Below are 132,581 nucleotides of genomic sequence, written 5' to 3'. Positions count from 1 at the left end.
TATGAAGTTTGGAAGTCACTTCTATATAACTTTTTACTTCCTTTCCAGTCCCTTCCCTTCTCTTTCTCTTTTCCTTTCTTGTCCTCCTCTATTTCTATCTGTTCTTTTCCCCCAAAATTATATTTATTTTCTTTCCTTTTTTTGCTTTCAAACGTTGCCTGGTTGTTAGTGTCTTAAAAATTCGAAAGAAGGAAGGAAGGAAGGAAGGAAGGAAGGGAAGGAGGAAGGGAAGGAAGGAGAAGATGAAGAGGAGGAGGAGGAGGGAAGAAAGAAAGAAAGAAAGAAAGAAAGAAAGAAAGAAAGAAAGAAAGAAAGAAAGAAAGAAGGGATCAGGAGGAAGGAAAGAAGGAAGAAAAAGAAGAAAGGAAGGAAGAAGACAAAGAGGGGGAGGAGGAGAAGAAGAAGATAAGAAAGAAAGAAAGAAAGAAAGAAAGAAAGAAAGAAAGAAAGAAAGAAAGAAAGAAGAAAAGGAGGAGGGACGGAGGAAGGAAGGAAGGAAGGAAGGAAGGAAGGAAGGAAGGAAGGAAGGAAGGAAGGAAGGAAGGAAGGAAAGAAAACAATGGTTTGGGGGAGAGGTGTTTGAAAATGCAAGTCTTTTCCTAAAAGTTGCCCTTGAAATATGGCTGTTGTTGTGTTAAAAAAGGAAAGAGTGAGAGAGCTTGCAGTGTTAGTCAACTCCAAGCTATTTGTATTGCCCTTGAGTGTTGTTTGTGAAGCAGCAAGGCTATAAATACATAAATCTCCTCGCTTAAATTTGCAGCTTCCATTTCTTTATGTTGCCCCAGTGCAGCCTGCATCTGATGTGCGTCTCTTTTTGCATTGTTCACTTTTCTTGCGCTCGGAATCATTTATCAAACTTCGGCATAAATCAGGGCGAGAATTCTAATCATCTCTATTATTAAATACCTTGCCATTTGTTCTGACAATGGGCTATAAAAGAATAACAGGCTGGATAAAAAATTAAACCAGAAGCTATAAAAATTAAGAGAGAGAAATCTATTCCAGCGGAAAGCGACGTTTCCCGGAGAATCCAGATTACGGTTTCGTGAGGCTTATCCTTATCCACCACGGGCGGGGGATTATGGCGCTTAAGAGTCTGCCACATCTGGAGAAGGGCGTGCATACCTGTGTTTGTGTGAGTGTGTGTGTGTGTGCCTGCGTGTTGCGTGGACCACAGGAATCAAGGAAGGTTAGACTGCCCAAAAAGCCAACACTGTAGGCTGCATCAACAGAGGGATAGAATCAAGATCACGTGAAGTGTTAATACCACTTTATAATGCTTTGGTAAGTCCACACTTAGAATACTGCATCCAGTTTTGGTCACCACGATGTCAAAAAGACATGGAGACTCTGGAAAGAGTGCAGAGAAGAGCAACAAAGATGATTAGGGGACTGGAGACTAAAACATATGAAGAACGGTTGCAGGAACTGGGTAGGTCTAGTTTAATGAAAAGAAGGACTAGGGGAGACATGATAGCAGTCTTCCAATATCTCAGGGGCTGCCACAAAGAAGAGGGAAGCAAGCTATTTTCCAAAGCACCTGAAGGCAGGACAAGGAGCAATGGATGGAAACTAATCAAGGAGAGAAGCAACCTAGACCTGAGGAGAAATTTCCTGACACTGAGAACAATGAATCAGTAGAACAATTTGCCTCTGGGAAGAGGAAAGGAGAGAGGAGGGGAAATGGAGAAGGGAAGGAAAAGAGAAGGAAAATAGGGGAGGGGAGGGGAGGAGGGGAAGGGAAATGGGGGAGGGAAGGGAAGAGGAAAGGGGAGGGGAAAGGAAGGAAACTACCTCAGGACAGGACAGAGAAGACGAAGATTTAGAATCCGCTGAAGTCTCTTAATCCCATCAGGGTCTTTTGTCTGCCATAACAATAGGGATCGAAAAAGCCTTCCGCGTTTTTGTTTTCAGTCCCGTCTTAATATCGCTCCAAACGCAGCTCCGAGGTTGCCGGGGAAGGGGACCGTCTTCATCAAGCCAAGCGGCAGCCTCCCTTTGTTGAATCGCGGTCGCGATCAATAGCAAATCGAGCAAACAAGAGACCCTCGCGTTTTAATTAGTGTTGAACAAGACCGGGTGGCAATATCCTTTTCAGGCCAACATGATAGCAAGCCTTCAAAAGAGAAACCAAACGACGACACAAAACGATGGCAGAATGGAGCACATCCTACCATTAATGGGTTGTCTCGTGTGTTTGTGTGTGTGTGTGTGTGTGTGTGTGTGTGTGTGTGTTTTGCTGTGCCTGACCACCCCCCATCCCCGCCCTAGTTGGCGCCTGACAAACCCTTGTGATGTGAGCACAAGTCTTCAACTTGCAACCATCCATTTAGCAACCGTTCGAAATGACAACCACTGGGGTGGGGGTGCGGGGGAAGAGGGCTGTGAAAATATCTACAGACCCTTCACATCATCATCATCATCATCTTTTAATGACCCCATAATCCCTTGCGGGGTAGAGTCTGGGCAACTGAATGGAGCTAGCAGAGTGTTTGAATGGCCGGATACTCTACCTGTCGCCAGTGCGGAGTTTTGTTCGGCAGATATATTCTCAGTGTGCCCAGAGAGAGAAATATCTGCCTCTACCTAGGATCGAACTCACAGCCTCTGGATTGTGAGGCGAGAGCTCCACCTCTAGGCCATCACACCATTCCTACAGACACCCCCCCCCCTCACAACCTGGACATAAATTGTTTTAACTTCTACCCTCAAAACGACGCTATAGGGCACTGCACACCACTAGACAAAAGGACAGGTTTTTTCCCCCATGCCATCACTTTGCTAAACAACTAATTCCCACAACACTGCCAAACTATTTAGTAAGACCATATTACTGTTATTCTTCTCATTTTTCCTATTCCCTATCTCCTTTTCTACTTATGACTATAACTTTGTTGCTTGTATCTTCACAATTGATAGTTTTATTTAGTTTCCTAGTACGATTTACGTTGATTCTATCACTCAGTGTTGTATCTTATGATTTCTGATGAATGTATTTTTATGACGACTATGGTCATGATTTATCACTTATAGCTTTTATGTGCACCGAGAGCTTATGCACCGAAGACAAATTCCTTGTGTGTCCAATCACACTTGCCCAATAAAGAATTCTATTCTACTCTACTCTACTCCACCCCACTCCATCCTATTCCTATTCCATTCTGTATTTTCTATCCTATCCTATCCTATCCTGAAAAAAAACTGATTGTGGGTTTTTCACATTTCAGCCTTCCCCATGCTCACATAATGACAATTCAGACACTTGGCAACTGGCATGTACTTATGACTGTTGCACTGTCCTGGGATCACGTGATCCCCATTTGCAAACTCCCCAGTGGGTTTCTGACAAGGTGGGGCGGCAGCTACATTTGCTTCACAACGGCACTGTTCCCTTAACAATTGCAGCGATTTGCCAAACGACGGCGGCAAAAGAGGTCGTAAAATGGGACAAAACTCCCTTTCCAATCTCCTTGTTTAGCCATGGAAAATTTGGGCTCCGTTGCGGTTGTACGTCGAGGACTATCTGGAACCGATGGTTGAAGACTGGAGGATCTTGAGCAGGTAGCAGAAAAGGATAATGTGAGAAAGGGTTATGTAAGTCATCGCTTTTCATCAGAAGTGGTATTCAGCCGGTTCTGACCGGTTCGGGAGAACCGGTAGCGGAAATTTTGAGTAGTTCGGAGAATCAGCAAACAGGCTGGCCCCACCCCCTCTGCCACCCAGCCTCCCAGCTGATCTTCTTTCGTTGCCCTGAACTGGAGAACGGAGCCGGAAAGCAGGTTAATGGGGTGGGGAAGGAATGGGGATTTTGCAGTACCCTTCCCCTGCCACGCCCACAAAGCCACACCCACAGAACCGGTAGTAAAAAAAATTCAATCCCACCACTGCTTTTCATAGACTATTGGGTTTATTTAAACACCCCCCCAAAAAAAATAAATAATGCTTTTGGGTAAAATGCTGCCTTAATAAATTAACAAGGCTTCTCTTCCAGAATTAAGGATTCAGCCGGATCTGCAGAGAACTCCTCTTTGCAATCTGTTTTTGGCATTTATACACATCCTAATATTTCTAATTGTGGCAGTCAAGCGATTCCGCTTGATTGTATGTATTTCATCCCTTGCTTTCCACCCCCATCCCACAAATTGCCCGCTAAATGAAAGAGGTCACATCCTCAAAATTAGGTTACATTTCACCGCTCAGAGGCTAATTTCCAGCACTTGGGACATGAAAAATAAGTCTTTGCAGCTCAAGGCAGAGATTCAGTTAAGCAATAAAATTAAAAATGGGAAATCGGCTGATGTGTGCAGCTGTGAATTCATCTTCGGTAATGCCAGGCTACTCCCTTCGGCTAAGCATTAGAGTCAGATTTATTGCGCACCGGGCACCACTAAAAATATTGAAGTGGTCAGACAATGGTGCATTAGAGGCTTGTAAAATCAAAATTGAAGGAGGGGAGGGATGAGAATGGAGGGCGAAATATCAAATTTAACTACTTTGCTTCTGAGCTATGGTGAGCCAAGCCAGAGATCCAAATTCCTAGAAAAGGAACATTTTGCAATGGGGACAGAAGAGTGACTATCTCCACTTAGTCTCTTTCTGCAAGTCTTGTTGTGGCTCACCACACTTGGATGAGGAGGAGGTTGGGGAGGAACTTGGGCCAGTGCTGGAGTCTGGGGGAGGCTCTGATGGATGCTCTGTGTCGGAAGCAGAGATAGAGCCAGAGCCGTCTGGCATTTCCCAGCTACTGGAGAAGCAGCTGCCTTTGGAGGCTGAGATGAGTGAGAAAGAAGAACAGCTGGGGCCTGTTCCTGATGCATGTATGCACAGAACAGTTAGGAGAGGTGAACAGTGGAGGACAAGGAGTCGACTTGGGAAGCAAAGCACACGTGGACCCTCCCTGACTGGGGTATAAATAGAAAGAAAGGGAAGTGGTTGTCGTAGGAGACAACTGTTCGTATTTCTGAAGATTTTGGCTGGTTTTGATTTTGAACTCACTCCGTTAGGTGGCGAAGGGATTCAAACCGCTGAACTTCCGACCTTTCTGATCAACAAGCTCAGCATCTTAGCCACTGAGCCAGCGCATCACCATACATACATATGGTGACGTATAGTATATATGTCATACATACGTAGATACTATATGTCACGTGTATAGTATGGTATAACCTTTATTGTCATTGTACATCATGTATACAACGAAATGGGTGTGTTACACGCACATATTGTGTCTCCCTGTGTGGGAATTGGCACAGCCTTTCAGACCTGAAGTGTCTCCCCAAGGTGACCTGCTCTGCTTCTTTCATTCGTGGTAGTAAACAAAGTAAATTAGATTCAGTGACATTCTGCTAATTGAGTTGTCCCCTTCCCTCCCTCACAATTCTCCTTGATTGGGCTGAGTCTTTAATTACCAGCTAATCTTGTCCATATGGCAGCTGTTGGGCAGAGGGCAGATTGCCGTATTCTAATCGCAGTAAAACTAGTGGGTGGGATTTAGTCCCCGGACTCCAGCATCTTCATTCAGGGGGGAAATGGGTTAAAGGTGGACAATTAGAGAATTAGGAAACTGGTAGACATTTCATTGCGCTAAATAAAGCTAAGGCACTAAGAGTTGTTAACCTAACTTTGCGAAGCTTCTTCTCCGGTAACATTGTACTGCAAACTCGGGCATACAAAACCTTTGCCAGACCAATCCTCGAATACAGCTCGTCTGCCTGGAATCCACACTGTATATCGGACATTGATACAATTGAGCGGATCCAGAGGCATTTCGTGAGAAGAGTCCTCCACTCCTCTGCTCACAATCCCTTACGCCACCAGGCTCGAAATTTTGGGCTTGGACAACCTGGAACTAGGCTGCCTACGGTCTGACCTAAATCCAGTACACAAAATTGTCTGCTACAATGTCCTACCTGTCAACAACTACTTCAGCTTCAACCACTATTATACACGGGCAAACAATCGATACAAACTCAAGGTAAACCGCTCCAAACTCGATTGCAGAAAATACGACTTCAGCAACAGAACAATCAACCCCTGGAATGCTGACTGTTGTTACATCTTCAAACCCCCCACAGCTTCAACCTCAAACTGTCTACTGTTGACCTCACCCCATTCCTAAGAGGTCCATAAAGGGGGCCTGCATAAGAGCACCAGTGTGCCTTCCGTCCCTGTCCTACTGTCCCTATTTATCTGTATTTACTTCCTTTGTTCATGTTTATGTTCATACCTATACTTGTTATCTTGTACATGTTTGACAAAGAAACAAACAGATAAGTGATGTTGGAAGAAAGTCAGTTCTTACAAAATTTAGCGAGTAGTAAGCAGAGGAAGAGAGGTAGTTTGGGGCTGTCAGGCCAGAAACCAGGAGACTGTGAGTTCTAGTACCACCTTAGGCACACAGGTGATCTCAGGCCAATCCTTCCTTCTCAATCAGAAGTTTAGAAGTGAAAGCAGTGAACTAGGAATTAACAAACCTAGTGCTGCCTTAGGCAATAAAATCCAGCTGGGTGACTTTGGCCCAATCACCAGGAGATTGTGAGTTCTAGTCCTGCCTCAGAAACAAAGCCAGCTGGGTGACCTTGGACCAAGGGATAGAATCAGAATCCCGTGAAGTGTTAATAGAACTTTATAAGGCCTTGGTAAGGCCACACTTGGAATACTGCACTCAGTTTTGGTCGCCACAATGTAGAAAAGATGTGGAGACTCTGGAAAGAGCGCAGAGAAGAGCAACAAAGATGATTAGGGGACTGGAGGCTAAAACATGAAGAACAGTTGCAGGAACCGGGTATGTCTAGTTTGATGAAAAGAAGGACTAGGGGAGACATGATAGCAGTGTTCTAATATCTCAGGGGTTGCCAAAGAAGACATAAGCTATTCTCCAAAGCACCTGAGGGTAGAACAAGAAGCAATGGGTGGAAACTAATCAAGGAGAGAAGCAACTTAGAACTAAGGAGAAATTTCCTGACAGTTAGAACAATGAATCAGTGGAACAACTTCCCTCCAGAAGCTGTGAATGCTCTTAACAGTGGACCTTTTTAAGATGTTGGATATCCATTTGTCTGAAATGTAGCGTTTCCTGCCTAAGCAGGGGGTTGGACTAGAAGACCTCCAAGCTCCCTTCCAACTGTTGTTCTGTTCTGCTCCATTCCATTCTATTCTCTTTTCTATTCTGAATTCTATTCCATTCTATTATTCTGAATTCTATTCTATTCATTTAATCCTCATGACGCTGTGAGTTCAAGTCCCGCTTTAATCCTGAAAGCCATCTCAGGTGATGAGGGGCCAGTCATTCTGCCTCAGCCCTAGGAAGCAGGTAATGGCAACCTCCCCCCCCCAAAAAAAAAATCCTTTCCATGAAAATTGCAAGGGCTAATCCAGATAAGTTGCAAAGAGCCTGTGATTTAAAAAAGCAAAGAGACACACACACACACACAGAGTTAAACTAGAATTCTCCTCGGCTGCCCTATCTAGGCAGGGAAGGCTTTGTAATCCAAACCACATGGAGGATGCAAGAGATTTAAAAAAGCTGCTCGGTGTGGTGCTAATTTAAAAAAAAAAAGCCAAAACAAGAAAAATGTGTTTTTTCCAAAGCACGGGCCACTTCAAGCCATCTGACTTTGCTTAAACTCTTCCTCCTGCATTTCATTATGTCTTGCTATGTCCGACCTTCCTGCTGGGTTATTAAGGAAACAAAGCTGATGAAAATTATATTCATGAGAAGAAGAAGAAGGTAAAAGAAACCAAAGGCAGGCTTTTTAAAAGACTAATAAATTGAAAAAGAAAAAAGCAAAACCCTAGCACAAGGTTATTGAAAATTGAGTCTTTATTAGACGCTAGCAAATTGCCAAAGAGGTACTTTAAAGGCAAGCCAGGATTTTGATTAAAATGGCACTAAATCAAGGTCTCTCTTTATAGGTTCCCCGTTGAATAAATGGGTCCCTTCGTGTCTCTACCAACAGACATGTCACCCAAACGATGACATGTTTTATTGCATTGTGGAAATGACCCATCATCATCCCAACGAACTGCCTGGCTTTGGGATGAAATAACAAAGGACTCGAAACTATTAGAAGTTCAATTAACCTTGGCCTAGTGAGGCTATTTCCCCATAACAGAAAATGCATACTAGAATAATACAAAGTGTGGCAGCCTCAAAAGAAATGATGCCTGCAGGTCTGGTGCGATGTTCTAACCACAGAAGACCTCTGGAAGATTTGAGGCCAGTCTTTCAATACGCAAGGACCAGTTATGTTGGCTCTTGCAATGTCCTGGATGAGCCTGGTTCTCGATCCCACCCAGCCACAGATGGTCTCAGAGAAACTCTGGGCCAGCTGCTTTTTTTTTCCAGATTTTTCATTGCCGGGGAAAATTGGTTCCTATGCATAACGCTTTCATCTCTGGATTGAAAGTCAAAGATATGAATATAATGGTATTTGTTTTGCTTCCATCTTCCCTATCATGGAATCCATTCTTCAGTTCAAACTTGTTTTAGGCAATTCCATGAACTATGACAGAAGAGAGTCCAAATGGACTATGAAATGTGAAGGAACATTGCCATGTTTTTGAAGCCGAAATACAGGGCTGGTTGGCTGCCCTCTTCCATCCCAGGGAAAACAGCTGGCTGACTGCCTCTATGGAACATTGTTGGGATTCCCAGTTAGGTTTTCCATTTGGTCCCACAAAAATAAATATTAAAAAGCAGATGAAGTGGAGGCATGCATTGAACTTCCTTGTAATAAGCCAAGCATTTCCAATTTGTAGACTGTTAAGGTAAAGATTCCCCTCACATGTATGTGCTAGCCGTTCCCGACTCTAGGGGGTGGATAGGATAGATGGGAAAAGGAAAGGATAGAATAGAATAAGGATAGACTAGACCAGAAAGAATAAGGATAGAAGAGTTGGAAGGGACCTTGGAGGTCTTCTAGTCCAACCCCTGCCTAGGCAGGAAATCCTATAGCATTTCAGACAAATGGTTATCCAACATCTTCATAAAGACTTCCAGTGTTGGAGCATTCACTTCTGTTCCACTGATTCATTGTTCTAACTGTCAGGAAATTTCTCCTTAGTTCTAAGTTGCTTCTCTCCTTGATTAGTTTCCACCCATTGCTTCTTGTCCTGCATTCTGGTGCTTTGGAGAATAGCAGTCCCTGAGATATTGGAACATTGATATCATGTCACCCCTAGTCCCACTTTTTCCTCTCCTTTCAGGATAAAGGTTACCCGTTACTGGACAAACAGCATTAAAACAGACGAGCAATAGCATCCAAAGTAATTAATTCTTCATTTCCAACGTATGGAATTTAATGTGCTATTATTTCGATCCATCAGGTCTGGGTTTATTCTTTTAAAGACTTTCCTCAAGATGAGGAAGCTGTCCCAAGCTTGATCCCAGGGATTTTCAAAGATGCGGACATCGTTTATGTATCTGGATCCATCCAACTTGCTGTGGTTGACCTCTTCTCCTCTTTTCACCTTTTCCACACAGCTGGCCCTTTGCATGTGCCTTTAGTAAGATGAACCTTGTCTTCTGTTCCTCAAGTGAAGACCTCTGGCTTTTCTGATGATCCATTTGCTTTCTTGGCTTCGGGGGATGTTTTGGGGAGAAATCTCCACCCACATCAATACAACGTGCCACTGACAGCATAGTTAAAATTATAAACTTACCCGCTCCAAATAAATTTTTCCAGATAACCTGGGACTTAAAAAGTAAAGGTTCCCCTTGCACATATGTGCTAGTCGTTCCCGACTCTAGGGGGCAGTGCTCATCTCCGTTTCAAAGCCGAAGAGCCAGCACTGTCCAAAGACGTCTCCGTGGTCATGTGGCCGGCATGACTCAACGCCGAAGGCGCACGGAACGCTGTTCCCTTCCCACCAAAGGTGGTCCCTATTTTTCTACTTGCATTTTTACGTGCTTTCGAACTGCTAGGTTGGCAGAAGCTGGGACAAGTAACGGGAGCTCACTCCGTTACACGGCGCTAGGGATTTGAACCGCTGAACTACCGACCTTTCTGATCGACAAGCTCAGCGTCTTAGCCACCGCGTCCCTAACCTGGGACTTATAAAGCCCCAAATGTCTCATCAGCATAGAAGTCAAAGGGCTGGGAAAATCCAAAAATTATAATCCTTACCCATTTGGAGAACTCTTGGGGAAGGTTGAGGGAGGTTATCAACAAACCTGGGAGGACTTTTGAAAATTTTGCACGTTCAAAACTGCATTAATCTTGCGTAGAATTTCAACACAGGAGGCTAAAACACCTTAACTCCACACTTTTGCTTTGTTGAGCTCTGGGGGTCTTTGGACCCAATACCAGATTTAGGAAAAAAGTAAAGTTTCTGCAAAACCATTTCGGAGTCTCTCGGAGCCGTTCCAAGGCCAAGAGCGCCCTCTGCTGGGATGGGAATTGTTTTCACTCAAGCATCTCAAGGTTTTTTTCTAAAAAAAGATCCTGGGAGGGGAGGGAATTCTGCCTGGGGAACTCTGGGAGTTGAAGTCCATGTTATCGCTAGTGTAATACGGGAAGTCCCCAAAGTGCAACTACAATGGAGCCCAAAATTTTGGGTGCTACGCAAGAATATTAAGTGCCATAGTTTTAAAGTGAACTGGAAGACTATTGCTATTATTCCTCTCTTCTTTCTTAGCACCTCTTTCCTAGACATCTATCATGTTGCTTTTATTTTTAAAATTTATAGAAAACTATTATAGAATAGTTTTATTGCTTATTAGTAACCCATGACTATCACTAAATTCTATTCTATTCTAATTCTATTCTGTTCTCCATATTCCAGGCTATTCAATATTCTATTGTATTCTAATCTATTATATTCTATTATTTCTATTTCTAATTTGGTTCTATTCTATTCTACTCTACTATTATTTCTATTTCTAATTCTATTCTATTTTAATTCCATTATCCAGTCCATATTCTATTATTTCTATTTCTAATTTCATTCTATTCTATTCTACTCATTATTTCTATTTCTAATTTCGTTCTATTCTACTCTACTCTTATTTCTATTTCAAATTCTATTCTAATTCTATTCTCCAGTCCATATTCTATGCTATTCAATATTCTATTGTATTCTATTTTATTCTACTCTACTTCTATTATTTCTACTTCTAATTTCGTTCTACTCTATTCTACTCTACTATTATTTCTAATTCTATTCTCCATAGTCTATATTCTATGCTATTCAATATTCTATTCTATTCTATTCTATTCTATTCTATTAAGTTGGTTAATATGGTTGTGAAGTGAATCTGGCTTCCCCATTGCCTTTTCTTGTCAAAAAGTCACAAAAAGGAATCACATCACCTCCGGGATACTGCAACTATCATAAAAACACAACCAGTTGCCAAACATCTGAATTCTGACAACCATTTGCCTAAATGGTTTCCTGCCTGAGCAGGGGGTTGGACTAGATGACCTCCAAGGTCCCTTCCAACTCTTGTTACTCTTATCACGTGACCATGGGGATGTTGCAATGGACGCAAGGGTCATAAGTTACTTTTTCCAGTGGTGTTGCCAGTGCAGTCACTAAACGAATGGTTGTAAGTCAAAGACAACCTGCATTAATGGGATACAGAAAAGAGTGGCGTGAGATGAAGGAGGCCCTTTCTGTGAAAAGCATGCAGAAAAGTTGGCATGGCACAGGGAAAAAAAAGACACTGTCATTTTGATTACAAATACATCACAAGGAAAGTAGGAGATATGGAAAAAACCAATCCTGCATCCAAGAACGATCTGTATACTATTCAAAATGAATTTCCCATCACAAGTTTCACAGTTTAAATCAGGGGGTGGGGGATATATCCTGAGATAATAGAAAATGAAGAAATACAATCCATTTTTCCTGTGGATTCTCCCTCCATCAGGAGAGAGAACATTCCAATAACCATTAAATGCAAGGAGCTTTGCCAGAAAACATGGAGAAATGTGAATCCAGAGGAATACTTAAACTTTGGGGCTTCCCAGCCAGACCATTATGCAGAGAGAGAGAGAGAGAGAGAGAGAGAGGAGAGCACGTTTTGAATTCAGAGCTAGAATTGTCCTTCTGCAAATGCCACGGTGAAGACTAATACCAATAGTTGCATAAAAGTACGTTAAAATCCAAGGTACGGATTGTGACTTTAGGTAGGGTGACACATTAAGAGACAAAATATTTTAGGCACCTATGGAATACTGACCCGTAAGCATTTGCTTCAAGACACTGGCTGCAAAGAGTCCTTTTGAACCATTTATTAATTTGTCTGCCTTTTTTTTTTTTTACAAGTTTAGAAAAAGAAACCCAGGATTTTCCCTCCTGTGTGCTTTCGCCTCGCTTCCTCGTGATCCATGATGCCAGCTGACGTGGTCAGGACAATGAACCTATGAGAGAGAAGAATGAGAGGCTGGTGAAAAAAATGCGGCCTTCCGGTTTATTCCTGGGCAACAAAATCATGACTGACTTAGAAGAACTGAGCCCCCCCCCCCCCAAGAATAAAGCTCTGCCGCAGGGCTGCGTACATCCACTAGTGCCAATTTTGCACCCCCCCCTCAAAGCACCCCAGTTGGTAGCACCTTAAATGTGACAGCAAATTTGGCAATTGAATTATCCAATTTTGGGAGGGGGAAAAAACAGGAGCATAAAGTATGTACAACGTGAGCTTATGCATCAAAAGAGAAACTCCTTCTGTGTTCAATTATAGTTGGCCAATGAACTGAACTATTTTAGTCTATTCCATTCCATTCCAATATTCTACTCTATTCCTATTCCATTATTCCATTCCACTCTTCTATTCTATTCAATTCCATTCCAATATTCTATTCTATTCCTATTCCATTCTTCTATTCTATTCTTCTATTCTGTTCTGTTCATTCTTCTATTCCATTCTATTCCTATTCCATTCCATTATTCTATTCTATTCCATTCTATTATTCTATTCTATTCTATTCCATTCCATTATTCTATTCCATTCCATTCTTCAATTCTATTCCAATATTCTATTCTATTCCAATATTCTATTCTATTCCAATATTCTATTCTATTCCTATTCCATTCTTCTATTCTATTCTATTCCATTCCAATATTCTATTCCTATTCCATTCTTCTATTCTATTCCAATATTCTATTCTATTCTATTCATTCTTCTATTCCATTCCATTCTTCTATTCCATTCCATTATTCTATTCTATTCCATTCCAATATTCTATTCTATGCCTTTGGCAGGATTAGATCTCAGCCTCATGGAGACTGGCCGTAAGTCACGCAGCTAGCTTTCATAGGTAAGGAAACAATGAACTCAAGAGTCTTCCGCTTTCTAGCCTAAACCACTAAACTGCCTCTCAATTTATCCCCAATATAAGCTCAATTTCGCCCCAGTCACTGTAACTCTAACCAACAGACATACCTGCTTCAGCCCCATAGGGTTGAAAAAAATCAGTAAATGGAGCAGTGATGGCGAATCTTTGATATCCCAACACCTGCAGTATGGCAAGAGGTAAGATCTTTTTCTTTTGTGAGCTTGTTTCGTCATTGGCAGGGAAACGGAAGCTCCCGGAAGAAACGCCACGGAGCTCTGAACTGGGGTGACGGGCTAGCAGAGAGGGCTCTGCATGCCACACCTTCACCATCACGGACATGAGAGTCCACACCGGTTTTAAAAAGCCAGCATGCCATTTTTGTTCTCCGTGAATGTCCCAATAAGCAAGGCACAGCAAGAGGAGGAGCAAAAGGCAGGGCACAAAACGGTAGATTTTCTTTCGGCAATCTCATTTTTCTCAGCAATTTTGTTTTTGGGGGGTGTTATTTTTTTAAAAAAACTCATTCTTACCCGAACTGACGTGAAGGCAGCAAGTTGTTCTGCCACTTTTCCAAGTCTTTCAGCTGGACATCGAATCTGGGACTGATCACACCGCACTGCCCAAAGGGAAAGAAAGCAAGGGAGTCGATTGAAACCGGTGGACACGCTGTGGTTTACGCCGTTGTAGTAACCTGTCCCTTGTTGGACTGTGGAGTTAAGTGGCTTCACAGCTAATCCTCACAGCCTTTTCCTTCTTCTGCCCTACCCAGAAACTTTCAGAAGTACCGTATTTTTTCGGAGTATAAGATGCACCTCCCCCCCGCCCCCCCCCCAAAAAGAGAGTGAAAATCTGGGTGCGTCTTGTAAACTGAATACGGCATTTTTGGCCTCCCGAAACCTCGCCCCCTTCACAAAATTGGGATGTGCAGAGGGTTTGGGAGGCCCGCAAAGTGGTCCTGGGGGCTGGAGAGGGCAAAAACGAGCGAAAAACAGGCTGTTTTTTGCTTGTCCCCCCCCCCCGCCACCAGGAGCACTCTACAAGCCTCCTAAAGGCTGTGAATGCCCTTTTTTTTTTTTTTTGCAAAAAATGGGGCGTTTTTTGCTCATTTCTGCCCCCGTTCCAGCCCCCTGGAGCACTTTGCAGGCCTCTCCAACTTTCTGCATGCCCCGTTTTTCACAAAAAGTGAGGCGTGCAGAGGATTTGTGTGTGTGTGTGTGTGTGTCTGCATTTACCTCTTCAAAATCTTGGTGCGTCTTATACTCTGAAAAAAACGGTGATTGTGAAGCGGTAATGCAACAGACAAGGGGACAGGAATAGGGTGTAATGGAACACATGCCCGGGAAGTAATTCTATTATTTATTTATTTTTAGATAGAAATTTGAAGGAACTTCAAATTAGGTTTGGGCCTTCACTTCGGCAGCACAGGTAAAGAGCAATGATGCTGGTTACTTAGCACATGTAACACCACTGCAGAATAAGATGCCCTGGTTGCCATTTGTGGTTGGACTAGATGGCCTCCAAGGCCCCTTCCCAACTCTGGTTAATCTAATCTAGTCGGCATTGTTCACTGAGCACAGAATCACTCGTTGCAATGGGCAACTGTAGAAACTGATTAAGTAGATACAATTTCTTTAAAAAATGTATTTATTTGCTGTGGGTATGACAAGAAACCGTGGGGGGAAGCTTTAGCAGGATTCAAAACTCAAAATCAGAATTCACGTCCTGACTAACGCAAGAGATCAAGAGCAGAATTATGCTGCCTCCTGGACTTGGAGGCACGATGGGAGAAAACAAAAAAAAAGATTTAGACAGACACTCGTCCGATATGATCTGAGGATTCCTGCGTTGGTAGAAAATCCCTTCCAGTTCTATGATTCATTCATTCCCTACTCAGCAAGTAGAGAAGAAGAAAAATAAACATTTTTCAGACACCGCTCAGCCACTAACGCCAACGCAAACTCGCAACAGTTCTCCTACAGTCACTGAATATTGATGGGATGTGAAATGACAAAGAGATCCCTGGCTCTAAAGGTGCTGAATTTAAAGCAGAATAAACTCTCCAACACCCTGGGCACCGAGGAGGAACTGCGAAGCACAAATTCCGTTCCTTTCGAGCTTGCGCACATCCCCTGTGCCTTCAGCCTCGTAAATCCACCCGCGAGACACCGGTTTGCAATCTGAGTGAAAGGAAACATCCGACATAAAAGGACAACAGCAGTCTTGAATCTCAAAGCTACTGCAGGAGTGTCTGGTTGTGCCAGGAGAGAGAACCAGAGGTAGCGTTCACCGGCACGAGAGCTCCACTTCAGGGGGAAGGATCTCGCTCACTCCTGGCAACCTGAATTAGCAATGAACCTTCCTGTCCCGATGCCAACCCTGCAGAGGTAGGAAGGCATCTCTTACCAGCTGGGCACTGACCAATGCTTCTTTTCCCCTGGCTCCAAATGGGGCAGAAAGGATGGTTCAGAATTGCAGAGGCATGCGTTGCAATCCTGGACAATCACTCCGACAAGAAAAGCTAATGGGTCAACAATTAAAGATGCTGACAGTCCGGGGTTCGAGAACCGAGCGCCGTGCGATGGGCTGAGCCCCCTTTTCGTTGCTCCAGCTCCTGCCAACCTAGCAGTTTGAAAGCCTGCCAAGCAGGTAAATAGGTGCCACTGAGGTGGGAAAGGAACGGCGTTCCTGCCCCTTGGGTTATAGCCATGCTGGCCACAAGACCACGGGATTTTCTTCGGACAACGCTGGCTTCCTTTAGCTAAGAAAGGAAGATCAGCACTGCCCCCTACAGTCAGGTATGACTGGACAGGGGAAATGTTTAACCTTTCTATTGCAATCCTGGCAAGAAAAGCTAATGGGACTCCAACCAATAGAAAAGGCCACGGGGCTAAATCGGCTTGCTGATTTAGTGCGCCTCACCACCTAAAAAGCACCTGAACTCTCTCTATTCCCTTTGCGAGCCAGACCGCTCTCCATTTCTGGCTCGAGAAACCTAAAGCGAATGAAGGATATGTAAGACGCAAATAAAATATTTCTAATGCCAGAAATAAACAGAGCCCAGTCATCATCATTTAACAACCCCATAATCCCTTGCAGGGTGGAGTCTGGACTACTGAATGGAGCTAGCAGAGTGTTTACTGGCCGGATGCCCTTCCTGTTGCCAATGCAGAGGTTTGTTCAGCAGATATGTTCTCAGAGAAATATCTGCCTCTACCTAGGATTGAACTCGCAGCCTCCTGATCGTGAGGGGAGAGCTCCACCTATAGGCCATCGCTCCACTAAAATAAACAGCTGAGTGTTATGTTTAAAACTAGCTCATGTTCACAGAGGAGCAGAATTTTCATAGAATTCTTCCTCTAGTAAACTATTTTTTTAAAAAAAAACCAGGAGGGGAAATGAGGAGCAGTTATGACCGCCTCAAAAGTTTCGTCGTTTTATGATTTTCCTTTTGCTGGGGAAAAAAAATAATATTTTGCTTAAGTGCCAATTTGGGTGATAAGAGGCCACAGCTACAGCCACGGTGGGAGTTACTCCAGGAAGAAATAATTCAGAACTATCCCGAAAGAGGAAAGTGTTATAAAAAAAAATATTACAATGTGCTGAGATGGATAGATTAACCTTTAAAAGAAAAGAAAAGAAACAGAATATTCTTTAACATGGGATTTGTTTTACCAATGGCTATCTGACAGAAACAGAGGTTAGAAACTAAAAAGATTAAAAAGATAATCTTAAAATAATGTATGGAAAATTTTGCAAGATGGATAAACTAACCGTATTATTTACTTTGTGATTAATATTGATGTTTATTATTATTACTATTATGATTATTGTTGTACTTTTACTTAAAACTAACTGTGCCCAGACAACACGCGGTTCAGATAGATATGGAACTTTTTACGTTTATAAAGAAAAATGCATCAATAAAAAATATATTTTTTTAAAAAAAAAGAAATAATTCAGAACTTTGGGACAAATTAACAGAATGAATCTTGATTTGTACAAAAATGAGTACCGTGTTTCTCTGAAAATAAGACAGGGTCTTATTTTCTTTTGACTCCCGAAATAAGCACTTGGCCTTATTTTCGGGGGGATGTCTTATTATTTTTGAGGTGCAGGAGGCAGCGAGCGTGGTCACCTCATGGCTGCTGTTGTGTGGCAATATTTTCCGGGGAGGTCTGGTTTTTGGGGAAACGGTAGAATCGAGCAAAGTAACAGGCGCTGAATTTGACAAAAAAATAACACTGTACTAGCAATTCTCTAGGAAGGACGCCAAACTAATGTTGAGGAAATACTATTTGTTACAACCTTCCTAAAAACTAATCTCTGACCCAACAGAGCTGTGTAGACAATCTTTCCGTTATGAGAACCTCAATCTATTATTATTATTATTATTATTTTAAAAGGCCTGGCTTCTAGCAGGTTATATAAAAGGGACTGTTCAGAATTCATGTTGGTTCATGCATGGGAGAAGGAAGAATGCCTGTGTAGATTAAACAAATTTATCATTCTAATAATTCGGCACAGAACTCAAAATTTATCACTGGAGCCGTTCCATTTGACCTTTACGGAGAAACTAGAAAAAGCTCTCACTCTCTTGCATCTGACTCAGAAATGCAGAATTCGCAGATGAAGATGTGAACGATTTGTCTCCTAACCGTCCTAGACATGTCACCTCGGTTTTTCTGGGCAGTCCATTACTTAATAAAGAAACATTTCCAATAATCCCGTGAAATCCAGCAATCTTTCCTCGGGCTTTGAACTGTTAAAAAGATCTCTAAGCCTCTAACAAAAGTGTAAATTTCCAGGATGGAGTGTCTATGGAGATTCTCAGGCATCCAAGGCAGTTGTCCCAAAGGTGTTTGTTTGTTTGTTTGTTTGTATTTATATGCCGCTCTTCTCCCAAAGGACTCAGGGTGGTGTACAACACATATTTTCCCCCCAAAAGGCAACTGGACTTTCTGGTTTTTCTTTGAAGACATTTCGCTTCTCATCCAAGAAGCTTCTTCAGCTCTGAAAAAGCACATTTCAAACTTCCGGGATGGAGACAGCGACTTAAGAAACCATCAAGAAATTTGATGGATCGACTGGCAAGCAATGGCCTTAGTTTCTGGTGTGGTCTGTTAGCACTGCTACATGGGAATTGATTTCTGGGACATGGAGCAAAGCAGCAGGCTCTGACAAAGTCCCCCCCCCCCCCAAAAAAACTTATATACCACTTCATAGTGCTTTTACCAGTGGTAGAAGTATCTTAGCGGTTACAGAGTCAGCCTATGGCCCCCAGCAAGCTGGGTCCTCATTTTACCCACCTTGGAAGGGTGGACAGTGAGTCAACCTTGAGCCTGGTGAGATTTGAACTGCTGAACTGTAGCTAGCAGTCAGCTAAAGTAGCCTGCAGTACTGCACTCTAACCATTGCACCACGTCCCCTCTTTGCTTAAGGTTGCCTGCATCCTGACAGTCCAAAGACATTTTTTCTCCAAAACAACTGGACTTTCTTGGGTTTATCTCTCTTGAAAATGTTCTGCTTCTCCTCCAAAAAGCTTCTTCAGCTGTTCTTCAAAAGCCAAGAAAACTCAAGTTGCCTTTTGGAAAAGCACCTCTGGGAAAACAATGACCTGTGTGATTGAGAATCTCCCTAGACCTCCATCCGAGTAAGGAACATTAGGGGCCGATGCTATGAATCCGATTTGGGAGACCAGTCCTTGTCTTTTGGCAAATGGCAAGGAGTCACACAATTTTATGCTGCTAATTTTATGGAACGGACTATAACGCACCTGTCTCCTTGCACTGCATCTGTCTTGGGTGTGTGTGATTTGTCTTTGACACCCAAAGAGGAGATGGACCTACCAGTCTTTTAGGTCAAAGCACAAGAGCAAATATGCTTCAATGGACGCTTTGTAGTGACAAAAATATACATGGTAGGACTTATTCCTCCAAATGAGATCAATTTAAAGACGGGCAAAATGTACATCTTCCCAAAATTAATTTGAACCTGGCTTGAATTCCTACCTTGTTAAGCCTGCCTGTGAGATTCACAACGATTTTCCCAGCTCTGTGGTCATCAATGATCTCAAATTCACCTATGTAGCCTGTGAATTAAAAGAACACACAATCCGTTACTTTCAACGTCTGAATCGAAACGGAGGACAAAAACACGGGGAACTCTTTGGGATGGAGCAAACCCAAACATTTATCATTTCACAGTAGCGTTCTTTAAGTTACTGAAATGCATTCTAGCATACAAGCTAATACCAGATTGGGTCAAGAAGCCCAAACATATGAAGCAAAGGCTGCAGGATTTGGCTAGTCTAAAGAAAAAAAGGACTGGGGGGGACATGATAGCAGTGCTTCAGTATTTGAGGGGCTGCCTCAAAGAAGAGGGGGTCAAATTATTCTCCAAAACACCAGAGAGCAGGACAAGAAACAACGGTTGGAAACTTAACCAGAGAGAAGCAAGTTGGCATTAAGGAGAAACTTCTTAACAGTGAGGCCAAATAACCAATTGAACATCTTGCCTTCAGAAATCACTGGAGGTTTTTAAGAAACTAGATAGCCAGTTAAATAGTATAGATTCTCCTGCTTGAGCAGGGGGCTGGACTACAAGACCTCCAAAGTTCCTTCCAGCTCTATTCTATTCTAAAGTTCAAATTCCTGCTTGTACGACCTCATAAAAGATTACCAGAAATTAATGACCTACATTCAGATACCAATACAGTATTAAAATACAATAGTAGAGTTGGAAGGGACTTTGGAGGTCTTCTAGTCCAACCTAGAAGTCTAGTAAGTCTAGTATTGACTTAAAGCCACTCATTTAACAACGGTTCAGTTTGCACAGGCGCTGGGAAAAAAAAAAACAAGCCCGATTTACAATTTCGTCCTCACGCTTATATCCCCTATGTGATCAAAATTCGGACGCTTGGCAACTGGCAGGTATTTGCAACGGTTCCATCCTCGAGGGAAGCCAAATTCACTTAACCAAAAGCAGTTGTAAAATTGGGGCAAAAGCAGTTGTAAAATTGGGAGCAAGTCATTTAACAAGCTCCGCCTTCCCGTTTTTTAAAAACTGGGTCTTCCCAAACACGAAGGCTGGGAGCACAGCCCCCAGGTAACATACAAAGAAGGGCGAGCATTTTCCCAAGCGTTACCCGCGAGCTATGTACGTGCTGGTACTTACCGTGTTTCATCATCACGGTTAAGAACCGGACGATTACTTTGGAGCACGGCCGGATGAGAACTTGACGCTTCCCACGTTTCTCTGCATTGTTGATGCTTTTGAGAGCATCTGCCAGAACATTCATGCGCACCATGATGCCTGCGTAAAAAACAGAAACATTTTGAGAGCTTGTTAGAGGAGTCTGGAATTGCCAACGATGCTTTTAACACAGGACCCTCTCAAGGTTTTATGAATTCCAAAATTATTTGCCAGCCCCTACTGATTATTAGAGGGTGGCTCGGTGGCCAAGACGCCGAGCTTGTCAATCAGAAAGGTCGGACGTTCGGCAGTTCGAATCCCTAGCGCCGCGTAACGGAGTGAGCTCCCGTGACTTGTCCCAGCTTCTGCCAACCTAGCAGTTCGAAAGCACGTCAAAAACGCAAGTAGAAAAACAGGGAACACCTTTGGTGGGAAGGGAACAGCGTTCCGTGGGCCTTCGGTGTTTAGTCATGCCGGTCACATGACCACGGAGACGTCTTCGGACAGCGCTGGCTCTTCGGCTTTGAAACAGAGGTGAGCACCGCCCCCTTGAGTCGGGAACAATTAGCACATATGTGCGAGGGGAACTTTTACCTTTACTGGTTATTAAAATCCCATTGAACAATTGCTGAAAAGCAGTAGCGACAGTGAATGCATCATTTTTTAAATTTTTAATATGATACACACACACACCTCATACACACAAAAACTCTTTTTGGGGGGGTCCTCCATAATTTTTAAAAGTGGAAAAGGATCCTCAGAGAGGAAAGGTTTAAGAAACATTGATTTAATAGGTTGCTTACGTATATTCACTGCAAGGTTGTTCAAAATTCCACTATTTGAACACATGAAGGCTTTAGAAATGGATAGAGATATAACAAATTACGTACATTATCTGCGCAACCCTCAAGAAATATGTTGTAAAGAACGAAGTAGTGAAATCAGCAAAGACATTAAAAGTAATTTCATTCTTTAAATGAGGGAGGTTGCAACTTCCCATACTAAGGCTCAACTTACAAAAACAAACTGGTTTTATTCCAAACTCAGCAAATATTATATTATAAAGCTTAGGGATTAAACATGAAAGAAAACAGAACTCCAGGAAAGCATTATTTGAATTATTTGTAAATTCAACTGTCAGAGCAAATATCCAAAGCATGTTACAGATCTATCAACTCTCTTAAACGTAGTTGCTTTCTCCATCTGATGTATTTTAAAATTAATAATTCGGTCTATAAATTTCTTGTGTTCAGCATCTAAAGTACTGACTTTACACTAAACTAATTTAGCCCAAGCTAAGGACAAAGTTCCACAAATGTTAATGGAACCCAGTTTACTTATTTTCTCCAGTTAAAAAGTTTGGCTGGCTTGTACCCAGAATTACTAAACAAAAACTAAAAAGATAAAGCATGATTTAAAATGTTTTTTTTAAAAGCTCCATTAGAAAGTTTCAAAGCCAACTAACAAAAATAACCCAAAGTGTGAATATCTATTTGCAAAAATTGCACCAATCCAGGATGTTAAAATATAAATTTAGTTCACTCTTGTGAACAAATGCTATTTCAATCCAGTTATTTCAGCAACAATAAGTTTGAATGCAAAAAAGCTTTCTGATCTTGACTTTACAAGGTATTCTGTGATCTTCATCTCCTTTTCAGGTAGAAAAAAAACCCTTTTCAAAAGCAAACCAAGATGACTTTTAAACACATCTGTAGAACTTTTTCTTGGCAGATTATTATCAGAAACTTGCTCTGTACCCCATGAATTAACTGGCACCAAAATGCAGGGATTAAACTCGTAGTATCTTCCTGAAAGGTATCATTAAATGCTGAATTTAGAAAGGACCATATCTTCTCCTTATTCAGACATGAGCTGGCTTTGCCTATGTTGAAAGCTATTGTTTTGCATATATACACAAGGGTACATTATGCTTCATTTTTTAAGTGTGTATGGGGGGATTAAAGTTGGAGCAAGAAGCATGTTTTGGTCCTTTATCCTTTGGATTTATCCCTTAAATATCTGCAAAAATCTTAAAGCCAAACAAAGCATCATGGGCAGCTGGTATATTTTTCTACAGAACAGACCATGCCAAGCTGGTATCTCTCCCAGTTGCATGCCGCTACAAGTTCCCATACCACAAAGCACCATGCTAGTTGGGAATCCGGGGAGTTTGGAGAACACAGGATACTAGATCCATGTGCAGGGCGACATGGATGTAAGCTGAACATACGCAAAATATCTGGGACTTCAAACAGGTTTTGCCTTGAGCTGGCAAGCTACCATCCTTTTCACTTTCTTACCCTTCGCCTGCAGGAGGGAAGGGGATGCGCCATTAATTCTGCCCTCAACCATCATGGAAGGCAAGGCTACACAGGACGGGCACTTGGGGAAACAAGTCGGGCAGCCCACCTTGCAAACTTGGGACACGGGTTAAAAGGGGGGGAACCCGACCTCCCCCCCCCCACACTCCCACCCTGCAAGAGATCCAAGGCAAACCCAGGTTTTGCTGCAGCCCAATCCCAGCCTCCTGGCCCATATTGGTAGAGGGGTTTCACCAGCCAGGATTGCCCCCTTTCCACCTCCCCCTCCCCCTCCCCTTCCAAGCAAGGTTTTATTTTGCATTGCCTTGCATTACCCTGTTCCCACAACGTGGGAGTCCTGAGTTCACACGACACGTGTTTAGAACCTAGTGGGAAGGGAACAGGGCTCTGAAAGTTCGGGCCGGCCCGTCTCGGCTTCCGTCCCTCCTTCCCACCTGAGGCCTGTCCCGCAGACTCAAGCCCAGCTCGCTTCCCGAGCTTGCCTTCCAAGCTCCACTCCTAGGCATTCCTCTCCTAACCAGCCGCTGCCGCCGCCGCCGCCACCCCCGGCCGGGGTTCAGGCCAGCGCCGCCAGGGCCAGGAGCCGCGCGGCTCCCTCCGAAGAAGCCGAGCGAATCGAGCGGAGCCCCGGTTTGCCGGAACCGGCGTTCAAACGGCCCGAGGAGGCGGGATGGAGGCGATGTGGGACGGATCTTAACGGGGACCCAAAGCGTCTCGTTACTCACCAGGGCAGCAAGATGGCGGAAAAAGGAAGGCGGCCGCGCGCGCGCGGGGTATTATGGGAATTCGAGGCGGCAAGATAAGCAGGAAGGAGCGGATGCAGGGAGGACTTCCGGATCCAGTCTTCCGCGTCGGGAATGGATGGGGAGACTATAGAGAATGGAAAGGCAAGAGGGGTCGATCTTTGTTTTGGCTCTGTTGAAAAGGAGGGATGTTTGCATTTCATTCATTCCATTCCATTTCATTTCAAAGCCACAAACTCCAGCTAAGGGGATTTTTGAAGGGAAGAGTGGGGAATGTAGAACTCTAAATGAAATCCAATGTAGACAAAAGTAAAGCCTTACACTTAGGCAAGGAAAACCAAAAGTAAACGTATAAACTGGGTGAAACCAGGCTTAGTAGCGGGGACTGTGAGAGGAGTAAGTATAAGTATAATCTTTATTGTCCTTGTACTTAAATACAACGAAATTGATTTTAACCCCACTGGTGCAAAATTATAACAGAAACGGAAGGAAAAAAAACCTAGTGTGTGCATGGAGCGATTGTGGTTGTATTTAAAAGTCTCACAGCCCAAGGATAAAAACTATCTTTAAACCTGTTTGTTCTGCTGGCTATACTTTGATGTCTTCTGCCTGATGGTAGAAGTGCAAAGAGACGCCGCCCAGGGTGTGAATCATCTCTGAGTCTCTTCCTTACTCTGCTAAAGCAGCAAGATCTGTCATCCAGTGGTGTCAGAGGGCAACCAATGGTTTCTTGTGCCGAATGGATCACTCTCTGTAGTGCCTTCCTGTCCGCAGCTGTTAAATTGTTGAAGCTGTTAAATCTTGGGAGTCTTAGTGGACAACCAGCTTCATCCCTGGAAGCTTTCAAGAAGAGACTGGACTGACAGACTGGAATCTGTCACAAATGGTGTAGGTCTCCTGCTTGGGTATGGGGTTGGACTAGACGACCTAAAGGTCCCTTCCAACTCTGTATCTGTTATCTTTTTTAATGGAAGGGAATTGCAATGACAACATGGCTTCCCGTAGTGCAGAATTCTAATAATTCTATGAAATGAGCTACTTTACCCTGGGAATCTAAACTTTAGGTTGACTTACAGTGTGAATGAATGGTAGACTATAGTTTACAGTAATTTTAAAGCAAGGTTTCTCAAACTTGGCAACTTCAAGATACAGGTGGACTTTAATCACTATTTTAGAAAGAGAGAATTCACAAATGAATTATTCTTGCAGAACCTCGGTAGCCACGTTGGAATGAACCATGGTTTACTCAATCTAAATGTAATTTTGCAGAACAAGCTGAACCTATATAGGCTGGGGATATGCAGCAGGCTAATTAAATGTGAGGTTGGCTTCATTGTTTTTGTAGCATTTGCGGCATAAAGAAATGTTTAGCGGATACTTCAATTAAATGAACATATTATTTAAAAGTTAGATGTCTAAGGAGATTCTCAGTCATCCAGATCATGGGTTTGTCCCAAAGGTTTTTTTTTTAAAGAGGCAGCTGGACTTTCTATTTTTTTCTTTGAAGACGTTTCATTTCTCATCCAAGAAGCTTCTTCAGCTCTGACTTGATGGTGGGGAATGAAAGGATTTATACTCCTTGCAGACAGCTGCCCATTTGCATCCTCTGCAGAATGCAGAAAGTTGCCTCTTGAAAAAGCACCTTTGGGACCTTTAAAACTCAGATAGATCATCTCTCACCTTAACTTCATGTTGTGTTCCAAGTGCCATCAAAGAAATAAGCTGGGGTTCAACATTATTGATACAAAAATGGTGTCCCAGTTTGTCAACAAGGAAAGAGCAAGTTAAGAAAAAGTGAGAAGAAACTGAAACCATCAAGATCTCAACAGCTTAGCTCCTGAGAACAACAGACACGTTTTGCTGGGGGGGGGGGTGTTTCTGGATAATTATTAAATAACTAGAGAGGGCTGGCATTGACCTTCAATAAAACATTACTCACATTTTTTCTTCTGTTCACATTTTTATTCAACTTTTTAGTTTCCTAAATATACATTAACATCCATCTATATTACACATTTAACACAAAGGAAAGGACAAAAAATGACCAGCACGCAAAACTTAAACTTCCACTTCACCATGTGTCTGTCCTACTTTTACACGTGCCGAGCTTCTTTCCTCTTACAATATCGTTTTGCTCATTTAAAACACTGCATTACAATCCAAGAAAAAAAATGAGAATAAAAAGAAAGGTAGTGACAGTCAATAGTGTGCCTTAAAAAAAAACCTAAAAATGACTTCTTCGAATCAATTTATTAAAACTTTTTTTGTCATTTGCTTGTGCTTCTGCTATTGTATGTTTTATTACAATGAAAGGGTGCACATTTTAAGAGAAATTAATTGCTCTGACAGGGTTTTAATCTGAAAAGTCTTCACCTGACAAAGATACAGCCTTTCTTACTATAGGAACATGAGTAGTATTTAAGTATCTACCCAATATCTAAAAGTAAAGATGGTGTTAATAAAAGTGAAAGTCATTCCTACCATGCTGAACCAATTTGGCATCCTCAAAACAGAAGGTTTCAATTGGTTTGGAGAAGCAGTATCTTAGCCAAGTTTAATTTCTCCCCAAAATAAATTCTAATACCACAAACCGCAGTGAGTTTGGTATCGTATTGAAATTAATTTATCTGGAGCTCAGTGTAGCACTAAATAGATTCTAATAATTTTAAGTTATTACAGCTGATTGAATTAAATCTCTCAACCAAATCTCTGCTTTGCCAATATATAGATAATAATTACCTTGTGCTCTTCCTCATCCTACACATACCGGTCAAGCAACTGATATCATTGGCAAAAGCAAATTTAGCCATGGAAAAAAGAATCAAAATAACTTAGAGGTGATTAAGCCCAGCAGGGAATAATACTTTTGACTGATCTGGCCAGTTTTTGTATGGATCATCACCCAGTCTCTAGGATATATTCATATTAATTCTAGGCAAATAAAGGAAAAACGCGGTCCAACTTATCCAGCCAAATCAATTTTGCCCAGAGCAGATTTTTAAAAATGTGCTCCTTTATTTAACAGAAAAAACTGTAAATATTTATACTGATGGCTTATTAATTTGAAAGAGGCAGATCTAAGGCAATAATGTCAATGCATTAAATTTCCCAACAACCCTTATTTTGCTGGAAAGAAAGCCTAAAGATAAAAAAAAACCCAAAGCATTAAGGTTACTCAAGACAGGTTTCAAACTGGGAGTTAATACTGTTCGTTCATTTGAAATTATGAAATTTAAATTCATACTGGAGACAAAAGAGGACATTGTTATTTTAATTCAAGATAAAAGCAAAATGACATTAAGAAAACAAAGAGAAACATATTCACAAGATGGATGCATCAAGTATTTTTCAACATGTTTTTTTAGACCATGTTTGTTAAAATCATCAGAACATGACATTAAAATTACAGCAATTTAAACAAAAGGAAAAAAAAAGCTGATTTCGCTTCCTAAGCCTGTTTCCTGTATAGTTCCAGTGCAATACATTTTTATTATGGAGATAGGGGTTTAACTCAGATGCACAATTCTAGCAGCCTTGCTTAATTCAAATCACTGTAAGCCACAATTTAAAATACGAATTGTATTCGTTTAATCTGGAGGATATTGCCAAATAAATCTGGTCAGTCCAGTGTGTGTGTTCATAAAACACTCAGAAGGAATACAGAAGTTTAGCTATCTTTTACACCAAAAATATGAGCACGGGATAGCTCCACACAATTATAATCATCTTACCAACACCATTAATTACTGATCTCACAGCCTTATTACACTAGAGATTGCTAATCATACTTACTAGAAGAATGACGGTCTGTGTTAACACACTGTATTAATGTGTGGCTTAGGGACCACATGGTTGGGAGTTGTACAGCAGAAAAGGGTCCCACATTAAAGTTTTAAAAAGGCAATGGCTGGTATAAGCACTTCTATACTATTAAATACGCAGCGAGTTATTTGAATTGTTCCCAGAACAGAATTATATATTTGGGTGAGGGAGCAAGCAACACTTTATTCATTTTTCTTTTCTTTGTGCTTCAGGAGTTTGTTGACCTCTCTTTTTGCCATTCCAGCGTATTTGGAAATTACCCCGTGTTTGTTTAATCCAGGGAACAACAAGACAAAGCACACTTTAAAAAAAAAGCGAAATAAAAACAAGTTATCATTCTTTTTCTGTTCCAAGTTGGTTTCCCGCATTTGCTAATTGAAATGTTCCCACTTGCTGGCAGAGGAAAACCACCGTCGGTCCCCCCCCACCCCCGCCCCTTCCAGGCCTGTCAGCTTTATCTATTGCTTACCAACAAGATAAGTGAGAAAGAGGTTATGAACTTGCTGTCCTATCCACGCGATCACAGCTAACAAACACACCATTGTTGTGAAGTACTAGAAGAGAGATCATACATAATCATTAACGAATAAAATAGTTCATTGGCTTATTCTGGATAAGATTTTATTTTACATACTGATTCAAAGGTGTGACAATCTGATTATCCTCAAAGCATAAATGCATAAAAATGCTGTCAGGGACTCCTGGTAAAGTTACTGCTATCAAGTAAAATAAAAATATAATTATTAGATGGTAGGTGCACTTTCTGCATTTCAAATCTTACATTTAAATAAAGATGGATGCCCATTAAACAAATGCAGATCAGATACAGCAATTAAAAGCCTTTGATTTTATTGCCCCAAAGGTGCTTTTTCAAAAGGCATCTGGAGTTTGTTTTTCCTTGAAAAAGTTTTGCTTCTCATCCAAAGAAGCTTCTTCAGTTCTGTTCAGTTCTTCGTGAGCTGGATGAGAATTATTGAACTGAAAATTTTGGATGAAGAAGAACTGAAGAAGTGTCTTGGGTGAGAAGCAAAATGTCTTCAAGGAAAAACGAGGAAAGTCCAGTTGCCTTTTGAAAAAACATCTTTGGGACAACCATGACTTGGACAACTGAGAATTTCCATAGAGTTTGATTTTACTACACAGACTGTAATCTAGACTGAGTTAATCGTGTTATGGGATTGGAACATCTTCCGAAAAACAAATAAATTACCATTTTAGGCTTTTCTTCCTTAAACGTGAAGAGGCGTTTCCACCAGCCAATGATTTTGCGGCGTGTTTTCACCAGGTTGCTACAGATTTCATGGAAGCGCTGCTGTTGTTCAGTTGTCCTTTAAGAAAGTTTTCAAAGCAAGACAGCAATATTTTTCCTCTCCTGAACAAAACATTCAACCCTGCATACACATTCATCATTCATTTACTCTCCTTCCATTTTTCCTACACCTGCAAAGTATCTCCTTAGCCTTATTACCCCTGGCTATTATCTGTTAGGTTTCCCATACATTTAAGATCTAAGTTGATCCAATGTATTCTGTGTAATTATCTGAATTGTATAGACTCTGCATCCATTTGCACTGACCACATAAGGATGAAGAAGGTATCAGAAACGGCATGCTGAAGTTTAATTTAAGGTAATTTTCCATTGAATACCTTGGTATCTATCTTACTTTTTGTAACAGGAACTCAAGGGGTTTACATACATAGTGCTCCCTCCTTCCATTTTATGTAGCTGGGTCGGCAAACAATGATTTGCAGCAGGGAGGTCCCTTAGCTGCATCACCTCAAAATGTTCTGAGTCTGCTACTGAGGCATGCTATTGTTTACTAAGAAAGCAAAATAAGAAAGAAAGAAGAAAACAAAGAGGTTGACTCAGCCCAGGAGTGGGCAACTATAGCAACCTTGCAACCAGTGGACTTCAACTCCCAGGATTCCTGAGCGAGCAGGAATTAGGAGCTGAACTCCACAAGTTGTAAAGCTGCCCACCCCATGACTCAGGCATATGACCCTGCTGGCAACAGTGGGAAATCGGGGGCAGGTAAGATTATTTTCATGGAGGGCTGTTTATTCTCAATTATCCACACATACAGTTCATACAGCAAAGGGTTGATCAGGGGTTGTTTCTGTTCTTGAGTGATTTTTTTTTAAAGAGGAACCATTCGTGGATTTTAGTATTCAAACATACCATTTAGTGGAGCCAAAGATTCTAGGAGCGAGAGCAGGTACCAGATAGTCAGCCAGACAAAGCAACATGACAAAGCAGGAAACGCCTGAAAGAACAGATGGGTCCACATAGTAGATCGACCTGTTGAAACAAAGGAATCGAGATAGTAATTCAACAATGAAAGCAAAACGTATGCAATCCAAACTAGACAGGCAGACCTGCATGTTACCTGACCTTGGGCCGGAAAGGACCCGGTGAATAACAACCAGCACTTTTGAATTACACTCAGAAGCCTAGTGAAACCCAGTGTAGCTTCTATAATCATGAGGTTACCTAAGCGTACTAAGGTGTACTCCTAAGTAACCTGTTGCATTCTGGACCAGCTGCAACTTCCAAACAGTCTTTGAGGGCAGTCCTATGTCCAGCACATTGCAGTCATCCAAACATCTCTAGCTTTCTGCCCCGTGTTCACTTCCTTAAAACAAACAAGCTCAAACCAGGTAACCAAGTTAGACTGTTGGGTACAAGGCAACGTTCACTTCAGAGCAGATTCAAGCAATTTTGTCCATTAGACACTTCAAATAGGAAGGACAGCAATTCGATTTTTAATCCAATTTTAGTTTAAAATTAGGTCAATTTCAACCATGCAACCTTTTCTTGTTGCATCAGAATTGATCCAGTATTTGTTGCTCATCATCTCAGCCAACAATATCATCTGCATACGAAATTACAAGTCACATTCATGTTCTACCAACACACCTCCAACATCTCCACAAGCACTTGTAATTAAATACGTGAAATTCTATCTACCTCCTAGAAGGCAAAATACAAGAATTAGTATGCATGGTGCACTTTAATTAAAAATCGCAACTGATACATAATACTGAGTGCATTGGAGGTAGGGGGAAAGGGACAGGAACAAGTACAGATCTGGAAAAAAAAATATTATTATGCAACGTATCTTGTTTCTGCAACAGAAACATAATTTGACTAATGGGAGAACAAGCTTAGCAGGTATTAGGAGGGAGCTGAAGCAAAGAGAAAACCTATTGGACTTTGAAAAACACAGAAATTCATTACCAACCAGTCAAAGAAACTAGAACTGAATCGTACAATTGGTATCCTCTACAACCACATAGTCTCTAAATGTATTGTAATCCATCACCCCCAGGCAACATTATTTTTATCTGCGATGAAACTTAACAGGCCTACGTAAACAAAGTCTCAAACAAAAATGGACATTAAAATATCAGAACTATAAATCCTGCTAAGATTGCTGTATTAGTTTGCGAATATTGCTGCTATAAATTAAATGAATGGTAGATTAAGCCGCTTTAAAAATAAATCTAGATTCAGTCACTGATGGCCTCCACTTTTTAATTTTTTAAAAAAAGTAAATATGTTACAAGGGACAAGTTGTATAATCTATTTTGACACTTAAAGCAGCTACATGTTTCCAAACAGAATTCACTGGCATCAAAAGAAAACATTCCTCTGGGACAGAAAGGCCCCAGTTCAAACATTTTTTCCTACAACCCTCTGACCCAGCTGCTATGTGATTGATATCATCACCTTTACTATGGCTCTGAAACAACACAGGTCTGGGAGCCTGCAAATAGTTGCCAAATAAGGAAATGTAGCCCTGTTGAGTTCTTAGAATGCTTGTACTCAAATAAATTATTCTAATCTCTTTAACTTCATCCTGTGACTTCAAGTCACGGCAAAGTTTAACGCAGGCAATCTGTTCTTTCCACATTCAGATTTTATGCTGCTATTGTGGTTTTTTCCCCCCCATTCTCTTTTGGCAGCAGTTTCCTCTAAGCAGGGCTCTTACCCTGAACATGTTCTAAGGGAATACTACCAGCCTTTCCCGTATCTGCAATCAGTCATGCATCTTATTTCATAAGTTCTGCTGAGAGATCAGCTGCCTTCGGCTTACTTCAGCTGTCACTCAGCCAGCAGGTCTTGTGCTAGGAGTTCAGTGAAGAAAAACAGGCCCTTGTGTTACCTTTCTGTCGAGAGACCAAGCTCTCCTTAAATCTCACAGAGCAGCCATTCCCCTAAGCCGCCTCAACTATTTCTATACTAACTGGCTACACAGGCAATCCTCAACTTACAACAGTTCATTTAGTGACCGTTCGAAGTTACAGTATTCAAAAGCCGTTCTTCGTTTACAACCGTTGCAAGCATCCCCATGGGCACCTGATCAAAATTCAGACGCTCGACAACTGACTCACCTTTATGACGGTCGCAGTGCCCCGGGGTCATGCGATCCCCTTTGGCGACCTTCCAACAAGCAAAGTCGAAGGGGGAGAGTCAGATTCATTTAACAACCATGTTACTAACTACGTGATTCTCTTAACAACCATGGCAAGAAAGGTCTTAAAATGGGGCAAAACTCACTTAACAAATGTCTCATTTAGCCACAGTAATTTTGGGCTCAAGCGTGGTTTTAAGTTGAGACTGCCTGTAATATGAAGTGTAAATTTACAATCTGGTGCACCAGTCCATTTTTTCCCCCTCCCAGCAAATCCTTCTTTCTGTAGTATGTCTTATAGAAAGTAAGATTAGTACCAGCTCTACTAACAGAACATTCTAAACTGGCCCAAATTCTAAGTTCTAGTTTGTTTCAGGTGCCAGAACATTCTTATTTTGCACACACCCACACTTGATACCGACTTGCCCACCATTTTTAGAGCCCTACTGCTTAAGAGGACTAAATCCTTTGCACACCTAATTGAAACTGTGCCGTCAATTTATGAGCACCAAGTTTGCTTTAAAACGCAGATTAGTTTTAGATTTATGTGTTTTGCTCTTTGCTGATCTTTCTTTTCAAGAAAATTAAGAGGGCACCCTAAGTCGACCCAAGACTTTCTTTCTGCGGTAGCCTACATTTAGTTACATAAACGAATCCTCTTCACTTTGGTGTAGCACTGCGGTGTCTTGAAAACATACCTACTAATTTAGTTAAAAGAATTGCTGGAAAGTAATGTTAAAGTGATGTAACTTACAGAAAAATAACCGACACGACAGAAAGCATGGCAGCTGGAAACCATCTTTTTTCCCAGCGAAGGATCTTGTCAGTCACCAGAATCACTTCACCCCATCCCTGCAACTGTTCTTCCAAGCCCGCTGTCTCTGCAGCCTGCAGCAAAATATTAAAAGGCATGTACATTCCATTAAGCAGGACATTTTTAAATAATGACGTCTGCAAGATTTCTTTCTTTGATGTTAAATTTAGAATAATTTATAACTGAAGACTTGTGATTTGAAAAAGGTCAAACATTTGAGTTTAGCTAAATGTTGATGAATCACAGAAGAAAATTTGGTACCCTTAACAAAACATCCTGCTTGTTCCTTTTCCTATTACCGTAGCTAGCTTAGAAAGTATCTCTGGAAACCACAAAGGAAGATCCACAGTTCTGTCAGAAAAACCAGCAAAATGAAACTCATGTTCTTTTTTATTTTCTTTAAATAGCTCTGGGCATAGATTAGTTCAGCAAGCAAGAAGTACATTGTGATCACATTTTCAGAAAAGGGATATGGTGGGTGTTATATAATCAGCAGCAAGACATATAAGGGAGATCTGCCAAATTCTGCATTTTTCAAAGTGATTCCTCCTCAAGGTTCTATCACCTTCGGCGATCTTGAATCCATGCGGGTTTTCACAACAAGCGTCAATCAAATGGCAATGAGATTCCAAGCTAATGGCCCTGGGAAGTGAAAATGGTTATGCTCTGTAGCACTCATTGGCAGCCCACATGGAAGGAGACAGCCAGTTTGGTGTAATGATAAACATTCTGATCTAGAAACAAGATGATTGTGAGTTTTAGGGTTTGCCTTGGGCATATCCAACATAATCTAATCATCATCATTTCCAAGGAAGGCTAATATCCTCCAAACAGTTGGAGGTCACAACTCACAATCTTCAGCCTGCTGCAGGGAATGCGGCCCTCCAAGCGGGCCCTCTCGGCATTGTATCAAAACTTGGGGAGAGCAACTCGCATAAGAACCAGTTTAGTGTAGAGATGAAGATGCCAGAAACCAGGAGATGGTGAGTTCTAGGTCCATCTTAAGACATGGAAGCAACTGGGTGACTTTGGGCCAGTCTTTCTCTTCACCCACCTGCAGAAGGTGGTTTTAGGGAAAAGAGGTAGCAGGAATATTAGATATGTCTGCGTTCTTTACGAAGAGATTGGGCAGCCATTTGTCTGGAATGGTATAGTCTCTCCTGCTTGAGCAGGGGGTTGGGCTAGAAGACCTCCAAGGTCCCTTTCAACTGTTATTCTGTAAATCAGGACAAACTTGCATTCTAGTGGGGAAAAAATGTCATCGTTTAAGCCTTGATAGCTCTCTGAAATATTTCCATGCCCTGTTTGATTTAAGGTAGGATGTAGAGCTAACAGCAAAACAGAACACTTGAGATGTGGCTCTCCATTTGAGTTATAGATTAAAAAGGTGGGATAAAAACGGGTTGATAAATGTTGTGATGTGTATTGATAAGCAGTAATCCTCAGCCGCCAACTTTCACTGAATGACTGAAGTTACAAGGGCAATGAAAAAAGTGACCTGATTGTTTTTCACACTTAGGATCATTGCAGCAAGCCCATGGTCTCATGATCAGAATTCAGAGGCTTGACAACTGGCATGTATTTATGACAGTTGCAGTGTCCTGGGATCACATGATCCCCTTTTGGGACCTTCTGACAAGCAAAGTCAAAGGGGAAGCCAGAGTCACCTCACAACTGTGTTATTAACTTATCAATTGCAGTTGATAAGTTAACTAAGAACTGTGGCAAGAAAGTCGCAAAATGGGGCGAAACTCACTTAACAACTGTCTAATTGAGCAGTGGAAGTTCTGGGCTCAATTGGGGTGATAGGTCTAGGGCCATCTGCATTTATATTCGGGGAAAAACAACTCATGCTATTTAAAAGATCTTGGAAACTTCCAGATTGGCTTGGCCATTGCAGGACAGGCTATCTGGAGGGCAGGAAACAACCATCCTGGTCTGGCAGAGCTTTATCAAGCACAAATAAAATAGAAATAGAAAGAAATAGAATAGAAAACAGAACAGAACAGAATAAATAACAGGAATAGAATATAGAGAGTGGAATGGAATAGAATATAAACAATAGAAACAGAATACAGACTGGAATGTCATAGAGTAATATAAATAATAGGAGTAGAATATAGAGTGGAGTGAGAAGGAATAGAATAATATAAATAATAGGAATACAAAATAGAGAATTGAGTGGAATAAAATAAAATAACAGGAATAGGATATAGAGTGGAATAGAATAATAAAAATAATAGGAATACAAAATAGAGAATTGAGTGGAATAGAATAGAATAATATAAATAGTAGGAATAGAATTTAGAGAATGGAGTGGAATAAAACAGAATAATAGGAATAGAATATGGAGTGGAATAGAATAATATAAATAATAGGAACAGAATATAGAGAGTGGAGTGGAATAGAATGGAACAGACTATAGCAGAGTTGGAAGGGACACGTGAGGTCTTCTAGTCCATCCCCCCACTCAGGCAGGAAACCTTATGCCTATACCATTTCAGACAAAAGAGTTCTCCAATTTCTTCTTAAAATTTTCCAGTGTTGGAGGCACTCACCGTTTCTGGAGGCGAGGGGGGAGGCTCAGTTTGCATAACTCCCGTGTTCATTACAAGCTAAGCAAACACACGGGGGCACAACCTGCTCTGTCTCGTCAGGCCATTCCTCTCTCTTCCTTCTACACCCCCCCAACCCCCCACCCCATTAAAAACCTCCCTCTTTCAATGCAAATCCAGGGAGTCAGCTCGGCTCTTTTTTTGGTGGTTGTTGTTCAAGGCGTGAATCGGGTCGAGCGCGCCGTGCGAACGCAGCCGCCCTTTCCCGTGCAGACGAAACCTGCCCCCCGCCCCAATCAGGGAAATAACACGCGTCTTAATGCGAGCGCACGGGCTGTGTTCACACGTGAAGGGGGGAAGCGCTCTGCGGACGTTCTGCTCTTTGCCCTCCCTCCCCAAGCGGTTGAAAGACGAGAGGGTGTTATCTGAAAGGAGGGCCCGGAGAAAGGCCGGTACCCTTCCCCGCAGCCGCCTCAGGCAGAGACGCCCCCAAGGCTAAGCACAGCTTTCCTTTCCGCCCGCTTCAGGCGCGCTTCTTTTGGGCGCCACCGCCTTGGGCTCCGAGGCAGCCACTTCCTTCCTCCCGCGCGTGTAATGTAACTGTCCCCTGCCCTTCCTCGCCCGCTCCCCGCGTCCGCTTCGGTCGCTCGGCCCTCTCACCCACCAGCAGGTTGGTGCTCCGGTTATCGCCCTCCGCCATTTTGTGCGGCAGCCGCAGCGCGAACTCGCCTCGTCCCGTCGCTCCCTGGCCTCGCGCTGCCGCGCCACGCCCCCCCCTTCCCCGAAGCACCGCCTCTGCCCGCTTTCTGATTGGACGCGAGAGCTGTCTGTTTGGCTCGGTCGCCGCTTTCCTTTTCGGCCGTTGCTCGGGTTGGCGCGTGAAGGTGTGGGCGGGGGAAGGAGGCAGACAGGCCCCGCCCTCGAGGAGGTGGGGGAGGGAGGAGGAAAACGCCTTTGAACGCCTGAGGGAAGTCAGTGGGCGCTTGAACTCCAGCACCCATGAGCCCCAGCCAGCAGGCATGATGGGAACTGTCCTCCTGCCTTTTGAACAGGCTTGCCATTTAAAGTACTTGTCCGCCCATTATTAGGTGGCTGGGTGAAGAGAGCTGTGCTTTTGCCTTGTTGCAAGGCAAAAGCACAGTGCTTTAAAGGGTAAGATGGATGATGTTACCTAGATGGGTAGTGAAACGTCTGCAAGAAAACAACCCAGCTCAGAGAACACCAAGGATCCCGGTCTTCCTCCTTCATCATACCACAATCCCAGCCCCTTCAATCACTGATGATATCACCTAGTTGCATCATGAAACGTCTGCAAAAAAAACCCCACCAAGCTCAGAGCACCAAGGGCTCGACATTTTCCCCTAATCGGGTCGAATTAATTACTCCTCTTAAAGGACAAGATTCCTTTAACCAGCAAAATTTCAGTCGGAAGTGTTCAAGAGAAAAACCACAGTGGAAAGATGCTTGTAATGTAAGCTCACTACTTTTGCACATCGTGAAAAACCAGAACCTGCATTCAACAGGAAAAGGATGTGATCTAAAAGCAAAGAACAATAGGAGGGTGAAGCAAACTAGGTTCCACTTTGTATTCCATGTGTTTTTAAAGGATACAGTCCTGACCTGCAAGTTGGCCAAACTTTATACACCTCAAAAAAAGGGTGGTGGATGGGTGAGAAAATACCAACTTTGTGATTATGCATTCCAAAGGGGGGGGGAACCATACCTTTAACGGTTTCATGCAACACCCTCAAGTACAAAATTAAAAATAGCCGATTGGAAATGAAGTTTTGTACCTTTTTTACCCCAAATGAGCAATGTGTAAAATCAGATCTTCCAGGAACAAAACTTTCTGAAGAGTTCCAAAGCCTTCTGTTCCTCTTCTACCTGTGCCAACAACCTGCCAATCTTCAGGACCTCTGAAGCACCAAACGCCACAGCAAAGGATTAACCTCCAAAAAGCTGAAATCTGGAACAGGCAGTGGAGGAACAAAAGGTTGTCTTTTCCACATTAATTCAGAGATATGAGAAGTGTTCCTATATATCCGATGCATACCTGGGAATTTAGTAGAAACACTATGTGATCAGACATATTAAAGTTCCAATCTGTTTTCCATGCATGCTACGTCAAATGATGGGACGAGATTTTCAAAGTATTCCAAGTTGATACAGAGATGCTTATAATCTTCCAGTAGAGAAATCCCCAAAGTTTTTTCCCCCCCAAAAGGCAATTGGACTCTTGCTTTTTTCTTTGAAAACATTTCACTTCTCATCTAAGAAGCTCCTTCAGTCCTAGTTAAACTAAAACTACTAGAACTAAGACGAGCTTCCTAGATGAGAAGCGAAAGAGTTTCCAAAGAGAAAAAACAAGAATGTCCTTTTGGAAAAAGCACCTTTGCCCCAACCATGATGGAGAATTTCCACCCACATCCAGTAGAGAAGCTGTTGTACTCTGAAACTTGTTTCCAAAAGAAAGAAAGAAAAGCCATACAGGGAATTAATTAATACAGTTAAGGGTTGTTGTTTTTTTTAAGTTTTATTACATTATGCAGTAAAGATCCCATTCGGTACAAGTTTCATTTTTTAACAAAAGTATAAGCATACATGAAATACGGGTGTAAGTGGCCTGTTCCACTCACAGCTTCCAAGAAATAAAATATGTAATTCTCTTATGCCAACTGTTGTCCATACGCAGACTGCTGGTTAATGATGCTTCACGCTGGGAAGGAGGACGACACTGAAGTCACCAGCTGGATGAATTCCGACTCGGCTTTTTAAGAGAAATGCAGTCGTCTTTTCATTTTTACACAACGTGGCAAAGGGGTTAAGAGTATCAGATCCAAATACATTTATTCACAAGCATTAGCAAATACATTGGCAGTTCACACGACAACTCAGGGCAAGTTACCAAAAAACAAAAACAAAAAGACAAAAAGCCTATATGAAAAATAGATAACAGCATCAAGTCAATCAAGACATTTTGGGGAGGTTGAAAGGTTTTTTTTCTTCTTCTCCATAACAGCATCAAGTCAATTCTTTTATCAGATAGCCCTAACGAAGCCCAAAGATTTTGTATATTATAAAATACTGGTAGAGATCTTTTAAAAAAAAAACCCTCCTTATTTACGTCCTAGGCTATTTTTAAAAGAGAGGGCCTAAGCATCACCTTTGAGGAATAGGAATATTTCCTCCCTTGAAAAGCTTTTTTTAAATCTTCAAAATACTACAGACACCATGTGCAGAATCTTGATTTGCTCTTTCAAATTAGATTTAAGTTCACGCACAGAGGTTGGGGTGGGTGGGGTGTGAGCCCTTCAGGTGTCCAGTCCATGGAGACCACCAATAAGTGAATCAGGAAGCAACCCGATCCTTTTTTCCTCTAGGCAACACTAAAACCAGCTCGTGAGTAACGAATTTTTGTTTTTATTTCACAGCCAAGCAAAACACTGAAGATGTATGGAGACAGACCGGTTTAAAGTGCCTTTTTAAAAATAAGCAACGTCTCTCACACACCACCATTCAAAAGTGCACGGTAGATTTAGGAGAACAGGTTGGGGGGGGGGCGGAAATCCACTATGAAAATTTATTATACAGAACACCACCTCTTGGAAGTCTTATATGGAAAAATAACGGCACACAAAAATCTTTATATGATTTTATCTGAACAAAAGAAACCGCCCTCCCCACCCCACCCCGCCCCCCAAAGTCCAGTTTATACGTCTGCCTTTAAATTCCCCCGGATCGAACCGAAAACAATCTACATTTGTGTGTAAATCAAAAATTCGAAGTGAATCAGCATAAAACTACCTCCACTAAAACTTCACTTTTATTGATTTTTTTTTTCTGTCATCAACAACATAAAAGGCTACTTAAGATATTGTAGTTGCTTTTTTTTTTTCCTTTTCCCCCTTCCTCGTTGCAAAAGGTAAAAGTTACATCGGAGTAGCTACGTTTACAAAAGAAACTACAGCAAATCACAACAGAATGAGCTTTGGTAGGCAGGCCGAGGATTGAATTAAACTAAGGAGTTACGCACTGCAAGCAGGAAGAGGAGTAGATGGGACATCGGATGCCTGTTCAGTGTATTATTTGAAATGCACAGCAAATCGGGGGGGGGGGGGGGGGGGGGAAACTGTACATGATAGGATCACCAAAAAGGAAAGCAGGAGAAAAAAAACCCTCGCTTTAAAAAACCAACCCCCAAAAAATGGCATTGGATCAGCCCATCCAGAAGGCAATGGCTTTTAAATGTTCAGCATTCCCTGTGCTTTTTGGAAAAATTGGCTCGCCCCAAACAAAAAAACAAAAAAAGATCCCTTTGACTGAAAAATGAAATATCAAGGATTTGAAAATCAACAACTTCCCTGGAAAAAGAAGAAAAAAGAAAAGAAAAACAATAACCAAACTAAGTTAGAGAGAAGAAACCAGGGGAGGGGGGGAAAAGAACTTGAAAAAAGACCACCCCCCCAAAAAAGAAAAAAGTCAAAAAGGCTCTCTTCTCAGAGGGCTCTTCCAATACGGCTGATGTACAGCTATTTTTTTTTTATTTTTTTTTTTGCATTTCAGTCTATTTCTGAAGTTCATCTCGTGTAGCTGTTTTTTTTTTTCCTCCTCTTTTTTTTTTCCTTTTGTTTTTTATTTATTTATTCGTTTTGCACCAACTGGTCGAACTCAACCGGCGCCGTTGCTGAGCAACTAAGAGCGACGAGGAACTCAAAATCTCTCAAATCTTCCTTTGCTGCAGTTTCTTCACGGCTTGCCCTCCTTCCTTATTTTTTTTTTTATTAACCCCCCCCCCCGGGTTGGAGGGGGAAGAGGGGGTTGCGCGCTTGTCGTCGTCGTCGTTTTTTTTCCTGCATTGTTCACAGGGTCAGGTGGAACCAGAGTCCCAAATCACTCTGCGGTTTGTAGCGTTTTCCCAAATTCCCTTTCTGCAGCTAGTCCCTCCCCAAAACCCTGGACACCTTTGCAGTTCTTCTGGAGCAGAAAGACGGCCCTGCGTGTTCAGGCGATGAGCTTCCACACTCTTTGACCCTGGAAGGGTTAGGAGGGGAGGGGAGACAGAGAGGAGGGGGTGGGGGTGGGGTTTCCAGGCCATTGTGTTTAGCATATCCCTGAGGGCAGCTACTCTGCAGGGTGGACGTTCCCAGTGCACCGAGATTGCTGAGGTCTCCTCACAGTAAGCCCCAGAAAGGCGTTACCACCAGCTGTGGTGCTGCTGCTATGGATGCCTGAGGCCCCGGTTGATTCTGATGGATGCCGCTCGCCTCGCTGAACCAAACTGACCCGATCTCTTCCGGTTTCATACCCAGGCTGTCCAACCTTCATACAGCTGAGCCAAGTTATCTAGATTAGTGGCTTCCTTAATCACATAGTCAACCTGAGGAATGGCAAGTCAGAGAGTTAGAGCCCTCCCGAGCAGAGGTGTGACCGATCGCTTGGAACGTTGGTTCGGAAAAACCCACCCCTACCATCCCTAGGGCTGGGATGGCGAAGCTGTGGCACGCGGAGCCATGCTGCCTGGCATGTGCGGTGTTGCCCCGTTCTTCCAGGTGTCTGGCGCGCATGCACGCGCGACGATCAGCTGGCCTCAGCGCATGCAGCAGTGCCGGAAGCCGGAACAGCTGGCCTTCCATTTTCCAGCTTTGAGCATGCATGGCGGGCAGCTGATCGGGGTGTGCGCATGTGCGGCAGTAACCGGAAGACTGCGCCGAAAACCGGAAGTTCGTTTTCCGGCGCACACATGCCTCCCTGGGCAGCTCCTGTTCACGGCCCAGACGAGCGCGAAGTGCTCCCTTTTCGGCAATCGGTGCCAAAAAAGGTTCGCTATCACTGCCCCGGGGAGAAAAAAAAAATCAGGAGTTTGAAAACCAATTCCGAGATTCGCCCGCTACTGCTAGAGACAACGTAATAGTTCTTGAATTATGACCACAATTGGCACGGGGACCTCATATCGCTAAGTGACGTGGGTCGTTACGTGAGCTGGGCCCCATGTTATAACCTTGCGGCATGGTCGTTAAACAAGTCCAGCTTGTTCCCAGCTTGGTTTTTGCTTGTAGGAAGCCCCCTCCCCCCGCCCCGGGAAGATCGCCAATGGCTAACACATGACCTGAGGATTCTGCAATCGTGTAAGTACATGCCACTTGCGAAGGGTCCAAATTTTAATCCTGCGACCACAGCGATAGCGCAATGGTCATAAGTGCAAGGACCTTATTGTTAACTGTCTTCAGTGGCACAACTTTGGATGGTCATAAGTCAAGGGCTTACCTGTCTATGGGGACAGCAAAAAAGATGTCCTAGAGGCCTATCTCTAAGGCCTCTTTTTAATCAACAGTCTATACCCAGAAAAACGAAGGTTGTCTAATTTTGTGTCTAGATCAGGCCAGCAGTGAAAAGTTCAAAATAGTTTAGTTTATGAGCAAGACAGTTGACAATTTGGTTAAATAGCTGACATATTGAATTGTAGCCTTAATATACAATGGATTCAGTGGTGGGATTCAAAAATTTTTATTACTGATTCTGAGGACGTGGCTCGGTGGCCGTGGCAGGGGAAGATTACTGCAAAATCCCCATTCCCTCCCGATCAGCTGGGACTCGGGAGGCAGAGAATAGATGAGGGCGGGGCCAGCCAGAGATGGTATTTACCGGTTCTCCAAACTACTCAAAATTCCCGCTACCGGGTTCTCCAGAACTGGTCAGAACCTGCTGAATACCACCTCTGAATGGATTGTCGTTCAATTACATAACGAACTTTTGCAGGAAATCTAACTGGGGAAAACTCCATTCTTTCATTGCTAGAATGTAAATTAGTAATCAAGGTCTTTAATTTAGGGCTTAACCACGTACGAAACAGACGCTACAATCTGGATTTAGGACAGTGCCTAAACCTACCTGTTCAGCAACAGACATTCTCCTGTTGGGATCCAAATCCCGGCCTTCCAGCTTGGCCTTGACACGTTTCCACACGCTTACAGCATACGAATTCCGCTCTTGCACAGCTTTAAAAGAGAGAGAGAGAGAGAGAGAGAGAGAGAGAGAGAGAGAAACACCCCCGGCATGTGTTAAACACACATTATGTGAAAATTCTTCTTAGCAACAGAATCTATTCATAGATGCTTTTAAGTGTGTTCTGTTTTTACCTTTGCCTGTTTTAGGGTCTCTGATGGCCTTTTTAGGGCTAGAGATCACACTCTTTCCAGCTGCTGCAATCGTGCCGGGAGGCGTATCTGCCGACGGCGCCAGGTTTTTCTGAATTAGTTTCCTTGTATTCTGCGACATGATCTCTGGCTGGGTTTTCTGTCCCGTATTGCTACGGACCGCTAATAAAAGGCAATTTAAAGTTTTGAAAATGTTGTGAGAAATGAACGAAGGCTGAGTTACAGTCCAAGAGAAATAGCAAGAACGGTGTGGATTTGTCGTTTTACGACAGATCCAACCCTGTCCTCCAAAGAAAACACTCAAACCAGGGGTGAAATGCTACCGGTTCGGACCGGTTCACCCGAACCGGTAGTAAAAATACTACTGGTTCGCTCGAACCGGTAGTAAAAAAAATTGTTGCTGGTTCAGGCTAATGATCAGCTGCGACACGCTATTTAGATTAGCTAGAAAGCAGAAATTCCTGCTTTCTACCTAATCTAAATAACGTGGCACAGCGGATTCCCCCTATTCGCTGTTCTACGCGCTCGGTATCAGGCTCCACCCACCCGCCCAGATGTTATCATGTCCGTTTTTGACGCTCTGCGCCTGCACGGAAGGTCCTGCGCATACGCGAAGGTGGCGCGTGCAAGCAAAGCGAGATCTCATTGTTACCGAACCAGTAGCAAAGGTAAGTCGATTTCACCCCTGCCCCAAACTCAGTGGCAAATATCGGGCACCAATTGCTAAAACAGGCACTTCTAATGCAAGGTGCTTTGAAGTAAATATGGGGGGCCGGCACATTCTACCACCTGAGAGGGAAGGATGATTCTCACTGGCTCTGATGCTGGGGATCAGGGTAATCGGGAGATCAAATCTGCTCCCAATTTTACCTGCGGCAAATGTTGGCTGGCACACGGCAACAGACGTCGGGCTGGAGCATTCATTCGGCGTATCCGTGATTAAGGGCGATGCAAAACTCACTAGATTATTGTAGACACTTTAAAAAAAAAAGCAAAACAAGAATCGGTCAATAACCTTTTGGAGGTTGAGAGAATCTGAAGGACATTAGAGGAATTCAATCTGATCATTTTAACTGCACATCTGTAACCCTGCCAACAAAAGTGCGTCTAGTCAAGGCTGTGGTTTTCCCAGTTGCAATGGATGGCTGTGAAGGTTAGACCATAAGGAAGACTGAGCGCCAAAGAATGGAGGCCTTTGAACTCTGGTGCTGGAGAAGACTCCTGCATTGAGTCCCTTGGACTGCAAGGCCATCCAACCGGTCAGTCCTAGAGGAGATCAACCCTGATTGCTCTTTGGAAGGCCAGATCCTGAAGAGGAAACTCAAAGACTTTGGCCACCTAATGAGAAGGAAGGACTCCCTGGAGAAGAGCCTCATGCTGGGAACGATAGAGGGCGAAAGAAGAAGGACTGCAAGGCGATCCAACTGGTCAGTCCTAGAGGAGATCCTCCCTGACTGCTCTTTAGAAGGCCAGATCCTGAAGAGGAAACTCAAAGACTTTGGCCACCTAATGAGAAGGAAGGACTCCCTGGAGAAGAGCCTCATGCTGGGAACGATGGAGGGCAAAAGAAGAAGGGGACGACAGAGAAGGAGGTGGCTGGATGGAGTCACTGAAGCAGTCGGTGTGAGCGTAAATGGACTTCAGAGGATGGTAGAGGACAGGAAGGCCTGGAGGAACGTGGTCCATGGGGTCACAATGGGTAGGACACGACTTCACAACTAACAACAACAAACCTGATGACAAAGTTGCCTCTTATCGCCAGGGTGGCTTTCTGGTTTTGTTGAAATGCTAGTCACGGAGAATGGCAAATCTTATTTGCACTGGGCAGTCTAGCAATTTCAGTTGCTAACGGCAACGACACCTCCAGTACAGTTAACGATTGTGGTTTAATTTATAGCCCGATCAAAAGGGACATCTGCTTACCTTTGGCTCTGAGTTCTCAGCTCTTTCAGAGTGGGTGTAATTTCTTGCAGCATTTCAATATGTTCCTGACTGCGCACCTGACCCATAGCCTGAACTAGCGTAAACAGAACAGTCTGAATATTGTCTTGCCATAATTTATACTCTCCCAAGAATTGTCTAACACTGTTCTCATAAGGAACATCTTCGCCATCAGCCAGGGCAGCTTCTTCATCCTGAAATAAAAATCACATCCATGAAGGACTTTTAAGAAATGGATAACCACAACGATTTCCTTTAAAAAGCCACAATGCTAGAACAGACATTATTTACTGGTTAGGTCCCATAACGTATGGAAAGATTTGGTTGAAGGAGGTTCCGAAACTGTTAGAACACTAACTCTTCCTTCCTTCCTTCCTCCCTCCCTCCCTTCATTCTCATGCCCATCTTTACTTCCTTAATCCACTTTCCTTCCTTCCTCCCTTCATTCTCATGCCCATCTTCCTTCCTTCATCCCCCTTCCTTCCTCCCTCCCTTCATTCTTATGCCCATCTTCCTTCCTTCCTTCATCCCCCTTCCTTCCTTCCTTCCTCCCTCCCTCCCTTCATTCTCATGCCCATCTTACTTACTTACTCCATCCCCCTTCCTTCTTTCCTTCCTTCCTGCCTTATGTCAGCTCCGGCCAGTCCAGAGGCCTGGAGCTGCCATTCAGGGGAGAAACCTGGGCCAGTTGCCAAGACTCACCAGGCTTCACTCCGCACAAACAGCTGAGTAAATCTACAAAGCTAGTGATAACTGACTGACAACAATCCACGATTAATTGCCGGGTGGTTTTTTTCTCGGTTACGAGGGGATGGGTGTGCGCCCGTGGGGGGTGCAGGTTATCCTAATTACTAAGTAACTATCAAAGGTGGTGGGGAAGCACCGGGTGGCAGCTCTGACAATGTATTCATTGCCTTAGTGCAGGGGTGTCCAAACTTGGGAACTTTAAGACTTGTGGACTTCAACTCCCAGAATTCCCCAGCCAGCATGGCTGGCTGGGGAATTCTGGGAGTTGAAGTCCACAAGTCTTAAAGTTCCCAAGTTTGGACACCCCTGCCTTAGTGCTTTGTTGGTCAGTTCGTGCCGAAGGAAGAATACAAACTTCACTTCCTCACTCCAGCTCCAGCTCAGCTCCATTATATCTGCTTCTCTGTCCTGAATGGAATGCCCCACTGTAATTCTTGAAAATAAGTCCATAGGAAGCTTCAGGATCAGATTATTCTAGAAATGTACATTATTTCTCTTACGGGTTTTCTACACGTTTTTCCAGTTTTTGACAGATGCGCTTCTAGCTTCTTTCCACAAGAGGTTTGGAGTTACTCCAATTGGGGCAAACTTGAGTAGTCTTCCCAATAAATAGAGAGGTTCAATGGTTTTATACATGCATCAGGCACCCACCCAAAATTCCAGTAGCTGCTAGGTGCCAGGTGCCATTCTTAAAATTTCAAAAAGCCCAAACAGAAGTTTTAAAGGATCTCCTCTTAGCTTTAGGGATCTGACCCTCAAGCAATGTAGTGAGTCCACTGTCAACTCGCAAAGCATCCCTGGTCTGCTCTCGAGTTGCCATAGGAAAGATGGGGGGACAGGATCATGATGGGGACTGTAAATTAAGTGGGGTCAGAGCTGGCTTCACTCAGGAACCTGCCGACATGAAGCTCCTAATAAATAACTGGATTTCTTTTGAAGCTTGGCTCAAGGCTCATGATTTAATTAGGGCATCAGTGGGAACCCTGACATCCACCACTGCTCCTCCGTAGTGCGGATCTTACCTTAGCCATGGCTTTCAGCAGATGTTTGACATCCCCAAGTTGTCGGTTGTGCCCAGTGAGCACAGTTTTAATACTATCAACCAGATTTTGAATGGTTTCACACACGGTGTCTATATGCTGTTCTTTCTCGGCCTGTGCCGTCCTCTGAGCCGACGTGTCCTGGGTCAGCTGCTTGTGAGCTATGACAAGCCATTCAGAGCTACCAATGGGATGATCATGATTGGTGCCCTAAAGAAAAAGGAGAACATTCCAGTAGTGTTCGAGGTTATTACTTTAACCTGAAAGGAGCCCACCCAACCATAAGCCGCAAGCAGCTTTAAGCCAACGGCTGTCTGCTAGGTCAGAAGGTAAGAAGACCAAAGTCCAGTGTGACTCACTCAGTTTCTCAGAAAAAAAATATAATCAAGACAACCAACAAATATATTAAGAGAACGCAGCATTGCAGAACATCTGAACTTTGTTCAAAGCAGAATCAAACTGCTCGGGGGTCAAAAGAGGGAGGGGGAGAAGAAAGGTGAAGGAAAAGCAATTAGAATTAGAATAGCAGAGTTGAAAGGGACCTTGGAGGTCTTCTAGTCCAACCCCCTGCTTAGGCAGGAAACCCCACACCACTTCAAACAAACGGTTATCCAACGTCTTCTTAAAGACTTCCAGTGTTGGGGCATTCACAACTTCTGGAGGCAACTTCTGTTCCACGGATTCATTGTTCTCACTGTCAGGAAATTTCTCCCCAGTTCTAAGTTGCTTCTCTACTTGATTAGTTTCCACCCATTGCTTCTTGTTCTACCCTCAGGTGCTTTGAAGAAATTGTAAGGGAGGAAGCCACTGATAGTATCTACTAAGTACTAAGGTGGCTGCCCCCTTTTCTTTTCTTATCCCGCTCCCCTACGTACCACTCTGTGAAGCAATCGAAGCTCCAGATCAGAAACGGTGCTATTAAACTGGGATGCAAAGGAGCACATTTGTTGGCAACGTTTGATAAGTTCAAACAACGCAGCATCAAGGTTTAAGGCTTCTGCTGTTCTGGTACGCAAGCTTTCGAAATGGATGATGTTACTACAGAGGAAGGTAACCTGCAAGACAGAGGGGGGAAAAAGGAGGAAAGGGTTTATCTTAAACCATTAACTTTTCCCTTGAGCTCCTTCTGAAACTTAAATCAAAGCTTGGGGGTGGGGGTAGGAAACCTTTAGTCCTCCCATCTCCCCTTGATAGTTTTTTTTTTTTTCTTATTCTGAGCAATGTATTTGGAAAACAAAGAATGTGATTTCCTTGCCAGTCACTGTCCGCAGTCCACAAAACCCAACTGAATTGTTTTCAGGATAAGAAAATTGTCACCTAAATGTTGACTCCCACTATTCTTGCAATTGGCATTTAGGCTTTAAGTGGCACTGAATGATGTCTGTATTATAATGCACTGAGAAACTAAAGGGAAAGGTTCCCGTCGCACATATGTGCTAGTCGTTCCCGACTCTAGGGGGCGGTGCTCATCTCCTCATCTCCGTTTCAAAGCCGAAGAACCAGCACTGTCCGAAGACATCTCTGTGGTCATGTGGCCAGCATGACTCAATGCCGAAGGCGCACCGAGCACTGTTACCTTCCCACCAAAGGTGGTCTCTATAATTCTACTTGCATTTTTACATGCTTTTGAACTGCTCGGTTGGCAGAAGCTGGGACAAGTAACGGGAGCTCACTCCGTTACGCGGCGCTAGGGATTCGAACCACTGAACTGCCAACCTTTCTGATCGACAAGCTCAGCATCTTAGCCACTGAGCCACCTGGGTACCAAAACTAAAGTGACTCCCAAATATTATTTTAAAATTTTTACGTAATAAATTGTTAGATTGTAGCAGCAATTCTATGCGATAACCATGTTATTATTGACATCATATTATGGAATTCGGCTCTACAGCCAAAAAGATCAGGTCCTTTTCTACAGCCTCCTATGTTTAACCGGGTCACACAAAATTTGTCCTAAATATTGAATTGCCAATTTAATCGCTTGCACACACAAAAAAGCGAACCCACAATCACGGCCATTCCTAATACCTGGTTGGCTCGTTGACTTTCTTTCAGAACAAGGTTTCTTCTTTCGGCAATGGTGGCATCGAAATCCTGCAGAACCGGGGCTAATGCTGGATTGGCTCCCCCGGCCCATTTCAAACGCTGCTCGATGCTTGCTTCAAGGGCAGCCAGTTTTTCCTGCAGGAAGTATGAAACGGATTAAAAGTCTGAACATTTTTGCTTAGGCTTGGGTCCTGTGCAGAAGTAATCCTTCTCCTCTCTCTTACTATTATTATTTTTTTTTTTTACAGTTAAGAGGAATTAAATGTTCAAGTCATGGCAACCTCCTTGGCATAGTTATAAACACCCTTTTCAAAATGTCCATGGAGATGGAGATTCTCTATCATCCAGGTCTTGGAGATGTCCCAAAGGTGCTTTTTCAAGAGGCAACTCGACTTTCTGGTTTTTCTTTGAAGACCTTTCACTTCTCATCCAAGAGGCTTCTTCGGCTCTGACTCCATTATTCACCATCCAATGGGAGCTGAAGAAGCTTCTTGGATGAAAAGCAAAACATCTTCAAAGAAAAACCAGAAAGTCCAGTTGCCTCTTGAAAAAAGCACCTTTGGGATGCCCTTTTCAAAAAAATAGAAGCAAGGTGCAAGAATTGTGTTAACTGATAGTAAGGGGGGGGGGGGGAAATAAAGCATCTGATCTGGAAGTGCCTTTTCCAAGCATATGTGGAAGACCAACTTCTATTTTCTTAAGTGCCTGACGCATTCATATCTATTCCGCCTTTCCTCGTAGAGGTGGGGTTGGTGACGCAGCTTACCTGAAGTGCTGCAATGGAAGCTTCAATCTGTCCCAGTGTATGAAGTTTCTTCTTCATGCTAGCCAAAATGGCAGAACGGGGTGGAGGAGTGACCGTCATGGCTTGTGGGCGGTTGAGAAGGAGATCCTCATGCTGCCACTTTTGGAAGAAAGAGGGGGGTGGGGGGAAGAAGGAGCACATTCATTCAGCCTTGTAGAGATTCAGCAATTTACAACATCACTCTTACAGTACTGCTGTTGCCCCCTTGGAAGCATACATAAGCCTGGTTTGCATACTGGGCCAAGTTATGGTTTATTTAACTACTGGGGATAATCATCATCATCACCAATTGCAAAAGACAGCTTTATTTGGAATATCTATGAGCCGCATTGGCCCAGTGGTTAGACTGCAGTACTGCAGGCTACTTCTGCTGCCTGCCGGCTGCCTGCAATTTGGCAGTTCAGGTCTCACCAAGCTCAAGGTTGGGGGACTCATCCTTCCATCCTTCCGAGGTGGGTCAAATGAGGACCCAGATTCTTGGGGAAAAGTGGCTGACTCTTTAAAACTGCTTAGAGAGGGCTGGGAAGCACCGGGAAGCGGTATATAAATCTAAGCGCTAAGAAGAAAGGAAGGAAGGATGGATCATGGTGACGCAGTGGTTAGAATGCAGTACTTGCAGGCTACTTTGGCTGCCTGCCGGCTGCCTGCAATTTGGCACTTCAACTCTCACCAGGCTCAAGGTTGGACTCATCCTTCCATCCTTCCGAGGTGGGTCAAATGAGGACCCAGATTGTTGGGGGCAAGAAGCCGACTCTGTAAACCGCTTGGAGAGGGCTGTAAAAGCACTGTGAAGTGGTACATAAGTCTAAATGCTATTGCTATCTACCTCCTTGATAATACCTCTAACACCATCAAACAACTAACAACAAACAACAAACATCTGCCTATCTGCAGTTCTTTGGAAGGACTCAAACTGGTGGACAAAAACTCCAAATCCAGTCTAAACATATGGCTGACTGGGCCACTTACAAGTCATATGCCATTGGATTCGACAATAATAATCACGCCCAGGTATTTACAACATAGAAAGAGATTACCGACAAAAGCTGCTAAAAACATAAACAATCAGAAGTGGTAACAGTATCAGCTATGAGGACTTATTCCATAACACGCTGAGTCAAAAGAAAACAAGCTACGTTGTAGCTTACTAGCATGATGTGGGAATCCACTCAGGTTCAAAAAAAAGCAAAGGCCAATGCAGAATAAGCAGTAATATATTTTTTTAAAAATGTGCTGCCAGCATTATTATAAGAAAATCTTCTGAGCCTAGGGTGTTACGTGTACCAATAACCTCCTGGTTATATTGTTAACAGGTGAGAGATCTTGCTTTGTACGTAATCGAATTAGACATTTTAATGGGTTTTTTGGGGGGGGGGGGGGTATTTCAATGGCTTTTATGGTTTCAAGAATGTTTTAAAGATTTTAATTGCAAAATATGTTTCTGAATTGTGAGCAGCCCAGACTTGCTTGCTAAGATGGGCGGCCGTAGAAATCAAATAGATGAATAAATAATCAGGTTATTTATTTAACTGCCTTGCTTCATTCGACATGGTCCATTTTTGTAGGGGAAGTATTTTGTGCAGATGAACAGAGTTGGAAGGGCCCTTTTAGGTCATCTAGCCTATAGATGGGAGGGAGGAGGGAGTCAAGCTATTCTCCAAGGCAGGACAAGAAGCAATGGGTGGAAACTAATCAAGGAGAGAAGCAACTTAGAACTGAGGAGAAACTTCCTGACAGTGAGAACAATTAATCAGTGGAACAGAAGTTGCCTCCAGAAGTTGTGAATGCCCCAACACTGGAAGTCTTTGAGAAGATGCTGGATAGCCGTTTGTCTGAAACGGTATAGGGTTTCCTGCCTAGGCAGGGGGTTGGACTAGAAGACCTCCAAGGTCCCTTCCAACTCTGCTATTGTATTGTATTGTAACTCTCTTATAATTTCTCATACCGACCTGGAACATGGCGATGTGCAGCTGTACCCTCTGGAGGCTGGTCTTGCATGAAGAGATGCTGGTCTCCAGCCTCCTGACAAGGTCGTGCTTCTTCCACGCGGTGTCATACGAACTGGCCAGCACAGTGGCTCGGTTCATCACCAGCTGGGAGTACTTGCCGATCTGGATGTTGTGTTCCACCGCTTTCTTACACAGATCGTCCACCGAGACTTTGCTTTCGGCGCCGAAGTCCTTGGCTTCAACTTGAGCGATGATGTCCACGCCCAGGGCGCTGATGAAGCTGCACAGGGTGAGTCCCAGAGCCTGATTGGGCAGGCCGATTAAAAGCTGGCGGACGAAGTCAGCGGTGAAAGCTTTGATCGGCTTGGCCATCTGGTCTTCGCTAAAGCAAGAATTCCGATACAAGGTTTTCACGTTGACCATGGGCACCGGTCCATTCACAGTGGTTTGATCTTCCATGGAATTGATACCTGGGGGGTGGGGGGGCGGGGAGAAACAGGGTGACACCTTTAGATCAAGTATATCCCGCAAAACCATAAACTCCAATAGCACTTAAACTCCACTTACGACCACAATTAGCCCATTTTTGTTGCTAAACAAAAACAGTTAAGTGCGTTTGCTCCATTTTATAACCTTTTTTGCCACAGTAGTTAAGTGGGTCACTGTAGTTGATATGAGCCACGGTGGCACAATGGTTCCTTCCTTCCTTCCTTCCTTCCTTCCTTCCTTCCTTCCTTCCTTCCTGTTAGAATGCAGAATTGCAGGCTAACTCTGCCAACTGCCAGAAGTTCGATTCTCACTGGCTCAAGGTAGACTCAGCCTTCCATCCTTCCGAGGTGGGTAAAATGAGGACCCAGACTGTTGGGGGCAATAGGCTGACTCTGTAAACCGCTTAGAGAGGGCTGTAAAAGCACTGTGAAGCGGTATATAGGTCTAAGTGCTAATGCTAGTCACATGGCTGCAAAGGGATTCTGGTTTCCCCATTGACTTTGCTTGTCAGGAGGTTTCAAAAGATGATCACATGACCCCAGGACACTGCAACCGTCATAAATACATGCCAGTTTGCCAAGTCTCTGAATTTTGATCATGACTCCAGGGATTTTGATCATCGTGACTCCAGGGATGCTGCAACAGTCATAAGTGTGTAAACGGTCATAAGTCACTTTTTCCACTACCATTGCAATTTGAACACCCAGAAAGCAGTATTTTAAACATTGTTGGTGTGGTAGATCACAGCTCTTTGAAATCCAATTGTCAGAGTGTTCACAGTGGGATTACTGTTTCGAGACAACCCAGGAACAAAATACAGTACAGAGAGGTTTTGTCTTTCAAACAGTGGTTTATATACAGGACTTATATATGCATACATAGACCTGTCAGGCAAATACTAGGCAATCAATCAATCCTCAACTCTACACGGAGAACTACAATGGAGAGAGATACATGAGGAGAGAGATACACAGGAGAGAGAGATGCCCTCACATGGCCTCCCTTATATAGGCAGCTTCTTAAAGTGGCAGTAACCCTGCTGCCTCATCCTCATGTCATCATCTCGGTTTACAGCCTTACAGCAGCTGGTCAGCTACCAATTTTCTTATTACTTATTACTTTTTCCATCTAAAGTTAGTAATATTTGCCTCTGAGTTGCTTTTTTTTAAGCCCAAGGCAAGAACTGCTATTTAAGCAGATCTGTAGTGGGAAGAAAAAAAATAAGAAAAACCTCTACATATTTACCTGAAAGAGTCTTAGAAAAAGTGCCACAGAGTTTGAAAAACTCCTTTATGGTCTGCAGCCTTTTCAAAAAGAAAATCTCTTCTAAGACTTGCCGGTTGTTGTCGTCATCAAAAAAGTTTGCTTGAGTGCTACGGGCTTCCCTGATTATATCAATCTTGCGCCAGGCGGCGGGAATTTCCATCTTGTTTAGCTGCAGGACAATTACATTAAGCAGAAAGTTAGCTTGCCTCATACCTACTTTAATAAGTCTTGCTGAGACCCAGGATGGTTAAAAGCACTAGAAACTGGGAGACCAGCAGCTCTGCCTTAGGCATAAAACCAGCTGGATGACTGTGCCAGTCACTCTCTCTCAACCCTAGGAATAAGGAATTGGCAAACTTGTTTTGGAAAAAAAAAAAAAAAAACATTGCTGGGACTTATCCATGTAATCACCAGCAGACAAGATTGACTCAAAAGGATTTCCCCACACACACACAAATTGCATGTAAATCTATACCTTTTCAACCAATAAGCCAAATGCTGTTTCCACTTGAGCGAACATGCCATCAAATGCTACCAGTAACATCTGGCCTGCTGACATTTTGGGGGTTTCATCAACGGAACCATTTCTGGGTTGAATCAGTTCGCCGTACTGGGCATGAAGCATCCTAAAGAAAGAAGCATTTTTTTCACTTTTAAGCTATGTTTTATCCCAAATAGACATGTAGACAGGAGGAGTGGCAATGGCTGCCCTGAGGCTGCTGCCTACACAAATTCACTAACTGTATTTATAAAAGCACCATACTCCTCCAAGACTCAGTGGTTTATAATCAAAATTAAAGTCAACCACGAGCACAAGAGACACCAATAAGTCAAATTCCACAAGGTTAGAAGCATTACTCACAGTCCTTACAGCCATGTGGCTTGACCATTTAAAAGCTCTGTGAAACCCTCAATATTAATCACTTTTTAAATGTCAGCAGAGATGTCATACAGATCTGGGGGTGGGGGTGGTTGTTCTAAAGGGAGGGGTACCATAACTGAAAATCATTGGATCTTCTTCCATCACCCCCTACTGAATCTTACATGGGGGAACCCTGAACATCCCTACTTGAAACAATAAGCAGACGACATGGGCACCAAGCCATTTTTGACTTAAAATTCAACACTCTGAATTGAATTTACAGTAGAATAGAATAACAGAGTTGAAAGGGACCTTGGAGGTCTTCTAGTCCAACCCCCTGTTTAGGCAGGAAGCCCTACACCACTTCAGACAAATGGCTATCCAACATCTTCTTAAAAACTTCCAGTGTTGAAGCATTTACAACTTCTGGAGGCAACTTCTGTTCCACTGATTAATTGTTCTAACTGTCAAGAAATTTCTCCTTAGTTCTAGGTTGCTTCCCTCCTTAATTAGTTTCCATCCTTTGCTTCTTGTCCTATCCTCAGGAGAATAGTTTTGACTCCCTCTTCTTTGTGGCAACCCCTGAGATATTGGAACACTGCTATCATGTCACCCCTAGTCCTTCTTTTCATCAAACTAGACGTACCCAATCCCAGCAACCGTTCTTTATAGTTTTCACCCCCCATCAGTTCACCGGCAACCAATCTCTCATGTTTTATGATTGTCATCCCTCAGAAAGTGGGCTATTGCATTATAATAATAATACTTTATTTACAGTCACAGACCAAAACACGACCACTACAAAAGAGACACAGCAGCCAGTCACCAAAAGCCCAACTAAGGGAGGTTACAGCTCTCTCCTCTAATGGTCACAGCTCTCAAGAAAAACCTGGAAACCTGAGAGGTGATGTACGAAGAGACATCCCCAAGGCAATTGCACAAGCAAATCACAGCCATCAGGACCAGGAGGGACGATTTCAGGAAGAGACAGTAACCTAGATCTGTCCGCGCTATACATAGGGCAAAATAGAAGGACATGCTCCGCTGTCTCGACCTCGGCTCTGTCACAAGGGCACAGCCGCTTGTTAATCGGGAGCCTCTTGTAACGACCATCTAGAAGTGCTGAGGGCAAGACATTGAAGCGAGCTAGGGAAAAGGCTCTTCTATACTTGGGAATGGTTAGGGTATAAAAATAGGAAGCCATCCTCAATCCATAGTTATTAACTTGGTTGAGAGTCAGGAGGGAAGCAAGTTTTATTGGCTCTGGCTATTGCATTATGTATGAACTGAGGCTTCCAGACAGTCTACAAAGGCAGCCCCATGAAGAGTAGACTAACCTGTTTAAAAAAGGTCAGGATGGTTGAGTTCCTGATTCTTTTATCCATCCTATTCTCCCCAGATGTTAATGAAAAGCCTGGATAGAATGAACTTAAGGTCAATTGAAAGATAAAGCTGTCCAGCTCCTTACCTTGCAACATCAATGTAGTGAGAATGTGTTTCTTCCTCAAGACCCATGGCTGCGTTCCTTAAGTAAGACTGGAGAGACTCCACCAGGTTTTGCAAAGGAACATCGGTTATTTGCTCAATGAGGGTATCAAGCTCATTCAGCATACTTTCCAAGGTATATTCTCCTTTCATTAAGCATCTAAGAGCTTCCGGAAAGATGATCTGACGGAAGTTTGAATTCAGTTCCTGTCGGGAAAAACACAAAATACTTCAAATCCATAGGCATCCAAAGAGAAAGAGTCAGCACTGCTTAAATTAGGTGTTTTTTTCCACGTTCTTCCATTGGAAGGTCCTGTGAAGCAAAAAACAACTTCACTGCAGCCTCAAGTGTTTTAAAAGCGTTTGAAGAAGCAAACTGTCTTCCGCGCACTGATAGGAGAGTGCATGTTCATATATAGATGAGTTTGACCCCTCCCCCGCCCCCTATTTTGAATTTATAGATTTTATTAAAATACGTGGGGAAGAAATGGAGATAGTAACAGATTTTATTTTCCGGGACTCCAAGCTCACCGCAGATGGGGACTGCAGCCAAGAGATTAAAAGACGTTTGCTCCTGGGGAGAAAAGTGATGGCAAATCTAGACAGCATCCTAAAAAGCAGAGACATCACTGTGCCAACAAAAGTGTGTATAGTCAAGGCGATGGTTTTCCCAGTTGCAATGTTTGGCTGTGAAGGTTGAAAGGCTGAGCGCCAAAGAATGGAGGCCTTTGAACTTGGATGCTGGAGAAGACTCCTGCGAGTCCCTTGGACTGCAAGGCCATCCAACCGGTCAGTCCTAGAGGAGATCAACCCTGACTGCTCTTTAGAAGGCCAGATCCTGAAGAGGAAACTCAAAGACTTTGGCCACCTAATGAGAAGGAAGAAGGACTCCCTGGAGAAGAGCCTCATGCTGGGAAAGATGGAGGGGAAAAGAATAAGGGGACGACAGAGAAGGAGGTGGCTGGATGGAGTCACTGAAGCAGTCGGCGTGAGCTTAAATGGACTCCAGATGGTAGAGGACAGGAAGGTCTGGAGGAACGTTGTCCATGGGGTCACGATGGGTCAGACACGACTTCTCAACTAACAACAACAATTTTGAATTATTTTTGTTTTAAGGTAACGATTGTGAGAGAAGAAGCCCGTGAAGGGAGAAATGATGTGAAGGATGACAATGAGATGGCAGCTTCCCAATAAGGGGAGAGCACCTTCCAGAAAGGGGTGAGGGGCGAGATTAAAAGCAGCCCAGCCTGGAGCTGAGTAGGAGACAGAGGAGGAGAGTCAGGACAGCCACTCCCTCGAATCTCCAAGGTTCTCTCCAGTAACTGTTAGAGAGCAATATAGATTTAGTCTGGCAAGATTCTGCCTATTGCCTGTAAATAAATATGTAACTGAACTCTGGTTGAACTGTTCCACGTTGTTCGTGGCTTAGCTTGAAAATGGTGCAGGTTTACTCCATCCAGCCATTTTCTTTAACTTTTAAGAAAATAAGTAGCAATAGCACTTAAGACGTAAATACCGCTCCATAGTGCTTTACAGCCCTCTCTCAGCGGTTTACAGAATCAGCCTGTATTGCCCCCAACAATCTGGGTCCTCATTTTACCCACCTCAGAAGGAGGGAAGGTTGAGTCAACCTTGAGCCGGTCAGGATCAAACTCCTGGCAGTGGGCAAAATTAGCCTGCAGTACTACACTCTGACCACTGTGCCCCCCCCCCCCGCCGTAGCACAAATTCGATCCAAATATTGTTCCGTTATGATTTATCCCAACAGAATCTCTGCAGAGTAACAAGATGTATTAAAAGCATACTTTACCTGAAGGGAGATGTAAACTCCATTAGCGAGGTGAATAGCTTCTGACGCTTCAACGGGGTTAGGAATGTCTAAATCTTGAGGGGTCAGGTGACACTGTTTGAGTAGCTGGACAAGACAGGTGACGTTGCCACTCATGCTACAGAGTTCCTCCAAGAACCAGGCTCCGTCGCGGGACGTCAGGTCAACAAGCTGTTCTCCGGCACTGGAGGCAGCGCCTTCCATCATTAAATTACGCCTAGGTAAGAAATTAACTTGGTTAGTAAAGGCAGATGTTCTTTTTTTATTTTGAAAGTTGGTGGGAGGTATTAAAAATGACATTTGGGGCTGTTTGTTACTGAGCAGTTGAAAGAAGGAATATAAACCAATTGTGGTCACAGGTCAATGTCTACCAATGTCAGTTTTAAAACTAAAAATCACTATACTGTTTTAGACTAAAAATACCTGGTTATCGTAACAAGGTAAAGGTAAAGGTTCCCCTCGCACATATGTGCTAGTCGTTCCCGACTCTAGGGGGTGGTGCTCATCTCTGTTTCAAAGCTGAAGAGCCAGCGCTGTCCAAAGACGTCTCCCTGGTCATGTGGTCAGCATGACTAAACGCCAAAGGCGCATGGAACTCTGTTCCCTTCCCACCAAAGGTGGTCCCTATTTTTCTACTTGCCTTTTTACGTGCTTTCAAACTGCTAGGTTGGCAGAAGCTGGGACAAGTAACGGGAGCTCACTCTGTTACGTGGCGCTAGGGATTCGAACCGCCGAACTGCTAACCTTTTTGATCAACAAGCTCAGCGTCTTAAGCCACTGAGCCACCGCATCCCTTTTTTTAATTACATGATAATAAAAATGGAGATAACACATTCACCGTGTTTTATAAATTATTAATCGGTAAATCCCAAAGATCAGAAATGTTTTGAACGTGGAAAGAGTCCCCCCTCTCCTAACACACGAGCCACTCGTGAGCCCATTTTTTGCCAAGCATCTCACCGGGTGAGGCTGCAGAGAGCGGAGATGATGACGCTCGCTAAGCTGAGGGAACCCTCTTCTCCGTTTTCGTGGAGGAAGACTTTGATGCAACGCTCAATTTCCTTTAGCTGCTCTTCACACACGGGAACCGTGACGGCTTCCTGCTTCAGCCGTTCTACCTGTCGGATCAGCCTGCTGTTGATATCTGCCGCGTAGCGTTGAAGTGTCATTTCCGTCGTACTGATAAACTGACACACCGCCGGAGGAGGCTGAGGGGCATACTGTACTTCATACCTGGGAAAGCAACAAAATTATAAATGGTTTTTTTTTTAAAAGGAACACTCTGCTACCTGGGTTTGCTATAATGCCAGAGCTAAACCACTCAGCATGAGCTGTGTCCCATCGTTAAAACGATATAATCTTCTCAGAGAAAAGACTGGAAATGGCATAATAAAAGAGTACTAAAAAGCAGCCGAGCTCGGCGAAGTTAAAATGCACAATTAATCATCCTTTAATAACCCCATAATCTCTTGAGAGGTGGAGTCTCGGCGACTGAATGGAGCTAGCAGAGTGTTTGAATGGCCGGATGCCCTTCCTGCTGCCAATGAGGAGTTTTGTTCAGCAGATATATATTCATTGTGCCCAGAGAGAGAGAAATATCTGCTTCTAGGATCGAACGAACAGCCTCCAGATTGTGAGGTGAGAGCTCCATCCCTAGGCCACCACACCACTCTTTAAAGTGCACAATTGATACAGGGGTCAAAATACTTTAGGAAAAAAATGTGTAGTATCACATGCCAATATATAGCACTTAAACTTATATACCGCTTCACAGTGCCTTACAGCCCCACTCTAAGCGGTTTACAGAGTCAGCCTCTTTCCCCCCACAATCTGGGTCCTCATTTTACCGACCTCAGAAGGATGGAAGACTAAGTCCAACCTTCAGCCTAGTGAGACCTGAACTGCCAAATTGCAGGCAGCCGGCAGTCAGCAGTTAGCCTGCAATACTGCATTCTAACCACTGCACACCATGGATGGAAGGATGGATGGATGGATGGATGGATGGATGGAAGGAAGGAAGGAAGGAAGGAAGGAAGGAAGGAAGGAAGGAAGGAAGGAAGGAAGATAGCACGTAGACTTGCATATCGCTTCACAGTGCTTGACAGCCCTCTCTAAGCGGTTTACAGAGTCAGCCTATGGCCTCCAACAATCTGGGTCCTCATTTGACCCACCTCGGAAGGATGGAAGGCTGAGTCGACCTTGAGCCGGTCAGGATTGAACTGCTGGCAGTCAGCAGAGTTAGTGCATTCTAATACTGCATTCTACTGCACACCATGGAAGGAAGGAAGGAGGGAAAGGAAAGGAAGAAAGAAAGAAAGAAAGAAAGAAAGGAAAGAAAGAGGGAGGAAGGGAGGGAAGGAAGGGCAACAGCAATAGCACTTAGACTTAAATACTGCTTCGCAATAGTTTTACAGCCCCCTCTAAGCGGTTTACAGAGTCAGCCTCTTGCCCCCAACAATCTGGGTCCTCATTTGACCCACCTCGGAAGGATGGGAAGCTGAGTCTACCTTGAGCCTGGTGAGAATCGAACTGCCAAACTGCAGCTAGCAGTCAGCTGAAGTAGCCTGCAGTACTGCACTCTATCCACTGTGCCACCTCGGCTCTGTATAGCACTTTAATGAGTTACAATGGAGGAAATTAATTATTTTGATCCCTTCCTTTTATAGGTTTGAGAGAGACAGAGACAGAGACAGAGGGAGGGAGGGAGGGAAAGAGAGAGAGAGAGGGGGGGAGGGAAAGAGAGAGAGAGAGAGAGAGGGAAAGAGAGAGGGAAAGAGAGAGAGAGAGAGAGAGAGAGAGAGAGAGAGAGAGAGAGCGCTTACTTCCGATAGAGATCCTGGCAATGGTCGATGGTCATGTTAACAATGAGGTCTTCCATCCAGACCTTCCACTGCTCGACACGGTGCTTCTGGAACACTGTTTTGGGATACTGTAGCGCAACGGTGGCGTAGTTGTGCAGCTGTTCCAGACAGCCACGTAGAACTGAGCGCCTCTGCTGGAGAAAAGCGCCAACCTCTCCTTCTAGTTGTTCGCACTGGCTGATCAAGTGGGCCTGGCCCGCGTTCTGAAGGAAGGCGGTGGCAGGCACGTAGCTCGGAGGACCTTAAAAAAGAGGAAACACCAGGAAAACCTTTCAAATCCACTCATGTTAGAGAGAAACATCCACGGCAGAGTTCCCCAACCTTTTCGGCTTCGTGGAGCAGCTTGCGCATGCACTCAGCTCCATTTGCCTGAGGCCCTCGTGCAAATGGAGCATGGATGGGCTCGCCCTCCGCTTTGGGCGGCCCAGTTTTGAACAGCTCGTGGCCTGGGGGGGATTGGGACCAGTGGTGGGTTTCCATTTATTTTGCTACTGGTTTGCTGGTGTGCATGCACAGAAGCATCCGGGTGGGCGGAGCCTCCCACCGCCACCACTACCGGTTTGCCCGATCTGGGTCGTACCAGGAGCAACCCACCTCTGGTCGGGACTCTGGTCTATGGAGTTTTTTAATCATCCCGGTCATGGTTATTCTGAAGGTGTTTTCTTCCAAAAGGCACCTAGACTTTCTTGGGGGGGGGGCGAGGGTGGTGGTGTTCCCCCCCTTCCGAAGCATTTTGCTTCACATCCCAGAAGCTTCTTGAGTTCTGAAGAAGTTCTGAAGAAGCTTCTTGGATGAGAAGCGAAACGTTTTCAAAGAAAAAAACCCCAAGGAAGCCCAGTTGCCTTTTGGAAAAAACACCTTTGGGTTAGAGAGAAATGCCCTCTGGAACTCCAAGTGTCATCGGTAGAACCCTGGACCAAGCTAAAATTATTGAAACAAAACAAAACAAACTTAATAGCTGGCCATTGGCCCCTTAATTAACCACCAAATGAACGGCTGTAGTTGAAGGACTCTGAAACCACTACCTGTAATGACTTCACCTTACGGTGAGCATGTGAAGCAAACACATTTTTTAAAAAAAAATAACAATGTTGGTCTATCGCCACATGCTTGTCTCAGAACAGCCCAACCCTCCGTCTCGTACCAAGATCCATCTGAGTGCTGATCTCCTGAAGCAGGCTTGCAAGTTGAGTAGCTTCCAGATTACTAAAAGCAGCTTGGTAGTGTGAGATCCACTGCTCAAATTCATTCAGTTTCACCTGGACTGCTTCCTGCACGGCTCTCTGCTGAGACTGCAGCTGCGTATGCTCGGAATATCTGTATTTTTATTTTTGAAGAAAAAGAGGTGGGGGGTTATGAAGACATACAGCTCAACTCAACATTTCGAGATAGTTATTATCAACATCATTTGATATATTGTTATTTATTTATTTATTTATTCGATTTATCAGTCGCCCCCTCTCCGCAAAGGGACTCGGGGCGACGTACAATCAAATTAAATAAACAGGTGTGGCATGGAGGAGGTAAAATCAATGTTTAACAAATCAGATACAAATGAAAAGCCACTAGGTTAAAATAAATAACAATAAGTTACGACAGTTAAAAACAATTTAAAAAACCCCCAAATTTACATTTACAATAATTAAAATTGCCAGGGAGGTTAGAAGGTTCTGATTAAGCCAGGCCGGCTAGTTGGAACAGGTGGGTCTTGAGTTTCGAGCGGAAGGTCTTTGGACACGTCTGCTAAGTGGATTGAAACTAATTATTTCCCAACAGGCTATTTTAAAAATCTAGAGCTGGTTTAGCAATTGTCCTTTAAAAACACTGAACTGAGTTACAACATAAAATGTTCTTTGTTTCTTTATTAAATTTGTTTGCCGGTCACCTCCCTGCAAGGTGAAAATTGTTCTTTAATTGTTGATAAACATGTTAAAGGCTTTACACACTCCTAATTCAAGTGTGTTCATTTTCATAAGGGATCAACCATAAGTAAATAGCCAAGCCCACCATAATAAACTTCCAGATTCCTTAATTATTATTTTTTTTACATTTTTCTAAAATCCTTGAACACTTCACTGACCTGACTGCAAGACAGTTTTCTTTTTTTTAAGTACTAAACAAGAATTAGTGTCCAGGTCCCCTCACCTTAAGACCCACAGCATGGTCTATCAACTATAGTTGCCTAGGGTTTCATAAATTATTTTGAGACTCTCCAATCCTGAGCATCATTTAGCAAAAATAAATACCTGTGCTGCAGTGTGTGAGACGGATGCTCAACTCCTTCAGCACTTTCCAGATAATCACTCTCTTCTAAGAGTTTGCCTTGTAATTTTTCAATATCGGTCAGCTGCTCTTGCAAATGTAAATATTCCCCTAAACTGCTATCCAGTTTAGGAATGACAGTCAGCATTTCATCTCTGTTTTTAAACCAGTTGACCTGTGAACAAATGTTACATTATAAGTAAGGTGAACTGAGTATTGTAAGTTTCCTGGGTTTTAGTGGATGCAAATTAACAAAACAGCAATAGCAATAAGACTTACCGTATTTTTCGGAGTATAAGACGCACCTTTTTCCCTCAAAGAAGAGGGTAAAAATCTGGGTGTGTCTTATACACGGAATACAGCATTTTTGGCCTACCGAAACCCTGCCCCCTTTGCAAAAATGGACGTGCAGAGGGTTTGGGAGGATTGCTAAGTGCTCCTGAGGGCTGGGGATGGCAAAAAAGAGGAAAAAACGGGCCGTTTTTGCCCTGCCCCCCAGCCCCCAAGAGCACTCTACAAACCTCCCAAAGCCTCTGCATGCCTTTTTGCAAAAAAATGAGGCATGCAAAGGGTTTGGGAGGCCTGCAGAGTGCAAAAAAAATATTTTTTAATTTATCTCTTCAAAATTATGGTGCATCTTATACTCCCATGCGTCTTATAGTTCAACAAATACAGTATATACAGCTTTGCAGTGTTTTACAGCCCTCTCTAAGCGGTTTACAGAGTCAGCATATTGACCCCAACACTCTGGAGTCTTCATGTTACCAATCTCAGAAGGACGGAAGGCTGAGGCAACCTTGAGCTGGGTGGGAATTGAACTGCAGGCAGTGGGCAGAACTAGCCTGCAATGCTGCATTCTAACCACTGCTCCACCACAGTTCAGTTGTTAGAATCCTTTCCTTATTATTATGGCAATGATTTAGGAGCTTTGGTTTCCACATCTGTAGCTAAGAAACACTTTAAAATTTAAAACATATCTCGACTTTTGTCTGAAAGAAAATTTGAAATAGTGTAATGGTGAACCCTTAAAAATAAGGCAGGTTAGGAAACAGTTTACTCAAGGATTATGTGCTACTCTACTTTGTTGTTAATGGGTTGAATAAGAGAATCTAGAAAGCTGAACAGAGATTCAAAAGACAATATACAAAAGAGAATCAAGGAGGGGCAATCTTGAGGTTCTTTCTAACTGTCACAGACTAAGCTTAAGTTTACTTAACAGTTGTTGAATATTTTCTTCAAGGTCATCCCTGTACGGTCATTTAAAGTTTCCGAAATGGTTATCGGCAATAGTATTTGCATACTGCTGCTCAAATTTAGTATATTTAGCTCTTTCAAATACAAACCCATGTCAAGGGATGATAATACCTTTATTTCTGCAACTCTCGAGGAGAAGAGGCTGCGGGTAATGTCCCTCTCCATTTCTCTTTTGCTCTGTTTGTTCTCCGCTTGCTGCCCGCCGCCACCGTACACAGCTCCGGCAAACCCGGCTTCGCCACCTGCGGTCCAGTCGACGAGCGGGTCATAGACAAAAGCTTCGAGTAACGTCAGCAGGGTTTCCCGTCCTCGGCGCATGATGTGCAGGACCTGTTTCAAGAACAGCTGCATTATCGGTGAGCCCAAATCAACGTTTACAGAAAGGGAGTGTTTCTGTCCAACAGCAGCAGGGCCTACGCAGGTCTCTTTAAAAAGGGAATGCTGCTAATCCTCGACTTATGTCCATAACGGAGACTACCCATTTACGGTCGCTAAGTCATGACAATTGTAAAGCGGGTCATCTTGTAACCAGGATCTGATTTTACAATATTTTTTCTAAAGCGAACACCAACCACAGTTTTTAAGCGAATCCATTATTTGCTATGGGATGTTTTTGCTGAAAACGGGAATACTGATTTTTGGCTAAAATGTTGAAAAAATTTAAACACTCATAAATGTGAGTTGGTTGTCAAATGTCTGAAAAGTGGTCACATGACCACAGGGGCAGTGATCTCGGAACTTTGGAACCAGGTAAGATTAAATACATGTTAGGAAGGGATAAGGTCAAGGTCAAGGTTCCCCTCGCACATATGTGCTAGTTGTTCCTGACTCTAGGGGGCGGTGCTCATCTCCGTTTCAAAGCCGAAGAGCCAGCGCAGTCCGAAGACGTCTCCGTGGTCATGTGGCCGGCATGACTCAACGCCAAAGGCACATGGAACACTGTTCCTTTCCCACCAAAGGTGGTTCCTATTTTTCTACTTGCATTTTTACATGCTTTCGAACTGCTAGGTTGGCAGAAGCTGGGACAAGTCACGGGAGCTCACTCCGTTATGTGGCGCTAGGGATTCGAACCTCCGAATTGCCGACCTTTCTGATCGACAAGCTCGGCGTCTTAGGCACTGAGCCACTGCATCTACTGAGCCACTGGGAAGGGGAGGAACCTTCATAACTTCGGTCGATAAGTGTTGGAAAACCATCTGCAAGGAATATGATGAAAGAGGGAAAAAAGGGATCTCGAGGATCTAATCTCCCAATGTCAGGCCTGATCATTCCCGCTTACCTGTTCACAAGAAAGCCTGAAGACTCCTTCCACTTTTGTTACTCCAAAGGCCGTTTCAATGTTTTGGGTCATCCGGAAAGGGACTTTCTCTGGCACTCGCAGGCTCTTCCCTTTCTCAAAGCAAACGTTGTAATCGATGTGCACAACTTCTCCTGTGGTCATGTCGATCAGCACGTTATCCAGATGTCTGTCCCCAAGACCGATGATGTAGCCAACCATTGACATCACCGCAGTCGAGCGTGCGTACGACTTGGAAGGGGAAACAAGCATAGACACGGTAAGTAATCTATTTTCTCACCATCTCCTTTCCCCAAACACCCCTGCTCACCAATGCTTACGTAAGTGAGTTCCAAATAGGAAAAAAAACCACTGAAGGGAACAGTTTGAGTTTTATTGGATTTATATGCCGCCCTTCTCCCAAAGGACTCAGAGCGGCGTACAACATTAAAAAACACACATCACGAAAGTTAAAAAGAAATTAGATACATATCCAAAAAACAAACCCAATGAATAGGACAATAACATTTTAAAAAATGAGATAAATGAGATGTCAACACATGTAAGGAGGCATAATTCTATAAAGATAATGATGAAAATAGCTGGGAATTGTAACCAGGTCTACATCTTGACCAAAATTAGGCTGAAGGTGGGGTTTAAAAGCACAATTGTATATGTATACTTTTCTGTTCTATTTTTTTTAAAGGAGAATATATGTTAAAATTAAATATGTATATTGAAAAGGAATTATAAATACCATCAACATAAAATGGAGCTTGCTCAGAAGCTGAAATACACCAAGTAAATGAGATGAAGAGTGGGAAGTAGAGGAGAGAGGTAAGGGAAGAAGAGAGGGATAGGAGAGAGGGCAAGGGAGGGGAAGAGGAGGAGAGAAATGAGGAGTGGAAAGGGGAGAGAGGAGAAGGAGAGAGGAAGGGGAAGTAGAGAAGGAAAGGATGACAGAGGGAAGAAAGGAGGTAGGGAGGGGGAGGAGAGAGGGAGAAGAAAGTGATGGATATATGGTGTATGGAGAGCAGAAGTGCCAATAATTGTTTTTTGGGGAGTTGATGGTAAGATGAATTGATGTCAACATTTAATAATACAATGCAATGCTGGCTGTGTAATAGTATACATGTGATTATATGTTATGAAAATGAAAAAATGAAAAAACTTTACATAATTAAAAAAAAAAACACAGAGAGAGAATGCCTTCGCAGTAAATGCAATCATGTCTCTGGGGTGTGTCATACAGACAGGGAGAACTGTGTGTACATCTTTCTCCATTTCCAGGGTTGTTGAAGTGTCGGTTGGGGAATTGTCACACCTGGGCCTGGAATCCTCCTCCAAGCCCCCCCCCCCCCCCCCCGGCTGCACATGGACAAGCGTTTAGTAGAACTGCCAGTGTTACAGTCAAAATTAATGGAGCCCCAGAGTGATTATGTAACTCTGAAATCATGTCGGATTGTTTATGTCTTTTTTTTTTTTTATAATAAAATTTTATTGGGTTTTCAACATTTATAGGGAAAAGGGTAAATGGACAGGTCTACAAATTTTGGCAGTTGCAAAATGTGAAAGGTGCCCCTCCCTCCATACCCATAGTATACATTTATATATAATGCATTGGTATATAATTGATTACAATCAGCATATTAGTTCTATTACTAAATTCAATCAGATTAAACATTACAGTATAAAATCCAAGTATAATTCCATTATCACTTTCGGTCAGTTTATAATAATATGATTTTCTTGTTTATTTTTGTGATCTGAGTCTTCTTGCTATTGCCCCATCTCCCTCCACTGGCAGAGCTCTGGCCCCTCCCGTGTCCTGCGTGTCCGTTGTAGTGTCTGGTGTTTTCTCTAGGAGTGTTTTATTTTTTTCCATAAAGGCCTGCGCCTCTATGGGTGAATTGATTCTGATTCTTGTCTCCTCCCAGAATATCAGCATACCTTCAGGCATCAACCATCTAAACCACACCCCTTTCTGGTATAATTTATTCGCTAATTGCGAATAATTCTTCCTTTTTTCTCTAATCTTCTTAGGGATCTGCTTCAGAATGGTTATCTCCATATCATGATATGTCAATGCTTGCCCCCTTTGTACACCCAGGATTGTTTATGTCTTTATGAAGGGAGGAGAAACCATATTGGAAAGGACTCTGAATGTTTTGCATTGTTTTGTTTTTCAAAGTCTAGCAAATCCAAACGAAAAGTTGAGTGGTATAGATAAATTTAGTTTTATTTAAGAAAATATACTGTATTTTTCAGAATATAAGACACACTTCCCCCCCCTCCCCCAAAATGAGGCTGAACATTTGGGTGCGTTTTATACTCCGATTGTAGCTTTCTGAAAGCTGTTTTTCAGCCCTAATGAGGCACTAACGAGTGAAGCGGTCTTCCAGACTTCCTCTGCTTTTCTCATTGCTTCTATCTCCCACGATCAGCTGTGCTTTAGAAGCTGTTTTTTTTTATCCCCAATCACGGGACAAAAAGCGTGCGCGAGCTCAAAACCAGCAAACTTATGTGCTGAAGCTGATCAGACTAAGGACGCTAACCAGATGAATACCTGGTAGGCAGAATTCCCCCCCCCCCTATTTTCCTCCCCACAAACTAAGGTGCGTCTTATACTCTGAAAAATATGGTATATGGCGGCCTAACTCACATTCAGTGACTCCAGGTGGCTTACAAAGATTTTAAAAAATTCATTAAAAAAAACAATAAAAAGCAATAACCCTCCACCCCTGGTGACAACAATCGGTCAAAAAAGCCACTTGATGGGCTTTGGGATCTCCAGGCCGGTTGGCAAAACCAGATCTTCAGAGCCTTGAAAAAGAGGGTCCAGTGAGGGCCCAGTGTTATCTAACTAACACAACATACATCCAAAGTCTTTCTTGTGTTACCTGGGTCACTCTCCACCATTCATCAGGTGTGGCACAGGATGACCAAAGCTCTTTAGCTAGAAGACTGGGAGGTGTGGCTTCCATTAATTCTTCCAAAACGGACTTCATGACATTCAGGGGCCAGTCTCGACGGGAGACGTCCAGGCTAAGTCCAACTGCTTTCAAGGCTGGTCCGATTTTGCTGTAGTAGAGTTCGCTGGGTCGGGGTACGATCCCTGGGTTCTGTGGGGCCTGGTAAGAATCCTGTGCATAAAAAAACACCGTCCGTTAAATATGCTTTGCCCAGCTCACCTCAAGCCAAAGAATGTTATTGGAACAATTGTGCCGCACATTCAATGTTACACATTATCAGCTACTCGATAATTAATGATGGATAATAAATCTTAAGGAATGACCCTTGTTGGGAGTATACTCCTAGTGTTGGGCAGGCAATATATATCTATCTACAATGACAAAAGGTTGCTGTTACTTTAAATGAGTGGATGTACTTAACAGATGTAATTATCTTTGCTATAAGAGGAAGTCAGGAGAGCTCATTCTCTCTCTCTGCTTGTCCTATGATTGATGACTTGATGACTGGAACGTGAACTGCGACTGTAAGCAATTGTTTGTTCTTTGAATTGTGTTTGGACTAATATCTACTATCACTGCTTGTGAAGCAAATTTAGTAGTAAAGCTACTTGTTTTTACTAGCAGTGTCTGTGACTCTATTCGTGTGTTTCTACTAGCAACGTTTTCTTCTCCGGCTGCACATTCTGCTGCACTACTCTCTGTCTTCCAACGGAGATACCCCCTAACAACCCTTTTACTATTCCCATTTCAAACCATATTATTCTGGTTGGGACAAGAAAATACAACATGTCTAAATTAAAATTTTAGATTGTGACTTGCCTGTCAGCTGATGCATCTTGTATCCACTTTATTATATAATGGAGAAATAATACCATATTGATTACTAAGCTTTTAACGCAGAGGTCACCAACCCCCAGTCCATGTACTGGCACTGGTCAGTGGCATGCCAGCAACCGGGCCACGCAAACAAATGAAGCCCCACCCGCGGGACGCAGGCAGCAAAACCACGGCCCCTCTAGTCCACGGAAAAACCGTTCTCCATAGAACTGGTCCCTGGTGCCCAACAGGTTGGGAGCCACTGCTCTAAGCTAAGAAGAGTGAGGAACACAATCTTTCCTCGGTGTAAGTACATATAAAATAAATAATGTATATTGCTTATTGACTGCCCAACTTCTTTCCAAGATCCAACAGTGTATTAAAGACCTTTCTTTCAACAGTTACCTGCTCCTGTGATGCACAAACCCAACAGGACAGAAGGCAAAGCTCTCCCTGCCGTGAGGCCACCCTTACCTAATTAATACCCTCCAGGAAATACTAGGCTATGTTATTATGAGGGTTACAGCCCAATACCTTCCAGATACGATTTCCCAGCATCCCCCAGCCAGCAGGGATTAAGGGAGGGCATCAGTTTGGAGAATGGCTGCTCTCTGAGCTTAGGTTTCCTTTTCCTGATTTAAATAGGCCTGCTCTCCTGAAGTCTCCAGCTTTAGATCAGGGGCATCACACTTGATTTCAATGAGGGCTGCAGCAGGGTTGTTTGACCTCGGGGCGGGTGTAGCCAGCTCAACGTCACTGTGGTGGCCCAAGCGCTCTGCCAGCAAAAACAGGCTCCTAAGCTCCGTTTTCAGCTGCGACGGCCTCCTTGCAACCCTCTTCCAGGGAAAATGGAGTCCTCCCAAGCTCTGTTTTTGCTGGCAGAGGCACCGCGGGACGGTCCTTCCGTCACTGTTTCGCAGGCCAGATCTAAGCACCCCACGGGCCAGATGGGGGCCCCGGAACCTTGAGTTTGACACCCCTGCTTTAGATGGTGGAGAAATTAGGGTGTTCAATAAAAAGAAACTGGCACACGAGTTTAAAACCACCACCATCACACCCAAAAAAAACCTCAGGGAAAGAAACCATCTGATCCGAGTTTGAAGCGACCCCATCTAAGTGCAATCATTTTACACAATGCGAATGCCAAACAACGCACGGTCTTTCAAAAGTGGGAACCCCCTGCGATGCGTTTACCTTCTGGGCTTGCAAGGCCGCCTCCCGCTGCTGCCACCTTTTGTAGAGCCCAAACAAAGGCGTGGCTCCATCCACCCACTGAATCAGGCCCGATCTGGTTCCCAGGGGAGTCACCGAGTAATGCCTGGCGTGGAAACGAGGCGTCTCTTGGCGATTGATGGTAGCAAACATGGTGTTGACGATTGACAGGAACTGCATGATCCGTTCGTCCAGGTGCAAGTCTTCCAGGCCTGGGCGGAAAAGCAGAGGAGGGGTGTGTGTGTGTTATGTGGGACGTGCCTTCCTTGGTCCCAGCATACAGGCTCCCTTGGGGATGATTGGGGCTTGCGTACAGGGAGTGCTCGATTTACAATCACAATTGAGGCCCAAAATTTCTGTTGTAAAGCAAGACGGTTGAATTTTGCCTCATTTTACTGCCATTCTTACTGTGGTTGTTAAGTGAATCACGGCAGTTGTTAAGTTAATCAAGGGACTCCGGCATTAAGTCTGCCAACTTACCGTATTTTTCAGAGTATAAGACGCACCTTTTTCCTTCAAAAAAAGAGGATGAAAATCCGGGTGCGTCTTATACACTGAACACAGCATTTTTTTTGCCTCCTGAAACCTTCACCAAAATGGCTGTGCAGAGCATTTAGGAGGCTTGCAGAGTGCTCCTTGGGGGCTGGGGAGGTCAGAAATGAGCTAAAAATGCCCCCCCCCCGCCCCCAGCAGCACTCTATAAGTTTCCTAAAGGCTATCCATGCCCTTTTTTTGACAAAAAACGGGCCCGTTTTCATGAAAAACGGGCCATTTTTTACCCGTTCCCCCCCCCACCCCCAGGAGCACTCTGCAAGCCTCCTAATTCATGCTGTTTTTGGGGGGGGGGGAAGGACCCGTTTTTGCGAAAAACGGGCTGTTTTTGGTAGGTCTGCAGAGTGCCAAAACTTTTTTTAAAAATTTGCCTCTTCAAAACCTTGCTGTGTCTTATACTCCAGCGCGTCTTATACGCCGAAAAATATGGTAATAATTAAAGTGACCCAATGGGAGTAAGAGAGACTGAGAGAACTCGGGGCATCCCTAAAATAATCCCGCCCTAAAACGCCTTACCTTTGAAAAGATAGGGGTAGTTTTTTCCATCGGAGCCCAGGAAGAGGAGCTTCTTTGGTTTGGTTTTGGTTGGCAGGATGGTGATGGTGCTTCCTACACTGTGTATGGTGACCGTGTCTCTGGCAGAGACTTCTCCGGGGAGGGCGATCTCCGTGCTGGTCATGGCAGCCAGCCAGGGGCTGATCTCCTCGAGGCGCAAAATGTAGCTGGCCCGCTTCTGGGCTCTCTGTTGAAGGTTGAGCATCACCTGTTTTTTTTTAAAGACAGGCAGGTTAAGAAAAGGTCTGTTACAAACAGGGGGTTGGACTAGAAGACCTCCACGGTCCCTTTCCTTATTCTGTTATTATTTTGTACATTTTTAAAAAATTATTTTTATTGTCAGCGTCTGATGTTTGTTTGCTTGTGGTTGTTTTCCTCTCCCAATTTTATATTTATAACTTTGGAGAGAAATAAGTTATTAAAAAGAAACTATTCCACTTGATGTGTTTACTTTCTAAGAAGGAACCATTTTAAAAAAAAACTTTTTTTGGTCTCATTATATAAGGAAGTTTCACTCATTCTGAGGCTTTATCTTGGGGCCTATGGATTTCAGTAGTCTCCATTTCAAGTCCCTCTCCTTGGGAATAATTCACTTGGGAGAGGGATGCCACACCAAACTTTGCAAACCAAGAGTTAACTTTTTGATACCCTGTTGCCGTGATGAAAAACCTATGACATGCATAGGTGGCACGCAGAAGCCTCTCTGCGGGCACGCCAGCCATTACCCCAGCCCAACTCCACCGCGCATGCGTGCACGCCTCCCGCTGGCCAGCTGGTCTTCCGATCTCTGCCGCGCATGCACGGGGCCTTCCCAGAGCTCCCCAGTTTCTCCACCCGCCCCCAAAACAAGCGAAGCCCCATCCGTGGGATGCAGGCAGCAGGCAAAACCACACACCCCTCTGGTCCACGGAAAAACCTCTCTCCACGGAACCGTTCCCTCTGGTACCTGAAAGGTTGGGGACCGTTGATCTAATGCACACCTAGCTGTTGTTGTTTCTACTTCAATTAAATAAGCAAGGGGGGGAGGGGGGAGGGAAAGACCCCTACCTCTTTGAAAGGGATCCAGCTGCTTCCGGGCTTTGCGGGATTGGAAGGGTTCTTCAGCTTTTCCAAGGCGTTTTCAATGGCGTCCCCGTAATTATCCTGGAACCACTTCTCGTGGGGCGTTTCGGTGGGCGCGGCGGTGATGCTCTGTACGTGTTCCAGAGCAAACACGATGGGCTTCATTAAGGCGGTGTGCTTTTCACGCATGATGGCTATTTTTTCCTCTCTTTAAAGGAAGAGGGGAGAAACGAAGAGCGGTTAGGGGGAAACTGTCCCTTGGCCTGAAGGACATTGGTCTAACTATCGGCACCATTCCCCACCACCACCTAAAAATTGTGCAGAAGCAGAGTATCCTAAAGCAGGGCTGGCTGGGGAATTCTGGGAGTTGAAGTCCACAAGTCTTAAAGTTCCCAAGTTTGGACACCCCTGTCCTAAAGTATAGAAGAGCTAAATAAATAATTCCCTCACCACTGTCAAACTATTTACTAAGGCTGCATTACTATTAGTCTTCTCATCGTTCCTATCACCCATCTCCCCCCACTTATGACTGCAGGACTGTAACTTTGTGGCTTGTATCCTTACGATTTACAATGATTGATTCCTAATATGATTTGATTTGCATATTTGTACCCTATGATTATCATTACCATATTTTTCAGAGTATAAGACGCACGGAGTATAAGACACAGCAAGGTTTTGAAGAGGAAAAAAATTTTTTTTAAGGTTTTGCACTCTGCAAACCTCCCCCAAAACACCCTGTTTTTTTTCACGAAAACGTGGCCTTTTAAAAAAAAGGGGGGGGCATGAATAGGCTTGTAGAGTGCTCCTGGGCGGGGGGGCGGGGGGGACGAGTAAAAAAGCCCCCCAAAGGGCATGGATAGGCGGGGTTTCGGGAGGCAAAAAATGCTGTATTCAGTGTATAAGACGCACCCAGATTTTCAGCCTCTTTTTGAGGGGAAAAGGTGCGTCTTATAGTCCGAAAAATACAGTATCTTTTCTTGTCTTTTTATGTACCCTGAGAGCATCTGCACCAAAGACAAATTCCTTGTGTGTCCAATCATACTTGGCCAATAATGAATTCTATTCTATTCTATTCTATCCTGTTTTTAGGGAAAAGAATGAAACTCAGAAGGGTGTTTGTTGTTGTTGTTGTTGTTTTGCTAAAAATTCTTTGCGAAACCATCCAGCTAATTTCTCAGAGGATATTTCAGGTGGCAGTGCGTCACCTTGTGCATTGGGAGAGAAAGCTTACTTGCGTAAAGTGTTGTTATTCTGGACTCTCTTTACTTCGTCTTCCAGTTGCTGAATCCGCCTGAGGACATACATGTGTTGCTGCAAAAGGACACCCAGCCAAAGTTCATCCCAGAGAACGGTGACTCGGCGCAGCTCGGCTACAAGCATTTGAACCTAGATTGACATCAACGCAAAAGATTCTTTTAACGGTACAAAGCAGTGGTGAAATTCAAAGAAGTTTACTATTGGTTCTGTGGGCGTGGCTTGGTGGGCGTGGCAGGGGAAAGGATACTGCAAAATCTCCATTCCCACCCTACTCTGGGGCCAGCCAGAGGTGGTATTTGCCGGTTGAACTACTCAAAATTTCCACTACCGGTTCTCTGAACTACTCAAAATTTCTGCTACCGGTTCTCCAGAACCTGTCAGAACTTGCTGAATTTCACCCCTGGTACAAAGGCAGAAATGGATTTCCCAAGGCTCTTTTTCCCAAAGGCAAAGTGTCAGGGTAATGATGATTTAATAGCTGACCAGCCTCTGTAAGGCTGTAAGCCGAGATGATGACATGAGGATGAGTCAGCAGGGTTGCTGCCACTTTAAGAAGTTGTATATATAAGGGAGGCCATGTGAGGGTGTTTCTCTCTCCTTGTGTTCTATCTGCATTGTAGTTCTCTGTGTAGAGTTGAAGATTGATTGATTGCTTGGTATTTGCCTGACATGTGTGTATATGTATGTATATATAGGTCTTGTATATAAACCACTGTGACACTGACACAAAGAGCATCGATTCCTTCCTGCTTTAAGCCAGAACTGTTAAAAGCACGGAAGGTCCAGCTTAAACACAAGAAGCAAAAATCAGACAGAAACTATACCTGTAACACCATTGTTGGATTTGCAGCTGACAGCTTCTCAACAATTTTGCTGTAGCAGTCTTGCATCATTGCCTGGTCTTCATTTAAGCCCAGTTTGGCCTCGTCCTTGAGACTCTCTTGAGAAGCCGGGGGGCTGGCCCCATCACACTCACTGCCCAGCAGTTCTTCCCCTTGAATGTTGCCCAAGAAGGTAGGGATTGCCGAGGGGAATTTGCTCCCTAGGTTTTCAAGAGAAAAGAGAGTTGAGACTTACTAGGCAAAAATCCAAAAGTCGACACAGAACACTTTGAATAGACGGGGAAGAACTGCCATAAGAGTGAAACAGGATCAATAAGAGATGTTTTGCTCACATTAGAATTGCCAAGATAATGTGCTTCATGCTGAGTATAGGTTCTCTGGCATGGGGGGGAGCACACAATTTCAGGGACTAGCTAGACCCCGCGCATGCAAAGATTAAACTTTGCAACAGCATGAAATAGATTAAAAAGCCTGCCATATGTACCTTTGCTGGCAAAAAGACTTGCAACACGGCTAAAAGATAAAACGACCTAGAGAAATTAGACATTTCAAAAGATGCCGAATCAAATATACCTGAGGCTTGAGATTCGCTGCTCAGAGAGATAGTGCCAACAATTGCAGGGTACAGGATGAGGTGAGGAGAATCTTGTGCTACTCGGCAGAGGAGGTTGCAAATGCTCTGTCGAACATACACTTCCGGGTGATTTAGACGTGAGAAGAGTTGAGGAATTATGCCTTTACGAAGACAAAAAGCAGACAGAGTGGTAAAGGATTGATAGGCGTGCCGCAACTGATTGTTGTTGTTTTTGCATTTGACCACTTAAAGCTGCATTTCAGTCTTACGGCCCTGAAACTCTTACGGAGTATAATCTCTTGTTAGCACATGCACCATCCATTAACCATCTTACAGCTCAAGCGTGAAAATGCTTGTAAGCTAGAAGTGCTACTGCAAATAGCTACGTATCTTGCCCAGCAGAAGCCAATCTGCGCAGAACTCTTAAGGGGTGAACTCAAAACAATGCAGAATGTAGCCAATATTTTGAAGCATGCATTTTGGTTGATATATCGTAAAATTCATTGGTCTTTTTAGCAAAGTTGTCTCACTCGTATTCTATGTTTACCATACATTTTCACACCCTGTCAAGAAAATATCTTTTGAGTTCCAAATGCACAAAAGATTCCATTTTTGTACCGTGAAGCTGTGAAGCTCAGGGTAAGAAATGGACACACATTTGTGAAGTTATGCCACAATATCACAAAAGAAAACACTCAATTCTATACTCGCTCAACAATGAGATGAGCACCATATAAATTTAACAAATGAATAAAGCTAAACGTTCCACTTGCACATATGTGCTAGTCGTTCCCGACTCTAGGGGGCGGTGCTCATCTCTGTTTCCAAGCCGAAGAGCCAGCACTGTCCAAAAACATCTCCGTGTGACCGGCATGACTAAAGGCCAAAGATTCCATTTCTAAAACGGAACGCTGTTATCTTCCCACCAAAGGTGGTTCCTATTTTTCTACTTGCATTTTACATGTTTTCAAACTGCTAAGGTTGGCAGAAGCTGGGCAAGTAATGGGAGCTCACTCCATTACGCGGCACTAGGAATTTGAACCGCCGAGCTGCCGACCATTCTGGTTGACAAGCTCAACAAATGAGTAAAAGTCCTTAAATTCCTTAAGGGAGTAAAAGTATATTTTTATCATGTTCAAAATTAAGCCCCATGAAATGCAAAGATAATCAGCATGGGGATAATTGCAATCGATTAATTGTAGCCTATTAATTCAAGTTGGTTTTATTTCTCTAGAACTGCTTGGAGACTAAGAGAATAGAATTCTGAACTGCTAAAAATGTTCATACCTCGCCATGGAGCTGTAGGAGTCGTTTCCAGTCCATGCTCGAGATACTGCCTCAGTTCCCCGGCGTGTTTCACAAGCAGCCTTAACAACCTCAAGGTGGCCATTACGATGACATCATCAGTGCTCTGTTCTGAAATATTCCTGAGGTGCAATCTGGGGTCGTCTTCATCAAGAGGAACCTACGGACCCAAAAGAGGAGACCAGTTCTGCTGAGAGAACAGTTCTTTTTTACAAACTTTGGTGGCTTAACAGCATTCTTTGCAAACTGGTTAAAGCGCACAATTTATAGTATAGCCCTTATTGTCATTGTACATCATATAAATACAGCAGAATTGCCTACCTGGCCAGCATTAAGTTTCAGGAAAGTAAAATAGGCACTACAGGAAAGCTTATAAAGGCTGAAGATCCTGTCTACAACTTTCCTCCACACTTTGATGAGACCCTCGGTTGAGTTCTCTTCCAGGTCCAAGAGCCAGGGGCAACTGCCCAACAACTGGCGCCAGATCACATCCACCATATCGTCTTCCTCGTTGTCTTCATTCTCTGCAATCTGAAGGGTTATATCCTCATCCTGAAGGGGGGGATTTAAATGTAACAATTACCCTCCTGGGTAACACCAAAGCAGATGACAAGGTGGCAAATGAAACATTTTTCATCCTATATCAGTCAAGGGTTACTTTTAAGCAAGCCAGTTTTAGGCAGGCTCATGCTGTGCATTGATTTATACTTGCGGTCGGCAACCTTAAACACTCAAAGAGCCACAAAGGTCCTAACCAGAAACCCCCCATTCAATTCTGATATTGACCGGAAGTCCTGTTCCCCCACCATAGTGTCTCCTCCTAGCACGGCATCCTTTTTCCTCTACCTGTCCTAACCAAAAGCCCTATCAACTGTGGAGCTGACCGGAAAACCCATCCCTTGCCATAGAGTCATTTCCTGGCACACTGTACTCCCCCCCCCCAAAAAAAACCTGGAAGATCCTCTCAAAACTGTGGCGGCGACCAGCCACAGGGAGCCGCAGCAGAGAGATGAAAGAGCCACATGTGGCTCCAGAGCCGTGGGTTGCTGACCCGATTTACATCAGTGACATCGTTTACATTTTCAATGCTTTAAGTACCATATCTTGTTCCTTTCTGATTGTACAAGAGAGCACAGCTCTCAAATACGCTACATAAAGAAATACCCAGGCAATAGTGATCTAGTAACATTGGCCTTCTGATTAACCTTTAGCAGATTCATATGTAAAACGGTCAATCAACTCTAATTCTGCAAGCAAGGACAGTACTGCATCTGACTTTTCAGCCATTATTCATCTGCAAATTTTAGACTAACCTGAATCCCAGCAGGCCGGCAGACTGCCTGTCCAAGAATGTTGTAGATTTTCTCTCTGTCGTCTTCTGTAATATTTTCTGGAAGTAGGCTTTGAACTTCCGATTTCTCTCTTGGCAGCAAGCGCACACCTCCTTGGCTGTAACATCAAAGATTTATTTTCCCCAAAAGTTAAGTTATTTGGGTGATGCTAAGACAGCTTTGCCAAATTTTTGCTAATATGCTATTGTTCAGTCTGCTTATTCAATTATCTTCCCCTGCCTTAGACAAGACAGGCTTCTAATGTGATTCCACTTAAAAGTCCATTTACAAAAAGTTATCAGCTTGGGACGTATTCACAGCCCCTGTCCGACTTACCTGGCATTGTCAACCACCTTTCGGCCCCATCTGTAAGCCCAGCTAGCTAAAGCGGCCCATGATTTCGCTACTTCGGGAGCCTGGGCTGAAGAGAGACGGTACAGCTGCCCCAAAATGAAATCAGGTTCTCCAACACCGATGTTGACTGGAGAAAAGAGAACAAAGCATGGCGTGGTTATCTCAAGGGGAAAAAAGGCAGCCAGTGGCCTGGTGGTAAAGACATTAGCTTCCCAGTCAGAAGGTTAAGAGTAGGTAGCGGCAGACATTTCTCTCCTAGGGCACTAAGGAAAAATATTTACTGTGAACTCCGTGTGGCATCAGAAAGGGCATCCGGCCAGTAAACACTCAGCTCCATCCATTCTACCCCAAATTAAGGGATTACAGGGTAGTAAAAAAGATAGGATAAATAAAATATAAATTATGATTAAAATTACGGTAAAAAGATAGGGAGAGTAGGAACAGGGTGGGCAGGGGGGGGGGGTGAGGTAGGATCTGCTATTGGTCCACCTATGCAGACAAAGGAGGGGGAAGGCCCAGTTCTGGGTCTATTTTACCTGTGGATTCACTTTCAATCCTCGGATACTCTTCCTCCATGGAGTTAACGGATGGCAGATCAATCAAGGTGTAGATGTTTCTGGACAGCATGGAGAGTCCCGTGAGATTTTGCTGCTGTCGGGCTCGGTACACTTGTTTCAACTGTCCTGAAATTTCCTTCCACTCGGCTTGGATCCATTTGGCTAAGGTCAGAATGGACTTGGCCACGGCACTTTCGGCTTTGGCAGATTTGCAGAAGCATATGGCGCAGGAGCTCAGCATTTCCATGGCGTGGGTGGACTGGCCTGAAAACAGGGAAGGTCGTTTTAATGGCAGACATTGGTCGAACGAGAAGCTGGCATTTCAGCTCTGCACATTTCAGAGGCGAAGGTTGCCTTAACAACCCACAGGTTTTTTTTTTGGGGGGGGGGGGGGGAGAACGAAGAGAGATATAAAAGCATCACTGATAAAAATGAAAAAAATATATATAAATCTGTTGCATTAATCAAGAATATTGGATGCAGATGTCTTCCTCAAAATGCCTTGCCACTTTCCAACTTGGCAGAGAATTTGAGAAAGAGTCATTTTAAAAGAGTTTAAAATGCCCGTTTCGTATTCTACTATTGTAGCAAGAACTGTCGTAATCTTTTTTTCCCCTCCTTCTCAGAGGCTGCCTGGACATGTCCCTGCAGTTTACTTGGTGAGATTTTTCTGAAATTGTTTGCCATTGCTTCTTTCCTAGGGCTGAGAGAAAGTGTCTGGCCCAAGGTCACCTAGCTGGCCTGGTGCTTAACACAGTCCTAGAACTCACAGTCTCCTGCCTTTTATCCTAGTGCCTTCACTACTACACCACCATGGCTCTTACCATGAATTTAGATAAACTCCAGCTGTTCGTCTGCCTCCCTAATGTCTGACTCTGAAGGCAGCTGATAACTGGCATACGGCCCTGGCCCCCTCTCTGCCTCCGACCCAGAGCCCTCATCAGAGCCTTCCCCAGACTCCAGGACTAGCCCATCTTCCTCCCCAACCTCCTCACTGTCCGAATCTGCCGCCAGCTCTGCAGGTGGGCCACAATACAGGTTATAGAAAAGGTTGGGACACCGAGATAGTGAGATGGGCAACATATAAACTTAATGAATTAAGGAAAACATTATGAATACTGAAAAGTGATTTTTACAGAACGTTACACAAGCGACACTTACCAGCTGTGTACAACAATTTGGTCTTCTCTATTTCAAGCTCAGGACCCCATTTTTCGTCCATCTGAATCGGTGCCGGCTGCTTCTTAAAGTGGTGGACTAAATCCTGGGCTGTGGTGGTTTTCCCTAGCTGGATTTCGCTACACTGAGCAAGCAGCCGCGTCGCCAGGGCCACATTCCCACGTTTCCTGGCAAATTTTGCAGCCGTCAGCCCCAGTTCCATCAAATGGCTTTTCACAGGAACACTCTGCCCTGAAAACACAGAAGTCCAAAAGTGAACTAAAAGCATCAGAGAATAGAATATAGAAATTAATAGAATAGAATAAAGGAGAGAGAAGAGAGAGAAGAGAGGAGAATAGAATAGAATAGAATAGACAGAATAAAGGAGAGAGAATAGAGAATAGGATAGGATAGATAGAATAGAATAGAATAGAATAAAGGAGAGAGGAGAGGAGAGAGAATAGAGAATAGAATAGAATAGAATAGGACCTTGGAGGCCTTCTAGTTCAACCCTCTGCTTAGATAGGAAACCCTACACCACTTCAGACGAATGGTTAGAATAGAGTAAAATAGAATAGAATAGAATAGAATAGAATAGAATTGCAAAAATTGCAGAGAACAGAGGATGCCACAAAGAAAAGAGGGGGGTGGGGTTTCAACTTATTTTCCAAAGCCCCAGAAGGCCGGACATAAAACAATGGATGGAAACTAATCAAGGAGAGAAGCAGCCTGGAATTACGGAGAAACTTCCTAACAGTTAAGACAATTAACCAGTGGAACAGCTTTCCTCCAGAACTTGTGGGTGCTTCATCACTGGAGGTTTTTAAAGAAAAGACTGGACAGTCACCTGTCTGAAATGGTAAGGGGTCTCCTGCTTGAGCAGGGGGGTTGGATGGACTCCAAGGGTCCCTTCCAGCTCTATTCTAATTAAAGGTATCTCATCTCTCCTCTTGAATAATATTACCAAGCATTGGATCTAAATAGTGTTTCCCTTTATTTAAAAGTATGATCTCAACTTCTAGGTTCTCTTAAATCCAAGAGCAACTAATCCTGATGAAATAAGTCTTTCCTTCGTTTTAAACTTTAAGGCAGAAAATCGGGTGGAGAGATTTTGCTTTCTGTTTAAACTGTACTACAGGGGGAAGTAGCTCTAGATTCTCCCAGGAATAACTGATACAAACAGAACAGACGCTCATAAGATAATGTATGACGGTTTCTGAGAAACAAACTGCAGATTAATACAACTGCTACACACTTTTGTCAGAGGGACAATTCTAGGATTTCCTGATGAAAATGCAGGTGAGTTTAGCATCTATAGTATTACCTTTCAGCTTCTCCAGCAACTCATTTTGGAACATGGTGTATCTTAAAGCGTGCATCCACGGCCTTACATCGTGTTGCTTACATGAACGCAAGGCTTCGCTGAACAAGGGAATGAGGCAATCCTGTAAAGAAACGAAGGATGTGAGTAGTGGATGGGCTGTAAGGCATCTTTTCCTCCAGCTTCTAATGGAAACAGTCCTACACAGATCCTGACACACTCTGAAAGGATGTGCTGTATACCTCAGTCTACACACCTCTTCATTAATCATAGGTGTTTGACAATACAGTAATGAAAAGTCAGAGGTGATGCCAGTATTACAGTACTTAGATTTCTATTGTTTCATGATTATGTTTTAGATTATGTTTTAGAGTTAGAATTATAGCTAGGGTTTGACTGCTATTGTGACCTGCCCAGAGTCTCTTAAGATGATCAGCCATACAGATCTTTAAATGAAATATTTTTATAATAAGATTAGTTATGAAATGCCCTCAGACAATACACACACACACACACCCAAAAAAGCAGCAAGGTAACTACAGAGTAGGACGTTGATCTTAACCCCATCAACCCAATTGAGGCATGTTAATATTTGGAGCCTAGGGTGGTTATTCTCAAAGTATTTTGCCTGGCCTGGACTTGGTTCTCCGTCATATAATGAGGTCTTTTAAAGTGGGAGTCTCTAAATTCACGCACTTGGCCAGGGCAGGCCACAAGCAAGAGCACCCATCCGTATCGGATGTCCTGGTCCTGCCCTGTTCAGGAGGCAGAGACATATACCTCGGAGGACAGCCGGCTGGAGACAGTGTTTTCCAAAGCGGACGAACAGTACAGCTGCAGAGTGCTGAGGACGGGCAAAGATTGAGAAATGGTCAAGGTGGACAGCCGTAAAGGCCCAAGGGCAATGCGGGACGTCTGCTTCAAATACTTGGTCAAGTTCCTGGGGAAAAAAAAAAACCAAGCGGCACATCCAAGAATTATTCGAGCTGCTAGCCTTCCGTAAAACCTATCCCGGCCGTCCCAACCACCACAGCCACGCTCACTCTGTCATGGGCTGCCATTTCTGGTCCTGGTCGAGGTAGCCTACGGCTGTGGCCAAACAGACGGAGCTCCTCAACAGCTGAACCTCAATGGCTTTCTGAAGTTCTCTGGGATCGGGAGACAACACGTTTGGAAGGAGCTTCTTCATATCTACAACGAGCGTCAGCAGATATAGAGTTGCTAATATCCATCGACTTCAGGCTGGCTTTTTTTAATCCCACAATAAAGCCACCACCACCACCACAAGTGGATGAGTGTGGAAATTAAGCTGAATCCCCATTGAGTCAACGTAAGCTTTAATTTGGAGTACCTATTTTTTCTTTGGCCCCTCCAATAAGCAGGTTGATGTCCTCCCCAGGAAGCAGCTCCAGTTGTTCTGTACATTCGGCAAGTTCTCCAGCTCCAAAGCTGCTCAGGGACCTGCGATAAAGGGAAAAAGCCGCTTCTTAATTTAGCCCGGCAACAAGCAGCGTTCTGCTTTATTTCTGCAATAGTCACTTCCAACCTCTACACAAATACTGGCCTCTCGCTTTCTGATAGGCTACTGTTTGGGAGAGGGGAGATATTGATTGGTAGGGGGAAATAATGGCTTTTCCCTTTTACTTTTCTCCTTGGCCTCATCTGTTCCTTTCATACGGGGTGAAATTCGGCAGATTCTGACAGGTTCTGGAGAAGCGGTAGCGGAAATTTTGAGTAGTTTGGAGAACCAGTAAATGCCACCTCTGACTGGCCCCGTCTCCATCTATTCTCTGCCTTCCGAGTCCCAGCTGATTGGGAGGGAATGAGGATTTTGCAGTATCCTTCCCCTGGAGTGGGGAGGGAATGGAGATATTGCAGTAACCTTCACCTGGAGTGGGGAGGGAATGGAGATTTTGCAGTATCCTTCCCCTGGAGTGAGGAGGGAATGGGGATTTTGCAGTATCCTTCCCCTGGAGTGAAGAGGGAATGGGGATTTTGCAGTATCCTTCCCCTGGAGTGGGGAGGGAATGGAGATATTGCAGTAACCTTCACCTGGAGTGGGGAGGGAATGGAGATTTTGCAGTATCCTTCCCCTGGAGTGAGGAGGGAATGGGGATTTTGCAGTATCCTTCCCCTGGAGTGAAGAGGGAATGGGGATTTTGCAGTATCCTTCCCCTGGAGTGGGGAGGGAATGGAGATTTTACAGTATCCTTCCACTGGAGTGGGGAGGGAATGGAGATATTGCAGTAACCTTCACCTGGAGTGGGGAGGGAATGGAGATTTTGCAGTATCCTTCCCCTGGAGTGGGAATATTGCAGTAAGCTTCCCCTGGAGTGGGGAGGGAATGAGGATTTGCAGTATCCTTCCCCTGGAGTGGGGAGGAAATGGGGATTTTGCAGTATCCTTCCCCTGGAGTGGGGTTGGAATGAGGATTTGCAGTATCCTTCCCCTGCCACGCCCACAGAACCGATAGTAAAAAAAAATGAATCCCACCACTGGCGCAGAACCACCACAGCTCAAAATTAGAACTATGCCCTCGGCAGGAAAACCCTCAACTATCATGTCCTCTCGGCTTCCTTTTGTCTGCCACACAGGTGAGCTGTCCTAAGCACACGCCTGTTGCCTGAAAGGGACTTCCTCGTGGCACGGCACAAACTTACTTGATGTAGTTGAAGTCGGCTTTTAAATTTACTGAGCCGCCGCTGCTGTTTTTTTTCAAGTCGTGCACCGCATTCTGCCATTCCTGCACCGCAGACCAGTCGGCAATGGAGACGTAACACTCGCAAGCTTTGTTCCCCAGGTAATTGATGACTTCGGGAGAAGAATCCCCTGGCTTGGTCAGCACCATCTTCCGCGAATCTCCTGCATAAGCCAAAGTGTAGGATTAGTGCCCTCCGCAAACTTAAAGACACACTATTTTCAAATGTTTCATTTGTTTTTTCAATACCTCATTTCTCGACACACCCCTTGGAATTCATTTCTTGGGGTGAAAGCTCAACGAGAGGTGCCCATCTATTGTGGTCTTTTGGAAAGAGCTTTTATTTCCCTGCCTCACAATTCTCACCTATGCTACCATGTTTCCCCGAAAATAAGACAGGGTCTTAATACCTACCAAGTCAAAGGTGCCAACCTTATATTCTCGCTTGTTCCATTTAAGGAACATGCAGTTTACTCTTTTGAGACTGATGGGCATGTTCGCTTCTAAGTATTTCCACCGACGCACAGAGAGACACACCACCCTTCCTTCTATGCTGCTAATCCATGACTGTCCCAGACTTTAAGTAACTATTCTGACCGAGGCTTCCCAAGAGCAGGAAGCAAACTCCTTGTCCCAATAAAAAAAAAACTTTTATTAATTGACTGTGAATTCTGCTAATTCACATCCAACACAGTCTTTCAAGGGAGGATTTACGGTCACAGACCTTATCTGGCTTGGAGAGCTGCCAGGCCGATATCTGCAAAACTTGGCCAGGAGTCTCGGAGAGTCACAAACCAATTAAGCGAACTAATTGTCTCCTGCAAATTCCACTCCCCTTTCGCTCCTCTTTTATTCCCTCTTGGAGAGGCCATTCATCGTCCACCTGTGGCCTTACTCCCAAGTCGACCCCTTCTTTAGCTGTACCCTTCATCTGGCAACTCTGCACATGCGCACACTGGGAACTCTGCACATGCGCACACTGGGAACAGGCTCCAGCTGTTTGTCTGCCCCACTGGTATCTGACTCCGAAGGCAGCTGAATACTGGCATACGGCCCTGGCCCCCTCTCTGCCTCCGACACAGAGCCCTCATCAGCGCTTTCCCCAGATTCCAGGACTGGCCCATCTTCCTCCCCAACCTCCTCACTGTCCGAATCTGTTGCCAGCTCTGCTGGGCACTGGCGGGCCATAACAGTAACTGACTAAATAAACACAGTCTCTCTCTCAAAAAAAAATTAATACCCACCATTTAGGGAGTGTTTTGGGCTGGCATTATTGCCACTGTTCAAATTAGCCAACTTGAGAACGGCTTTATCGAAACCGGCAACACAGCAATCGACCCCCGTCATGGCAGAGAGATGCTCCTGGTACTCGATGGCTGCCTTTTCAAACCTTCAAGAATGTCAGTTGCAGGAGTTAGCAAAACTTCCCATGACTACTTACGCTGCTTTAATCCATCCCATAATAGAACGTTCCTCACTGGGCAGGAATGCCCTGACTCATATAGCTTGGCAATGAGCAGACCAGAAGCGCAGATTTAACCTGCAAATTCACCTTTTCCAGCTGCTCTTCCCAGTAGAGAGAGAAAGAATGGTACATGAGCCCATCATCCTGTTCATCACTATTCTGCTATTCAGAAAAAGGTCTACCTTCCCATCATCCCTTACCTTCTAAATCAGGAGTCTCCAAACTTGGCAACTTTCAGACTTCTGACTTCAACTCCCAGAATTCTATACCGGCTGAGGAAGTCTGGGAGTTGAAATCCACAAGTTTTAAACCTAGTAAAGTTTGGAGACCAAAGTTCTAAATCTACTCCCGACTGGTACTTACGATACCGTGCCACATAACCCCAAAAGCCTACCATGAGAATAAATGACGCCCATCAAGCAAACCCACACTATAGCTTAAAACAGTTCTTCAAAAGATGCTGAGCTCCAGACTCAGTTCTACTAGGTTATATGGATGCTCTGGAAAAGTATGCATCCTGATAAATGGACGTCTACAAGCTACTGCAACATCACATCCATAGGTAAAGATAAAGGTTCCCCTCGCACATGTGTGTTCGTCGTTCCCGACTCTAGGGAGTGGTGCTCATCTCCGTTTCAAAGCCGAAGTGCCAGCGCAGTCCAAAGACGTCTCCGTGGTCATGTGGCCGGCATGGCTAAACGCCAAAGGCGCACGGAACGCTGTTCCCTTCCCACCAAAGGTGGTTCCTATTTTTCTACTTGCATTTTACATGCTTTTGAACTGCTAGATTGGCAGAAGCTGTGACAAGTAATGGGAGCTCACTCCGTTACGAGGCACTAGGGATTCAAACTGCCGAACTTTCTGATCGACAAGCTCAGCATCTTAGCCACTGAGCCACGGCATCCCTAGGTGGAAAAGTATGCACCCCGATAAATGGACGCCTTCAAGCTACTGAGACATCACGTCCATAAAGATAACATAACCCACACGATGCCACTTGATTTCCCTTCCCCTCGTGGAAGGGTCTAAACACGAAAAGGGGGGGAAAAGTGTTATATTCGTTCAGCATTGTTGTATTGAACGCTCACCGTCCTTCAGCCTGCTGAGCTACAGAGTTAATCCAGCCGAGGTTTTTGCCAACTATAGCCGAAGACCAGACAGCTATCCCTTGAATGGCTTCGGGGCAATGAAGTTCACAGAGGGCTTCGACGACCATCATGATCGTTACTTCTAATTCACTTCCCTAGGAGCAGAGAGATAAAAAAAAAATTGGTTTAATCCCATCGGGTCCAACTCTAGGGGGATGTCAGTTGTTGTGGCCCGCCAGAGGAGCAGCAGAGTCGGACAGTGAGGAGGTTTGGGAAGAGTATGGGCCAGTCCTGGAGGCTGGGGAAGGCTCGGACGAGGGCTCTGCATCGTAGGCAGAGACGGAGCTGAGGCTGTCTGGCAGTGATCAGCTGCCTCCAGAGCTAAGGTCGGGGACACAATGAGCAGGGATTTGGGTGCAACTGTGGGGGACCATGGAGGACAGGGGGGGCTGACTACGTGCTACGTTCATAGGGTCACCAGGAATCGGACATGACTTAGCAACGGAGCAACTAATTTTAATACTTGTGATTCTTATGACAAGCCCATCTTGAGTGAGACCTCACATAATTACTCTGCACGGGAGGTGGGGAAATAGGACATAAGCAAGCCAGCCACCTTTGGCTCCCCCCGGTGATTTATTCAGAAGACTATGACAATATTACGCCCAGAAGTGTCATTACCTGAGATACGTTATTAGTCTTCATTTCCGTCAGCAAATCAAAGCCGTGACGGACAGTGACGGCGGGCTGTCCAGCCAATAACCCAACGCGCATGATGGAAAGCCGAATACGAGTTAACCAATCTTGGCAAGTCTGACGGTTCGTGTAGAAGAAGGTCCTGATTACCTTTGGAAATGGAGAGGGAGAAGTCTCATTTACTACTTGTTTATTCACAGGTGTAGAAAAGGAAGCTCTACCTATACACCGTAAAAGCAGTAAAAATAATAATAAACAAAATGAACTGGAGCGACACCTATGGAAAGCAAGTTTGCACTGCACCATGGAGCATAACTTTGGAGAGTCTATCATGAGAAGGAGCTTTGGACTGTGAAGACAACTCCAATCAACAGCTGATCTGTTGATCAGCAACAGGATGTTTTAAGGCTACTACGTAAGTAGGAGAGGGGGAGGGACTGGAGTTACCTTTGGTGGGGACGTAAGAGCATTGGCGCACCCTTCGTAAGCATTGTACATCAGTTTCTCCAAGTTCTCCAAGTACTGAAGGAGCAGAACCAACCGCAGTTGGTTGCTGCTGTGACCGTCGTCGTTGTCCGCTGTAGTCCACTGGCTGACGTCCTGATCCGGATTTAAGGTGTGAGCCGCAAGGCTTCTGATGATACCTGGAAGCAGCGCCCATTCAGAATAGATCAGGGTACAACATTTCAGACTAACCCTTTCTACCCAAACTTGAAAAAGGCAATCCCTTCATTGCAGAAAAGGTCTCCTGGCCATATTGAGCATTTTGAACTGGATCATATTGAATGCACAGACATCCTTATATAAAAGTTTACCAAAGTCATCCATTGATTCATAATTATGACTATTTCAGTCTGATTTTATCTCACCTAGGAAACAGCAGGGATAAGGGTGTAACTAGCTAGGAAAATACTAGAAAAAGAGCATCTTTCACAAAGCTCTGATGAGAATATTCACTAATTTGTTTGTACAAAACCAAGGCTACAATCTTATGTCTGATTTGCCATCCCATTAGAAAAGGGTCTAGTTTTTTATAACCAGATTAGAATGCATAGGAATTTTATGTACGCCGTGCCTTGGAAGTCTAGGGGAAAAAATTCAAAGAAATGTTTTTGTAAATTTCAGCAACACATTAACTAGAATGCTTTTTAAAAATGCAATTGCACATTGTGCATTTTAAGTTAAGGCAGGTTTCAATTTTAAAAAGGTAGGCACACTATTTCTAAAATGCCCCTCAATTTTTGGGAAACACACCTGCGTACTGTTTATGAGCATGTTTTAAAAAATGTCTAGTCATCCAAGATAGAAAGTCTGAAAATACACTGTCAATCTTTTCAGGTTACCTTCAATAGTCTGGAACGTGTCCTGAGCTCTTCCTAGGGGTGTTCTTAACTTTGAAAGGACAGTAAATTGGGCTGCTTCCCAGATAGCCCACTGCCAAAGGACAGCCTCGGTTTTCAATAAATTGCGTGGAATACTGGATTGATCGTGTTTGTCCAATCTTTGGCAGCTATAAAATAACCTTTCTAACCAGCTCTCTTTTCTGAAACAGAATTGGTTGTTGAGGTAGGTGAGCAAAAGTTAACACAATATAACTGAATTATATTCCATTTGGATAAAGAGAGGAATGTTATCTACAGTAACAGTGGCAATACTCAGATTTAATATCAAATAAAATTAACAGTTTTTCATTTATCTATATATGTTTCGGGGTGTCAGTTCCTCTCTTCCATCTGCAGCCACAAGCAAAACCTCTCGTAGAGGCTGAGTTATTTAACATAATATATTGTTTGAGGACTTGTACGCTGCACGAGTCAAAAAGAGGACCATGAAAATATTTACAGACCACTCGCATCCTGGGCATAAATTGTTTCAACTCCTACCCTCGAAACGATGCTATAGGGCACTGCACACCAAGATAACTAGACACAAGGAGAGGTTTTTTCCCCGAACGCCATCACTCTGCTAAACAAATAATTCCCTCACCACTGTCAAACTATTTACTAAGTCTGCATTACTATTACTATTAATCTTCTCTTCGTTCCTATCACTCATCTCCTCCCACTTATCACTGCAGGACTGTAACTTTATTGCTTGTATCCTTACGATTCATATTGATTGTTTCCTAATTGCTTATTTGTATCCTATGACTATCATTGTTGTACCTTATGATTCTTGACAAATGTATCTTGTCTTTTTATGTACACTGAGAGTTTAGGCACCAAAAATAAATTCCTTGTGTGTCCAATCACACTTGGCCAATAAAGAATTCTAATCTATTCTATTCCATTCTATTATGTATAATTTCTCAGTAACTGACTATCTCTTGCCAATATACCCATTTTTCCGTTCTTCCACCCCACCAAATAATGTTCTTTTTTTTTCTGTAGCTTTGAAGTCCGCAGGTGCTTCTTACCCTGTTCGGTGAGAACTTCCATACAGGATGAAACTGATGATATCAGAAAAGTCTTGTGGGTGAAATGTGTTGCTTGGAGCTTTACTCATGTGCCCTCGAATGGCTAGGGAGATTTCTTGGATTTCTGCATGGTGGTGATTGCTATCAAAAATTACAAGGAAAACTGTTACAAATTATTTAGTGAGAACTTGGGAGGCTAATTGTTCTGACTGAGGCTTCCCAAGAGCATCAAGCAAACTCCTGGTCCCGATAAGGGAGGATTTACAGTCACAGACCTTATCTGGCTTGGAGAGCTGACAGGCTGATATCTGCAAAACGTATTTCCTCTGGGAGGGGCCATTCATCATTCACCTGTGACCTTCCTCCCAAGTCAACCCGTTCTTTAGCTGTTCCCTTTGTCTGGCAACTCTGCGCATGCGCACACTGGGAACAGGCTCCAGCTGTTTGTCTGCTTCACTGGTGTCTGACTCCGAAGGCAGCTGACTGGCATACGGCCCTGGCCCCCTCTCTGCCTCCAACACAGAGCCCTCATCAGAGCCTTCCCCAGACTCCAGGACTGGCCCATCTTCCTCCTCAACCTCCTCACTGTCCGAATCTGCTGCCAGCTCCACTGGCCACTGGCGGGCCACAACACAAATATACAGACCAATACTTCCTCCCTGCTGTCACCTATAAATGTCAACCCCTCCTCCACACAAAAAATAGCTTTTACAGTGGCCTCATATTATATGACCTATCACTTGGTATGCAGAAAAGGTAGAAAAAGATCTCTAACCCAGTGTGCAGCCCATTAGATCCCTCCCATCTTGAAGAATGTATCTCCCAATCCATCAAATTCTCACCATGGATTGGGAAAGGATCTAGGGCAGTGTTTCTCAACCTTGCCAACTTTAAGATGGGTGGACTTCAACTCCCAGAACTCCCTATTCAGCACGCAACTGATCTTAAGGTTAGAGCTGGAAGTATCTGACTACAATACGTCCCCTGATCTTGTTTTTCCACTCACCAACTGTAAGAATTTACACCCAAGGCAATTCACTTACTCACCTTAGTATGACATCCAAAGGAATAGACTTTAAGAGCTTCCCAAAAGCTTGCCTTATGCGAGCAACGCTGTGGACCAGTTGAACGCGGCAAACATCGACACACCTGTGCCACAAAATAGTGAAAACAACACAGTAATGCAGGCACTCACACAACAGCGGAACAGAACAATGAATTTGCAAAAAGGTTAATAGACTAAATACCTCTGGAGTAAGTCTTCTGGGAGAGAGGATGACAAAGCATGAAGGCTGTTGCACGCTTGGAGACAAATGTTAACATCTTCCAAGAGAGCTGCGTTTTGGAATTAAGGCAGTTTTATTATCCACCAGAATATTATTATCCATTTATCTTTTAGCAATGACTGTTAATATTAAAGGGGTATTTAAGAGCAACAAATGGCAATAGTTGTATTCAATTTCCTCAATTTTTACACCTCTTAATTCCTAGATATCTTCCATTTAAGTTACTTACTATAACCAACCTATGGAAAACTAAAGCATTCCGTTTGCGGAGGGGTAAAATGCATTTTTATCAGCTCAGATAAATTTATATGCATTAGGTTATTAAGAATATAATTTATATTTTGGCAAGACTTTAACTAGTGGAAATAATGAATGAATGGTGATTTATGCTATGTTGTTACTATAAAATGTTCTCAATTAAAGAAATATAAAATTTTCTAACAGCAGATTCACAAGAAAATTGGTACACATTTTGCTTATCCCTTTTTAAATTAGAAAAGTCAAACTCTTACTGTTTGCCAGAAGTCCTTTGCAAAACTTATGGAAGGAGGGGAGAGAGAACAAGGGCGCATAGGTCTCTGATTTCTTCATCAGAACAGCTACTTCCAAAGCCCAAGTCATGAGCAATTTCCTAAAAAAAACACAAACATTCTCTTCAATTTTTATATTATGTATCTAGGCCTTTCTCCAGAGTAGCCGTGCTTTTCAAAGATGGCAGTCTCAAACGACAACTTTTAAGCATGTTAGCTATGGAATCCTGGGGGTTGAAGTCCACATAACCTTAAAGTTGCCAACCTTGAAAAACACTGCTCTGGAGTTAAAATTTGATACCCAAGATTTAAATGAAAAATAGGCACATATTACAAATATCCAGGAATCTAATTCCTCTTCCTGAGAATACTAAGGAAAACATCCCTTAAATATTTCAAGTTTCTTCCCTGACCTCTTTCCACGTCCACTGATATTTCATTATTATTGGTCATTTTTCTAGAGAAAACAATATTCTGACCGGATGAAGCTACTAGTTACCTGGTATCATGGGTCAGATTATCCTTTTTAAGTAAAAGTCCCAGGAGGTTTACAATGATAGAGAAATGTTTCTTTGTAGCTGTGGTCACAGTGCTTATGACAGCCCCGTCAAACAAAGAAGGAGATGAGGAGCTGAGACTGCTAGATATGAAGTGGTCATGCCTGGAAAAGGGAGAGAGAGTTAAGATTTTATGAGCCGCGGTGGTGCAGTGGTTAAGAGTGCAGTACTTCAGGCTACTTCTGCTGATCACCGGCTGCCAGCAGTTTGGCAGTTCGAATCTCACCAGGTTGAAGGTTTGGCTCAGCCTTCCATCCTTCCAAGGTGGGTAAAATGAGGACCCAAATTGTTGGGGGCAAGAGGCTGACTCTGTAAACCGCTTAGAGAGCGCTGTAAAGCACAATGAAGCGGTATATACATCTAAATGCTATTGCTATTTTAGTCATACAACCAGGCTGTATATACTGTATATTTGGGGGGGAGGGGGCGATATGTGCTGTAGTATATATAGCCTGACAGTGTTCAGCAATGTTAAAATTGTTGAAATTCAAACCTCAACTTTTCCACAGATTATTATTGGACCATTTTCATTCGCTACCTTCTAGGAACGCAGCACTGATAGTCCCACTATGCAGACCAGACCAAGAAATCAACTCCCCAAGAAAGAATCTTGCCCCTTTGATTTTGCTTTACTTTCCTCCTCTCCAGCTTTTCTTATACTCATGTAAATAAAGGGGGGGGGGGTTGTTGGCTTGAGTCACCTGCACACATCCTTGTTTTTTTATTTAAGCCATGTTTTCCCCTTACAATGAGTCTAGTCCAGAGGTCTAGAGGTCTTCAAATTTGGCAACTTTTAAGACTTGTGGACTTCAACTCCCAGAATCTGGAAGATGAAGTCCACAAGTCTTAAAGTTGCCAAGTTGGGGGAGCCCTGGTCTAGTCTATTTCTTCCCTACTCTCTATGTATCAATCCTTCCCCCTCATCAATATTGTTTCTCCTCTCTTGAAAGGCTAATTCTTGACAACAGGGCATCTCATTTCCTTCACAGAGGGGAAAAAAAATGCAAGTTCTAAGCTTCCCCTTTTTAATTCTTAGAAAATGCATGAGTTCTTCCATCCAGCATGTGCAAAGCCTTGGTTATCCTTTTATTAAATAATCCTTATATTTTGCACCAGGAATCTTACAGTACAGCCTCTCTTTTATCAAACAAGGGAGATCTTGGAGAATGCAGCAAGGACTGTTTTAAGAGTCCAGCAGGGATCTCCTGCTAGGAGAACAAAATTGAAACTGTTTATAAACTGATGTAAGTACCATAGTTTCCTATTGAAAGAATGAACCGTTTCGTACCTGGTGCAGTGTGAATACAGGGTGTACAGCACTGCATACTGGACAGCTGGAAAATGGACAGCAATGTCACTGTGGACAACCATCAAATTCTTGCTCAGCAACGCGAAGACCGTCGGAGACAGAGCCCACATCTGAAAAACAAGCCGTACTAGAGTGTAAAGCATAAATCGAAATTACAGTGGTACCTCAGTACTCGTCGTGAATTGGTTCCAGGAGGCGGGATGAGCACCAAAAACTATGAGTACCAAACACATTTTCCCCACAAGGAATAATGTAGTAAGTCACAAGGCAGCCGGTGACAAATTATAGCCTGTGCATTGAATACCAAACAAATGATGAGTACCGGGACAAAATGCATTGAGTACCAAAATCGATGAGTTTCAAAGCAATTGAGTACCAAGGTATCACTCTATGTTCCTACCAGAATTAGGGTTGAAATGACAAAATATAGAGTAAGATTCTCTAGAACCCTCTCCGTTAATAAATACAAGGCTAGAGGAAATTGTGAAAAATATCTTACAAATTGTGATATAAAAGAGGGGTCAGAGATGAACCTGGATACTTTACACATTTTTTTAAAAAAAAGCCAAAACAACTAGACACAAGAGATAGTTTTTTTCCCTCGAGCCATCACTCTGCTGAACACCTAAGTCTCACAGTACTGTCTAATGTCTATGTGTATTTTACCCAGGTAATGTGGCTGTAGTATTATTTATCCTTCTTACTATCTTCTTTACTCCCCCACTTACTGATGTTATGATAATGATAATTATCCTTGTTCTGTTGCTTTGCATGTACACTGAGAGCTTCTCTGCACTGGAGATTTTTTTTCTTCTACATTTCCAACGCAAAGGGAAAGAGACATACAGGGAGAACAAAACCTACTCACTGAAGGGCTTCTAAAAATAAATAAAGCTATTTTATCCTTTTTTGTGCACATGTAATTTACTTTAGAGCTATGCATTTTTTATTCCACTACTAACTATTGCAGAGCTTAAGATAAACAAGTGGACTTTTTTTCTAAACTACTTCTAAAGAACTTTAGAACTAAAAGCCTGGAGATTAAAACACATGAAGAACGGTTGCAGGATTTGGGTTTGGCCAGTCTACAGAGAAAAAGGGACTAGGGGGGACATGATAGCAGTGTTCCAGTATTTGAGGGGCTGCCACAAAGAGGAGGGGGTCAACTTATTTTCCAAAGCACCAGAGGGCAGGGCAAGAAACAATGGATGGAAACTAATCAAGGAGAGAAGCAACCTGGAATTAAGGAGGAACTTCCTAACGTGAGAACAATTAACAAGTAGAACAGCTTGCCTCCAGAAGTTGTGTGTGGTTTATCACTGAGGGTTTTTAAGAAGAGACTGGACTGACACTTGTCTGAAATAGTACAGGATCTCCTGCTTGAGCAGAGGGTTGGACTAGAAGACCTCCAAGGTCCCACAGAGATGCATTTACTTTGTGCGATGGGTGCAAGTGCTGCTTTAAGTTTTCCACAGCCACGTCAGTTTGGAAACACAAAAACCATTCACACCCCAGCGGTAGAAAGAACTCACCCCAATCAATGAATTTTTGGCATTTCCGATTGTAGTCAGCGCACTGAGATCAAATATGACAACAAACTTGGCATTGGCCACATCAAAAATGTGGTTCTTGAAAGCATCATGGAGAATTTCCGAGCAAGCTTGGGGAAGCTGCAGGCTGCAAAGGAGACTGTTCAAGGCGCACGCCATTTCGCCCAGAATCAACTTGTAGGCTGTTTCCAAAACGGGAATGTTCTTTAAGCTTAGCACTGCCTGATATACAGCGTGTGCGGCAGCGACAACCTTGAAAACAGAAAAATACATGATGCCAGGAAGGTTCTCTGCCCATTCAATGTTTCCTATAACTCAGGTTGATTCAAGTCATACTTCAAGTCACAGTTAAGTTTCCTTCTCTATTGCTAGATGCAATGTCTCAGCTGCGACTGATTTGCTGATGCACGAATAAAATGATAAGAGGTGTTCTCTTAAGCTAAAGATTATTCTTAAAACAAAATATTCTAAAGGTTCGTTTCATGTGGCGTGAAATTTAATTTGCTGCTTACCTCTTTTTCTTTATGGTAGCGGAGCGTAAGAAGCTTAGATTCTGGTATAAACAATTTCTCTATAAATGATGATGGAAGTTTTGTATTTATTTGTTCAACGATCTAGGCAAAACAAAAGGGGGCATTAGTATTACTTGAGTAAACTTTCCCCTTTGACTTAAAACATGGACCGTGAATTCTTTAAAATGTTGTTTCCTATTAAACCAGTGTGTTTATTTACTCATCAAACAAAAGTTACAAATTTGAATGAACTAAATGTAAAACTAAAAATGTGACAAGGATGATAGGTGTGTTAGGGCACTTATACACCCTCCCCCCTTAGGAACCTCTTAAATATGGGATGAGAGCCACAAAATGCTGGAATTAAAACTATGCAAGTTAGTAGCTTTTATCTATCAAATCTCACTTTTCCTGGATGGAAAATCCAGGACAGCCCTCTTATTTGCTCCTTTATTTTCTACTACTTATTAATAAAAGGAGAAGATTTCTACTTGGCTTACCAATTCTTTCAAAAATAATGTTTGATAAGCCCTACAAATAGTTATGAAGGACCCGTGAAACATAATTCAACAGCAATCACTGGCATCAAACTATAGCAAAGCATATTTAATTCATACTCCCAAGTGGTCTTATTAGTGTTATGATGTCCAGTAGGAAAATATATTGTTTTTTTCTTTATTATGTAGAGAACATAATTTGTAGAGTATTAACAGTATATGCTAAAGGAATTGTTTATCCTAAGGAGAACAATCCCAGTTTTTAATAGCTAGCAAACACTAATTTGTTTAAGGCCATAACATGTATTCCTTAAAACTCAAACAAAGCCAAAGGAATATCTTTGGGTTTCCAATTTACTTTTTTTAAACCACTCGTGGTCTTACATTTTTTTAAATGAACGAAACAGTTATCATTAAATGCAGATATTATGAGGATTGTATGTACCAGCATCAATAAGTTCAACACCGAGATGATATAATCAGTACCACAAATCTGACAATTTTCAAGTTGATCTAATCCATAAGTGATGATCATATCGCAATGGATATTCATGCTGGGATCCAGGCTGCCAAGCAGGACACCGACACACTCATTGGCAGCAGTCAATACCGTCTCAGAAAAAAAGACCTGGTTGGCAGCTGTCACACACCTCATTACTCTGTACAAGACCTGAAGAAGAGGGGGGGGGGGGAGAGAATCCAGTTACAATGATAAGGACACTATGTCATCCCTTTGAACTCATGCTGAAGATATTTTGATCGAGCACATTCAATTTTTTGTTAATATGCACCAATGTGTAAGTCACCATAGACGCAACAGAAGTAGCCCCAAGGTAAGTCTGTTGCAACTTTGGACAGTCATGAACGAAAGCAACACATTTTTCCAGTTTTACACAGGAAAACAGAAGTCACAATTATTAAATGTTTAGCTTACCGTATTTTTCATAGTATAAAACACACTTTTCCTCCCCCAAAAAGTGGGTGGACCTGTCTGTGCGTCTTATACTCTGAATATTAGTGGGGGGGATGTGGGTTGGTGTGGCGCCGATCAGCTGTTCTACAACTGCCGGCGGTGAAGACCAATGGGCTGCTGCGAATGACAACCAGGCAGTGGCAAATGGGGCGTGGCGAACGGGCTGCGCCAAACAGGCTGCGCTGAATGGACCACGGTGAACGGGTGATGGTGGTGGCAAAGGGGCAGTGGCGAATCGGTGGCAGCAAATGAGCCACGGTGAACGGGCCACGCCAAATAAGCCAGAAGAATAGCAGATGGATGCTGGGAGGGAGGCAGAGGCAGATTATGTCCCCCTTGTTTTCCTCCCCCAAAACTAGGTGCATCTTATTGTCCGGAGAGTCTCGTAGTGCGAAATATACTGGTAGCTTGGTGTGATTGGGCAACGAAACTGCTCAACCACCTGAAAGAGACTTACATCGGTTACGTATCCTTCAGTAATCGGCGGCCCTCGGATGGGACTGAACCGTTCTCCAATACTCCTCACCACTGTGCTGAAGACGCGAAGCAGAGCTGCCAGTTTGGGCAGCGAAACAGAAGGAGGAGGAATATCCTCATCAACGGACTCCCCGGAAGCGATGTGGCCGAGGTCCTATGTGAAGAAATACATAGAGACGGTCCTCGTTGAGGTCATGCTCAGAATGGCGGGCTGTGCGCTTTTAACGTACACACCTCTCTGCTTACGCACGATTCTTTTCATGTCAGTAAAACCCGTACAGGCTTTAGTGATCCATTTAAGTTCTACGGGAGTTTAAGCAAGGGAGTGTTTAAAGAAGGGTTTCTCAGTTTTGTCCACTTTAAGGTATGTGGACTTCAACTCCCAGAATTCCCAGCCAGCAAGATCAAGTTGCCATGGTTGAGAAACACTCGTTTAAACTACTCTTTTTTTTTCTTTAAGTTTTTTATTTTTTTACAAACATATCAATGCGTGAACATTGTGGCACCTGGGTGTCATACATTCCAATATAAATAAAACTAAGACATAGTTATTACTTTCAACCAACCTATATATTTCTAATGGTAATACATATTTATATAAAGTTGCAATCTGTCATTATTTGATGATTCCATGTTTTCTCTTATTATTGCTCTTATTATATTATATAAAAGTGTATACACTAACATTCCCCTTTTCTCTTATTTCTATCTCTTATTCTTTTAATCGTGTCATCCTTTGTTAAAAAAAAAAACATTTTCTTTCTATCCTACCTAACTTCTAGTCATGTCACCTACCTACAAAAAAAAAAAAAAAGGAAGGAAAGAGAGAAGAAAAAAGAAGCAAATCAAAACTCATTTAAACTAATCTTGTGGGATACGTTTAAGGAACAAAGCAACCATAAGAGCAGAGAATTCGTGGACATAAAGGTCTGCAGAGATTTTCAATCATCCAGGTTGTGCCAAAGGTGCTTTTCCAAAAGAACACACACATACACACACACACAGGGGAGACGTTTTGCTTCTCATCCAAGAATCTCAGAACTGAATAAACTTTTTGGATGAGAAGCAAAATGTTTTCAAGGGGAGGGGGAAAAAATCCAAGAAAGTCCAAATTGCCTTTTGGGAAAGCATCCTTGGGACATGACGTAAAGAGGTATAAAAGAGGAGAGCCCTTTCTTAAAAGTGAAAGAATATCCTTCAGGGAATTAGCTACAGTATTCACCGTATTCACAACACTTTCAGACACAGGTAAGAATTTGAGTTACTCCCTAGAAAGTGTCTCACTTCCCCCCCCCCCCCCCCCCAAGTATTTATTCCAATTCAAGACTGACGGCCTCATTACCTCAGCATAAGCTTCCATATCCTCTAGAAACTGACCCAGGAGTGTGGTAGAAAAGGCCAGGTCAGCGACCCAAAATGGTTCCAAACTCTGCAACCATCCTGTTAGAAAGGGCCGGAGCAATGAAAAACATGGTATGGTTAAAGCTACATCTGGTTCCTCTAAAAAAAAAAATAATAATAATAATAATAATAATAAAGTGGCATCAAAATTAAGCAAGCAAAACTAGCAGCGCTCATAAACCATGCATCGTGTGTGAACGACTGTGCAGAAAACATAAATAAATACTAATCACATTTTAGTTAACAGTCTCTTATAATGGTATAACCAAACTAAATTATAGTTTTGGTAGGCAACAGCTTTAGAAATCAAAAACACCTATTACAGCTATTCAAGAGGAGAGAGAGGAAGGAAGGAAGGAAGGAAGGAAGGAAGGAAGGAAGGGAGGGAGGGAGGGAGGGAGGGAGGGAGGAGAGAAGGAGGGATGGGAGGGAGGGATGGAAGAGAGAACGAGGAAAGGAAGGAAGGAGGCAAGGAGGGAGGGAGGGAGGGAGGAAGATGAGTGGGATGGAGGAAGAAAAGCAGGTAGGATACTGATCAAAATGAAATTTAGTATAGCCAGATTTTATTTTCAATAAACTGAAATATTTAACTGAAACCTTGCAAGCAACAGCATTTCCTTTGCATGCACTAACTGATGTAAAGCAGATATGAGAAATAACTCTCGATCTCCCAACAAGGAAATCAGAGCACGTTACAGGGCATCTCATGAAGTTACTTTATTTTTCAGGCTTACCTGAGACTTGCTGGGTCAGAGAAGGTTTTTGAGTGTGATCAATATGCCACCCAACTAATATGTCAACTGTGTCCTTGGAAAGCAATACACAAAAGTTAATCCACCTGGAACACATAATGGGCACGTAAGACATAAAGAGAGGACAAGGCTCTTACCCTAAAATTGGTGCTGAAAATGTGAGGATAACAACGAGACACAAGAAGGATGCACTTGACACATTTACACAGCAATTCGGGGGTATCCACATTCTCTAGGATAGACTGCAGGCTAGTCATGACGAGCTTTGAGAAAGGAAGAAAAAAAACATAGTTCTGGAAATCCATGTAAAACAAGCAGGGCTGCAACTATCCCAAAAGCAATTAAATAAATCGGAGATGAATGCAACGTTTATTGTATAATTCACGTAAGTCATTCAATCCACTAAGAAGCACAAAACTGTAAATTGTCAGCAGCAAGGATAGAATGAGCTGATCTTTATTCATTTTGAGCCTGTTTTGATCCACTCTATTCCATGGAGAGAGGGGGAGGAGAGGGGGAGAGGGGGGAGAGAGGGGGGGGGAGAGGGAGGGGAGGGGAAGAGAGGGGGGGAGAGAGGGAGGGGAGGGGAAGAGGGGGAGAGAGAGGGAGGGGAGGGGAAGAGAGAGGGAGAGAGAGGGAGAGGGGGAGAGAGGGAGGAGGGAGAGAGAGAGCTGGAGTGGTGTGGTGGCTTAGAGATGGAACTCTCACCTCACAATCAAGAGGCTGTAAGTTCAAACCTAGGTAGAGGCAGATATTTCTCTCTGGGCACAATGAAAATATATCTGCTGAACAAAACTCAGCATTGGTGACAGGAAGGGCATCCGGCCAGTAAACACTCTGCTAGCTCCATTCAGTTGCCCAAACTCCACCCCGCAAGGGATTATGGGGATGTTAAAAGAGATGATAGATAGATAGATAGATAGATAGATAGATAGATAGATAGATAGATAGATAGATAGATAGATAGATAGATAGACAGACGATAGACAGACGATAGATAGACGATAGATAGATAGATAGATAGATAGATAGATAGATAGATAGATAGATAGATAGATAGATAGATAGATAGATAGATAGATACCCATTGACTGATAATTTCTCATTCATTTGCATGTCACTAGTCAAACAGACACAAGCTGGGACTTGTGATCTTTTACTTAGACACAAGCTGGGACTTGTGATCTTTATCTGAAAAGCAAAACAGTCACTGATTTGATTCTTACTTGCATTACGGATGAAAAGGCTTTCTTCTCTCCCACAGTCTCCAACGCCTTGTAACTTGCACACAGATAAAGCAGTTTAACTTCATCTTTAGTGGAGGAACTAAATTTGCTAAAAATCCATTTAAAGATCTTCTCAGCTTCGTAGCTCAAAGAAGCGCAAAGAAGGCCAAGACAGCAAGCCCCTTCCTGTCTCAATTCTTGAAGCAATTTGCTACTGCATTTATGAAGAGGAGGAAGAAGAAGAAGAAGAGGGGGGGGGGGGAGACAGTTGGTTATGAAATATAGCATTTCATCCAGTGACAAACCAGCCTGGAATTCAAATGGCAGTGAACTAATCGTTAGAGCTGGTTGGTTTGTGACAGTAGACACAGAAACTACAACACATTCACCCATTCAACCCAACATCTCATTCACGCAAATTCCCATTTATACATAAAGGTAATCCTTGACTTACAACCATTTGTTTAGCAATCGCTCAAAGCTACAACGGCACAAAAAAAAATAGTGACTTACGACCAGTTTTCACACTTACAGCTACAGCAACCCCCTGGTCATGTAATCAAAATTTGGGCACTTGGCAACTGGCATGTACTTATGACAGTTGCCGTGTCCTGGAGTCATGTGATCATCGTTTGCAACCTTCCCAGCAAAGTTCATGGGGTAAGCCAGATTCACTTAACGTGATTCACATAACAATGGCAGTGATTCACTGACGGCTAGTGGCAAAAAAAAAAAAAATGGTCGTACAACTGGGGTGTGGATTCACTTCACTTGCCTTGCTTAGCCACGGAAAGGATGGGCTCGATTGTGGCCATAAGTCAAGGGCTGCCTAAGCGTTTCTGCTCCCATCCTTGCCCCTCAGTTCAACAAATACTTTCGAAGCAGGAGGATGTTAAATAAACTGAGGAGTAGCAGTTTCAGAGGCCATTTTTCTGCTGATAAGAGGCAAGAGCTTTCCTTGATGCTTCTTTCCTCATCACTGGCTAAAAGGAGGCGCAGAATTCGTTGATCTTTTTAGGGCAATGCCAGAACATTCCACCCCCTGTGGATCGTGTCATTTGGGGACAACGCAGCTGGGCAGCTTTCAGATGATCCCCCTAAATTGGCTTGTTTCGGGGCCAGATTACCCTCCCCCCCGCACCCACCCCAGAATAGCTTGAGTGACTTCCAGGTTGGATTATTTTCTTTCCGGACTGCCAAGCCATCTGTTGGAAATGCCACGCTCCAAAGGGGAAACAGAAAACGCTTGCGGAGATCTCCCGAGCTGTCCATTCCCAGATGGACTCGATCAGAAATGAGAGTCCCTTTCAAAGCGTTCCAACTTACCTTTCATTAAGCACATCATGTATGGCGGTCAAGATATTATCCAGTTGTTTAACAAGTACCTGTAAGAGTCAACACAGAAAGGTTTCACTAACAGGTTGACTGCAAAGCCAATTCAGGTTGCCCTTTTTTCCCCCCCAAAAGCCAACTGGACTTTTTTTTGGGGGGTTGAGGCAGAAGAAGAAAACGTTTTGCTTCTCGCCCAAGAAGCTTCATTCATTCAGCCCCTGCTATTAGAACTAATGAAGCTTCTTGGGTGAGGAGCGAAACGCTTTCTTCTTCTTCCTCGTGGAAAAATAAACAATCCAGTTGCCTTTTGAATGAAAAAATAAGACACAGCTATGACCTGGATGGCTGAGAATCTGCACAAGACATCCAGGTGGTCTTCTTTCATAGCAACTGCTACTACCATTTATTTTCCTATCCGCTGGTCCAGAGGTCAGCAACCTTAAGCACTCAAAGAGCCATTTGGACCCGTTTCCCACAGAAAACACCGGGAGCCACAAAACTCCTTCCGGTGCCTATTTCCTGAGCGGCCACAAAACTAGCACATGTAGTTAAATTAAACATTCTGTTTTCTTCTTAAACTTCTTGGATTCATTCATGGTTGGCCTACCGGCGGCCGAAAAGCTCAATAAATTGGTGCCGGCGAGTGTCACACATTGGTGGTTGTGACCCATATTCTGAGCAACAGGGAGCCGCGGCAGAGGGATGAGAGAGCCACACGCGGCTCCAGAGCTGTGAATTGCTGACCCCTGCTCCGGTCCAACTGACGATCACCTGCTACATAAACTCCCCGCTGACCAGGGGAGCTCAGTCTGGCCTGAACAGAATATAAAATGCTTGCTTTTGAGAGATGAGCTTGCTTTGGCCTTCAGCGTTCATAGGTCCAGCTTTTTTTCCCCCTCCACTGCCCTTATCTCTTTAGCGTGTCAGCATCTTTTTATGTAAGCTGGAGGATAAATATAGAATTCTTGTCTCTCACTAAAAAAAATTATAGACAAAAGGAACTATAAGCAGTCCTTACAACCATTCAGCCACCATTCAAAGTTATGACAGCACTGAGAAAAGCGACATATGACCGGTCCTTGCACTTATGACCCTCGCACAATTCGCATGGTCCACACAATCAAAATTTGGGCACTCGGCAAATGTCCCTTAGGATGGTTGCAGTATCCTGGGGTCATGCGATCACCATTTGTGACCTTCCCAGCTGACCTCTGACAAGCCAATGGTGTTGTGGCCCACCAGCAGAACTGGAATCAATGTCGGACAGTGATGAGGTTGGGGAGGAACATGGGCCAGTCCTGGAGTCTGGGGAAGGCTTGCAAGGGCTCTGCGTCGAAGGCAGAGATGGGGCCGAGGCCGTCTGGCAGTGATCAGGTGCCTACAGAGCCAGACAGCAGTGAGGCAGAGGAACAGCTAGAGCCTGTTCCCAGTGTGCGCATGCACAGAGCTGCCAGAAGAAAAGAACAACTCAAGGTAGACTTGGGATTAAAGACACAGGTGAAAGGTGATTGGCCCCTCCCATAGGACATAAAAGAGGAGCAAAAGGGGAGTGGGCTTTTGTGTTCATTGTTAGATTCGTTTCAAGAGTGTGAAGATCTGTCCGTGAATATCAGAGACTCTGTGTCTAGGCTTTCCTTGCACAGCACCTCATTTGGAAAATATTGACATGGCAGCTTTCCAAGATTGATAAGATCTGTAGTCATAATTACTCATTTGAATGACTGTTTGCCAGGCCTTACTGAATGTGAATGAGAGGAGTTCATGTTCACTTAATAAAAGAGGTTTTGTCGGGAGCGGGACTCTTTTTGGGGAAAGCCAGATTAACTTAATGATCATGTGAGTCACTTAATTGCAGTGATTTGCTTAACAACTGTGGCCAAAACGGGCATAAAATCAAGCACAGCTCACTGTGCTTAGCAATGGAAATTATGGTCTCAAATCAAGAGCTACTTGTAATACACAAAGGCTACTCAAGAAGGACCTTCCTTGGAAAAAGGCGAAAGGTAAGCAATTTTAGCCTCACTATGTAGAAACCTGGATGATCCTTTGCATAAAAGCACCAGGAGTCAAGCTTAAAAGCAAAGGAGCCTTTAGTCAAGAAAACAAACAAACAAAAAACAAAGCCATATATAACAATACTTAACCAGTTTGTTCTCTGGTTGCTGAATAAACTCTTTCAGTTGCTTTACAGTAGTCAGTCTTCGATCTCTGTCATCTTCCCGAGTAATCCTCCGAAGAAGATTTGACAGTCGAGACTCATCAGAGTAAGACAATGATCGCTCTAGAAATTGAGATAATGGCACACAGGCATGTCCTTCTCTCCCAAAATCCCCATAATAAAATAAACAATCCATCCCCATGAAAATAGATCGGCTACATTTAGTTTAACTTTGTCAACAACTCTCCTGTTTCCCTGAAAATAAGACCTACCCGGATAATAAGCCCAATTGGGCTTTTGAGTGCACAGGCTAAAATAAGCCCTCCCCGAAAATACTGCAACACAGCAGCAGCCATGAGGTGACCACACTCGCCGCCTCCTGCACCTCAAAAATAATAAGACCTCCCCGAAAATAAGGCCAAATGTTCATTTCAGGGGTCAAAAGAACATAAGACCCTGTCTTACTTTCGGGGAAACACGGTAATGGTAAATAGCTTCAACCAACTTTGCTGCAGGACTTTTGCTCAGAAAGGGACCAAAGCCCGTAAAAAATGGCCACCCCCAATTTAAAAAGAAACCCTTTTATTACAATGTTCACAGGACAACAGTTCACTTGATTTAAAATAAACCTTAGTGTAATTATACCCAGTATTAGAATTTCATATTTTCAAGCCCTGGAACATGGCTCTAATTTTAGGAGACATTTCCTATGGTTGCTATAATAATAAAACCAACTCAAAGCAACAGCCCACTTTCGACTGGCACACTCAGTTCTTACCCTGTGTTTTCCTCATGTCTTTTGTGACTAAAGCACGATTCCCATGCTGAACACTGGTAAAATCAGAATTGGTCACATTGTTAACTCTCAGCTCTTGCCCCAACGACTTCCGACCATAAGCATTTTCCCCAGATCCTCCATTGACACTGTAGCCACCTGGATTAAAACCAGTTTTTTTTAAAGGAAAGCATTAGAATCGCTTGAAAATTACACCATACCCTACAGCAGAAGCTGACAATTTTTCTTTTTTTTCTTGGGGGTGGGGGTGGGGGTGGAAGAGATAAAAGCCGCCCATTGAACATTAACGTTAGGTCCTGATGTTGCAAGGAGCTGTCATCCTATCTGGCCAATCATTTCTCCTGCCCTCAAATTAAAAATACTTTATAGCCTCCTCCTCCAGGAGACAAGCCAGGACTGTAAGTGGTCAGCATTTCAATATTCTTTATACCTTGCTATTTAAAAAAAGGTTTCTACCTGTAAAAATCATTTTGCTAATTGGCATAGATGTGATCATTCAATTACCACCACCACCCCCATCTATAACAAAATATAGCAACATAGTAATTCCAATAAAAACTGACAGCCACAAAGTACCTAGACTAACTCATTCCTTTTACAGCCGTAACTGTTTCATATCAAACAAGATCATCTTTATACCTTTTTCTTCATTCTGGAGGTCAGTGGAGACTCTGATATCATCATGTCTATGTCGAGACACCACCGTTGAATTTGAAGGTTGTAATCCATAGGAGGAAGAACTACTCCGGTCTCTGGATGAAGAGTATTTTAAATTCTCTTGGTCAGCTGATTGATTGTCACTTCTGCAAGAAGAAGAAGAAATCTGTGAGGTGCTTTCAAACCTTGGCCCCTAGAGTTGGCTTACGTTTAGAATATCTAATGTCATTCATTCGTTCGTTCATTCATTCGTTGCTCATCTCACCACAAGGCGACTGTGGGCGGCTAAACATATCTAAACCAAAAGGGCTGAATTATAAAATGACAAATAAAATTAACAAGTTAACAAGTAGAACTCAGGGACTTTCCTTCGAGATAACAAACTAATTGATCTCAGTTCTTCACAATGTCCTAAGATGGGCAAAACCTATTGCCAACTGCACAAGCCAAGAAACGACGTCTGAGCCAAGAAGAAGACGTTATTTTTAATTTTGGCCACCAAGAAAATCTAGAGCTCTTCTATGCATTAAGAAGCAAATGTACCATCAGCAGACTGAAACTAGAAGATGTCTCCTTCTTAAGAAAGTTCATCGGAGCACCTTCTCAAATATGGATTCAGTGTTCCCAGCATTTATACTCAACACTCTTTCCTCCGCAATCTTTTATCACACCCACTGCAGAGAACAATTCAACAAGGAGCAGGTTCAAAACATCCCATTGTGACAAGCACTATGCAGAGGGGGGGAAAAGATGCTATATTATTACATTGAGGGTTAAAACACACCCTCTTTTCGTTCACTGTGCCCATGGTGTGAACAAAATCATTGTGCAAAGATACGAGGCAGGAACGTTATTAAACCGCCACACTGGGTCATTTTCCAAGAAAGAAGCAGAGCTGTTTACATTCTAGCTTGTATCTACACTGACGTCACCACAAATGTACACAACTCTACAGACAAACTAGCAAACATCACTGGATATTCTGACAGCTTTCAGCAAGGGCTCTGCAGTTCGTATGCCCATGATCCCCTGGGACTGGATAACACGGATACAGAAGCATTACAGAATTCCATTTTAAAATCGTGCACAAACATTTTCTTATTATGAGTAACATAACGAATAAATAAGGAACCACTGTTAAGTTTCTTTCTTTCACTCTATTATAAAAAGTTCATACCCAAACATTTTTTGCATACTGGTTTCTGAGAAATGCACAATACATTTTTTCCCCCATGCCATTCCAAGTTAACCCATCACAACATCAAACTATGTCATGCATAAATAAACAGTTGCTCAAGGAGTGGGTTGAGATAACAGAGAGATCTATTAATTTTTAGGTATTAAAACCCATAAAATGTAGGTCACATATTAGAATGCATGAGTATCCCATATCTCGATTAAAAAAAAAACCCAACATGAATATGAGGTGAGCATGTGTTTTACACGCTTTAGTAAACCAAATGGCTTTCGGAATCAAAAATAGCTAACACGTAAAGCTGCCTTAATGAAGCAATGATGGTGATGATGATTATAATGATGATGATTAACCCAGATCATTGGGAAGGATGTGATGGGGAGGGGAGAGAAGCCAAATCCAGTGTAAACATCTGGCTGATTGTGCCAAGACTCATAATAAAGGGCTTTACTTTTATATATTTTTATTAAATTTATTATGACCATCCCCTCTAGGAGATTGGGCAGCTTACAAAATCCAAATGTACAATTAAAACAGTTTTAAAAATGAAATAAAACATGGCAGTCTGAACTAAAATCAACCATAAAAATTAAAACACACAGCACAGACACACAAGCCTGAGGGTTGGGAACAAAGCCAAGATCTTAAGGGCTTCCCAAAACCCTAGTAGAGTTGGCACAATTATGCACATGGGGAGGGGGAGAAACGCTGCTTCAGAGGGCAGGGTCAGCAACAGGAAATATCTTGTGGAGAAACAAAAGCCAATACAGCCATCGCTTTCAAGAGGTGTGGAAATACTAAAAGTTTCAAACGCCTCATTTGGTCTCAATATATAGAAATAGTAGGCACCTAACGTTCCCAGTTGCAGCCACACCTTGCTAATAATCCTGAAACTGAATGAGAATTTCTGAATACTATGCATAGGACACGATTACACATTATGTCAATAGACGTTTGGTTTGGTTTCAGATGTACAGATCAGTAACAGTCGCTTATTGAAAAAAAGGTTAAAACAAACAATGGCTTAATAATATAATGTAGGGCTCTAGCATATTTTGATATCATGCAAACTGAGTCACCATGCAACTGACATGTTTTTATTTATTCTGAGGACTTGTTTAATCTCCATAAATGTAGAGCATTTAATTAAAATAGTCTAAAGCCTCTTTTTTCATATAAAACAATGCAATTGCAGGACCTGTCACCTTATAATCTACACACACCACTAAGCTAAAATATTATAGATCAAAGGCCTAGGTTCATACAACATGCTATGCCAAGACATATTATGGCTTAGTATGATACAAGAATGCAGCCCTTGTTAAAAGGGAACTAAATAATGTATGGCGCTGTACATGCGTTTCCCTACATATAAAATTGCAAAAGCCATGTGCTGTTGCAGGCAGACAATGGAAAATGAATACTAAGAAGCTGTAAAGCCATCTACTAACGGCCCAAACTTGTGTGATTACGTAGCAGGCAAAACCTCACTGATATTGATATTGTTTCCTGATTGCTTATTTGTACCCTCTGACCATCTTTTAAGTGTTGTACCTTATGATTCTTGATGAACCTATCTTGTCTTTTTATGTACCCTGAGAGCATATGCACCAGAGACAAATTCCTTGTGTGTCCAATTACACTTGGCCAATAAAGACTTCTATTCTATGGTACATAAAATGCATTTATTTCATTTTCAAATGCCTCATCTTGACAGTGAAAATGCAGTTTTGGGGGGGGGGGGTGTACTGAGGGGTGGGGAGATGCTTGGAATGAGGCATTTCATACTTGAACTGTTTCAGAAGGAACTCTCTTGCATGCTTTTACTAAGCAGCCATCCTAAATCACAGACTGAATCAAATTAAAAACAATGTTTTATTTCCCCAACTCAGCAAATCAGCTGAGGTTCTACAAAAGTTCTACAAGCTTTATGAAGTTGTCTAGGAAGAGAAATGAAAGCCAAATAATGAGCCAATTTAAACTGCACGATGGAAAAAAATAATAATTCACTAACATAGCTACAAGCTGGAGTATTTCTCGAAATCTCAAATCTAAATACCCTCATTTCCCATGTGTTTTATTTTTTCAACACCTGACAGTGTCCACCTGGTGGAACAGCTGTGTTACTCACCTACAGCTCCATTTACCATATCTATCCTGTCAGTTTAAAAATAATTTCAACAGAAACAGTAGGACGTCATGGAGGCAAAAGATGCAAAGTTTAGTTTCAGACAGCAAGGGAAAGAAACAAATCAGTCTAACCACCTGAAATGGGGGGGGGGGGCGCTATGGTTCTCTAGAGCAGGGGTCTCCAACCTTGGCAACTTTACGACTTTTGGACTCCAACTCCAACTCTAGATACAGGTAGTCCTTGACTTACAACCACAATTGAGCCCAACACTTTGGTTGCTAAGCAAGACAGTTGTTAAGTGGGCATTGCCCCATTTTACGACATTTCTTGCCAGCATTCTTAAGTGCAGTTGTTAAGTTAGTAACATGGCCGTTAAGTGAATCTGGCTTTCCCACTGACTTCGCTTGTCAGAAGGTTGCAAAAGGGGATCGCGTGACCCCAGGACATTGCAACCGTCGTAAATACGAACCAGTTGCCAAGCGTCTGAATTTTGATCGTGTGACCATGGGGATGCTGCAATGCTTGTGTGAAAAATGGTCATAAGTCACATTTTTCAGTGCCACTGTTATTTCGAATGGTCATTAAACAAATGGCTGTAAGTCGAGGACTTTCTGCATTGCTGAGGCAGAATTCCCAGCAGCCAATGCTCCCGAGAAAAACACACGGACACATCCATGTAATCAGCCGGAATCAAGGAAATCTCCATTCCTTCATTTCAGTCCTATTAGCATCCTATAACAATTCTAAAGAAAGTCACAACCCGAACTTCCTTCGCTTTGGAGCGTTAATGTATATTTTTAAAAGTTTCCCCCTGGAAAATACGACGAGAAAACCAAAACTTTTGCCAAAGACAAAATGTAATTTACCATTTTAAGCTTTAAAAACAAATCCCTTTCAAAATCATGTTCTCAACCAAGTCACCATGTAGGCATGAGTCCACAGGAGAAGTGAAAGGGCACCAAGTAATAAATTCTGTTCCCTGAAGCCTTCCTTTAATAGCATGGAGTGCAAAAGAGAAAGTTCTAATGTATATTCCTACAGATTCCAATCTGAAGCCTGTCTAGCAATGCTGGAAATAGAAGGCTGGGGCCAGAATTCTAAAAAGCATAAAAAGATATATGTCACAAGAAAATCCCGTACTTATATTAAAATTGGAGCTGTGTTTCTCACCACTGTATATATATTTTTCTGAATAAGAGTTCGTGCTGAATCAATGATTACTTCAAACTTGGTAAATTTAAATTGCATTTTTTCGTAACTGCATTACAATAACAGTTGTATTGATACCGTCTACCACAGTCTCTTGGTTTATAGGCACAAGTCAGACACGTTTTTCATTCTTTCCTTTCTTCAACAAAAATATATGTTATCGATCTCCAGCTAACAACCTGCTTTAATTATGATTTAACTTTTAATGTGCCAGTTTTCAACGGCAATTTCTATTTAGTTTCACAATTTTAAATCATTTTGACACCATTGTACATTATCATTTAAATATGATTGATTTTGATATATGTGTAGGTGGCATGAGCATCTCAATTGCTGACTGGGGAATTCCAGCAGTTAAAAGTTCGCACATTTTGCCAAGGTTGAGAAGTCAGATAATATAGCACAGTCATGGTTTCACTTAGCAACTTATTCACTTAACTGAGTTGCCAGCCTTGTTTGTGGTCACTAAATAAGGAAGATCGGTTAGCTTGTGATGCAGGCTGAATATCCACATAGATGTTCCAGTGCTTTCTAATGGCGAAGCTCTATATCTGGAATAAATCTCGCTTTATGTGTTTGAAAAATCAATGTACACTTTGGATTGTAATTCTATTTTTACTGGTTTTTTTTTAGAAATACATTTAATTTTTATGGTTTTATTGCTTTTAATGTTGTTAAGCCACCCAGAGTCACTTCGAAGCAAGATGGGTGGCAAACAATTTAATAACTGAATAAATAAAATAAATAAGTATACAATACTTCAGAAACAAGTTCCGGAGTGTATAAGAAAACTCCAAAGAATTTGTCAAGGCTCCACTATTATACCTTCAATTGTCCATACAGAAGGAAACGCCGAGATTATGTTGGCCAGTGGTTAGATTCACATGTCATTCTAAGCCATAACAATGCTTTAGAATCTGCAATGGCTGTGTTCACTATTAACACATTAAACCAAATGTCGGGTACATCATATTATGGCTCTGTAGTGAGTGAAACCAACCAGAAAAAAAAACCCAACCACTCAAAATAAAAAGTTTACCAATACCTGACTTTGTTTGCCTAGTCCTCAAATAATTCTCCAACCCAACTGCAGAAAAGAGGTAGCCCACAGACCACCATGTGGCCAACCAAAACATTCATAACCACCTAAGTCACCCATTTCCCCCTCTGAAAACCCCACAAGAGCAAGCTCATTTGGGGTCCTTGCCCACTTCTGAAATGCAAATCTTAGCACATCGGACCAAGCTTACATGGGGGTTTTGAACCAACCATGGCCTGAACCCCTGTTCAGAGGAACAGACCACTAAATATATCTTACTTTAAAGACACAAACCTTTAGAAGATAAGACTTCGGATTTCCCCTCCCTCCCAGAACCCACCCAAGCATCCATTTCCATGCACCCAAGGAGAGGTGGGCCTTGACAAGCAAGTCACCAGGCTACATCAAGGAATTTTCAAAAGTAGATCATGATATCACAAAAGGACCTGCTCTTACATAACAGTTTTTTTAAAAAAAAAGCTCAAGGCTGTGCCTACAAGCATAGCAAGAGATCTTAAAATAATATGAAAGCTGTTTGTACGGTTATATGTATTTTCTCTCAAAGCAAAATTGGTTTTTTTGTTTTTTATTGTCTTGAATTGTCTATGTCCATCTCAAATAATAAATATAACAAATTGTTCCAGATGGGCATACACTTCTACGTTATCACAAGTTTGCAGTAGTGTATTTAAAAAAAAGAGAGATATGAATCTCCAAAAAAAGACACAAAGGAACCTTAACATCTAACAAAACACCACCACACTTTCTCCTCCCCATAAAGCTATTACCAAGTTATCAACTAGGCAACAAAGTTGCAATATGAAAGTCGTGTGAAATTATTCCTGTGGATCAATCCACCCAATTAATTTTTTAAAAAAATCCCAATTCATATTAAAGATCCTGCAAAATAAAACTGAAATGCCACTGATATTTTCAGTGTTACCTAAATATGTCATATTTAGAAATATTGCCAGAGAGAGATAGCGCTAGTTTATCACAGCCAAACAGTGTCCATTTTACTACCTTGTAGAAACAAATATGAAAGAAGCTGCATTTCATCAAACATTACACTTGGAAGTTTCTTAGAATTGGAATCAAGATGGGAAAACACAGATCTTTCTCAACCATTTAAATCTCATATACTTTCCCCTCTCCCTTGTTTGTTTGTTTGTTTTTTTAAATGCCTTATGCTTTTTCCTGGTCTATTTCTCTCACCCATCCCAAAAGAAGCACAGCACAGTAGATAACAGGAAACAGGAACCACAAAAGAGTGCATTAATTCATTCTGCGTACAATATACCCACACAAGGAAAGAAAACTTTGCAGAACCAACCCATCTGCGGAAAGGCCTAATTAAAAGTACAGAAGAGGAAGAGTGAAAGAAAAACCCGTATGAAATCACTCACTGACACAGGCCTGGTCAGCACCACTCTGCCAACTTTACGCAGACACTTTCGAAATATACCTGCCCAGGTGCATAATCACAAAATGAAAGTAACTTCTAAGGCTCCTAATACAAAACAACAACTATCTGTCCAGCTTCCCCAGGGGTTGAAGTGTGCAACTCATGGGATGGACCACTTCTCCCTCATTCTCCCCACCATCACACCCAACAAAACCACCAGAGGGGAAACTCTAACCCTTTTCAAATCTATGCCTTGGAGGAAAAGCTGCCACCAGAGGAAGGAATCACAACCCTAATCTATGGAGATTCTCAATCACCCCAAGTCGGAATTTTCCCCCAAAAAGGCAACTGGACTCTTTTGGGCTTTATTTTTCCTTTCTTTGAAAACGTTTTGCTTCTTCTCATCCAAGAGACTTCTTTTAATTCCATCCAGTACAGAAGAAGCTTCTTGGATGAGAAGAAGTGAAACCTTTTCCAAGAAAAACACCCCAAAAAGTCCACATGCCTTTTGAAGGAGGGGGGGGGAGAAGGGGAGGAGGAAGAGGAGGAGGAGGAGAAGAAGGAGGAGAAGAAGGAGAAAGCAATTTTGGGACTGTAAACATTTTTTCCAAAAAAAGAGGAAGAATTAAACTTGCAATGAGCTTCAGGGGACTCTTCACAACCAAACTGACCCCCATACTCCAAAAATAAAGCCAATAAAGACACCAAACTGTAAAACCCTAAAAAACCTTCTGCTTGTAACCAACCTTTTCCCCCACCCCATTTTGTGTACATGCCCCACCTCCCAAAACTTGCACCCCAGTAACCAGGTTTAAACCTAGAGCCCTGGCTTAGCCCCACACCACATCCTGGGCCAACGAAGCTCCTCAACAATGACTCCTCCTTTCCACAAGACCCCCCACCCTTTCCACAAACAAGGGGAAACCCACCCAGAAAATAAAAATGGGGGGGGTGGTGGGCGTGGGAGGAAGAAAAGCGCTCAACCCACCCCCCTCATGGAGACCCCATTAAAAGAGGCAGCCTGGGGTTTTATACCCTGCCTGGTCGGGGTCTTGGAGGCCAAACCCCACCCCCGGAAGGTGGCGGGGGAAGGCCGCAGAAACTGAGGCCAAAGAGGGGGCCAAAGAGGGACCCCGGGCCTAGCTAGGTAGGCGGGGGGGGGGGGCTGAGGCCTACTTATTTCCCTCCCCCTCCCTCCCTGCCTCCCTCTCTCACTCACACACCTCACTGACATACACACTTCAGTCTCACACTCACACACCTCACTCTCACACCTTCACACACTCACACCCCTTTCCCTTATTCACACCATTCTCTCACTCACACTCACCTCATACACACACACACCTCACTCAATCACACACGCCTCTCACACTCACTCACAAATACACACATCTCACTCTCTCTTTCTCTCTCGCACACACACAAACACACTCGTCTCTCTCTCACACACACACACAGGCCCCTCCGCCAGGCTAGGCCGCGCCTGTGAGCGACGGGGGCGTCTTGGGCCCACCTGGGTTGCCAGTCATTCCAGCTCCGCGGGTGATAGTGTTGCCTGGTGCCGCTGGTGCCGCCGCCTCCGGAGGACGAAGCGCCGCTCAGCCGAGACCCCGGGGCTCTGCGGCTCATTACCTTGCCCGAGACGGCATGGCCGGCCGGGGTTGGGGGGGGGGGGGGAAGCGGCGCGGGTAGAGGGCGGGGCGGCCGAGCACACGCGCGCGCACACACACACACACACGGAGGGGACCCCCGGAGGGCGGAAGAGTAGAGGGCGGGATTCTCCCTCAGGCGCGGCGGAAAGACGACGACGGCGCCCGCGGCCCCGCCTGCTGCTGCTGCTGCTCCTGCGGCGGCGGCTGCTCCTCCTTCTTCTCCTCCTCCTCCTCGCAGCGGCGGCGTCGGCGTCTCCGATTCTAGTCAGGCTGAGGCAGCGCGCGGGGCATGCCGGGAAGGAAACCGAGGGGCCGCGGGGGACGGGCTGCCGCAGAGCACGCCGGGAAGACGGGCCGAGGCTGACGACGACGACGGCGCGGAGGACGTCGGGAGTTGTGGTCCGGAGGGCGGGGCCGCTTAAGTCGGAGGCTGTCACTCGAGGGAGGGGATTGGGTGTCTCCGCTAGGCCTCGCTCAGCGAGGCCAGGCCACGTCGGCTGGTTTCTCTCCAGCGTTGGTGGGAGGAGGCGGGGAGGGGGGGGGAGTTCGCCTCCCTAGCGGCACGACAACCCTGCGAGGAAGGCCTGGGCACGTCCCCCAGCGCTGACGATGTTACCTAGCTGGGTGGTTAAACGTCTGCAAGGAAGCAAGCGAGCTCAGAGAGCACCAAGGGCCCCACAGTCCTCCTCCATTCCACAAACCTCACTCTCCTAGGAGCCCTGATAATGTTACCTAGCTGGGTGATGAAACGTCTGCAAGGAAACAAGCACCAAGGACCCCACAGTCCTCCATTCCGCCAGCCCCACTCTCTTACTAGTCCCGATGATGTTACCTAGCTGGGTGACAAAATGTCTGCAAGGAAACAAGCACCAAGGCCCCACAGTCCTCCTCCATTCCACAAACCTCACTCTCCTACTTGCCCTGATGATGTTACGTAACTGGGTGATGAAACGTCTGCAAGGAAACAACCGAGCTCAGAGAGCACCAAGGACTCTACAGTTGAACCCAGAGCTATAAATACTCTTTCCTTATTAGCTTCATCTCCCTTGTCAGGCTTGGATGGAGGTTCACAGGCTCCAAATGCCGCTCTTCTTGTGGGTTTTATTTTATTCAGGGTGTGGAAGAGAAGTCATGCAATCACCAATGTGCAAACATAAGTTTAAATAAAGCATCAGCAAAGATAATAGATGATAGATAGATAGATAGATAGATAGATAGATAGATAGATAGATAGATAGATGATAGATAGATGATAGATAGATAGATAGATAGATGATAGATATTGTAGATTAAAATAGATACTGTAGAATAGATAGATGATAGATGATAGATAGATGATAGATAGATAGATAGATAGATAGATGATAGATAGATGATAGATAGACCTACAGACAGATAGATACTGTAGATTTAGATAGATGATGATAGATAGATAGATAGATAGATAGATAGATAGATAGATAGATAGATAGATAGATGATAGATAGATAGATAGATAGATAGATGATAGATAGATACTGTAGATTAAAATAGATACTGTAGAATAGATAGATGATAGATGATAGATAGATGATAGATAGATAGATAGATGATAGATAGATGATAGATAGACCTACAGACAGATAGATACTGTAGATTTAGATAGATGATGATAGATAGATAGATGATAGATAGATAGATAGATAGATGATAGATAGATGATAGATAGATACTGTAGATTAAAATAGATACTGTAGAATAGATAGATGATAGATAGATAGATAGATAGATAGATGATAGATAGATAGATAGATGATAGATGATAGATAGACCTACAGACAGATAGATACTGTAGATTTAGATAGATGATGATGATAGATAGATAGATAGATAGATAGATGATAGATAGATAGATAGATAGATAGATAGATGATAGATAGATACTGTAGATTAGAATAGATAGATGATGATGATAGATAGATAGATAGATAGATAGATAGATAGATAGATAGATAGATGATGGATGATAGATAGATAGATGATAGATAGATACTGTAGATTAAAATAGAGATAGATAGAAAGATATTATAGATTAGAATAGATAGACAGAGAGAGAGATGATAGATAGATAGATAGATAGATAGATAGATAGATAGATAGATGATAGATGATAGATAGATGATAGATAGATAGATAGATAGATAGATAGATAGATAGATGATAGATAGATGATAGATAGAAATAGATACTGTAGATTAGAAGAGAGAGAGAGAGAGAGAGGTTTCACTTTGGGAAAGGAGCAGAGGAAAACCCTGTATACTTTTTACTTATTAACTTTTTGTAATGTAGTTCCTGCACCTGCCACCAGATGTCTTGATTGGGGTTTTTTTGGCAGATGAAATTGTAGATTGCACAGATGCAAAAACATGGGAGCCTTAAGGGCATTGTGCCATGCTTGGGGGGTGCATTATGCAAAGATTCGACTCCTCCTAGAAGTTTATAATTCTGTTCAATTAAAGGCAAATCATAATCACCCAACGAATTTCATCACAATTATTTATCTAGCCCAGTGGTACAAGTTTGCATCCAAGCCTTTCTTAAATAAATCAGTATATTAAATACATCCCACAGGGCCAACAAGGAAAGGACTAGCTAGATCCTGTAGGCAAGGATTTCAGCTGGACCAGTGATGAATTGCTTCCATTTAAAATAGCTGCATGTTTCTCAGACTGCAGCTCTTTAGCATTTTCCCTTAAGTTGCAACTAAGACACCTCTGAAAAGAGAGATCAAAAGATTGATCTGATCGCTCAAAGCTGGCTGAGGAATTCTGGGAGTTGAAGTCCACAAGTCTTAAAGTTGCCAAGATTGGAGACCCCTGAGATAGACTATTGTCTTCCTATCACCCCAAGCATTTTATTTATTTAGTTATTTATTTAGCATGTGGCATATCCATGCAATGTCTGGCTGTGGAAGTTGGACCGTAAGGAAGGCTGAGCGCCATAGAATGGAGGCCTTTGAACTCTGGTGCTGGAGAAGACTCCTGCATTGAGTCCCTTGGACTGCAAGGCGATCCAACCGGTCAGTCCTAGAGGAGATCAACCCTGACTGCTCTTTAGAAGGCCAGATCCTGAAGAGGAAACTCAAAGACTTTGGCCACCTAATGAGAAGGAAGGACTCCCTGGAGAAGAGCCTCATGTTGGGAACGATGGAGGGTGAAAGAAGAAGGACTGCAAGGCGATCCAACTGGTCAGTCCTAGAGGAGATCCACCCTGGCTGCTCTTGAGAAGGCCAGATCCTGAAGAGGAAACTCAAAGACTTTGGCCACCTAAGGAGAAGGGAGGACTCCCTGGAGAAGAGCCTCATGTTGGGAACGATGGAGGGTGAAAGAAGAAGGACTGCAAGGCGATCCAACTTGTCAGTCCTAGAGGAGATCAACCCTGGCTGCTCTTTAGAAGGCCAGATCCTGAAGAGGAAACTCAAAGACTTTGGCCACCTAAGGAGAAGGAAGGACTCCCTGGAGAAGAGCCTCATGTTGGGAACGATGGAGGGCAAAAGAAGGGGACGGCAGAGAAGGAGGTGGCTGGATGGAGTCACTGAAGCAATGGTGGCAAATAGACTCCAGAGGATGACAGAGGACAGGAAGGCCTGGAGGAACATTGTCCATGGGGTTGCGATGGGTCGGACACGACTTCGCAACTAACCACAGCAACAATATCATACATGGACTAGCAATGCAAATTAGCATTCCAACTAGATTAGTAGAACCCAATAAAGTACAAATATCAAAAAGATCTATATTCAAATATCAAATATCTAGGCCACCTCACCATTAAAGCACAGCATCGTTTGTTTATTTATTTATTTATTTATCATTTTAAAAAATGTAAATCACTACACCAGGATAACAGCTTCAGTGGAACAGAAGTTGCCTCCAGAAGTTGTGAATGCCCCAACACTGGAAGTCTTTAAGAAGATGTTGGATAGCCATTTGTCTGAAACGGTATAGGGTTTCCTGCCTAGGCAGGGGGTTGGACTAGAAGACCTCCAAGGTCCCTTCCAACTCTGCTATTGTATTATTGTATATGCCCTCAGCTTACAGCCAGTGACAACGTGATCTACAATTTGATGTGGGACTCCCGCCCGCAGTCACACGGAAGGGGAGGATACTATGCCCCGTGTGTGATTTCCCCCCAAGCAGTCCTATATCAGGTTACCTATAAACCTCTGCGTAAACTCATTTGCTCCCTGGCTCATCCTAGAAGTTCAAAAGGTGAGCAGCTACTACTCCCAGAGTAGAGATCATGCTAAAAATAGGAAGCCGTTGGAGTAACTTGGCTCGAGTCAGCCTAAAGGCGGAGAGCTGAGTTTGTGGGCTGCATCGTCTGCTTAGGTAGCGTTTTGGGGTGGGGGTGGGGGTGAGAATTCAAAAGCAAAACGGGGGGGCAGTTTGGCAGGTCCCTTGGGGTACTCACGGGGAACAGCCTTAAATCCGCATCCTCTCAACTTCACAGAAGAGAGGTGGGGAACGGCAGCCTCTTGAGCTGGGAGAAAGAAAGATAGAAGCATAGAAAAAGTCCGGGAGTATGTAAATCGCAATATGGCCTGTGAATTTCTTGCAAAGTCTCTCACACACACACACACACACACACAGAGAGAGAGAGAGAGGCCTGCAGTCATATTCCTTTTAGGATCTTTGGCCTGCCATACTCTCTCTTATTTTATTATGCTGTTTCATTAATGGGGAATTGGGAGGGAGAATAGTAAGGAGTAGAATGTTGTTGTCAAAATAAAACATTCCTTTCTAGAAGCCCAAGGTCATCCTTTGTCTCCGCACCTCTGCCTCTGACCGGAACTAGATGGGTGGAAATGCCAGCGTGGCAGAAGAAGATTGGACCATGTGATGGAACTTGTGGGTGTGGGGGCAAGGTCTTGAACTTTCAACTGTGTGGGAAACCCAGGAAGCTTTCAGATTCGGGTTTTCCACAGTTTGTACCAACATGTCTCTCTTATTAAATTGGAACTTTGAGGAAAGTTCTGCCTTGGACTCTGATTTAATTCTGGATGATATTTGGAACGCTGACAATACACACAAACACACACACACACGACTGGGGAGGGTCCAGGAAGAGAGACTTCTCTGCTTTGGTCCCTGCCCTGTGGAACACTCCCAAACTGAGACAGCGCCCCTCCTGCTCTCCTGGCCTTCCGTAAAGGTGTGAAAACATAGCTCTTCCACTTTCATTTGTGTTAGATTGGGTAATGGATCGGCACACACAGGCTTAACGGGCACAACGGCTCTTTATTAAGTACAACAAGTGAGAACAATCCAGCGAAGGTCGAGTCTGACAGCAGCCCTTTTATAGGGAGCTGCCAGACCCTTCGACCGATAGGATTAAACCTCCGTTCCCGCCGGAACAGAGGACCTTGGTGGAAACCACTGTAGTTAGAACAAGTATCTAACGATTTGGGTGCACACAGAGGAGCACACGCTCATGGGGCTGGTTGGCACTCGGAAAGCCTTTCCACTTGCAGTGGTGAGAATCAAAAAAATTTACTACCAGTTCTGTGGGCGTGGCATGGCTTTGTGGGCATGGCAGGGGAAGGATACTGTAAAATCCCCATTCCCTCCCCACCCCACTAACCTGCTTTACAGCTCCGTTCCCCTGTGCAGGGCAACAGAAGAAGACCCAGCCGATCAGCTGGGACTCCAATCAGCTGGGACTCCAGGGGGGCGGGAGCAAATAGATGGGGCGGGGCCAGCCAGAGGTAGTATTTGCCGGTTCTCTGAACTACTCAAAATTTTTGCTACCAGTTTCTTCAGAACCGGTCAGAACTAGCTGAATAGCAGCTCTGCACCTGCCTTTTAATCAATTTATAACCTTCGTTGCCTCTTTTAAATTTTACATGCTGTTTTTTTACGCTTTTAGTATTTTATTGTATTTAGAATTTTATTGTACACTGGCCAGAGGGTGATGACAAGGGAAGGGAAGGGAAGAAAAGGAGGAGGAAAGGGGAAGGAGGGAAGGAAGGGAGGGAGGGAGGGAGGAGAGAGAGTTGGAAGAGGGGAAGGAGGAAGGAAAGGAGAAGAGAGGGGAAGAAAGGAAGAAATTTAGCTAAGACAGGAAAGTAGGAATTTAGTTGGAAGGAAGGAGAAAGTTTGAAGAGGGGAAGGAGGAAGGGAAGGGAAGGAGGAGGAGAGGAAGGAAGGATTTAGCTAAGACAGGAAGGTAGGAATTTAGCTAGAAGGAAGGAGAAAGAGTTGGAAGAGGGGAAGGAGGAAGGGAAGGAAAGGAGGAGGAGAGGAAGGAAGGATTTAGCTAAGACAGGAAGGTAGGAATTTAGCTAGAAGGAAGGAAGGAGAAAAAGTTGGAAGAGGGGAAGGAGGAAGGAAAAGAGGAGGAGAGGAAGGAAGAATTTAGCTAGGACAGGAAGGTAGGAATTTAATTAGAAGGAAGGAGAAAGAGTTGGAAGAGGGGAAGGAGGAAGGAAAGGAAAGGTGGAGAAGAGGGGAAGGAAGGAATTCAGCTAAGACAGGAAAATAGGAATTTAGCTAGAAGGAAGGAAGGAGAAAAAGTTGGAAGAGGGGAAGGGGGAAGGGAAGGGAAGGAGGAGAAGAGAGGAAGGAAGGAAGGAAACGAAACCTTAGGATCAAAATTAAAGAGCTTATCCTGTCTCCCCATTCTTTCTATGATGGAAATCTCAAAGTACCAAAGATCAGCATGCTGAGTTTGGCCCCAAATTCTGGATGATGTGCTTTTTTTTTTTTTCCTGAGCTCAAAAGGCTTTGAATCAGCCACTCGGAATTCATGACATTTTGAACGTCCTATGTTTTATACATAGGTATGCAAAGCACTCGGATTCTCCGCCTAGCATTATTGCAAAGCCCAGGAACCGTTTTGTTCCGGTTTTGGTAGCCAGAATGGCCGTTCGCACGAGAGCCAAGCTATTAATTTCTCTCACATTTTCCCACCTGTTATTTCTTCTCTGTTTATGTACAGCTTGGGTGTTTGGAAACCAGGAAATGGCTGTGTCCCCCTCAGGCCTCATCACAACTTGGTTTTCCTATCCAGATGTGGCTTGTCCCACGTTGAAACGACTGGATGCTTTCAAGTACGTTCAGCTTCAAAAGGGATGAATCAATCCAGGAAAATGCACTAAAGCTTAATATATTTGCAGTGACCTCCCATGGAAGCCCAGATGTTCTCATTCCTCCTGGATTAAGGAATCCTCCCCAGCTAGAAACTTGGCCAACCTATCTCCTTTCCTGTTGCTTAACATCAAGAGTGCAATTATTGCTGCATTCCTTCTCCCTCTTTGGTGAATAGTCTTAATTTTCTTTTTTTAAAAAAACAAAGATTTTTAATGAATTAAGGTTAGTTAAGGATTTTCAAAACAGCAATAAATTTTCCAGACTAAATAAACAGCCCGTCTGAGGAAAAACAGCTACAGATAATTCTTAAATAATATTGTCCATTGTTCATAATTTGGTTTCCAAGCTATTGACCAATCACCAGTTCTTTTCATACTTTTTTTTATGCCCTCGCTTAATTATGGTTGACACCATAAGCCACAATTGTCAGGATTCCTCCAACCTAAGGGAAAGTTTCCCCTCGCACAGATGTGCTAGTCCTTCCCGACTCTAGGGGGAGGTGCTCATCTCCATTTCAAAGCCGAAGAGCCAGCGCTGTCCGAAGACGTCTCCATGGTCATGTGGCCGGCATGACTCAATGCTGAAGGCGCACGGAACGCTGTTCCCTTCCCACCAAAGGTGGTTCCTATTTTCCTACTTGCATTTTTTACGTGCTTTCAAACTGCTAGGTTAGCAGAAGCTGGGACAGGTAACGGGAGCTCACTCCGTTACACGACGCTAGGGATTCGAACTGCCAAACTGCCGACCTTTCTGATCGACAAACTCAGCATCTTAGCCACTGAGCCACTGCGTCCTCCAACCTAGTAAGCTGTAAAACCATGGTTTCTAAGCCACCGTGGCAAGACTTTCATAACAGGCTCAACAAAACCAAACCACTTGTTTGCTGATGATTGTCTTTGCATGATTGAGTCTCACCTACTGTAAAGTTTCTACAATCTGCTGAGCCATCTTTTATTCCATATTATCTATAAAATATCCGTTACTTATTTATTAATTAATGCTCAGAGTAGTTGAGAGTTGGGTGACGAATAGGAATAGAAATAGAATAGGAATAGGAATAGGAACAGGAACAGGAACAGGAACAGGAATAGGAATAGAATAGGAATGGAATGGAATAGAATAACAGAGTTGGAAGGGACCTTGGAGGTCTTCTAGTCCAACTTCCTGCCTAGGCAGTAAACCCTACACCACTTCGGACAAATGGTTATCCAATCTCTTCTTAAAAACATCCAGTGTTGGAGCATTCACAAGTTCTGGAGGCGAGTTGTTCCACTGATTAATTGTTCTAAATGTTTCACCAGCTCTGTTTAGTAAGCTATTCTAGTTGGGCACACAACCGGCCAGATGTTCAGACTGGATTTGGCGTTTTTTGTCTACCCATTGAGACCTTCCCAATGACCTGGAGTAGACAGGGGTTGTTTGATGGTGCTAAATATCCCATCGCAGGATGTAAGCTGTTCCAAGTAAAGCTGCCTTTTGCAATTGACGGATTGGATCTCTGTCAATGCCGACAATGTTCCAGTGGTGCTCCAGATGTTTGGGGATTGCACCCAAGGCGCCTATTGCTATTGGTTCTACCCTTTCTTTGTTTTCCCACAGTTGTCCTCCTTCTACTTATAGGTCTTTTTATTTGCTGATCCTTCTCCAATTCTTTTACGTCTCTTCTGCTGAATCCAGGTACTGCCACATCCACCATTTTTTTTTGTCTTAATCTGTAATTTAGCATGTAGGGACCTGGTGGCTCAGTAGCTAAGATGCTGAGCTTGCCGATCAGAAAGGTCGGCAGTTCGGCGGTTCAAATCCCTAGCGCCGCGTAACGGAGTGAGCTCCCGTGACTTGTCCCAGCTCCTGCCAACCTAGCAGTTCGAAAGCACGTAAAAAATGCAAGTCGAAAAATAGGAACCACCTTTGGTGGGAAGGTAACAGTGTTCCATGTGCCTTTGGCGTTGAGTCATGCCAGCCACATGACCACGGAGATGTCTACGGGCAGCGCCGGCTCTTTGGCTTTGAAACGGAGATGAGCGCTGCCCCCTAGAGTACAACCAGCACATATGTGCGAGGGGAAACTTTACCAATTTAGCATGTTGTGGGTTTTTTAAAAAAACAAACCCATGGCTTCATGTGATGTGAGACTCCATGCTTTTAATGCCCACCTGCCTGCACTATTACTAAGATGTGACTTTTTAGCACACAAGGCTTCTCTCCTGAGTCCTAAACTAACAACCTTCATTTGCAGACTTCGATCGCTGGTTTGCCCTGGACCGAACCCCTGGATCACTTGACTTCAAAAGGCTCCGGGACATTAGCCAAGAGCAAAGTGCCAGCAAAGGCAATTATGTACATTTTTGCCTCCTTAGGAAATATCCGCCCGAATAAACCAGTCAAGTGGAAGCAAACTGTTTAATGCTCTCTTGAAAAACAAAGGCTTCAAAACGCTCCCTGAGGTTGCCAGAAAGTTTGGCAAGCTTCGGCCTTTTGTGTTATTTCCAAACCCACCAACAGAAGGTTGGAAGGAATTCACGGAAAATGTCGATCCATCGGTCCATCAGCGAGACGTCTTTCTGAAAACGCAACTCTGTGGGACCAGATTTGGCAACGGGGAGAAGCCAAGTGCAGAAAGACTGAGATCATCCATGGGCTGGACCAAGCCGGGGAGGAGTGCGGGGAGAGTAGAGGAATAAAAATAAATCACTCCCAGATCCTCATTCATCTCTATGGAGGAGTAGATAACAGCTGCTCAGAACATTGTCAACTGCTTGTAAGTCCCTCGCTCCAAGTCATGGGCTCGAGAATAGCAAGAGCACCTAGACTTATATACCGCTTCACAGTGCTTCACAGCCCTCTCTAAGCGGTTTAGAGTCAGCCTCTTGCCCCCCAGCAATCTGGGTCCTCATTTTACTCACCTTGGAAGGATGGAAGGCTGAGTCAACTTTGAGCCTGGTGAGATTCGAACTGCCAAATTGCAGGCAGCCGGCAGGCAGCAGAAGTAGCCTGCAGTACTGCACTCTAACCACTGTGCAACCGTGGCTCAGAATAGAACATAGAGCCAATATAGTTATTAGGTGCCAGGCTAGAAAGTGGGAGACCCGGAGTTCAGCTCCTACCTTAGGCATGAAAGCCAGCTGGGTATCTTAGAGGCAATTACCAGGAGGTGGTGAGTTCTAGTCCCACAGAGATGGGGGAGGGAGGGAGGGAGGGAGAAAGAGATAATAGATAATAGAGATAGATATGTTGATGAAGATAAATATATAAGAGAGATGGTAGATAGATAGATGGATGGATAGATAGATGATAGATAGAGAGATAGAGAGATAGAGAGATAGAGAGATAGATAGGTAGGTAGGTAGGTAGGTAGGTAGGTAGGTAGGTAGACAGACAGACAGACAGACTGACAGACAGACATTCAAAAGCTAAATTAAATTTTAGGATATGTGATTGATAGATAAATAGATGACATATAGATAAAGACAGATAGAATAGATGATAGACAGACAGACAGACAGACAGACTCAATAATGACTCTTTCTTGTTTGAGCAGGGCCAGGTATTTCAAAAGCTAAATTAAATTTAAAAAAAAATCCCCTTAGGCATATTGAAACTCGGATGGAATTAAGTGTCATAGAAATAGAGATGAATTAACTATTATTAAAAGCCAGGATTAAATGGAGGAGGGAAAGAGAATTTCTAAAAGTTGTCAGTTTAATTTCAACGAATAGTTTAATGTAAAAAACAAAAAAATGACGGTAGGGAAGAAAAAAACCAATTCTGATCTGGAGGGGTTCTCTTCCTCTAATCCAGGGAAGGAGTTGTTTTTTGTGTGTGTGTGTGTCTGTGTGTGTGTGTCTGTGTGTGTGTTTTCAAATTTATGTATGTCAGGTCTCAGGTGAGATTTAAATCACAGGAACCACCCATGCTAAGATATATTTAGAGATTTCTTGATATCCGTTTCCAGAGCAGCCTGGCCTTACGCACTGGAACCCTTGAAAATGCAGCTTTAACCCAAAGAAGTAAAGACCAGCTAGAAGGAAACAAATGAAGGAGAAATTAACTGGAGCTGTTCTTTGTTTGCCCGTTTACATTAGGAAATGTCAAGGCTGAACAATAATCCGGTTAGGTTAACCTGATCGGTAATGTTGCACCATATCCTGTTGGTTATCTGAATAATTTTACACACCTAATTCTCCATAACATACAAAATAAAACCACTTGTGTGAGATCTGTCCTGCCACAACGAGGATATGAAATTAAAAGTCTAAAATGCTAAGGTAAAGGTTCTCTTCGCACATGCGTACTAGTCGTTCCTGACTCTAGGGGGCGGTGCTCACCGCTGTTTCAAAGCCGAAGAGCCAGCGCTGTCCGAAGACGTCTCCGTGGTCATGTGGCCGGCATGATTCAACGCTAAAGGCGCACGGAACGCTGTTCCCTTCCCACCAAAGTTGGTTCCTATTTTTCTACTTGCATTTTTTTACTTGCTTTCGATTTGCAGAAGCTGGGACAAGTAACGGGAGCTCACTCCATTATGCAGCGCTAGGGATTCAAACTGCTGAACTGCCGACCTTTCTGATCGACAAGCTCAGCATCTTAGCCACTGAGCCACCTTTAAAATGCTAAAGGACTGTTTTATTACCTCTCATCGCCAACATTAGTTAATTATAAACTATCCTAAGTAACTAATGAGTAACTCAATCATAGGTAGCCCTCGACATACAACACTTCCTTTCGTGACCGTTTGAACTTACAACAAAAGGGACTTACGGCTGTTTTTCACAATGACGACGGTTGCAGCAGCCCTCCGGTTACAGGATCAAAATCCAGACGCTCAGCAGCTGACTCATATTTATGACAGTTGCAGTGTCACATGACCCACTCTTGCGACCTTCTGCCAAGCAAAGTCGACAGGGAAGCCGGATTCCCTTAACAACTGTGCGATCAACTTAACCCCCTCAGTGATTTGCTTAACAAAGGCAGCAAGGAAAGTCGTAAAATGGGGCCAAACTCAGTGAACAAATTTCTCACTTAATGACAGAAATTTGAGACTCAATTGTGGTCATAAGTCGAGGACTGCCGGTGTCATAATCCAGTATTATAACTCAAGAAACTTTGATCAAGAAACACGACCCGAGGCTGCAAAATTAAGACATTTAACAGATGTTTAACAGAGTTGGAAGGGACCTTGTAGGTCATCTAGTCCAACCCCCCCCACCCAAGCAGGAGACCCTACAGCATTTCTGACAGATGGCAGTCCAGTCCCTTCTTGAAAGCTTCCAGGGATGAAGCTCCCACAACTTCCGAAGGCAACTTCTGTTCCATGGGTTGATTGTTCTCCCTGTCAGAAAATGTATCCTCATTTCCAGGTTGAATCTCTCCTTGTTCAGTTTCCATCCATTATTCTTTGTCTGGCCTTCGGGTGCTTTGAAAAATAGCTTGACCCCCTCCTCTCTGGGGCAGCCCCTCAAATATTGGAAGACTACTATCCTGTCTCCCCTGGTCCTTCTCTTCACTAGACCAGCCATGCGACATTACCAATGTATCCTTCTTACTCCATTTTGACTCTAGTTAGTATCTGTTCTGACACTTTTACGGGGAAAACAAATTGCAAGTTTCTTTTTTTTTTTTTAATAAAAAGTTTTATTAAAATGTTCCATCTTTTCTTAAACAGTGTGTCGTCTGGGTACAAATATCTTTGTGCAATGACCATCAGAATTTATGTCACCATTCACTACATTGGTATTAATTCTCTAATCTTATAATTATGGTATATTAAACCATTTCATTTTTCCCTCATTTTTAACGTATCCTCAAATAAGAATATAATAACATTAAGCATAATAATCCTCATAATACTAAAAATGATCATATTGTTTACATCTCTATCTTCACATATTTTCTACTCTTCTTTAATCGCCTTCTTTTATTTCCAGCTTCCATTTTTATTCTCTAGTTGATAAAATAATTCCCCATATCATATAGTATTCAGTTTGTTCTTTCTCCTTAATAGCCAGCGTTAATCTGTTCATTTCTGCACTTTCTAATATTTTCCTAATGACCTTCTCATCCGTAGGAATCTCTTCCCTTTTCTCAAATTGCTTCTGACTGATCCCCTTCCATTTTAAAATAAGCTTGCTATTCTGATCTAGGCTTCCCCAAAAAGCACAGAGATTCCCGACAAAACCCCTTTTATTAAACAAATGTGAATTCCCCTCCTTCCCACTCAGCAAAGGCCTGGCAAGCAGTCTTTCAAAGGAGTATTTATGACCACAGACCTTATCTATCTTGGAAAGCTGCCAAGTCAATATTTTCCAAACGAGATGCTGTGCAAGGAAAGACTGGGCACAGAGTCTCTGAGGTTCATGGACAGATCTTCACACTCCTGAAATGAACGAATGAATGAACAAACTGTTTCCTGCAAAAGCCCACTCCCCTTTCGCTCCTCTTTTGTTTCCTATGGGAGGGGCCATTCGCCTGTGGCTTTACTCCCAAGTCAACCCTGATTTCTTAGCTGTTCTATTCTTCTGGCAGCTCCGCGCATGCACACACTGGGAACAGGCTCCAGCTGTTCCTCTGCCTCGCTGCTGTCTAGCTCCGAAGCCAGCTGAGAACTGTCAGACGGCCTTGGCCCCCTCTCTGCCTCCGACGCAGAGTCCACATCCGAGCCTTCCCCAGACTCCGGGACTGACCCATGTTCCTCCCCAACCTCTTCACTATCCAAGCCTGCTGCTGCGTCCGCTGGTGGGCCACAACACCTGCCAGTGTCTAAACCCAACCTAATGCCTTCATTTTTGTATACTGGACAAAGTAATCTCAAGACCGTATTGATTTTGTTTTTCTTTTTTAATTTCAAATGTTTGGGGAAGGAAGGGAGAAAGAAATACCATGGCAGCAGGCATAACTCTTACAGTAAAAACAGATTGGTTTATCTGAGCTGACAGTTGAGGGTGAGCAACCTCATACCGAACAAATAAAAAATAAAAAAATAAAAAGATGTCTTCATGTAAGTAGGAGCCCAGCTGTTCTAGTGTTCCAACAGGAGCTTTCCATGGTACTGATATTCTGTCCGCTCTCTTCACCTATTCGGGTCTTGCTGGAGTCAGAATGGGGCATCTTGCCACAGGCAACTCATTGCAGCCAACTCCCCATGGCCAACTCGCCATGATGCAACTCACTGTGGGACGATTTAACAATTATATTCAACTATTTAAAATAAATTATTTTAATCTTTGCCACTCACAATTCATCCTGTCCCTCCTTTTGCATCCTTTCTTTAAAGATTCCATTCCACTCTTTCTTTAATATTGGTGTAACTCTTTTGTCCTGCAGTGACTTGACTATGGCAAGTTGGCCATGCTGAGTTGGTCATGGTGACTTGTCCGTGGGGACTTGTCCGTGGGGACTTGTCCGTGGGGACTTGTCCATGGTGACTTGGCCATGGTGAGTTGGCAATGGTGAGTTGGCCAAGGTGACTTGGCCAAGGTGACTTGGCAGTGGTGACTTGGCCATAGTGACTTGGCCATGGTGAGTGGGCCATGGTGACTTGGCCATGGTGAGTGGGCCATGGTGACTTGGCTGTGGTGAGTTGGCCGTGTTGAATAGACATGGACCCTATTGAAGCTGCATAAACTCCAGAGTCAAAATAAGGCACATTGAGCCAGGGAATGTGTAAACCAGGGGGGTCCAACCTTCACCCCTTGAACAGCTGTGGACTTCAACCTAACTAGCTAGTGAATCCTGGGAGTTGAAGTCCACAAGTCTAAAAAGTTGTCAAGGTTGGACGTCCCTGGTGTAAAGTCAGCCACCCCGCGGGGCTTGAAGGATGTAAACAATACTCACATGTTACTCCAATTTCAGGGTGATGATACCCAGCTGAGAAAATCTCAAGTCAATCATATGAATTTTAACCGAATGACTAATCTGGTAAACCCACAAGAATTCTAGAAGGACATATTTCTTTTGCTTGCTGACAACGCACAGATGTCCCTTCCGAGAGACACAGAAAGTGGCTCTTAAAACAGGGCTTGCCACCTGTCATTTGATAAAAATAGCTGCATTGAAATTTCATAAATACATACTGTATATATGAATATTTTCAACAATTTATAACCTACTTCTTTTCCTTGTGAACAAGAGAATATCAGCAACACCCCTCCCATTTAGGGAACTGGAGGCTAAAATATATAAAGAACGGTTGCTAGAATTGGGAATGTCTAGTTTAATGAAACAAAGGACATGGGGAGACCAATATCTCAGAGGTACAATATCTCAGGGGTTGCCAAAAAGAAGAGGGAGTCAAGCTACTCTCCAAAGCACCTGAAGGCAGGACAAGAAGCGATGGGTTGGAAACTAATCAAGGAGAGAAGCAGCTTAGAACTAAGGAGGAATTTCCTGACAGTTAGAACAATTAATCAGTGGAACAGCTTGCCTCCAGAAGTTGTGAATGCTCCAACACTGGAAGTTTTTAAGAAGATGTTGGATAACCATTTGTCTGAAGTGGTGTAGGGTTTCCTGCCTAAGCAGGGGGTTGGACTAGAAGGCCTCCAAGGTCCCTTCCAACTCTGTTATTCTATTCTAGTCTAGCCTCGTCTAAATGCCAACTTTGGAAGGGTATTTTTGAAAGGCAAACTTTTAATGCCATTCCTGCATCAGTCTAAAGCTGAGCTTGTGAACATAAACAAAAATGGAAAGACACATTATTTTTCCAATCAGAGGAGTTACAGTTTCAGAGGAGTTCCACCCATCCCCATTTTGACCCAGAAGGCAAAAAATATTTTGGCTCCTGCTATCTTTCACCAGTATTCTAGTCACATCTTTGCCTCTTAACCCTCTTTATGAAAAGGCATGAGCTCACAAAAGCTTTTTTTAATAAGACTCTAAGCTCACCAAAGACAAAAACTCACAAAAGAAGATGCATTTTAATAAACTGGGTTAAGTCAGAAAAGGTCCTATCGAATTCTTCCTGATTCGGGGCTACCGTAGTCTTAACACGTCAGTCTTTCCTGCTGTGATATTTTTAGCACCGATCCAAGAAAGATTTCTCGGTTGGGAAGACATGAGTCAGTGCAGCATTTGGTAAAGGATGCCTAGGAGAAGGACCAAACAATACAACACAACATCAAAAACAAACAGTCCTTTCGCTCCAGCTGATCGTTCTGAACTCAGATGCTTCATTTCTCCAGGGCAGGAACGCCGGTTAGTCAGCTGCCAAAGAGGGGATCTTACACACAAATGGAAATTCTCGGTTGCAGCTGTTGTCGTTCCAAGATCGTAAAGCTGTAAAAGGACACAAAAAGAAAGAAAGAAAAAGAAAAAGGAGGAAAGGAGAAGAGAATCAGACAGACTTCCACAAACACAAAGGCTCCCACAATTTAGTGCTTTGCGGTATTGATGAATAGATCGTCCACTAATGGATCATTCATCAATCATGGCTGACCACTGTGAAGGATGGGTTCCATTTAGTGATCTCTAAAGGTAAAGGTTCCGCTCGCACATATGTACTAATCGTTCCTGACTCTAGAGGGCGGTGTTCATCTCCGTTTCAAAGCCAAAGAGCCAGCGCTGTCCAAAGACGTCTCCGTGGTCATAACTCAATGCCGAAGGCGCACGGAACGCTGTTACCTTCCCACCAAAGATGGTTCCTATTTTTCTACTTGCATTTTTTGCATGCTTTCGAACTGCTAGGTTGGCAGAAGCTGGGACAAGTCATGGGAGCTCACTCCGTTAGGCGGCGCTAGGGATTCGAACCGCCGAACTGCCGACCTTTCTGACTGACAAGCTCAGCGTCTTAGCTACTGAGACACCGGGGCACCTCTGCAGGTCTACAAAAATACTTTTTGGTTTCTATTTTTTTTTTAAGGAGATCAGGTGTTTTCTTTTTCTACTGCGTGATTATTATTTTTTTGTATTGAGTTAACCTCTTATATTTTTTAAAAGAAGAATGAACAAACTTGAAGTAAAAAGATAAAAAAAAGCTTAGCTTAAATCTCCAGGAGCCCACAGCAGCCTACTTACATCCTGTAGTTGTGCCAAGGCAGAAATCTCTGGCTCTCGTAACCAGAGAAAGCTGTTTTGTAAACAAGGGACAGATGGTGGACCTTTTCAAGGCCAGGAGGAAAAGAACCATGGGTCTGTTGACTCAGACAGGTGGCAGGTGGAGAATGCATACAACCCAAGGATTCAAAGTCCAGGTTTGGGGATTAACATAACTAAGGCTAAAGGAGTTCCTGCGGATTTGAGACTGTGAGAGTCGAGAGCCGTTGCTGGCTATGTTATAATGCGTATCTCTGTTTCAAGCCCTTGAGCCACCACTGTCCAAAGCCATTTCCGTGATCATGTGGCCAGCGTGATGTCACGGAGCGCCTCTATCTTCCCACTGAAATGTGGCCTGCTGGCAGAGGTGGCAGCTGATTTGGACAGTGAGGAGGGTTGGGGAGGAGCATGGGCCAATCCTGGAGTCTGGGGAAGGCTCTGATGAGGGCTCTGCGTCGGAAGCAGAGAGGGGGCCAGGGCTGTATGCCAGTTATCAGCTGCCTTCGGAGTCAGATATTAGTGGAGCAGAAGAACAGCTGGAGCCTGTTCCCAGTGTGCGCATGTGCAGAGTTGCCAGACAAAGGGAACAGCTAAAGAACAAGGGTCGACTTGGGAGTAAGGCCACAGGTGGACGATGAGTGGCCCCTCCCAGGGGAAATAAAAGAGGAGCGAAAGGGGAGTGGAGTTTGCAGGAGACAATTAGTTCACTTAATTGGTTTGTGACTCTCCGAGACTCCTTGCCAAGTTTTGCAGAGATCGGCCTGGCAGCTCTCCAAGCCAGAGAAGGTCCGTGACTGTAAATCCTCCCTTGGAAGACTTTGCTGGATGTGAATGAGAAGAATTCACAGTCAGTTAATAAAAATATTTGGGCACCGAACCGGTAGTAATGGCGGCAGGAACCCCCCCTGACCTGGAGTGGTGTGACTGGGAGACATCTCCAGTTTGGATGGTGCCTGATTAAGCCGTGTCATGGACATGTGGGTGCAAGGGAAGGGACTCGAACTTTCTTTTGGGTGGGAAAAACCTGGAGCCTTTCAAGATCCGGGTTTTCCCAGACGTGCTAATATGACATCTCTAATAAAATGGGACTTTGAGGAAACTCAAGCCCCGGAGTCTCCTTTTGTTGCGGGTGTTACTTGGAATCCTGACATTGTCCCTGTTCCCACACACACGAGGACTCCTAGCTTCTTTCTGCCCAGATCTTGCTGATGGCAGGAGGGTTTGGATTGGGGAAGACGGCACCTTGGAGAGTCGGATGCCACCTACCACTGCTGTATCTGTACCAGATCTGGACACAGTCTTCCTCCTCTGGTATAGTGTGGATCCCATCATCTGGTTGATTCCCATCCCAGTAGTTGTAATCATAGGGAGAGCCATCTGTCCATTCAAAGTTACTCTCCTGCCAAAGAAACCATTAGATCTTTCATCTTTAAGACACAAGGACAGTTTATTTCGCCCACATGCCAGGGCTGGGTTCCTGCCAGTTCTAACCTCTTCTATAGAAGAGGTTCCACAAATCTACTGTGCCGTTTAGAACCGGTTCCAGCTCCCTCCCTCCGCCTGTCCACACATCATCAAGATGAAGAGCGAGAGGAGGAATTCTGGGAGTTGAAGTCCACAAGTCTTAAAGCTGTCAAGTTTGAACACCCCTGGTTGTTTTTTTTCCTAAAGGGTTAGGGGTGCAAGGGTCTTGCAACTTGACAGCTTTAAGACTTGCACGCTTCAATGCCAGAGTTCCTGAACCAACATGACTGGAAGAGGAATTCTGGGAGTTGAAGTCCACAAGTCTTAAAGCTGTCAAGTTTGAACACTTTTTTTTTCTAAAGGGTTAGGGGTGCAAGGGTCTTGCAACTTGACAGCTTTAAGACTTGCACGCTTCAATGCCAAAGTTTCTGAGCCAACATTTTGGTTGCTAAGCAAGAGCGTTGTTAAGTGAGTTTCACCACATTTTACAAGTTGGCCACGCCCACCCAGTCACATGGCTGGCAAGCCACTCCCACCCGGTCACATGGCCCGCAAGCCACTCCCACAAAGCAGGCCACACCTACAGAAGAGGTTCTAAAAAAATTGAAACCCACCACTGCCCGCATGCCATCACTCTGCTAAACAACTAATTCCCACAATACTGTCAAACTATTTACTAA

General features: G+C 43.5%; 4 protein-coding genes across 4 annotated transcripts in view; all 4 read right to left on the bottom strand.

Annotated features, from left to right (window-relative positions):
* Window positions 1-12,221: 12,221 nt before the first annotated feature.
* On the bottom strand, window positions 12,222-23,665 carry RPS15A (ribosomal protein S15a). The gene is made up of 5 exons (XM_081965996.1): window positions 23,518-23,665; window positions 20,454-20,591; window positions 19,289-19,368; window positions 13,811-13,896; window positions 12,222-12,365 (listed from the first exon to the last, which is right to left on the bottom strand). Exons 2-5 carry the CDS (start codon window positions 20,584-20,586, stop codon window positions 12,272-12,274), a joined length of 393 nt encoding a protein of 130 aa, XP_081822122.1. The 5' UTR covers window positions 20,587-20,591; window positions 23,518-23,665; the 3' UTR covers window positions 12,222-12,271.
* A 1,810-nt stretch (window positions 23,666-25,475) lies between these two features.
* ARL6IP1 (ARL6 interacting reticulophagy regulator 1) lies at window positions 25,476-35,953 on the bottom strand. Its single transcript, XM_081965872.1, has 6 exons — window positions 35,806-35,953; window positions 32,527-32,660; window positions 29,537-29,656; window positions 28,568-28,685; window positions 27,827-27,911; window positions 25,476-27,658 (listed from the first exon to the last, which is right to left on the bottom strand). Exons 1-6 carry the CDS (start codon window positions 35,839-35,841, stop codon window positions 27,540-27,542), a joined length of 612 nt encoding a protein of 203 aa, XP_081821998.1. The 5' UTR covers window positions 35,842-35,953; the 3' UTR covers window positions 25,476-27,539.
* A 3,453-nt stretch (window positions 35,954-39,406) lies between these two features.
* On the bottom strand, window positions 39,407-113,576 carry SMG1 (SMG1 nonsense mediated mRNA decay associated PI3K related kinase). The gene is made up of 62 exons (XM_081965841.1): window positions 113,149-113,576; window positions 104,636-104,799; window positions 103,979-104,134; window positions 103,187-103,323; window positions 101,037-101,095; window positions 99,711-99,924; window positions 98,622-98,747; window positions 98,467-98,539; window positions 97,674-97,771; window positions 96,312-96,485; window positions 95,327-95,551; window positions 94,385-94,486; window positions 93,855-94,124; window positions 92,302-92,432; window positions 90,956-91,117; window positions 90,439-90,557; window positions 89,888-89,975; window positions 89,688-89,789; window positions 88,641-88,781; window positions 87,568-87,767; window positions 86,672-86,868; window positions 86,210-86,374; window positions 85,529-85,683; window positions 84,220-84,365; window positions 82,938-83,139; window positions 81,629-81,738; window positions 81,321-81,468; window positions 81,058-81,217; window positions 80,281-80,401; window positions 78,960-79,208; window positions 77,778-78,062; window positions 77,224-77,368; window positions 76,870-77,005; window positions 75,878-76,108; window positions 75,539-75,716; window positions 74,251-74,412; window positions 73,660-73,877; window positions 72,810-72,964; window positions 71,561-71,783; window positions 70,475-70,721; window positions 69,389-69,618; window positions 67,307-67,549; window positions 64,410-64,658; window positions 63,242-63,460; window positions 61,861-62,051; window positions 60,759-60,931; window positions 59,576-59,855; window positions 57,714-57,986; window positions 56,736-56,970; window positions 54,909-55,132; window positions 53,054-53,204; window positions 52,558-52,747; window positions 50,824-51,293; window positions 48,836-48,973; window positions 48,052-48,204; window positions 46,899-47,078; window positions 46,006-46,233; window positions 44,219-44,430; window positions 43,166-43,272; window positions 42,278-42,457; window positions 42,030-42,136; window positions 39,407-40,518 (listed from the first exon to the last, which is right to left on the bottom strand). The coding sequence occupies exons 1-62, from the start codon at window positions 113,262-113,264 to the stop codon at window positions 40,441-40,443; spliced, it is 11,001 nt and encodes a 3,666-aa protein (XP_081821967.1). The 5' UTR covers window positions 113,265-113,576; the 3' UTR covers window positions 39,407-40,440.
* A 12,514-nt stretch (window positions 113,577-126,090) lies between these two features.
* CLEC19A (C-type lectin domain containing 19A) overlaps window positions 126,091-132,581 on the bottom strand; it is a 15,978-nt gene continuing 9,487 nt past the window's right edge. Inside the window, exons 4-5 of the mRNA XM_081966122.1 lie at window positions 131,704-131,836; window positions 126,091-129,681 (exon numbers count right to left, since the gene is read on the bottom strand). Coding sequence (XP_081822248.1) covers window positions 129,602-129,681; window positions 131,704-131,836 — 213 coding nt within the window. The 3' untranslated portion in view covers window positions 126,091-129,601. The remainder of the gene's footprint in view (window positions 129,682-131,703; window positions 131,837-132,581) is intronic.

This window comes from Natrix helvetica (genome assembly GCF_964273705.1).
Source record: "Natrix helvetica genome assembly, chromosome: 13".
NCBI lineage: Eukaryota > Metazoa > Chordata > Lepidosauria > Squamata > Natricidae > Natrix > Natrix helvetica.
Note: the sequence above shows the minus strand (reverse complement) of the source record. Positions and strands in the feature narration are given on the sequence as shown.

Coding starts and splice junctions, on each gene's coding strand:
- ARL6IP1 (XM_081965872.1), bottom strand. CDS start 35,841: ATGGCGGAGGGCGATAACCGGAGCACCAACCTGCTG. Junction 32,661..35,805: donor ACCGGAGCACCAACCTGCTG/GTGGGTGAGAGG, acceptor ATTTTGCTGCAG/GCTGCAGAGACAGCGGGCTT. Junction 27,659..27,826: donor CTTTCTCACTTATCTTGTTG/GTAAGCAATAGA, acceptor TTTTTTTTAAAG/TGTGCTTTGTCTTGTTGTTC.
- SMG1 (XM_081965841.1), bottom strand. CDS start 113,264: ATGAGCCGCAGAGCCCCGGGGTCTCGGCTGAGCGGCGCTTCGTCCTCC. Junction 87,768..88,640: donor GGAAGTTCTCACCGAACAGG/GTAAGAAGCACC, acceptor ATTCTGTTTCAG/AAAAGAGAGCTGGTTAGAAA. Junction 55,133..56,735: donor GAGTTTACATCTCCCTTCAG/GTAAAGTATGCT, acceptor TTTTCCCGACAG/GAACTGAATTCAAACTTCCG.
- RPS15A (XM_081965996.1), bottom strand. CDS start 20,586: ATGGTGCGCATGAATGTTCTGGCAGATGCTCTCAAAAGCATCAACAAT. Junction 19,369..20,453: donor AACCGTGATGATGAAACACG/GTAAGTACCAGC, acceptor TTTAATTCACAG/GCTACATAGGTGAATTTGAG. Junction 13,897..19,288: donor TCACAGGCAGGCTTAACAAG/GTAGGAATTCAA, acceptor CCCTTTGGGCAG/TGCGGTGTGATCAGTCCCAG.